Source organism: Chrysemys picta, chromosome 4, assembly GCF_011386835.1.
Source record: "Chrysemys picta bellii isolate R12L10 chromosome 4, ASM1138683v2, whole genome shotgun sequence".
NCBI lineage: Eukaryota > Metazoa > Chordata > Testudines > Emydidae > Chrysemys > Chrysemys picta.
In genome coordinates, this window is record NC_088794.1 from 137,890,344 (window position 1) to 138,015,734 (window position 125,391).

A 125,391-nucleotide genomic window follows, 5' to 3' on the forward strand; every position below is an offset into this window, starting at 1 on the left:
CTGGATGTATCCCAGAGTTCCTTGGGGAACCCTGGAGGATCAGGAGCAGTGCTGTCTGTTGCTATCTATTGGGGCACTGGGTGTCAGAACGCCATTCTTAATTCTGACACTGAATTTGCTGCATTCATTTTATAGCCTTGTGAACTGGAGATAATACAGTCTACATCACAGAAGTGTTGCAAAGCTTAATTAATGTTTACAAAGCCCTTTGAGAACCTTGAATGAAAGACACTATAAAAAAGAAGTATGTTACTATTATTATTAATGTTCATTATGAATGAAAAAGTCAAGTACCCAGCAATCAGATTAGGATCTGCCTACTGTGGTGTTACACTGGGTGTTCAGATACCAGCATGAGAGGCACCTTTGAAATACCAGTGAGAGCGCGATAGATTTCTTCTGCAACATCAACTAAATTTGGCACCACAACCAGCTACTACCCTGCCAGCTGTTAAGGGCAAGGCCTTCTGCCAACATTTTCATTAATAAATGGGTGAAAGTAGATGCACACCCTGGCATGCTCCGACTTGTGCATATGCAAGGAATGGGTGTGCTCCTATTAGCTGGGGTTGCAGATGAGCATCTGGCCAACTTCTTAAGCACATTGGGCAATGTGCCTGCAAGCAAAAATGCCCACCCATTTTTGCACCCAGGCTTTTGACAATGTGGGCAAATTGCATAGTATTGCATTTACTGTAAAGCCTGCTGCACAGCTACGGTGCCCTATAAATAATAATCAGAGTGTTGCTAGCTCCTAAATCCTATGGGGGTTGGAGGAAAAAGCCCTGCCCATTATCACGTCCTAACTCTTGGTTGGAACATGTCTGCTCCTTGCAGAACACACCCAAGCGCGTTGCATGCCCGGCTGCAACCAACTTCGCCGTGACTGGGGTCACAGCAGAGCTGAGGCTGCAGGCACCTTTAATGTTTAAACCAGCTTGTCACCTGACCTAACCTGGATCGTCTGCTCGGGAGAGGGCGGCTGCAGGAGAGACGGGATCGGGGGTGGTGGAAGGGATAGGAGCCGCCTACTGACGTCTAGAACCTGCTGTGCAAGTGCAGGCGGCGCTGCCTTCCCCTGGCAGGAGAGGAGAGGAGAGGGAAGGAGCCCGGCGGCAGCTGACAATGTGCAATGCCAGAGGAGCGGCCAGTCGGGCAGGCAGAGCCGGCTAGAGGCAGGCGCTGAGCCGGTACCTGCCGCCACCCGCACCTGGCGGAGGGGCAGGGGCAGGCAGCCGCGGCGGGCTGGAGCAGGTACCGGGAGGCCGGGCCGGGGAGCGAGCCTGCGGTGGCGGGCGGGCGAGGGGGATGGATCGGCAGCCGCCAGGAAACAGCTGATCCTCAATGGCTTTGGCCTGCGGCCTCCGCCACAGCAGCACCTGGCTGGATTGCAATGCATCAGCCGGCCCGGGCCTGCGTGCGGGCTCCTCGGGCGGAGGGGGGAGAAGCGGGGCCGCTGCCCGCTCGGTGCCTTGCCCAGGGGGCTGCTGGGGCTCGGGGCTGTGAGATGCGGTGGGGAGCCGGCTGCCCCCGGGGGGGGGGATCTGGGGTACAGTGCAGAGAGCGGGGCAGGGGAGGAGGCGCTGGGCGTTTGCACCGAGAGATCTGCCAGGCTGGGGGCCCCGGGGGAAGGCGGCCGGGCCCCTTTCCAAGTCCTGGTGGCGGCGATTGATCTTGGGGGGAGCTGTCCGCCGCTCTCCAGTCTAGGGCGGGGGGGGGGGGGGTCAGAGCTCCCCTCCCCCGGCTCTGCTCTGTTCCATTCTCCACCCCACATGATGATTTTGGGCAGGGAAATAGACAATGTGCTTTAAACCATCTTATCCCTGATCTCCTGCTCCCCCCCCCCCATTCCCCAGCCCGGTCCTCTCTAGACAAAGAGCCCCGGTCTGCCTCCCCCATGATTAATGGGGTCTATCCCCCCCTCCCGGCTCTTGGTCCCGCAGGCTGGAGGGTTTGTTGTCGCACCTTGTTTGGTTGGTGTTTTCCCTGGGTGTGGATGGCTGGCAGCAGCTTTCTAATGGTGGCGGATCATGGAGGAATATACAAGCCAGCCAGTTTATTGGCATCGGTGGCCCACCACACATGCAATCAGCATCTTAAACATCCTCGAGCGGGTTTTGTTCTCGATCTCTGCCTCTCCATTGTGGTGGATTAGATCACGTTAACAATCCCGTGTGCGGCTTGGTAAATCCCCCCTCCCCACTCCCTCCTTTTAAAAACAAAAACACTTGTATAGTCAATGGGATTAAGTGACTTTGTTCTGTCCGTTTCTTCTTCTTCTTCTTCTTATCTAAATAACCCTCCTCTCCTCTTAGAAATGTCCATAATAAGCATTAGTTTCAGTGGTGTCTGCTGCTAGGGGTGAGAGCTGATTAAAGATACAGCCTCTCTCCACTGAATCTAGCTAAGGGTTGCAGCTTCAATTCCTCTACTGACTTTCTGCATTGTGGGCCAATAGCAGCTTTATGGAGTGTTTATTCCCTTCCTCCTAGCAACAAATGCCAACATGGGCTCACGGCATGGCATTAGAAGCAAAATGTAGTGTCAAGAGGTGGGCTGAGTTTCTTTATCCCCTAGCGTTTCTGTAGGACTAGCAGCGTAACAGCGCAGACCTTTCTGTCTGGGTCCCTGCCCTTCACAAATAGTTTTTGGTACGAATGCAAGGCCTCCTGGCGTCTTGCACTTACAGAGTGCCCAGGCGTTTGAATAGCATTGTGCCCACTCAAGTCAGTGAGGCTGTTTTGAATAGGCTCAAGGTGACAGGGGAGTGGATTTACAGTCACATCCTTTCTGCAGGAGAAGTCCTTTCCTTCTGTCAGCTCTTGGGGCACTGGTGCCAGGTGGCTTTCGGTGATTGTCCACACCGTGGTGCTTTTATGTTCCCAACAAGGAATACCTGAGAAGGGATGGACTGAACCAGAGGAGTTCAGGGGTACTCACAGATGCTAAAAAAGAAAAATAAAGGCAGCCCAGTAGTATGTGTTAGGGATACTCAGTAGTGTTCTAAGCACTGACTGCTTGGTGCTGTATGGGATACAGATGAAGTCAGAATCCATGCCCCAAGGAGTTCATAATCCAAGACAGACCAGAATCTCTCTCTGAGCCTCCCAAGGCAAGCACTATCTTGGAACTCATTTCAATGTCCCTTGGGTGGATGATGGCATTTTGACTGACGCAGGATAGCGTTTGTAGTCTTATCGCAGTTGTGGGCCCATGTCCCAGGAGTTAATAGTTCCATATCAGCCCAAAAGCCAAGTTAGGCACTTTCCTGAGAAGAGGATGTAAAGCCAAAGGAGCATAGCCCAAATTGCTCAATAACTAGGGGTATCTTTTCATGTGAACTTAGTGTCATGTGACTATAATTACACACAGTAAAAAGGGGATAGTAATACTTGCCCCAGGGCTTATGAAGTTTACTTCATGTTTGAAACATGCTTTGAGATCCTCAAAAGGAAGATTCTATAATGCAGAGATCATAGGGCATGTGTTATGTTAAATGGTCTCTTTCCCCTTCGTGCCATTAGTGTTGTTAATCCATCCTGCTTTGTTAGAGGACATCGCATACACTCTCACCTATAGCTAGAAACAAAACAAAACTTTGAGAAGAGGAAGATGGGGGGGGGGGAAATCAAATGAATAGAAAAAAAGAAGGGAGTCTAAGTAGTGATACATTCTTTTTTTTCCCGGAGATGTGGGGGAGGGAAGGTGAAGAGAGAGAGAGAAACCCTCCTCTTGCCCACAAAACAAATGACTTTCTTCCCTATCCACCCTTGCCCAGGGACATCAGAAACCTAATGGGAGAGCCCAAGCAGCAAACAGGTTTGCTGGAACTGTTGCCTGCAGAAGTCATGCTCTGCTCCTTTATGCATTAACATCACTGATCTCTGACCAGTCACTGTGATTTAACAGTGTGCCTGGTATAATGGGAAGTATGTAGCTGCATTGTCCTGGAGCAGACTGGAGAGCCAACTGTGATACAACACAGATAGCCACAATCTGTTCCCTGGTTCTTCCCACTTGCTGTGGGGGTGAGGTGGGGAAGTAAAGAGCTACTGATACAGAACCATAGCAGGTTGCATCCCCCACCATGTACCAGCTGAACTCCTCTGGCTGGCTCATTGAGATGGGGGGATACAAGGCTCTGCCCACTCCCTGCCCTATATCGCCATTCCCCACCCACCTGCCCTTCCCCTCCCCATGCGTTGTGTTGTGCCTGCGATATGGGTACCCCACAAAGGAGCATAAGAGGGCACGTTATGTCTCCTTGCTCCCTGAGTTGGTATGGCCAGTAGTTATGGACTAGCTTGACTGTTTGAATATGGAGGTGGAGGAAGCATGCACTGTGCTCCTTGCCAGTCTGGAGGATGCAGTGGGTTGTCAGTGCCCAGAGAGAGCCTGGTCTAGAGAGCCTTCCTGCTTAAGAACAAAAATGGCCATACTGGGTCAGACCAATGATCCAGCTAGACCAGTATCCTGTCTTCTGACAGTGGCTAATGCCAGGTGCCCCAGAGGGAATGAACAGAACAGGTAATCATCAAGTGATCCATCCCCTGTCGCTCATTCCTAGCTTCTGGCAAGCAGAGGCTAGGGACACCATCCTGGCTAATAGCCAGTGACAGACCTATCCTCCATGAATTTATCTAGTTCTTTTTTGAACCCCATTATAGTCTTGGCCTTCACAACATCCTCTGGCAAAGAGTTCCACAGGTCGACTGTGTGTTGTGTGAATAAATACTTCTGCTTCTATACCACCTGTCGGCTTTGTAGCCATTGGATTCCAGTAGCCATGTATTTTAATCTGTTTATAAACTCCCACAAAACTTGCTTAATGCATTCAGATTAATTTCAATGCTGTCAATTAACTTGCTTCTGTTATTGGCCAATAACTAATAACAAACTATATATGTGTTGTTTTATTTGTTCAGGATGTTTAAAGGTTAAGTGCCAAACACCAAAATGAGTGTGACTTCGTGGTTCCTGGTGAGCAGCACTGGCATTCGCCACCGGCTCCCTCGGGAGATGATATTTGTTGGCAGAGATGACTGTGAACTAATGCTCCAGGTAAATATATTTTCATAAAAAATGTTCTGATCTGGTAAATATCCCTTGAAGATGTTGTAGATGCCTTGACTGTGAAGTTAGGGGTCTAGAAGCTGTTACAGACCTAAATGTTGCTTTTAAATAAATCCCCTAGTTCATCAGAACTTGATCTGTGGATATGGTAAATTTAGCCTCAAAAGTTTAATGGACTTGTGAAAGCGACAGTGAGCTTTCTCAAATGGCCCAGTGATTAGTTTCAGAGTCAGGGCTTCATTAGCTGTAAGATAACTGACTGGAACAGATTAACAGTGCTACTCCTGAGGGAATTCTGCGCCAAAAAGTTAAAAATTCTGTGCACTATATTTTAAAATTCTGCATAATTCTTCATCTTTTATTTGTCAACACAATATAATTATGCCATTTTCAATTATTTTGGTCATTTATTTCAAAATACCTGTCAGCAAGTATGTCTGTAACAATATAGACAACAAAAAAAGAGTCAGGAAATTTGTTTTGACAAATAGATTCCTTACTCGACATATTAGCACATGTATATGGCTCCACAGAGCAGAGGGCAATACTAATATTTCCATGTATGTAAAGCACAGAGGACTTCAAGGGTATGTCTACACAGCAAAGGAAAACCCGTGGCTGGCCTGTGCCAGCTGACATGAGCTCAGCCTGTGGGGCTGTTTCATTGCTGTACAGAATTACAGGCGCAGACTAGAACCAGAAGTCTAGGACCCTCCCATTCTGCAGGGTCCTAGAGCCTGGGCTCCAACCCCAGTCCAGAAGTCTACACAGCAATGAATCAGCCCTGTAACCCAAGCACCGCAAGCCCGAGTTGGCTGGCCCAGGCCAGACAGAGGTTTTTCTTTGCTGTGTAGACATATCCTAAAGGGCAGGACATCCTTAGGAGTGAATTTAGGCCCTGATCTGGTACAGCACTGAAATATGTACAGATAGTTCAGCACCTGACTAGCAGCTGGAGCCTGGTGTATGGTCGGAGCCACCGGCTGGGGATTCCCCAGCCATGCCCCTCTCCGGCTCCAGGCACACCGCGATAGCAAGCGAGAGGGACAGAGTCTTGCACATGCGCCGCGCCCCCCTATGCAGTGATTTACGTCTCCCCTGGCTGGCTCCAATGCCCAAACCAAATGCACCCGCCTGGGACGTGTGAATCAATTATTCTGCTGGGAAAGAGTAAAATCTGCAGGGGACATTAATTCTGCACTTGCTCAGTGCTACAGAATCCCCCCAGGAGTAACCGTACTGCTGCTCATACAGATACTACACAAAAGAAACACGATTCTGTCCTGTCATGCTGAGTGGTTAGGCTGTTTTTTCTGTAGATTTTACTGCATATACCATCCATTGATGCTTGTGATTTTTGGTTTTTGCTAACTTAACATTTAATTACATTGTTAGTGCTTTCAGAGACGATCCAAGCCAGGGACTTAAAAGAAACACGAATGTTCAGTGCAGAAACTTTAGCTGATGTGGTGGCATGAACGAGACGGCATCCTTCAGTCCCAAAAAGTTACTGTGTTACTTGTACATAAAGATGACACACACACCCCTCGGTGGAATAATCCAGTTTGTTTGCAGTCTTGGCCTTGATAGTCAGATGTTTCAGCTAAAGAATGCTACATAGTGTTGAACATACAGATGTACAAACTGGAGAAGAACGTTAACCAGGAGCCCTTTGCCTCAGGACTTGGTGGAAATTCAGGACCAAAATTCTTGGCTTTGGCCTAGTAGAAACATTAATATTTAGATGCAGAGAGATCTTCGTTGTGAGGTTGGTTGTTTTTTTTTTTTTTAGTTACAAATGAACCGGGCTGCAAAGAGGGGAAGCGGCTTTGTTTTGCCCTGTGTGAAGCAGAGGTTCCTGTACACTCGTCCCCAGATCACTGGGCGCAGCATTTAGTGGTGATTGGCAGAAAGCTGGCTGTTGCGCAGTGGGGTTCTCTTCCCGGTTTCCACTTGCTAAATAGTGTAAAGACATGTCATAAATGCTTTTCTAATATTGTTTTCCAGTGCAAACAATTTTTGTAGCTGCTGCAGGGACTTTGTGTGATTACGGATGGGAGGGGAGAGATTGGGTTTCCAATCAGAGGGGAGGTGTTGACAAGCAATCAATCTATTAAGATGTGGTCTAGCTATAACAACATTTGAGGAACCTCTACTCAAAAGGAGAACTTGGTGTTTTGGGCGCATTGATTTGCAATGAATGAAATGGCTAGACTGGGTTTTCCAGAGTTTGACACTCCAGCATCGTATTATTTCTTTTGTTCGGGTTTCCCTTGATCATGCTTTCTTGCTTTGTCTTCTTATATTTCTATGTTTGGGAGTGGGAAGTAAGACGTGCAGAGGTTAAAAATGTCCTAATATTTTCTGTAGGGCTGTATCTGACTGTTCAAAAATCCTGATTGTTCCAAAGGGCTTGAGTTTTTAAGTGACCAACTTGAGGCCTTTTAAAGGAACTTGATTTCATAGGGTGGGTGCTTGGCACTTTCTGAAAATCAGGTGTCTCTAGTTGGGCACTCAAAAATGGAGACCCAAAATCAGTAGTCACTCTTAAAAATCTCGGTCGCTATTTCTTCCAGTGTTAGCCCATTTCAGAGCTATCAGACTGAAGCCTCCCCATTCCTCTGCTGCAGTATTTCCGGCTGAGGAGTTGTTCTGTGAGGCTGAGAGTTGATTCAGCACCGTGCTGCTCCTGGACTAACAGACTCATGCCATCAGCAGCAAAGCCTAGCAGCAGGGATCCTTTTACATTCCAATCTGTCTCTTTTTGGTGGGTCACAGGTAGGGGGAAATGAAGTAGACGCCACTAGAAGTCTGTCTGGGGATTGGTCCTGCTCTGAGCAGGGGGTGGGACTAGATGACCTCCTGAGGTCCCTTCCAACCCTGACATTCTGTTTTTTTCTATGTTCTAATAGAAGTTGTGAGGAGGATGTGATTGTGTTTGGGAGTCTGGGAGAGAGAGTTAAGGGAGGCGGGTTTCACTGCTCACCCAGACTGAAAGCTGTGGATTGCTTATTAAGGCCAGTTGGTCGATGTTTGTGGGACACATGAAACGTGACCCTTTCTGAGTGCATTTCTTTGCTGTCCTCGGTAATAAGTCTTTCTTTCGCTTGGGGTGCCCAACCTATGGCCTGTGGGATCCCTACATAGCCTGCCAGAGCATGTCATAAAGCGGCAGGGCTTGGGCTGTCAGTCCCAGGCAGAATCTGTTTGGCCCACACAAGGTTGTGCTTAGGTTTATGTGGCCCCCCTGTGTAATAAGGTTGGGCACCACTGCTTTAGATGATACTTAACTTCTCATTTTGAGCAGCATAGTGGATTATTGTACTAGCTGTTCATTTCTAGAGATGTTCTTCAAAGCTGTCTTGGGTTCCAGATGAAATGAGTTTACAGTAATCTAAAGCAGATTGTAGAATTTTCACGTCACGTATGTGTTTGCAAAGTTGCATGTGCGCAGATGGAGGTTGGGGGTCTAAAAATAGACCTCTTGCTACAACGACTTTATCACAAAACCACTGTGCAGACTGGCACGACAGTTTGTCTTCAGAGGGGCCTAAGAAGCGGAGGCATTGCATGGTGCATTGCATAGAGGTATTGGCAAAGCTCTTCTGTGGGGACCATACTACTAGTTTACTGGAACCAGTACATTTGTTTAGAACTTCTGGGTCAGCGTGCTTACTGTAGAGTTATTTTGTTTGGAAGTGTGTTTTCGGGGATCGAGCCATTAGCAATAAATTATTCCTAGTACACATACAGCAGACTGGTATTGTCAGGGGAATGGAATGTATACCCTAATAGGTCTCTAACATTATGATTATTTAGTAGTTGTGTTGTGGTAATGACTAGGTCAGGGCCTCGTGTGATGCAAAAGACAGTCCCTGCCCCAGAGAACACACTATCTGTTATTCTATTGCTCTAGGTGAGATGGGGATAGATTCTTATTTTCAAGTTTCTTTAGTTGAGTTGCTTCCAGGTAACAATAGATTCCTAAACAATTAAAATGCTTTACTGTTTTGTTACAGAATTATAAAGGGATGCTATATGCTTTATTTTGACCCGAGTTCACTTATTTCATCCAGTGGACTGGATCTACTGTTCGCAGTCAACCAGTTGAAGAAGATTGTAGCCTTAAAGCTTGAAACTAAATTGGTTTGCTAGGCAGGAACTTAATCTTTCTGGAAATCTTCTACACCTACTTAGAGGATTAGAAATATTTAAAATACTTCTGCAGTGTTGTCAGGCTATTTAGTGGAAGTAGCTGTGAGGCATGTTTTGGTTCTGAACATTAGTAAAAGGGAAAAACTGGGTTTAATTTGTTTTTTGAGGTGCAGCCTGGATTATTATAAATAGTTAGGGGCTCAATTCTGCCATTCTCACGTTGAGTTTGCTCTTCAAGTAGTCCTCTTGATTCCAATGAGATTATCCAAGGAGTAAGATATTATTCAACATATGAGTAAAGGTTTCAAGGTCCACCTCTAAATAACATAGTAAAAAATGCCAATTTTGCATGACCTTTTTTGGGGGGGGAAAAATCATTTAAAAATATTTCTCATGAAAATGTTTTGGTCAAAATGATTTTTTTCCCAGGGGGGAACTAGGGGGGAAAACAACAACAACAACTTTCTTCAAACTTTTCTGAAAAATATAATTGGCATTTTTAATCAACTCTGACCTCCTTCTTAATCTTTTTTGTATTTGGGGTTTTAACAAAAATGAAGAGAATTAAGTTTTCGTAAAACTGAAAATTCTTACTGAAAACCAACCATTTAAAAAAATAAAAAAAAGCTGGCACTGGGAGCTGTGTGGGGGGAAGAGGAAGCTGGAATTGGTTGGGCACCAAGGGGTCGGGGATTAAGAACTAATATGATGGGGGGAGGGGGAAGAGAGACCCTGCTAAGGCCCTGGGATGCAGGGGAGAACTGGAACTGGCCAGGCAAAGAGAGTGGAAAAAGGAGCCAGGAAGGGGGGAGACTGGGCCAGGAACCTGGGAGGGTGTGGGTGGTAGATTGAGATTGGATGAGGAGCCCAGAAAGGGGTACATTAGGAATTGGAGCCGAGAGGGGAGGGTTAGGGAAGAGATAAATCGCACGAGGGGCTGTGAATGGGGAACTGAGGCTGGTTGGGGAAGGAAACTGGGACTGCGTGTGGGATGGTAAATACTCTGATAAATCAGGTCCGAGGTGTCTAAAACTGGGCCCCCAAAATTAGTGGAAACTTTTGACCTAAATACTTTTGTGTCTCAGCTCCCTATCTGTAAAATGGGGATAATACCCTTGCAGGGCTGTTGGGAAGATAAATTCATTAATGTTTATGAAACACTCAGCTACTAACTCACCAAACTCTTCATGGCAAGAAAATCTGAGGGATAAGGAGTTCTGGAGAGCTGGCAGTTTCTCAAAGAGACAGTTGGAAAGGCAAAACAGCAAACTGTCCCCAGATAAAGAAAAGGGAGAATAGCAAGAGGCCAATATGGCTCCGTCGTGAGCTCTTTAATGACCTGAAAATCAAAATGTGGAAATATGGACGACTGCTTGTGTTATTCTTTTGTACTCATGTTTTGCATGTAGACACAAAATGAGAACTGCTAAGGCACACCATGCATTACACCTAGCAAGGGGCATAACATGCAGTAAGAAGAGGTTCTATAAATATATTAGGAGCAAGATGAAGGAATATTTAGGTCCTCTACTTAACGGGGAAGGAGAGCTAGTAATGGATTATGTCAATAAGGCTGAGTTGTTTAATGCCTATTTTGCTTTAGTCTCCACTAAAAATATTAATTGTGACCAGATGATTAACACAATTAATATTAACAAGGGGGAAGGAATAGGGAAGAACAGGTTAAAGACTATTTAGATAAGTTAGAAGTATTTAAGTCAGCAGGGTCTGATGAAATGTATCCTAGGGTACTTAAGGGTGGATATCCGCAGACTGTTTTTGCAGATTATAGATCAGATGCTGATACAAATTTTGTATCAAAAGCTCTGCATATCTGTGGATATCCGCTTTATATCCATGGACCATTTTTGTGGATCTCTGATCGGTTGCGGATACAAAGGTTGTATCCGTGCAAGGCTCTACTTTAGGAACTAGCTGAAGCCATTAGTAATTATCTTTGAGAACTCATGGAGGGTGGGTGAGGTCCCAGAGGAATGGAGAAGGGCAAACATAGTCAGGGGAGGCTCTATGTTTTTTTGCCGCTCCAAGCAGGGCAGTCAGGCGGCCTTCGGCGGCATCCCTGCGGGCGGTCCGCTGGGGACGCGGATTCGGCAGCATTTCTGCGGGTGATCTGCAGGTCCCGCGCCTTCGGCGTGTCCGCCGCCGAATTGCCGCCGAGGCTGCGGGACCGGCGGACCTCCCGCAGGCATGCCGCCGAACGCTGCCTGACTGCCACCCTCACAGCGACCAGCAGGCCGCCCCCCGTGGCTTGCTGCCCCAGGCACGCGCTTGTTGCGCTGGTGCCTGGAGCTGCCCTGAACATACCGTAGTACCTGCCTTTAGAGAGGAAACAAAGAGGACCTGGGGAATTATAGACCAGGCAGTCAGGCTAACTTCAATACCTTGAAAGATACTGAAACAAATGATTAGGCAATCAGTTTGTAAGCACCAAGAAGATAGGAGGGTAAAGAGTAATAGCCAATATGGATTTGTCAAGAACAAATCATGCCAAACCAACTTTATTTCCTTCTTTGACAGCGTTACTGGCCAAGTGGATAGGGGGTAGCAGTGGATGTTGATTTTAGTAAGGCTTTTGACACAGTCCCACATGACATTCTCAGAGGCAAACTAGGGAAATGTGTTCTAGATTAAATTACTATGAGATGAGTTCACAGCTGTTTGATAGACTATCAACGAGTAGTTATCAATGGTTCACTGTCAAGTTGTGGGGAAGTATCTAGTGAGGTCCTGCAGGGGTCAGTTCCAGTCCAGGTACTATTCAGTATTTTCATTAATGACTTTGATAATGGAGTGGAGAGTATGCTTATAAAATTTGCCGATGACACTAAGCTGGGAGGGGTTGCAAGCACTTTGGGGGACAGGATTAGAATTCAAAATGACCTTGACAAATTGGAAAATTAGACTGAAATTAACAAGATGAAATTCAGTAAAGACTAGTGTAAAGTACTTCACTTAGGAATTAAAAATCAAACGCACAGCTACAAAATGGGGAATAACTGGGTAGGCAAAGTACTGCAGAAAAGGATCTGGGGGTTATAGTGGATCACAAATTGAATGTGAACCAACAATGTGCTGCAGTTGCAAAAAAAGGCTAATATTCTGGGATGTATTAACAAGAGTGTCGTATGAGAGATACAGGAGGTAATTGTCCCACTCTACTCAGCTGGAGTACTGTGTCCAGTTTTGGGTGCCACATTTTAGGAAAAAGGTGAAGAATTGGAGAGCGACCAGAAGAGAGCAACAAAAAATGATAAAATGTTTAGAAAACCTGACCTATGAGAAAGAGTTAAAAAAAAAAAAACTGGGCATATTTAGTCTTGAGAAAAGAAAACTGAGGGTGGGGGACCTGATATGTCTTCAGATTTATTAAGGGCTGTTATGAAGAGGACTGTGATCAATTGTTCTCCATGTCCACTGAAGGTGGCGCAAGAAGTAATTGGTTTTATCTGCAGCAAGAGTGATTTAGGTTTAGCCCTTGTCTACACTACAAAATTAAGTTGACCTAAGTTATGTCAGCGTACAAATCCACACTATGTCCCCTCTGTTGGTGGTGCACATCCTCACTCAGAGTGTTTCCATTGACTTAACTTTGCGGGGCACTGACAGCTGGAGGCCACTCCCCTAGGACGGTGGGGCTCTGGCTGTCAGCCACACATGGGGCTGACAGCCAACAGGTGATGTAAATAATGCAGTGTCTACACAGACACTCCAGCGACCTAACTACATCGACCTACGTACTATGCCTCTTGCAGAGGTGGAGTTATTAGGTCGGTGTAGTGGGCAACTTACATCGGTGGGAGCAACACTGTAGTGTAGACACTGACCGAGTTAGACCAGGCCTAAGATATTAGGAAAATCTTTCTAACTATAAGGATAGTTAAGCGTAGCTGGACGGTGGCGTAGCTACCGTGGTGCAAGTGGTGCAGTTGTACCAGGGCCCATGAGGTTAGGGGGCTCAATCATCTGAAGCTGAGCTGGACCACCATTGAAGAATGGGGCCCACTGGCCCCACAGGGCAATGGGCGAGGCTGGAATGGGGGGTCCCTTTGGCTGGGGTTTACCCTGGGCATGAACAACTGACAAAGACATGTGGAGAAGGCATTGGGGGGGGAGGAGAGAGGGGTCAAAGTGCCTGGGGATGTGCAGGGACAGAGGGACAGACATGCCTGAAGATGGGAGATAGCGCACAAGGTAAAAGCCGCTTTGTACAGGGTGGGAAAGTTGTGGGGGACTGGGAAGGGTTGGGGAAGGGGGACTACGGGATTGCAAGAAGTGGGCTGGGGAGGCTAGATCAGAGCTGGGGGGATGGGAGAAAGGGAGATGGAACAGAACTGGGTGGAGCTGGGGTGCTTGATTACAGCTGTTGTGGATGGGGGAAGAGGGTTGGAGTGCAGCTCGGTGGGTCTGGATCACAGCTGGGGAGCTGCAGGGTGTGGGAGGCCGGGGTTGGAGCAGAGATGGAGGGGACTGAGTGGGGAAGCTGAGGGGGGCCTGAAATGGGGATGGGAGGGGGATCAGGAAAGTTGGAGGGGTAGAAGGGGAACTAAAAGGGCCTGGAGGGGTGGTTGGATTGGGGTTGGGAGAGCTGGGGGTCTGTAGGGAGGCTGTGAGGGAGCTGGAGGGAACCTAGGCAGGAGATGTGTGACGGGAGAGCTGGATTGAGGCTATGCGGAGCTAGGCAGGAGCAAGCGGATGGAGGGAGGGGGGCTGTATTGGGTGGATTTCAGAATTGGGAAAGGGGCCCCTAATTTATTCTTGCACAGGGGCCTTCTGGGGCCTTGTTAGGCCATTGGCTTTGAAATAGGTTACCAAGGGAGGTTGTGGAATCCATGTCATTGGAGGTTTTTAAGAACAGGTTAGCCAGACACCTGTCAGCGATGGTCCGGGTTTACTTGGTCCTGCCTGAGTGCAGGGGGCTGGGCTTGATAACCTCTTGAGATCCCTTCTAGCCCTACATTTCTGTGATTCTGTAGTGATGGGCACCACCGAAAAACCTATGAGGAAATTAATAATTTTGTCCTCAGAGCAGGGGTTGAACAATGTGCAGAAAATAAGGAACCACATATAGAACAAAGAGGAGAAAACAAAATATTGAATAGCTGCTCATTAAGTGAGCTCTGTCTGCCCTGTGCACTGAATGAGAGAGGGATCTGGTGGGGAAAATACTATGTGGTTATGTAATTAAATACTGTCTCATAACACATAGGTCCAATGTGTTTGAATTAAGATTGCACAGGCAACTTTACTTCTGATGTTTCCTAACTTCGGAGAGTTTGAATTTGCAACCTTAATGATGTTCTTTTACCGTGGTTTTTTTGTCTCACATGTATAGCATATAATGAGCATACAGAGCTGTGGCTTCGAGGAAATTGACATGAACTTTTTAATCTACTTGGCTCCATTTTCACTCTAGCCGATGCTCTTTGGGTGAATTCATCTTGTGCTGTAGCACCCTTCCGGAATACCCAGGCTCAGGAGACTCTATGGGTTCTGCAGAGTCAGCTCCACTGGGTCTAATGCCCCTCCGTCCCTCCTGTTGAGGCATTGGTGCTGGCGTTGTCTGGGGTGGAAGCAGGAGAGGTCAGGGCAATCCTGTGCTCCAGCCTTACTGTACCATTGCAGGGGCCCATAGGGTCTGAACCAGGCCTTCATTACAGGAGGCAGAAGCTGCCTCTCCTCTGTCCTGGGACTGACTTTAGCACCAGTACTGGAAGGGCAGATCTGACCCCATGCCTCAGATTATCCTAAACCAGTGGTCCCCAACCTTTTTCGTCTGGCAGGCGCCAGACGAGCCACGGAGGACCGTGGCGGTGGACGAGCATCCGCTGAAATGCCGCCGACAAGCGGCAACGTCAATAGGCGTCGCCGCCAAAATGCCGCTGACTAGCAGCATCATCCAGAGGCGTCGCCGCCAAAATGCCGCCAAAAATCTGGATGACGCTGCTTGTCAGCGGCATTTCGGCGGATGCTCGTCCGCCAGCCAGTATGCGGGTGCACTTAGATGCCCCAGTGGGTGCCATGGTGCTCACGGGCACCGCGTTGGGGACCCCTGACCTAAACTATGTATTTGTTCATTAAGTGGGCTAAGCGCCTCACCGACATGTCTGAAGTAGGACTGTCAATTAATTGCAGTAACACGTGATTAACTCAAAAAATTAATCACGATTAATTGGACTGTTAAACATACAAAAATGTTTAATAAATTTCAATTGGCATTCTATTGTTTATCTACATTTTCAAAGATATTGATTTCTAGTACAACACAGAATACAAAGTGTACAGTGCTCACTTTATATTCTTATTTTTATTACAAATATTTGCACTGTAAATATGATAAAAGAAATAGTATTTTTCAGTTCACCTCAAACGAGTACTGTAGTGCAATCTCTTACAAATGTAGATTTTTTTTTAATTACATAACTGCACTCAAAAACAAAACAATGTACAATTTTAGAGCCTACAAGTCCACTCAGTCCTGCTTCTTGTTCAGCCAATCGCTAAGACAAACGGGTTTATTTACATTTACGGGAGATACTGCTGCCTGCTTCTTATTTAGAATGTCACCTGAAAGTGAGAACAGACATTCACATGGCACTTTTGTAGCTGGCGTTGCAAGGTATTTACATGCCAGATATGCTAAACATTCGTATGCCCCTTCCATGCTTCAGCCACCATTCCAGAGGACATGCTTCCGTGCTGATGGTGCTCGTTAAAAAAATAATGGTTAATTAAATTTGTTACTGAGCTCCTTGGGGGAGAACTGTATGTCTCCTACTCTGTTTTACCCACATTCTGCTATATATTTCATGTTATAGCAGTCTCGGATGATGACTCAGCACATGTTCGTTTTAAGAACACTTTCACTGCAGATTTGACAAAACATAAAGAAGGTACCAATGTGAGATTTCTAAAAATAGCTACAACACTCAACCCAAGGTTTAAGAATCTGAAGTGCCTTCCAAAATCTGAGAGGGACCAGATGTGGAGCATGCTTTCAGAAGTCCTAAAAGAGCAACACTCAGATGCAGAAACTACAGAACCTGAACCGTCCAAAAAGAAAATCAACCTCTGCAGGTGGCATCTGACTCAGATGATGAAAATGAACATGTCGGTCTCCTCTGGTTTGGATTGTTATTGAGCAGAATCTGTCATCAGCATAGACATGTCCTCTGGAATGGTGGTTGAGGCATGAAGGGACGTATGAATCTTTAGTGCATCTAGCATGTAAATATCTTGTGACGCCCACTACAACAGTGCCATGTGAATGCCTGTTCTCACTTTTAGGTGACATTGTGAACAAGAAGTGGGCAGCTTTATCACCTGCAAATTTTAACCGAACTTGTTTGTCTGAGCAATTGGCTGAAGTAGGACTTAGTGGACTTGTAGGTTCTAAAGTTTTACATTGTTTTATTTTTGAATGCAGTTATTTTTTTGTACATAATTCTACATTTGTAAGTTCAACTTTCATGATAAAGAGATTGCACTACAGTACTTGTATTCGGTGAATGGAAAAATACTATTTCTTTTGTTTTTTACAGTGCAAATATTTGTAATAAAAATAAATATAAAGTGAGCACTATATACTTTGTATTCTGTGTTATCACTGAAATCAATATATTAAAAAATTTAGAAAACATCCAAAAATATTTAAATAAATGGCATTCTATTGTTTAACAGCGCGATTAATGGAGATTCATTTTTTTTAATCGCTTGACAGCCCTAGTCTGAAGACAAAGGTCCCTGCTCTGAGGCGCCTACAGGCTTACAGACCACATATAAATGGGGGCTGTGCTGTAACTGCAAGCACGTGAATGAGCCGGGAGATTAGCACATGTCCTCCTAGTTTCATGATGTCTGACTATAGCCTTGCTATTTTGGTTTTGTGTTTTCCCGTGTCTGTTTTGCTAACACTTAATGGAGGGGTGGGTTAACGCTTATCCAGCTCACCCAAGAAGCAGGTCTTGGGGGGGTCGAGGCATGGTAGACCCTGTGGGGAAAGGCCGGAGGTGGTTCCCATGCAGCAAGCAATCGGGAGGGAGGAACAGGGATGAGTAGTGTGACGTGAAGTGGGCAGATACTCAGGCAGCTTGAGCAGAGGAAAGGTAGTGAGGGCTTAAGCAAAAAGAATAGTAGAGTGGTAGGTAGGAGCTAATCTGAGCAGAGCTTTGAAGACTGTAGCATGGGCTGGAATTGAAGGACACGAGGCAGTGAGCAAAGGGGACCAGAAGAGGGCTGGATGTGACTGGACTGTTTGGTTTGTATGTGTGTTTGAGGGAAGGGGCGTTAGCCTTTCATTGCTCCTAGTAAACGTAGAAGCCAGACTTTTGTGGCAGCCTTCTGGACGGATTGCAGAATGGCACAAAGAGCGTCAGGGAAGCCAGGGAGGAGGAACCTGCATTAGATGGGACGAGAGATGGTTAACGATGAGTTATAGACGTGTTGTTTCAAACTGGGAGAGAAAATTCAACGTATGTTCTGGTTAAGACTTATCCTCCTAGAAGAGTCTAGATCCTGACCTGCTGAATTCCGGGTTTGTTTCCTTCCCCTGTCTAGAATCTTACCTTGGAGATCTTGACAAGTGGCGAGAGCGCCACAGATATAAAACCACAAAAGCTCTAGCCAGCTGCAAATCTAGTTTGTTTCAAAATAATGGATTAAGTAGTTTCCAGCACTGCACCCACCTCTGAATCCCCTGGCCAACTGCTGGGAGTTTGCAGTTTTATTTTCCTGGATATTGTGTGTGTGTGTTTAAATATTTTTCCGCTCCTGGTTGCTATACCAGGGCCCCAGTCCTGCATTGGAATCGATTCGTGTCCACCATCTTGGTTGTGATGGGACTAAAAGCATCAACCTCTGCCGCTTGAGGCCTGACTCTGTTCCTTGGAGTGTAATAGACTCATATCCCCTGTGGATTGGACACAAAGTGGAGATGCACAACACTCACCGACCAGTGGACTGCTCTAGCACATACCCCTATGCTTATGCAGAGTCCCACTGAAGACAAGGCATACCCTACTTTGACATGTGTCCATTGTAACAGATCTGTTGCAGGGCTTAACTGATTGTACTGGAGAAATAGCAAGATGGACTGTACACAAAATGCTGTCAAATGCACGAAGTAGATAAACGAGGGAAAAGAAATCCAGCCGGGTAATCTCTCTCGGTGATGTGAATTTTGGGTGTTACTTGTAAAAATAATAAGTGAGCAAATTTCAAATCAGAGTATGCGGTTTTTAAATTGATCCGGTGGTCCCTTTTCAAAGGCTGGCACCAGGCGGTTTAAATTTCCTTACTGGGACAGTCACTGTTTTGCACGGTGGCTAGCTCTGAGCATTTCCCAGAGTGCTAGTAACAACTGTTACTGACAGAACTGTAACCTGCTCAGCATGGGAAGTACTTGACTTAGAATGAATGTTTGTGGCAGGTTGCTGCCAGAGTGCTGCAGTTATCTGAGTGCCAGTGACACACATCAGACTATCGTTAACATACAGAATACAGCAACTGCCATCATGTATTTATTTTATCTCCGAGGCTGCGGAAGCAGCAACTTTCTGCATTCACGGCAGCTTTTTCACAATGCCACTCGCCAATTTGGCCTGGCCGCCCTCTGTCATGATGGAGGGGCAGCTGGGCTGAATTTCAGGGAGTCATGCAGGGGCACCATTTAGGTAGGGTGGGCCAGGGAGCTGACCCTCCTGTGCTTAGCCTACACACAACTCAAGCTGGGCTGTTCTTCTTGTCAGGGGGAGGCTGTTCGTGGTCCCATCCTGGGGCGGGGAGCTGAGGCGCCTGGAGCCAGTTGTGGAGAGGCTGGCCCCTGCTACTGACAGCAGCACCCAAGGGCTGGTGGTGTTGAAATGAGCCTCTGGAAGCCAGGCCCAGCAGGGAACTGCAGCATGGAGGTGGTGGGGTATGGGGAGGGGGAGCCTGTGCTGCCACTGGGCTGGTCCCTGCATTCCTGCGCAGTCTGGGCTACGATTGCAACTCCCTCCTAGGAGCTCCAGGGGCTGTGGTGGTGGTGGGGGGAGCAGGGCTGGATGCGGTGCAGAGAGGGAAGACCCTACATTCCTTTCCCCCAACACATGGTGCCCACACCTGGGGACTTGTTCCCTGCAGTGTGTGCCCGCACTGGGTGTAAGTGGTCCCTGGACCGCCCATTGTAAGCTGCCTCCGTCACTGCAATCTGAAATGGTGCCCCTACCTCAATGCCACTTAAATTTGGCCCAGCTGCAATTCCCTTTGACAAAACCGCAGCTTTAATGCGCGGTGGCCGCAACCTTTGAGCCTAAAACCACAACTTTCTGACAGCCTTATTTATCTCCAGTACCATGATCTCTCCTGGCATTGAGTTTCAAATCCAAAGGTTGAGTTGTAAATCTTGATCCTGTGCATAAAGCTGAAGCAGAAGGGTTTTGCCTGTGGGTCCTGTGCCGAGCCTGGGGAGAAACGGAATCTGGATCTACATAGAGACCTGGGGTCTGACTGCTACTAAACCGTCTGGGGAAATGTAAGAGACGGCTTGATTCTCCCGTCTCTCTCCCCAGGCAGGTTTCTGACCCTGTGGCTCTCACTTTGAATCTGTCAGCCGCCCATTGTTTTCTTTCCTTTCTCTTCCCTGCGTCATTCCTGGAGCCCTCCCTGCTCTCTATACATAGAGCCGTGGAGACCTGCCACACAATATCTGTTCTCTGCGATATGGGATCTCCCTCCATGGGGACTCCACTGCTTTGGATTCCTGCACTGCAGAGCCACATTTTTAAGCTGCTTATAGTTCTAACCCAGCAGGCTCAGGATTTGAGGCTATGTGACTAATGTAGTGAGCGTATTTTCAAGGACCACAGACATACCACTTGGCTGCGTGGGTAGTTGCAGTAAATGAAAGGGCTGATGCAGGGTGCTGGTGGAGGTTTTCAGATTGGCACACAAAGATTTAGGTAGGTGTGTTTGGAAATATGCCCCCATCTAATGTAGCTTTATGGGGGGTTTTCAAAGTGCACAGTACTAGGGTTACCATATTTTGTGCCTCCAAATGGAGGACACTCCACGGCCCCCGGCCCCGACCCCAGCCCCGCCAACACCCCCGCCCAACCCCTCCCCCTCCCCAAAGTCTCCGCCCCCTCCCCTGCTTCCCGCGAATATTTGATTCGCGGGAAGCCTGAAGCAGGTAAGGGGGGTGTGGGGGGAGGAGGCGCGGCCCAGGCTGGCCCCCCGGCGTTTCCAGCCTGGGTCAGCTCGGGCCCTGGGGTGCCGGCCCCGGCCGACCACCCCCAGCCCGCCCAGCACTGCCGGCCCCCGGCGGCCCGGCGCACCTCCCGGCCCCGCGGGCCCGGCTCCCCGCCGGCCCAGCTGACCGGCTCCCCGCCGGCCCGGCTCCCCGCCGGCCCGGCTGACCCGGCTCCCCGCCGGCCCGGCTGACCCGGCTCCCCGCCGGCCCGGCTGACCCGGCTCCCCGCCGGCCCGGCTCCCCGCCGGCCCGGCTGACCCAGCTCCCCGCCGGCCCGGCTCCCCGCCGGCCCGGCTGACCCGGCTCCCCGCGGGCCCGGCTCCCCGCGGGCCCAGCTGACCCGGCTCCCCGGCTGACCGGCTCCCCGCCGGCCCGGCTGACCTCCCGATTTTCCCGGACATGCCCGGCTTTTGGGGATTTCCCCCCGGACGGGGATTTGAGCCCCCAAAAGCCGGACATGTCCGGGAAAATCCGGACGTATGGTAACCCTACACAGTACCGCTCCCTTTGGATAACTTTGTTAATTGGAGGTAAATGGTAAGTTCTAGGTATTTAAAACATGGTGTAGTATAGACTGTGTTGGAGAAACAGAGCAACGTAAGTAACATTATTAAGAAGTGATTATATTTCCAGAAAAGAAATACTGTGTAAGTCAATATTACCCTTCAGAAAATATGGTAAATGCTGTTATTGGGTGTTCAGGAAAAACACACTTCTTGTCTACAAGATAAATTATTTGAACTGATAGTAGGCTCTGTACTAGAACTGGAGAAACTTTGAGTTTCTCCTTCTGCCCCAGGGTGGATTTGATTTAAATCAAATTGATTTAAACCACTAGTCAGGAAGACTCAATTTAATCATGGTTTTCTACATAAAAGTGCATTCTTGTTGGTTGTTATAACCTTAATACATATTCTTCACAACTCAGAGATAGATGTAGGTTTCATTTTTAGAAGGTACATACTATACATTTTTAAACAGAGATTTATTTTGAAAACTTTTCAGATTAGTTTTACAGCTATATCAGAAAATGAATGATTGTTTGGTTATTTAATCTACCAAAGGTAATTGAAGCAGATAGTTCACCTCCCAATGACTTCAGAAATATCTCCAATTCAACAGATTAATCATTAATATTTGGAGGATTTTCTTGTCATGCTGTATTAGGAGGAGAACATCACCAAACAGCCATTTAAATTGTTTTATTTAACTAAAACAACGTTAAGTATTCTGGATTTTTTTCTTCAACAGCAAACATATAATATTTTAACAAAACAAGCATATGTCCCTCACTTCTCACATTTATCTCCAGTCTTCTTCTCCTTGTCCAGATCTATTCCACCCCCAACAATCTTCTGTTCATTGAACTTTTTCAAACTTTGCACTTTTAGATTGAGGTAAGGGATTGACTCTGTCTACACAAATTTGCAGAGGGACAATAGAGTTGAGGTCTGTTATTTCTCACCTCTATATGTTATTTATTTATTTAAAAACATTTTCACTGTTAACCAGCATGTTACCTCTGGAGACACAAATCCACAGTTTGAGAACTGCAAAACTAAGCATCTCTGATGGTATCTTCTAGACTGAGCACTGAGTCCCAGTGGGTAGATAGAAAGATTAACCTAAATAATCTATACAGAAGCCTGTGGAACCCCAAAAGATTGGGTCCCTAATCCATGAACTATTGGAACTCATTTACAAAACTTTTCTTAAACATTACATGAATATATTGTCTCATACTATAGAATTAGAATTTATAATCCCTATTGCATGATGAGCTACATTATAGCTCAAAGATATCTTAATTAAAACTATCTTTAGGTAAGTTTTTTCCTCAAAAAGCATTTTATCACAAAAAATCCGATTTTAAATAAAAAAAAATCTGTTGTTTTTTTTTTAATCATTGATTTTTATCCACCCTATTCTGCCCCCTCCCCATCTCCTTGGGTGTATCCTTCTGTCTGGCTCTTTCTAGCTCTAGGCTTCCATACAAACAGTTGTTCCTCCACCCCCTCATTTGAGAAGATGAAACCCTGTTTTTGGTGTTTCCAAGTGGAATAGAAGTGATACTTGTATTGGTGTTGGAATGCTTAGCGCCCTGTTTATCTCTGACTTTGCTCCTCCTGAGAAATACTTACAGCTGTCAGCTCGTTTCACTTGTTTTTTGCTTTATAAATATTATTATTTTAGCCATGCTGTTGTGAATTTTTTTTTAAAGAAGCACATGAGAAATTCCGATAGCAGTGTTTCCATTGTAACATGTCTCCCTCCGCCCCACCCGTTACATAGAGCACTGTTGTATTTTTGCGAGGGAGGATGCAGTTGAACATGTTTCTCACTCTATCACCTTCATCAGCCTGATTGAGTCAAAATGCTTAATAAGCTGATGGTTCCTAAAATTCTGATGTAAATGAGGCTGTTCTTACTCTGTGTGACTGTATCCACCAGGGGCCTGACTAACTCCCAGTGAGTTCGTTGAGAAGATTCCGACTTCAGTAGGAGTTGGATCAGGCTCTAGTGTAACAATCTTGAAGCTGATCAAAGTCCCTTTTGTTCATGAGTAGGATATGAAGCATTCTGCTCGAAACCGGAAGAACAAAGGTTGATCAGCCTCCAGCCCTTGAGGTTACTGTTACACTGAAAGTGAGAGCTATTTCCCTTAAACTTAAGGGATGTCATCCTAGGCCACTTCTGCTCCCAAATAAGAGTGAGCATGGGCAGATTTGCATGGAAATAACTAAAGGGGTGAGATTACAACTCGTTTTAGTTATTTTGCTTCTAGTTTCCATGTAGACAAGCCCTCAGGAGCGCCTGTTGCTGATTCTTATGGTGTGCGTTTGTTGACACAACTGAAAGCAATACAATTCCCTTTTCTGCAGGAGAGCACAGCATTTTGCATCAGTGTTAGTTGTATAACATTTAAAATATGAACTTTTTTTAATGCTTTCTTTAAAGAGATGCTGCCAAGTAGTTTCAAGACTGTGGGCCAGATTCTTCACCCTATTTCTGGTCCTTTTGCATCACCAGTGTGGTACAAGGAAGATACAATTTGGTTACAGCTGAAAATTCTTCCATGGAGAAGATTTCTTGGTTCTGAGTCAGCTCCTGCACCAACCTACCCCCTCTTGGTGTAGGAGTTGGCAATTCTCAGCTAGCACATGGGCCCTAGGGGACTGTACCCAGCTGTCATAAGTTCCAGTAGCCTCAAGGCTACACTAATGTACATCAAGGCCATAGCCAGGGAAGCTGGAGAATCAGGGAAACGTAACCAAACCCCTGATGTCCACACTCCCTATGTCCCCATTCGGACTGTATCTTGGTGCAAGAGAGAATCAGGACCTCTATAACCTGGTGCAACAGAGAGTCTGTTTTGCATAAATCTTTTTTTTGAGAGAGAGAGTGGGGGGAAGGGGGAATCATCACACGTTTGCTATGTTAATTTCTGTGTGGCACACCGTAAGTGCCAGCTGGATCTACCATAAATGTTTATTAACAAGCATTGTGCCCAGAGTTCTCCATTTCTGCAGACACCACTGATGACTGTAATGCCCCAAGTGTCAGCTAGCTCAGGAACCAGGCAGTCCCTGGTCGTGTTAGCCGCTGGGTCATCCAGCCAGAACATCGCTGATCTGCTTCTCTGTATCCCGTGGCTGGTACGAGGCCTTTCCGTATGAATGGTCCAGCCAAGAACCTGTATCAAAGGGGTTCTTCCAGAGTGAGGCAATAACTCAGAGCAGCAGTAAAGCTTTTACCTATGTCTTGATTTTGGCCCATCATTCTCCTTCCTGGTCCAGTTCTGCATGGTGCTGAGCGCCCAAGGTTTCCATCGATGGCAGTGGGTTTGTCTTGACTAGGATTCAAGGGCGTGTTGCTGTTAGAAGATGAGTTAATGTCCTAAAACTAAAGTCTAGCCAAGTCAGTGTAGACTTTTAACAAGTGCTAAGAAGATTGAGTTGCCACTAGGCTTCAACTGGACCAGCTTAGCACCTGCTTCCCTGACTTGCCACACGAGAATAGGAGGACCTGTTAGCCAATGCCTTCCAACAGCTACGAACCTTTAAATCCTAGTGAAGGCAACTTAATGGGTAGTGAGCACTCGACATCTTGAAGGGCAGGTTCCTTGGTCGTCTCCCATTACGATAGCGGTATATCCTGCTTGCACCGTTGGGCCGTCTTTTGGCATTGTGAAACCACATAAGAGATTGTATTATCCGTGAGGGCAGGGCAGGGCGGCTTGAGTGACAGCTTGTGGAGGGAGATGAAGTCTGTATCAAAGGCACTCGTGGTCCTGAGGCACGTGCAACGCTCTCAGATGGTCCCTTGTTTTAGGCCCAAAGTTGCCCACATTCCATATACATTTGGCGGGACTCTCTTCTGTCATTGCAAGTTATTTACATCAGAGGTAGAGAGCCATGAAACCGAGGTTACAGAAAGAATGACTTACAATAAAGGGATGAAGCCCGCAACCTCTTTGAGGCAGGGACCATTTTCTTGTTGTTCTGTTTGTACAGCACCCAGCAAGATGGGGTCCTGGCCCATGACTGGGGCTCCTAGGTGCTACTGCAATAAAAATGAACATATTTCACTTCCTGTGTGAGTAGCCCTGTGTGTCATGTCTGTGTCCATCCATCTCTCATCTCAGGTCTTTGTCACACACTATGTGGTCCAATGGCTAGGGCAAAAGTCTAAGACTTGAGAGTGGGGTTCAATTCCCTGCTTTGCCATAGACTTCCTGTATGACCCTGAGCAAGTCACTTAGCCTCTCTGTGCCTCATCTGTACAATGGAGATAATAGTGCAGCCCTCCCTCAGAGGTGTTGTGAGGATTAATATGTTAATGATTATGAAGTACTTTGAGATAGAGTGATGGAAAAGGCACTATATGAGAGCTAGAAGGTGGTGGTGTTAGTAGGGGCTTGCCATAAATGTGTTGGAGTCTGGTGGGTGCTCTTGAATGTTACTTCTCTGCGTGCAATATCAATTGTCCAGAAGACATGTTCATATCATGGAAACTGTTGTACAGCTTTAACTATCATGGTAACTTCCTGGCTCGACTGCTAGAGTAATGACACCTATTGGATGGCATGGCAGTTAGAATTGCCTCAGCAGTAAGGATCATTTTTCATTTGGAACTGAGTGTATTTACATTCAATGGTGACCCACTTTACTTAGAGATTTTTTATTTCATGAGATACCACAATATTAGGGATGCACCCTGAGGCAAACCTGTTTTTTCCCCCCCCATATCTAAGCAATAACTTCTGCTTTCTGCAGCAGGTTGCAAATGACGTAGGATATCCATGATCTATAAATATAACCTCCAAATTGAATACATGTTTGTTTCCAATCAACCAACTGGGGTCATTCTGGAGGACACATTTCCATGGTTGAAACTTAGTCTGGAAAAAAGAAGAAAAAGCTGAGGATTTATCTGCTGCTAGGAACATTATCAACATGTTTGACATCAGCAAGGGAGTAAATATTCTAGGAAACTGTTACAATATTTGTCACAAAAAAGCCATTCTTTTGTTTTAATTCTGGAATTCTCATGAAACAGTTCTAGCCTCTCTTTGCTTAAAAGCAAGTTGGTAGAGCCATTTTTAGAATAGTGTTGTGGAAGCCAGTGTGTCTATACCTGGAGAAGGGGAGCAACTCCTCTCTTCCAACAGCTGATTGATAGATATTCAGTAAAAGTGTAGCTTTGCCTCCTTACTTTGGTGCTTTGTTCATTTTTGCAGATACCCAGAGATACTACAGAGGTTTATATTGATGTGCTTTTCATTGACTGGTCTAGTTTTTCCAGTTAGAATTCAGGTCATATTGGGAAATTGAAAATAACCCTAAATATAGAGCAGAGAGTTTCTGTGACCTCATTTAATTTTTTTCAAAACTATAAAGATCATGTAAAACATTGAACACAGACCCAGTTTATTTTACCTGTAGTTAATTCATGCATTTTGAAGATTAAATGTACTGAGTGCAAGTAACATCATGTGGAGTCAGTGGGACTATTCGTTTGAATAAAGTTCCCCAGGTGTAGGTATTTCCAGAACAGAATTCTTACATAATAAAGTAATTAATAATATGTAATCTTCCACCCACCCCCATACCAGGTGAGCCTAATATCACCATTTTGTTTTGATTAAGATAACCTCTTGTGTCTGGCCAGTCTCAAATTCATTATGCCTTTGTTCCCAGTCCCGCAGTGTGGATAAGCAGCATGCTGTAATCAACTATGACAAGGACAAAGATGAGCACAGGGTGAAGGATCTTGGGAGCTTAAATGGGGTAAGTTGTAAATTCTTCAGCTGGCTAAAACGTGTATATACTATGTATGTCTAAGTCCTAATCGTACAACATTTATGAGCATACTTAACTTTACTTGCACAAGTAGATCCATTTTGAGTCAATGGGACTTACTCATGTGAGTGAACCCTAACACCTGCATAAGTGTGTGCATGGCTGGTTTGAGTAATGAGTTGTTTAACTAGAAGATAAACACACATCCATTGAAGTTATTTTCCTTTATTTTGGTGCTCCCTCTCTTCCCACCCCTCTGCCCCCCTCAACCTCAGCCCAGCTGAACTCATCAGTTGTTAATAAATTTGTAGAGCTGGTTGGAAATGGGTTGAAATTTTGTCTGTTTTGCATTGAAATTTTCTGACTGGCTCTATAAAACTGCAAAACTAGGAAGAGTCTTCTGTCAGCTGTTCATGCTAAGCAGGGTGACCTTGCAACAAGCCAACTGTCGTACTAATTAATGATGTACAGTATGGAATGCCATTTAATTTCTCTGAGATAAACCATTTAAAAATTGCCTTTTAAATAATGAGAATAGCCCCCCTCCTACCCTGTTTCTGTTATTAAGATTGAAGGGCAGCGTGGCCTAATGAATTCAGCATAGAGCTGGGAGACGCACTCTTGAGTCTTAATCTCTGCTCTGGCACCGACTCACTGGGTGGCTTCAGGCAAGTCACTTAGGGCTTGTCTACACACACACGTTGTACTACTTTAGCTAAAGCGGCGTAGTTAAAGCAGTACTGCCCCCTAATGTGGATACAGTTATATTGGTATAAAGGGGCTTTATACTGGTATAGCTATTTCTGTAGGGAAAGGAGAATACACTGTATCCGTATAAGATACCTTTATAACTATGTCCACATTAGGGGTTGTATTACTATAACTATTTTGGTTTTAAAAAAATAATTCCCCTTAAATAGTACACTGGTACAAAAACTGTATGTAGACCAGGCCTTGGACTCTCTGCCAGTGTTGTCCTCTACGAAATGTGCATGATCATCCGTCGTTATGTACCTCTCAGAGGTGTTGGGTGAAGGGTAAGTAATGGTTGGTGAGGTGATTTGAAAATGGAAAGCTCTGTAGAAGTGCTAAGTATTATTAGTTTGTACATAACTACTGTAGATGGCTCACTAGCTCAGAACTTGAGGCAGGTAAGTCGCTGTGGCAAAGCGGCAGCAACGGCTGAAAGGGACTGATCGGTGACGGCAGAGATGATGCAGGCTGCTGTGCTCTTGCTTTAAATAATATTTAGTAGTAGTACATATAACAAACCAGCATTCATTAGAAGAGGTAAGCTCTGCGTTGGGACATTTGTACTCTGTAAGGGGAGACACCCCTCTTTCTCCCCTCTCCTCCCCCCCCCCCCCCCCGGTTCACCGTGCCAGGCCAATGGGGAGTGCGGGAAGCGGCGCGGGATGTGCTGGCCACCGCTTCCCGCAGCCCCCATTGGCCTGGCACGGTGAACTGCGGCCAGTGAGAGCTGCAATCGGCCTAACCTGTGGACACTGCAGGTAAACAAACCGGCCCAGCCTGCCAGCGATTTCCCTGATGGGCTGCGTGCCAAAGGTTGCTGATCCCTGTTCTAAACTATGTCACTGGATTTAATACTTGGTCTTGTCACGCATGCTTAACCTGGGCCATTGTGAAAGGATTAAGAGGGGAAAGTTATGCCCCAGCACTGAAGGCATATTTGCTCATTTTCCTTTGTAAACCTGTTTCTTCAAAGTCATTTTTGAGAGTGTCAGTTTTTTGTTGTGTTTCGCAAGCAGTGACACCGCTCTTATCCACCCAGGCAAGGAATTGCATTGCATCTCTGAAAACCCAACAACTGGCAGCTGCTGTTCATTTCCTATCGATCTAGAATTCCACCTCCGAGCATGTGATAATTCCCAGTGTTTGCCAGTGCCCATCTCCTGATCTAAGTGCAGCTGTGTGCCTAGCCCCCAGCAGCATGCCAGCATTTGTTCGCATAAGTTTGTGATCTCTTTATTTTGGAACTGGACATACCAAAAGCACTTACACACAATTTCCTGATTCTCACATGCGGATTCATTTCTTTTCTATTAGGAGGCCTGGAATCAATTTCCAGCTCTGTTGCGCACTTCTTGTGTGACCTTGGGCAAATCTCTTAATCTCTCCGGGCTTCCGTTCCCCATCTGTAAAACGGGAATAATTAGCTTGTAAGCTCTTTGGGGGAGGGGGACATCTTTTAGTTCTGTGTTTGTACAGCACCAAGCACAATGTGGCCTTAGGTATCACTTCAATGCAAATAATAATGATGCTTCCTTTCATGCCTGCCCCCCATCCCTGGTCTCTCCAGTTTATTTAAATTGTAAGCTTTTTGAAGCACAGAGCTGTCTCATAGTATGCACATGTGCAGAGCCTAGCATGGTATAGTATTCCTCTCCATGGGGGCATGTGGGTGTTACTGTGATAGCTAAAGAAAATTAAATCCAGGCCACAGAATATGAATAGTTCTAATGATTGTCAAACTATATTTTGTTTTCACTGGTTTTTAGGTGGAGCTAGGTATTTCCAGAGTTTATACATGTGTTCCATTGGGTTGCTTGGCTAAATATGTAAACATTATGCCAGGGGTCGGCAACCTTTCAGAAGTGGTGTGCCGAGTCTTCATTTATTCACTCGGATTTAAGGTTTCGCGTGCCAGGCATACATTAACATTTTTAGAAGGTCTCTTTCTATAAGTCTATATTATATATGCAACAATAGTTTAGTTATAAAGTAAACAAAAAGTTTTAAAAATATTTAAGAAGCTTCATGTAAAATTAAATTAAAATGCAGAGCCCCCCAGACTGGTGGCCAGGACCCGGGCAGTGTGAGTGCCACTGAAAATCAGCTCGCGTGCCGCCTTCGGCATGCGTGCCATTGGTTGCTTACCCCTGCATTATGCCTTTCATCAAAAGATGGTCTATGCTTCTGTCTTGCAGACTTTTGTGAACGATGTCCGGATTCCTGACCAGAAATACATCACACTAAAACTGAACGACGTGATTCGCTTTGGCTATGATATCCTTATTGCCTGAGCAGAGCATTACACACTATTTTTGTTTTTAAGTTCTCTGTTATGTTGAGGGTTAAATACCCTTAATTATGGCAAATGACTAAGTGTGTTGATGTTGCCTTTCAGAGCCTCTGGATGGCTCATCAGCTTAGAATTTCTGCACTGTGGGCTTGATCCAAAGCGTGCAAATATCAACTCCCTTTGATTTCAGTGGGCTTTGGATCAGGCCTTATGTTGTCAGTAGCTGCATTCATCATGGGTGCCATCTCTAGCTCTCTCATCTTAATGGGACTAAATAATCTCCATCCAAGAATATTAAAGGAACTGGCACATGAAATTGCAAGTCCAATAGCAAGGATTTTTAATGTATCTGTAAACTGGGGGGTGGGTGGGAGGAACATACCTTATGACTGGAGAATTGCTAATATAGTTCCTATATTTAAGAAAGGGGAAAAAAGTGATGTTAGAAACTACAGGCCTGTAAATTTGACCTCAATTGTATGGAACAAATTTTGAAAAAGAAAGTAGTTAAGGACGTAGAGGTGAACAGTAATTGGGATAAAATACAACATGATTTTACAAAAGATAGCTCATGCCAGACCAACTAATCTTCTTTGAGACGATAACTGATACTTTAGACAATGGAAATGCAGTAGATCTAATCTACCTGGATTTCAGTAAGGCATTTGTTACAGTTCCACAGGGGAAATAATTAGTTAAATTGGAGAAGATGGGGATTAATATGAGAACTGAAAGGTGAATAAGGAACTGGTAAAAAGGGGCAAGCGACTACAAAGGGTCATACTGAAAGATGAACTATCAGGCTGGAGGGAGATTACTAGTGGAGTACTTCAGGGATTGGTCTTGGGATCAATCTTATTTAACATTTTTATTAATGACCTTGGCACAAAAAGTGGGAGTGTGCCAATAAAATTTGCAGAAGACACAAAGTTCCTCCAATAAAGATGAAGACTGGAATATCATACAAGAAGATCTGGATGACCTTGAAAACTGGAGTAATAGAAATGGGATGAAATTTAATAGTGGAAAGTGCAAGGTCATGCACTTCGGGACCAACAAGAAGAATTTTTGCTATAAGCTGGGGACTTATCAATTGGAAGAGACAGAGGAGGAGAAAGACCTGGGTGTATTGTTTGATCATAGGATATCTGTGAGTCGCCAATGTGATGCGGCCATGAAAGAGTCCTAGGATGCATCAGGCATATTTCCAGTAGAGACCTGGAAGTGTTAATACCATTATACAAGGAGCTAGTGAGACCTCATCTGGAATACTGTGTGCAGTTCTAGTCTCCCATGTTTAAGAAAGATGAATTCAAACTGGAAATGGTGCAGAGAAAGGCTACTAGGATGAGCCGAGAAATGGAAAACCTACCTTATGAAAGGAGACTCAAAGAGCTTGGCTTGTTTAGCCGAATCAAATGAAGGCTGAGGGGAGGTATGGTTGCCCTCTATTAAAATATCAAAGGAATAAATACCAGGGAGGGAGAGGAGTTATTTAAGTTAAGCACCAATGTGGCCACAAGAACAAATGGATACAAACTGGCCATCAACAAGTTTATGCTTGGAATTAGTTGAAGGTTTCTCACCATCAGAGCAGTGAAGTTCTGGAACGGCCTTCCAAGGGGAGCAGTGGGGGCAAAAAAACCTAACTGGCTTCAAGACTGAGATTGATAAGTTTATGGAGGGGGTGGGATAATGAGACTGCCTACAATGGCATGTAGCCAATCTACGACTGCTAGAAGCAAATATCTCCAGTGGCCAACAATGGGCCATGTAGAGGAGCAGACTCACCCCTGCGGCGCCTCCTGCTGGTGACTCTGGGAATTAGCTCGATCCAGCCGTCAGAGCACCCTCTGCAGGCTGGTGATCCGCCTGTCCTCTTGCCCTGTGTCCCTCCCAGGACCCCGGTGCCCCTTTCTCTGGGTGCTGCCCCCTGGCAGTACACCCCTTAGTACTAGGGTCTCCCCTCCCAGGGGGCCCCCCACCACTATCCCTACCTTGCCTCAGTATCAGGCTACTGCCAGTCATAGTCTAGCCCCATACCTGGGGCAGACTGCAGTATCAGCCTACTCATCACTGGCAAGGAGGGTTTGGACCTGCTGCCTTGGCCTACCTCTGGGCTCCCCTCTGCAACCCCCAGTACCCCTTGGCCCAATGCTAGGTCGCAGCCTGGGGCTTTCCAGGCTAGAGCTCCTCAGCCTTTCCCCAGCGCTGCTCCACTCGGATACCCTCAATCTCAAGCTCCCTGCAGCCAAGTCCTTCTCTTTCCAAGTGCAGAGAGAGACTCTTGGCCTCTGCCTCACAGCCTTTTTATATAGGGCCAGCTGAGGCCTGATTGGGGTGTGGCCCAGCTGCAGCTGCTTCCCAATCAGCCCAGCTTAGCAGCTCCCAGCCACAACCTTCCCCCAGGGCTGTTTTAAGCCCTTCGGGGCAGGAGCGGGGTAACCACCCGGCTACAGGCCACTAGATGGGGAAGGCTCTGAGTTACTACAGAGAATTCTTTCCCAAAGTGTCTGGCTGGTGGGTCTTGCCCACATGCTCAGAGTCTAACTGATCACAATATTTGGGGGCAGGAAGGAATTTTCCCATGGGTCAGGTTGGCAGCATGGGGCATGGGTCACTTGCTGGTTTAAACTAGAGTAAGTGGTGGATTCTCTGTAACTTGAAGTCTTTAAATCATGATTTGAGGACTTCAGTGACTCAGCCAAAGGTTATGGGTCTATTACAGGAGTGGATGGGTGAGGTTCTCTAGCCTGCAATATGCAGGAGGTCAGACTAGATGATCATAATGGTCCTTTCTGACCTTAAAGTCTATGAGTAGAGGTGTGTTTTTTTTTTTAATGGAGCCCTGGATGTTACACTTCACCAGGCACCAGTCTGGGAGCAGACATGAAATTATGTATAGTTGTACAAGTGTGTGTGTGTGTGTGTGTGTGTGTGTGTGTGTGTGTGTGTGTGTGTGTGTGTGTGTGTGTGTGTGTGTGTGACAGAGCTTGCGCAACATCCTCCTAGGATTTTATTTTTTTAACCCTGCACAGTACAGATTTTCTGCTATACTGAGGCCCATCCCGTTATTTGCAGGAAAAACTTGTCTGCCAAAAATGCACCTGTGTTGCTTTGCCTGCAGGTGACTTGTGCCTGCTAACCTTAGTAGTTAAATGTCTAGCTCCTGCAAATTGCTGCTGGCACGAAATATGTGGACACATCTATTCATTTTGCAGCTGCAAACTGCACCTTGGTGAGGGAGGCCAGGCCCTGGACATGTGACTACTGTTTGGTTATGAAATGTGTAGACAACCAGTCTGTGCTGAAACATTCTTTGATATCTGCATCCTCCCCCTTCCAACCTGCCTACTGGTTTGTTCCATCCATCTGTCACATCTTGTCTTTTAGGCTGTAAGCTCTTTGCTGCAGGGACCTGTCAATGACTAGATGTTTGTACAGTGTATGGGGCCTCAACCTGGTGGAGGTCTCTCTGTACCGCAGTATAAGGCACTGATCCAGCAAGGTGCTTACACATGTGCCCCATCTTGAGAGTGCGAGTGACATCAACAGGAATTCTTGCGTACTTAAGGTGAGGCATGTGTTCAAGTGCCTTGCTGAATTGTGACTTGTATGGCTAATATGTTGGCATACTAATAATACTCCAATATTACCTCTTGGGATCTCTGATTTGATATATACAGAAACCCGAAGAAGACTATTGTAAACTTGAATGCATACAAGGTGTTAAGCCAATGGCTAGAGTGCAGGTAGATTTTAATGACTGTGATACAGATCTAAACTTTTCCAGTAGCTCTGGGCATTGCATGTCATAGTCCAAGGGCCTAATCATGTAGCCTTTACTTGTGGCTATTCCTGTTGAAATGAAATATTGCAAATGACCAGGCATCTGTATGTTGCCCCTCAATGGGAAGACTTCCGAGAGTGAGGGCTGCAGAGGCAGTCATCATTAAGCACAAACTGCACTAAATATGATTTCTGCCCATTCTTTGCCATGACATTTTAAAGAGTGCTTTCTTTAAAGTGCCTCTCTTGTTCAGCCCTATACCAAAGGCAGCATCTTTTCTATGCTATGAGTCAGCTGAGCTCTGTTGCATAAGGGCGTGCAGCTCTTTTTCCATTGAGAGTGGCACTCACAGGCTCGTGAGGTTTCCCTACTATGTTCATGCCACTTGTGTCTATTTTTAGTTTAACATTTCCCACCCTGTTCTTTTTCCCCCTCTGCTCTGTGTAATCTTTATAGGGCTGCTTTTGACAACATTACTGAAAGTTTCCTTTATACGTTTTCTGTGCAGCAGAAACTATCTGAGCCCAAACACATGAATATTGCCCTTTTTTGAGAGGTTATAGCAATTCACCCCCCGAGTTACTCTCCACACAAGAAGCTAATACTGACCAAAAACTTGTTAGTGCAGAGCAGGATTGTGCCGTGGTCCTATGTGGCTATGCAGGGAACTAAAGCTACCCATCCTCCTCTTGCACAACCACATAGGACTATTCCAGTTATGGCTTGGGCATTGAGGGGGAAGGGCAGGAGGATCTGTGAGTGGACAGTCATGGCTCTGAATTCCTTCCCACGGCTCCCCCTGGTCCAGTCCAGCTGTGTATCACACAGTGCTGTGCCTAAAGGCTAAAAATAGCCTATAGAAATTGATATATATGTTGCAAAATATACACACTGTTGTTTTAAGGCAATAATTATATTGGGCTGTTTAGTTCTGGTAGAGTGACGACTATTTTCAGTTTCTTCATCAATTTTTTTCCTTTTAGGCTTTTCCAGTTGTATAATCACATCTGTTTCAGTTACAGTATCACTGCGTATTTAATTCCTTCCCTGCTTCCTTAACAAGCGCCGTACATTCTAACATGTATGTCTTGGAACAAATTCAACACAAAGTACCAGAGGAAGCATTAAAGGTAAGCACGTATGTTATTTTTGTATGGAGATACTGGTATTTGTGAAGCGATGACAGCATTAAACAGCAAAACCCTACAGCATGTTCTTAAACAACATCCTACATTTTTCAGCACACCAGTGACAGCTTTGATAATGAATTGTGGGAAAAAAACCACAACTTAAGGTTTCCCTTCAATATGTGCTTGGGAGGACCTCACCTTGAGGATAGATGCATCTCCCAGCTAGCCCAGATCTACTCTGTCCTTTCCCAACACTAGCATCTAACTGAAATTATTTATGATTTCATGACTGCCCGCTAAACAAAGGGCACTAAAGCTTTAGTGTATAGAGATGAACTCTCAGCACATTCAGCTTTTCTTCAGTCCTCCTAGAAATGTCCTCCTAGAAATTAAGCAATGAAGGGTGACCTTTCTTTGGGTGCTGTGGCTTATGTCAGCTCCTTAATGCTTCCTCCAGTGAGCCAACATTTGCTCAATTTACTCTCCGTAACAATCTCAATTTCAATAGCCTCTATTTCTCTCCAAAGATCCTAGATCTTCCTTATGACTTTCCTTATAGAGCAGTTTCACTTACTTCAGTAAAATGGCTCCCCTAAGCATGAGCTGTAGGATCAGATACAAAACATACCAGACTCACTTCACCCATGACAGAAAGTCAGTCCCCTCTGGAGAGGAATGCCATAGGCGTTTCACAGCTCACAGCAACGCTACACAGCATTTAGAACAAGAAATACCAATACCAAATGTCAACCTTCAATTGACAGTTATAGTCTCACACCCCAGGTTCCATATTTAAGTCTACTTGTGTAGAAGGGTAGGACTGGATGAATCATTCATTGAACTTACTCAGACCTGATTTTTATGGAAACACCCTTTCCTGTAGATCCAATTAGATCATTGACACTGCCCAGCTTTAAGGGGAACCTAACTTTATGCAATATAGCTTTCCGAGCCTTCTGTCCAGATGTGAGACAATTAATGATAAAATATGTTGAGGTGTCACTGAAGCCTTAAGAGAAGGTAGATAAAAGGATGGGTTTGGAAGACTTCATCATGCTGTTGTGAGACTAAAGAGCCGTGAGGGGGTTCAGTATTTGAATCCTGAATGGGAGGTGCGTTCATTCCAACTGTCCTTTGGTTATTTTTTTTAAAGCGTCTCCTAATGAGATGTTTCTTCGGGCAATGTCACTTAATATCCTTCTAAATGAGGTATTTGAAAGCTTCTCAGCTGGTATTTATATAACTCCATAGCCTTTGTTCAGGCACGTCTTTTATTCTTGTTCTCGAGCCAGGGTCGGCTCCAGCATTTCTGCCGCCCCAAGCAAAAAAAAAAAAAAAAGCCGCGATCGGCGGCGGCAATTGGAAAAAAAGAAAAAAAAAAGCCGCGATCGGCGGCGGCAGTTCAGCGGCAGGTCCTTCGCTCCTAGAGGGAGTGAGGGACCTGCCGCCCCCGAATTGCCGCAGGTGCCGCCCCTCTTCCGTGGCCGCCCCAAGCACCTGCTTGTTAAGCTGGTGCCTGGAGCCGCCCCTGTCTCGAGCACAGCCACGATATTTGTTCTTATATGATCACATGGGGAGATAGTTTGCTCTTTTCATTGCCTGTTGTATGGCACCGCATAGCCTTGTCCACGTTTTTGCTTCTCTGTCTGCAGCACGAAAAGTATACTAGCCAACTTCAGATGAGTTTCAAGGGCACCGTGATGAAAAAGGTGGAGCAGCTGGTGGAACATGGTGGTTATACCGAATCCCCGCAAGCAAAACTGGAGAGAGGAGAGAAGAAAGCAATTACAGGTACTTGCTCAGAAACCAGTTAGTCAAGGTTCAAAACAGTCACTTACAATGCATCTTGATTTCTTTGCTGATTCAGAATAGAACTCCAGTAATACAGGCTACTTTTAGAAGCAATTACAGAGGTCCTCTTTCTAAACTTCTCATTTAAGTATTCTTGTTTCAGACAATGAGCCTGGCTTTCTCTGATGCAGTCTTCAGGAGAAATTTGCCAGTCTGACATTACAAGAGAGCTGTGCTATTGCAATGGTATTTGCAGTGGGATGTGGACAGAGCAGGTCTGGCTAATTCTTGGCACCTGTCTAGTTTATTTTTAATTTCTTACCCGGGAACTGGCGCACGAATGGTGCGAGTGACTCAGCTTGGAAAATGCAAGGCTTCCGTGGATGCGCGCCAACATGCAGGGGATGGCGGCAGTATTGAATTCACTGCAAAAGCCATTTGTGGTCTTAAGTAACTGCACTTCCTAACGTGATGGGGGGATTGACCTCTGTTGTATTTCGGGATGGGTGGATTGCTGCAGGAAACATAAGGACCGTAATGAATGAGGAGTACTTGTGGCACCTTAGAGACTAACAAATGCACAGAGAACATGAAAAAAATGGGTGTTGCCATACCAACTCTAACGAGACTAATCAATTAAGGTGGGCTATTATTATTATTATTTATTGATTAGTCTCGTTAGAGTTGGTATGGCACACCCATTTTTTCATGTTCTCTGTGCATATATATATATCTTCCTATTGTATTTTCCACTGCATGCATCCGATGAAGTGGGTTTTAGCCTACGAAAGCTTATGCCGAAATAAATTTGTTAGTCTCTAAGGTGCCACAAGTACTCCTTGTTCTTTTTGCTGATACAGACTAACACGGCTACCACTCTGAAATAAGGATCATAGTGAACCGTTTCAGTTCAGCTGAGCCCCTTCGAATACCTTCTCCCCCACTCCCTTTGTCTGTTGTTCCTGCCCACCCCACCTCTGTGCTCTTCTTCTTCATGTCTGATCCCAACCAAGATGCCTCCTGCTTCTTCCCTACCCCTATGGTGTTAACAGACATAGCGGCCTCTCTCCATTTACTTTACGTTCATCAGACTTGTGATGCATCCCCTTTAGTGGTGCCCGAAGTGCATTGCTTACCTTTAGAGCTTCAGAGGTGTGAGATGAGCAATGATCAGTGTAATGCACTCTGGTGGCTTGTTGCCTGCCATGCATTCTAGAAGCCCCAAAGTGCCAGGAAAGTTGAAGTAAGCAATAACCTGTGACCTAGCAGAGAGGCTGTCAGACATACTGAATGGGCCCTGTAGACCTGCAAAGGAAGGAGAGGTAGGTGGCAAGAGGGGAGGGGCTGGGGGAGCATTGTGTGGTTAAGGGAGGAGAGTCAGTGCCTGGGTTGCAGGAGAGGGGTGTGTGGATTTGGTACAAAATCTTTGTAGAAGCATCTGTCTATTTAGATACTTGGGTGGATCTGTCACTAGTCCTCGCCAGACTGAATGTGTTGACCTTAATCTTCCGTATTGTGTATTGCCCTTGTGAAAATCCCACTAAGCTGGGAGAGTGTATTAAAGCAGCATAGCATTTCTCCTCTGTATTTTCCCCTCTTCTTCACTCCTGCTGTGTGTGAAAGCACACATACGGTCCTGCTCCTGACTCATTCTCTGCCCTGCAGAAACCTTTTCCCTGGCGCTTTGCATGTGTCCGTGTGTCACTCTTACTTGTAGTGAATACAGCAGACGTGGCACATTCCGCCTTGCCTCCTCAAGAATTGTTCACAAGCGCTCAGTTAGAGGGATGGGCTTGGCTGTGATTAGCTGTGACACAGAGGAGGGTGAAAGGAGGTGAACTTTATCTCGGCCTTGGGGAAAACTGTCTAGCCCTAGTGTGACATGAGCCAGATTCTTGAAACGAGTTGCAAATATCCAGTTTGTAAACTCCAAATGTAGTTAATTTACATTTGTCACTTACTGGCTGCCATCTTGGCAGGGAGTATGCAGGCGCTTTCCTACTTTGGTTCTTTTGATCACTTGTCACCTTGCAAAGTATGCAGGGCTTTTTTGTATGCTTTTCCGATTGAACCCATGGAAGGTAGGCAGTTATATTTGGAAATATCTGCAAACGCAGCATCTAATGCGATACCTCGAGCATGGTGACCTACTTTCCCGGTGTGTAACTCTCGCTAACCCATATTTAGTTTTCACTTGCAGGAACAAAACTTAGGCGAATCCATAACGATTCAGATTGCCTAGGAGGGGTGAATTTTAAGGATTGTGTTGCTCGCTCCCACTGCTCAGTGTCCAGGCTGGCAAGAGGCTGAGTGTCATCTGCAAAGTGCTGAGCTGCTGCTAAGCCCATTGAAGGAAGTGGGAGTTGAGGGTGCTGAGTAGTTCGAAGGAGGCACTCAGCACTTCGCAGGATGGGACCCAGTGGACCTCACCCACAGCCCACCGAAGTCAATGGAAGGAGCTCGATGGGCTTTGGATCAGGCCCCCCACCCTTTGGAAGATGAACTAGCAGAGCTCATACTTAGCCTGCATCAGAGTTTGACTCATTCACTTTGTCTGCAGTTAGACATGCAGTTTTACTCTGCGTTTTTGGAGGATTGGTTTAAAATCATCACGTTCTTACTGCCATTAATGTATTTCCAGCAAGTGGGTTTACTTAGTGGCGGTGGGAAAGAAGCTTTGGAGAGAGAGAGCCGTTCTGCTAAGACTGTAGGTATTTAGTAATTTGCTTGTAGCAAATTAAAGCATGATCTGTGGTGACAATGGCCTTTAAAAATCTATATTATAGTTCCACTGGAAGGAAAGGGAGCAAAGAGGCAGGGCTTTTATAGGAGGGGAGGTTTAAAAAAAATGCTAGAGCAGGTTAGGAATGGGGGATGACATTGAAAACAGGGGTCTCAGCTGTGCTTTTCTGTTTATTCTTTCCCATAATACCCAATAAACCTTTCTACTATTAAAAAACGAATCCTTGTGCCTTTTTTAAGTGTATTGCCTTTAAGGTGCAACATATAATCAACCGTTGGAGCTTGCTCCGATAGGATGGTATTGAGGCAAGTAGCTTAAATTAATTGAGGATTAGAAAGTCTAATGAATAAGAAAAGCGGCCACAGGTTGACTAGCTAATGTTAAAAATAAGCAGTATTAGTTCTCATGCTTTATGGGATAAGCTGATCCCTGGCTGGATTAGGGAGACATAACTCCCCACGTAGATGGTGTTGCACAATTACTTTGCATTATGCAGATTTGAAGACTGTCTCTGGAGCCCTTGCCATTGGCCATGGCATATTGGGCTAGATGGACCATAGGTAGGTTTTGACATGACAACTCCTGTGGTCTCTGTGCATAATTATAGATTGGTCATACAAAGGGTGATGTGTACATCAGCATCCTGCAATCCTTGTGCAGTCTAGAGTGTTGCTATTTGAACACACTATTGTTGGAGCTTAAAAACAGTGTGGTGCGTTGTTTTTTTAAATCCTTTAGTATCCCGAACCTTACAGTGTTGGCAGATCAAAATAAGCACTGATGGCTTGATTTTCAGAAGCGTGGCATGCCCAGAGCTCCCATTTGAAATTGGCACCTTTGGAAACAGGGCCATGATTTTTAATTTCCTTTGAATTTTGTGAAACGGTCTGCATACAAGTGACCATTGGTTAACTATACTGCTGTGTGCTGGAGAGGACAGAAGGTCTTGTGCTTGAGGCACTAGATTGGGACTCCGGAGATCTGGTTTCAGTTTCTGCCTCTGCCACAGAGATCCCTTGGACTAGTCATTTGGGCCTCCATTTCCCATCTGTAAAATGGGGATAATACTTCCTTTTGTGTCTGTCTTCTCTGTCTAGATTGGAAGCTCTTCGGGAAAGGGGCTGTCTCTTATCCCCTGTTTGAACAGCGCCTAGAACAATGGGGCTCTGATCTCTACTGGGTCTCAAGGTGCTACCGTAATACAGATAATACTATTGATAAAAGTTTAAACCTACTATTGAGGATGAGGAACTATAACATTTGTAACTGATTTGCTGGAGTGCTTGCTTCTAACAGTTCTGTGTAGTTAAATTATGGTGTACTGTAAATGAAATGGGCAGCTTTCAAGTCTTGGGGCCAAATCCGTCACTGGAGCAAGCTGGTACAGCTCATGTGGAGTCAGCGGGAACTGTTGCTGCTTGTGTAATGGTGGGTTTAGCCCTTTGGCTACTTTCACCCTGAGGTCGTGGTAACAGTTGCATTAGAGGATAGGAGAAACCACCATCTTAGATATGCAACTATCTATATCTCATCTGATCCAGTTTGAGGAACCTACAGGACATCAAATACCGACTAAATAATTGATACAAATAAGTTTGGCCATTGCAATGCAAAAACCTCCAATATTAATGTATACTCACATCAGTTACAAGAGACCATGGTATAGGTTTACCCCACTTAAAAAAAAAAACAACTTACAGATAAAAATTGCCAAGGATTTCTTTAGTTTTTCCCCCCAGCTAAATTGTAGTCTACTATTAGAAAAAATGATAGAGGTTTTAGGAATTACTTGACTTAAAATATTAACATTGGTTCTTTTCCCTCTCCCTCCCACCCAAGGCCTACTCCTTAATGAGCCTGCTATACTACATCTTCTGAAGATGGCAGTTGTGCTATTAATAATTAATCAAAAAAAGCTTGATTGAGGCAGTGTAGATTTCTGATGCTTTGGTTGTGAATAGGAAGCTTCAAAAACTGGGTATGCTCTCGTCAGCAAAGGAATTTACCATTATTGTCTCTTTTCCCTTTGTAATTTTAACCTTATTTGGGCTTCTGGGTAAGTACCAGCCTTTGGCACTAAACCAGGAGGCTGCCAGGAACCCCATCAGTTATATTATCAAAGAAATGGAACCCCGCATGTGTAACGTGAGAGCTTTCTCCCAGGAAGCTGTCAGAGTGGCCTCGTTAATGCATTGTTTCTTCTTTGCCTTGTTCAGGTGGACTGCATTTTTGGTCCCAACCCTTGTTGCCTTATCACTTTCTTAAAAAGACTACTCGTCCCCCCATTACAGGAGTAAATTGCTGAACAGAACACATGCACGTCAGTAGCCTTCTCTGTATGCCACTGTCACCAATAATTCAACATGTATCTAGTTCTGTCATCTACAAGAATAGTTTTCAGACTTTCTGCCTGAATTTCTGAACCAAGAAATATGTTTGAACGAATTGGCATCATCTGGACAGATTGGCATGACATTGGGAGGGGTGGTAATGAGCTGCTATCAATTAGACTGACTGTATATGATTTAAATGACTGAGTAGTTACTTTTCATTTATGTTCCTCATGGCACCAGCAGTTTGGGCAGTTCCCATGTTTCTGTGCATTTCCCAACAGCCCTGTGGGGAAAAAAAGCCGAAAAGCTGTGGATTTAAGGCGACTTATGTCTAAGGTGGTTGGTGTGTATAATAGGGCGGGCAAAATCCTATAATCCATAATTCCCCACAGAATGTAAGAAATTCTCCTTTTGGGGCCAGATCCTCAGTTGGTGTAAACCAGTGTAGCTCTGCTGAAGTCAGTGGATCTGTGCAGATTTACATCAGCTGCGGATCTGGCCCTTTGGGTTAGAGTTGAAAGTTAGCAAGCTCCACTCACTTAATATAATTGCTTATTTAAAATCGGGTTTAATTTAGAAGCTAAAATGTGATGGAAAATTTAATGGTTCCTACAATATTTTAGCCAGACATCAAAAGAGAGAAATGCAGTCACCTCCCCCTCCCCTTCTAGCTGTGGATTCCCTACCCAAGGAGAATACCCAGCTGCCCTTCTAGGGCTGCTGGAGCAGCATAAAGCAGCTGGAAAGAGGGGCTGAGGATCCCGCTAGTCAATTTTTGTTTTGTTTTTTGGCCTTTTCCCCCCCACTTTTCATTCTGTCTTCACAGATACATATGAACGGCCATACTGGATCAGACCAATGGTCCATCTAGCCTCGTATCCTCTCTTACGGCAATGGCCAATGCCAGCTGCTTCAGAGGGAATGAACCGAACAGGCAATCATCAAGTGATCCATCCTCTATCATCCATGCCCAGCTTCTGGCGATCAGAGGTTTAGTGACTCTCAGAACGTGGGGTTGCATTCCTGACCACCTTGACTAATAGCTATTGATGGACCTATCCTCCAGGAACTTCTCTAATTCTTTTTTGAACCCTCTTATAGTTTTGGCCTTCACAACATCTCCTGGCAGTGAGTTTCACAGTTGACTGCGTTGTGTGAAGAAATACTTCCTTTTGTTTGTTTTAAACCTGCTGCCTATTCATTTCATTGGGTGACCCCTGATTTTTGTGTTATGTGAAAGAGTAAATAACACTTCCCTAGTCACTTTCTCCACACCATTCAGATATCTATCATATCCCCCCCTTAAAAGCCATCTCTTTTCCAAGCTGAAAAGTCCCAGGCTTTTTAATCTCTCCTAACATGCAAGCTGTTCCATACCCTTAATCATTTTTGTTGCCCTGCTCTGTACCTTTTCCAATTCTAATGTATCTTTTTTGAGATGGGGCAACCAGAACTGCACACAGTATTCAAGATGTGAGCATACCATGATGTGAGCATACCATGAAAATAGTGGCACGATGATATTTTCTGTCTTATTATCTATCCCTTTCCTCATGGTTCCTAACATTCTTTCAGCTTTTTTGACTGCCACTGCACATTGAGTGGATGTTTTCAGAGAACTATCCAGAGTGACTCTTAGATCCCTTTCTTGAGTGGTAACAGATAAATTAGACCCCATCATTTTGTATATATAGTTGGGATTATGTTTTCCAATGTGCATTACTTTATAAATAAATAAATTAATGGAGATATCCTATCTCCTAGAACTGGAAGGGACCTTGAAAGGTCATCAAGTCCAGCCCCCTGCCTTCACTAGCAGGACCAAATACTGATTTTGCCCCAGATCCCTAAGTGGCCCCCTCAAGGATTGAACTCACAACCCTGGGTTTAGCAGGCCAATGCTCAAACCACTGAGCTATCCCTCCCCCCTTTGCATTTATCAACATTGAATTTCATCTTCCATTTTGTTGCCCGGTCCCCCAGTTTTGTGAGATCCCTTTGTAACTCTCTGCAGTCTGCTTTGGACTTAACTACCTTGAATAGTTTTGTATCATCTGCAAATTTTGCCATCTCACTGTTTATACGTTTTTCCAGATCATATATGAGTATGTTGAACAGTACTTGTCCTTGTACAGACCGATGGGGGACACTACTATTTTACCTCTCTCCAGTTTAAAAACTGACCCTTTATTCCTACCCTTTGCTTCCTGTCTTTTAACCAGTTACTGATCCATGACTGGACCTTCCCTCTTATCCCATGACTGCTTACTTTCCTTAAGAGTCTTTTGTGAGGGACTCTGTCAAAGGCTTTCTGAAATGGCCCAGATTAAGCATGCGTAACAAGACCAAGTATTAAATCCAGTGAAATATAGTTTAGAACAGAGATCAGCAACCTTTGGCACGCAGCCCATCAGGGAAATCGCTGGCGGGCTGGGCCAGTTTGTTTACCTGCAGTGTCCGCAGGTTAGGCCGATCGCAGCTCCCACTGGCCGCGGTTCGCCGTGCCAGGCCAATGGGGGCTGCGGGAAGCGGGAGCCAGCACATCACTCTATATCCACTGGATCCCCCTTGTCCATATACTTGTTCACCCATCAAAGAATTCTAGTAGATTGGTGAGGCATGATTTCTCTTTACAAAAGCCACATTGACCCTTCCCCAACCGATCATGTTAATCGATGTGTCTGATAATTCTGTTCTTTACTATAGTTTCAACCAAATCCTCCCCTAAGGGGTGTCCCTGTCCGAACCACATGCTCCTCTTCACCTGTTTGCCTTCCCCCAGCCCTTAGTTTAAAAACTGCTGTATGACCTTTTTAATTTTTATGTGATAGAAATCCGGTTCCATTTTGGTTTGGCTGGAGCCCATCCTTCCTATATAGGCTCCTTCTTTCCCAAAAGGTTCCCCAGTTCATAATAAATCCGAACCCCTGCTCCATACAACATTGTCTCATCCACACATTGAGACCCTGCAATTCTGTCAGAACTAAGAGACGTCTAAGGGGGATATGATAGAGGTCTATAAAATCATGACTGGTGTGGACTAAGTAAATAAGAAAGTGTTATTTAATCCTTCTCATCGCATAAGAACTAGGGGTCCCCAAATGAAATTAATAGGCAACAGGTTTAAAACAAACAAAAGGAAATATTTCTTCACACAGCGCACAATCAACTTGTGAAACTCTTTGCCGGAGAATGTTGTGAAGGCCAAGACTTATAATTGGGTTCAAAAAATAACTAGATAAGTTCTTGGAAGATAGGTCCATCAATGGCTATTAGCCAGGATGGGCAGAGATTGAAAACTATGCTCTGAAGTGTCCCTAGCCTCTGTTTGCCAGAATGGGCAACACAGGATGGATCACTTGATGATTACCTGTTCTGTTCATTTCCTCCGAAGCACCTGGCATCAGCTACTGTCGGAAGACAGGTTACAGAGCTACATAGACCACTGGTCTAACCCAGTATGGCCGTTCTTATGTTCTTAAAGGTTTTGGTCAGTTCTTACTCCTTTTTGAAATGGTTTGCCAGTCCCTACTTGTGATACCTATCGCTTAGCAATTACAATTTATTCATGATGAGAAATCTTCCTCCTTTGAATTTTAAAAGGCCACAGGAGCACCATGAATGTAGCTTTCTTTTAAACGCTGTGCGGTGAAAGTACATAAAATAAGTTTTCAACCTCACTTGATCTGTAGTCCTATGAGAGACAATCTGTTTATAATTTCCATTCATGAAGAAAAGCCCTTGGGAAGGGCCTGTGGTCAGTAAATGCTGTATTTTTAAAACAAAATTACTATATTTGGACTGTCGTTTTCAAAGCCAGCATTCCGGATTTATTAGTTTCTCAATCGGATTTCTTCTAAAATATTCCAAGCGGTGGTTGTTCGGTTTGGGGGAGGGGTTAACTCTTCCTTCAGACATACTTTTTAACTGTATATCCTATTGCTGCCATAGCAATAAGAACTAATTCCCACCCTTTCCACACTAAGCTGGCAAGATAGATCGGTGCAGGGGCAGTCTGACGATTCCTTTCAACAGCTCAGCGTGTGGTTTTAAAGCACAAGTCAAGTAACTGCTGTCTAGGCAGCCGTAACTTGAATATGATGCCATAGAAGAAGTCGGGATTTAAAATAGGTCCAATAATGGACATGCTGATAGCTGCCATTGCTGGAGGCATCTAATGCATAGGTATGAGGGGCTCAAGAGTACAGATATGCATGCTTGCGAAATTGCTATGAACATCTGCTAGCCCAAGTGTGCCATCCACTCTTGGTCCCCACCATGCTGAGAATGACAAATGAAAGCTATTTTACTTGCCTCTTTAAATAAGCAAAGAAAACCTTGTCTCAGGCAAGCTGGGGTGGGGGTGGGTTATATTCTTTACTCTTTACATTACAGTAGCATCCAGAGGCCCTAATCAGGATCAGTTAAAAGTTTTACAAACATATGTGAAGAAATGCCCTGAATACCTAGGACCCATCCTAGGACCCTGATCTTAATTAACTTTCGTGGGGAATTCGCACCATGTGATTCAGCTGACCAGTCAAAACTGGCATTGCCAAGACACCTTCCAGAAAACGAGTGATAAACAATAAATGGTAACCGTTTCCCGTGGGGGCGGGGGAGATATAGAACATTTCTAGAAAATCTGGTTATGTTCATGCAAATGTTTGAGTTTTTTCCCCATGTGACCAGATTTCATGGGGACAGTGTTTTTGAATGAAACTTTTTGATCAGTTCCATTAGACATCATTTTCTCATAACAAAGACCTGACATTGCACTGAGATCTGTTTGAGTGAATCCCTGAAATCGCATAGCGCTTCATTGAATCCCAGTATAGGAGATGTCTGCCTGAGTAGAGGTTACTGCAAGATCAAGGCTAAGTGGCTACCAAGCAACTGTATGAGTTGTGTGAGTTGTACTTTGCACCATATGGGTTACATAGTGTTATGGCAACTCTAGAACTCTAGGTTTCTTTCACTCTTTGGGGCAGGGACCATCTCTCTCTTTTATGTGTGCATGTGTGTGGCAGGAGGGCAGATGGCCAGTGCAATGGGGCCCTGGTTATAGAGGCAATTAATCATTCTGCAGGCTCATAACAAGGTTGTGCAGATTTGCTCATGACAATATTTATGTATCAACCTGAAATTCATCCTTATGTATCAACCTGAGAGTCATCTTTTGTAATTCATAAATGCCAGTCCAGCTTTTCATTGGATAGTGAGTGAGGGAATGAAGTTTGGTGTATAGTGTGCTCAGCCCATAATGCGTCTGCGGGTATGTCTACACTACCTGCTGGATCGGCGGGTAGTGATCGATCTATCGGGGATCGATGTAGTGCGTCTTGTCTAGGCGCAATAGATCGATCCCCGAACGCACTCCCTGTCGACTCCAGAACTCCACCAGGGCAAGAGGTGGAAGCGGAGTCGACGGGGGAGCGGCGGCCGTTGATCCCGTGCCGCGAGGATGTGAAGTAAGTCAATCTAAGTCGATCTAAGATGTGTCGACTTCAGCTACGCTAGTCTCGTAGCTGAAGTTGCGTATCTTAGATCAATCCACCCCTAAGTGTAGGCCACACAGAGGATCTACTGCCTCTCGCTCTAGTCTTGGGGAAGTAATGGGGCAAAGGATTTCTTCCCACCCCTGCGCTGTATCAGTCTCTTCTTTCCAATATAAACATTGCGTGGTTCGGATCAGCACCAACATTCAGCATAGGTCATTGCTCAGGGTAGGATCCCTGCTTGCCATGGATTGGAATGAAGGTCGCTGACCGAAATCTGGAGCGTGCCCAGCCGAAACTGGTTTACATGTCAAGAGCTAACACCACTTCCACCCATGTGCCTAGCAAGGAGAGAGAGTCTCCCACGGGACACTGAGAAAGGATTTGTAATGAGGCTCAGTGTATCCCAGCACTAGGAACCGTGAGATGTGCCCTGGTAGCACCGGCGTAGATGCAGGACCTTGCAGCAGCGTGACCGTCGTTTCGCAGTGTGGCTGCTCTCTCTCATGCTGAGCTAACGCAAGAGAAGTAACTTGAATGCAGCTCACTTAACTCTGCAGTGAAAAGTCACCATAACAGATTGCCAACCTGATGGTGTTATTCAGGATTGGGATTGTAGGCAGGATTTGGCTTTTACGCAGACTTCCTCTTATTTATACCTCCCTTCACCTTTACTACTTTGTATTTCCATACTGAGTCCAGTCCTGCAATCCATCAAGGACAAAACTCCCATGATTTTCACCTGGAGGTTTGCATCTAATAGAACTGCAGGATTGGGAACTGTAAGTTTAAAGAGACACAGTTAAATCCTTCTTTAAGATGTCCATGTCTGGAAGAATTTAAATTTCACTTTTTTTCACATTTATTTTGCTTTTTGTGTTTTGCTCAGCTGGGACAATGAATTATGGTAGAGTCACTCTTTGGTTTCTCAGCAATAATATAATGCTACCGTTTGGGTTTGCAGCACAGCAGGGCATACTTAAAATCCAAAAGAAAACAGACAGTCTTCATTGCAATTTCTCTCCTTTTTTTTCTTTTTGCCCCTTCTTTCTCTCTTTCTCCCTGCTCCCCTCACCCACCAAAACTTGGGGTCTGAACTAAATTGGGAGGAGACACTGGCAGTTTGAGCCAACAATATTTTGTAGTGAAATGCTGGAAAATTGCTTGAGTATAAGAAAGTCCATTGAGACTCCGTCAGTCCACTTGCACCTCCCTATTAGCAGACTGTACTCTGTTGCCTTTATGAATCTGATAGCCAATGCCCACTGATATTTGCAGTCATGGTAACTCCTTGCTTTCCCTTCCCAGAGACAGCTCCTTATCGCACACCCCTGTATGGTCAGCCTTCATGGTGGGGAGAAGATGATGCAAATAACAAACTAGAAAGGCAGGAGGACAGAAGGCAAGAAGAACATTATTCAGGTAATGGAGATGGTCTTTTGGGGAAAACTGATTCTTTTTATTTCCTGCTGCACAACACTCTCCTTCAGAATTCTAGTGACTAAAATTCCATGTACTCTTTAAATTTGCATTCAGTTGTAATATTTTTGTTTAAAACAAAATGGGAATAAGGGGAAATAAAATAACGTGTGTTTGCTTGACATTGTGTGAAATGATAAATTGTGAAAGTTGCTTTGGTAATACACTTTTAAATCCAAATAAATAAATACCAAGAACACCACCCTAACGGGTCTGCTTGATTTCTGTTAACACCATGGAGGAAACTAATACATTATGAAATCAAGCTCTGATCCTAGCTTCATATTCACAGGTAGTCCTATGGAAATCACTCGTGTGTCTAAAGTTAAGTAGAGGCTGATGTGGTCATGCAGGATCAGGGCTTAAGAAATTACACTGAAGAATAAACTTGGCTGTAGTTATTAACTGTGGGATGAAGTTGCACAGGAACCTAAGGACCACCCCAAACCCCACCACTTTCTGCTCCATGTTCAAGGTCCACTTCATCATCCTGCCTTCTCTAACATAAACACAGAGCAACCTACAAATTCAGGGGGAGCCAACCCAACAACCTCCCAAAATAAAACAAAAAACCTACCCAAATAAACGTTGCTCTGCAGACACAATTCTTCTTCTGGGGAGAGAGAGAACAAACCCCACATAACAGATGTTAGTCACGTTGCTTATTGAGGTTCTCAGGTTCTACAGCGATGAGGGTGGTATACAAACAATCAAACTATACAGTTACCATGTATAGTAATTTAGGCTTTTAATCTAACATTGATGTGGTGCCTGTAAGGTGTGTTCTTCCATATTTTTGTATCTGTAGAAAGAACGAAGGAGATATCCCAGCATGAAGGGGAGATCAATGGTAATGTTATTGCTTATCGAGACTCCCAGGAACAGTCTGTGTATGCATTCAGAAGAGAACCTAGTTATTTTGAAATCCCAACGAAGGAATTCCAACAGCCGGCAAAATCTCCTGAAACACAGGTCCATGAAATCCCAACGAAGGACATCGATGCCGTGGTGCCACCGGTTGTGCAAAGCCATGCCTCTTTTACCATTGAATTTGATGACTGTACCCCTGGTAAAATAAAGATAAAAGATCATGTAACTAAGTTTTCACTCAGACAGAGAAGACCTTTCAGTAAGGATGCGGGTCACACAGAGATGATGTCAGCGGAGAGCAAGGTGGCTGATTGGCTGGTTCAGAATGACCCAAGTTTGATGAGAAGGCAGTCTCCAGGAGACGATGTGTACAGTACAAAGAGTGACCTTCCGGTTCATGTGAGGACATTGAAAGGTAAGCTGTTGTTTTTCATGCTGGCTAGTCCGTGTGCTTGCCTTCCAAGTACAGCATAAATAGGGGCGGGAGGGGGGGGAAATGTTGCCCTTTTTCTCAGCACAAAGTTCGCAGGGTAAGAACCACTTCTCTGTGACAGGTATTTTTATAATCACTATCGACACTTCTAAGCCTAGTTCAGCTGGCTGACAGCCCACCTGCTGAACATGGATGCCACTTGTGATGCTGGCAGTGGAATGCTCTAACCCGGTTCCCACCCGGCTTTATCACAGCAGATCGTCAGACATACTCATCTCAAACAGAGTTTCAGTTTCAGATGTTCGAGTTTTTCTTCATGCCGTTAAGGCAGGTTAGAAACAGGTTTAAGTTAGTTAATCTATTATCTTGGCCTCCTGTCATGGTAGGAATGACATTTGCTTTCAAATGTAGCTAATTGCCCTTGATCTTGGTATACAGTGGACAGTCACAATCCCAAGACAGTGGGGTGGGGGCTAGAGCTCCAGGGGCAGAGTCTGAGGAGTGGGGACAGAGATTATTGAAATTCTGTACCATGGCTGTGAGAGAGGTTTCTTTTCCTTAACCAAAATGTATCTGAACCCCCCCCCCCCCCCACTATTTAACTGTTCCAGGTGAATCCAGGTCACCTGCCTTTGGGAAGAGTCTGTCACCATGAGAGGTTTTCTGTCATCTCTTGCAGACAAGGAGGGGAAGATTTTCAAAGGCCCAAAATAGTTTGGTGTCCCACTGCTACTGGCAGTCGGGCATCTAATGTTCATCTGTGCCTTTGAAAATTCCCCCCACGATCTATTTGACCTGAGCGAGTTTGGCCGCCTCTATCAGGCCAGTTCATTGTCAAATGGGGAAAAGGCAACATCTTGTGAATTTCCACCAGTTTGCTCATGGAGGCCTTGCAAGTGCCGGAGGAGCTACAGTTTGTAATCCTCCTGCCTGATAAAGTCAAGGAGGGGGGGCTATCAGGTCCACCAATGGCTGAGCTTAATGGCCCTTTACGGGATGGCAAGATACCAGCTTCCCTCAAAGGAGAAGTCACTAGGCCCTCGTCCAAGAAACCATCTCCTGATGTTGACAGTCTTGCTTACCTTTGATGTAATCTGCCATGGTATGTAGTGTTTGAGAAGGTTGTATAGCGAAGGAGCTCTGGTGTCTTCAGGGGTATGTCTACACTGCAATTAAACACTCACAGCTGGATCGGGCTAAGGGGCTGTTTAATTGTGTTGTAGACGTTCGGGCTCAGCCTGCAGCCGAGCTCTGGGACCCTCAGAGGTGGGTGGTCCCAGAGTTCGGGCTGCAGGCCGAGCTCGAACATCTACACCATGATTAAACAGCCCCTTAGCCCGAGTCAGCTGGCATGGGCCAGCCACGAGTTTCTAACTGCAGTGTAGACATACCCTATGCGACTGCGTTTTGTTGTCTCGGATGTGAACCTCGGCTGTAGTGTATGGGAATGCACTGGAATAGTGCTCTTCTTTTTCAGAGAGATGCCAGGGGCTGGTGGCAGGCATTTGCTCATCTGCCCCCAGGATTTTCCCATATGGTGTTCTGTACAGCTGTGTTTGTCTCCCCGCTCAGTGTCTACATGAGGTTGGGGGGAGAGAGAGTGAGATAATGTGACGTTTCAATATGCGGATGATGCACGTAATTGTCTCCTGTTCATCAAATACCTAGTTAGTGTATATATCCATCTGTATGTAGGCAGAGGATTCTCTGATGAGAACTTTGCAACATTTATCCACGCCTTTTTGACCTCCAGATTGGTTTACTGTGTAACATGTTCCTATGTGGGGCTGTTTTTCAAGAACACTTGTAAGCTACAGTTGGCCATCTCCTTAATTAGCATTGTTGGCCCCAAGGAACATTTTACACCAGTTTTCTGAGGTCTTCACTGTCTGCTTCTTTGCTTCTGGGAACAATTCAGGTGTCTTGACATCAGGATGTAAATACTCTGTGGTTTGGGTCCTGGCCACCAGAGGAAAGATGTAGTCTCTTACTGTGCTGTCATAACATCTGAAATCATCCACGGAACTTCTTCTCGCAGTCCCAAGATTTTAACGTTGAGAGCAGGGTTCCCAGCCCTTAACTTGAGAACTTGCTGCTCACCTCGATCCAACAGAGACCAAGTTTACTGACCTTCAGGGCACAATACAAGGTCCATTTAATTGCTCAGCCTTTTTCTTGAGGAAGGAGCTAGTGAGATCTTCGAAAGGCTACATTAAGGATTTAGTGTTAAATCATGATGCTCTTTACCGGTGTGGTTGGGCCACTTAGATTTGCAAAACAGGTGCAGTTTTCCTTTCAACTGCATGGTGTTAAACCTCTATCTCTTCTTACCACGCATGTGTACGGTCTAGCGTACAGAGGTCTTTCCCCAGTTCTCCTGATGACTTGCTGTAAGTCCTTGGGCAAGTCACCCACAGCCTGGATGCCTCGGATTCTTTCTTGGTTAAATGTTGGGTGGGCAGGGGAGATATTAAATGTTAGAGAGATTCTGTACTAAAAATGTTACTACTTTTGGTGCAAAACAGCGCTTAATAAGTAAGAACCTTCCATAAAATAACCAAGTTAACCTTTGCCAGGACGGTGAAGAAATGATGTGGAAGCCGTATACATAACTTTGGGGAATTTTATGGCCTTAATCCTTTAGATAAAACTGAAAATCCTGCAACTCCTAAGGGGGAGAGAAAATAGAAGTTCAGGGGCGCTTTAGCTATGAATTCCGTCAGCCTGCTGCTCTTTCATCATCTTGGTTTGAGTCCATGGAATGCAATCTACAGGGCTTTTGTTTTGTTTTGTTTTGTTTCCCCTGCTCTGCAGGGTAATTTTTGTTCCGCAACAAATGATGCATAACAAGATAATCTTTGAGACTAGTGAAATTGCACAGAATGGTAAAATAATTACTGTATTTATTTTGATTTAAATAATAAAAAAGATGCACATAAAAAGCTTTAGATGCCCTGATACATAATTAATTTTTACAATAACAACAAAACCAAAACCCCAGCCGTATTTAAAAAGGAACTCCATCAGCCAGCTCCCTACAACCCCTCCCCCTACTTCCCACCCTTTCATCATTCTGGGACGCAAACACTCAGCTCTCTCTAAACACCAGATCAAACCAGGTGTCTTTTGCAGCGTGCCCAGTATGAACTATTCCTTTACAAAGAGAAAAATCCAGGATTGACAGTGCTGGGAGGTGGTTACTAGGGTTACAGTGAAATGTTAGTGTAGGAATAAATTGCATGTGAACGTTTTCAGGTAACAGACATGAAGATGGGACGCAGAGCGATTCTGAAGACCCCGTTGCACCCACAGCAGAAAAGGAGACCACCAGCAATGACCATGCAGCTGAACAAGCCAGGCTTCAGCGCCAGATCAGGCGCGACCCCCACGAAATGCTGCATAACCAGCAGGCCTTCGTCATCGAGTTCTTTGATGATGACACGCCTCGTAAAAAGAGGTCACAGTCTTTCACGCACAGCGCACACTCCTCCCAGAGCGACACGGATCCCGTGCCGAAAACCAAGGTGGAAAAGCGCAAAGCTGCCATGCCTGCTGAGAAGCTTGGTAGCCCAGTGCCACCTCCTCATCTGGCTGCCCAGGCAGGCAAGCCGGCCAGCAACTCTTCGGGGACACAGAGATCCAGCTCCTTTAAGAGAGAGAAGACAGAAGATCGGATCAGCTCTTCGTCATCCTCTGCTTCAAGGCCGTCTGCAAAGAACTACGGCAGCATTGGGAGGAAGTCTAAAATTGCTCAGGATTTTGCTGCTGAGTATCTAAGGGAGAACTCTCAAGCTGGAAAGCTCAGCGCTGAGAAGCCAGCACCTCTGCAGATGCCAGTGGCTCCCCGGGTAGTAATATCGTCTGCACCAGACCCTGCCACCGCACCACCTACCGACCCAAAATTGGTCAAGGCTCGGAAGCACGATGAGGAGGATAGTTTAAGTGAAACGGGCACATACACCATTGAGACGGAGTCCCAAGATAAAGAAGTAGAAGAAGCTCGGAAAATGATAGATCAGGTAAAATCACTCCAGGGAACACCTCTTATAAACGTGATCACGGTTGGCCGACAAACCAGGGGTTGACCCAGGGACCTCTAGGGTTTGTCTATGCTGCAAAGTGGTAGCCTGCGGCAGCTAGTCTCAGAGACCAGGTCTACAGACTCGGGCCCATGGGCTTGTGCTAGAGCGCCAAAACAGCCCCCCCTTTCCTCCCTCCCCAGGCTTCAGACCCTGAGCCTGAATGTCTGTATGTCCATTTGAGCGCTGTAGCCTTGTCTGTAGACCTGGCCTCTGAGACGCTGCCACTTGCAGTGTAGACGTACCCTTTGAGCCAAAAATATGAGCTGCAATGGCTTCAGCTAAAGGGTGTGAGCTGGATGAGAGCTCTAAGGGATTCCTGTCTTCTGTGGATCCGGCACAGAGGGGATCCTATCACACATTCACCACAGGCACCATAAATGGCGGTAAAATATCCATTAAAAACCCATCTGAAAAGGAGCAGGGGGACCTTATCGCAACTCACATCTTTGTGTCCAAACAGGATTTACATGAAAGGTACAAGAATGGCCTTGCCAATGTACCAGCAAAAAGCAACATGATGCTCAAAATTATGAAGGGGTCGATTCCGCAAAGATTTGTACAAATGAGTAACTTTACACAACGGGACTGCTCAAATGCACAAGTCTTTGCAAGATCAGGACCTAACTATGCCTCATGCCCTTTACCCCACCTCCTCCAGCCCTGCTGTTAATAATATATGGGGCACGTATACTCTGCCTGGCAGGCCAAAAGAAGCTGAAACGGAGGACAGATTTTCTCTATCTCAGGAGCCCCAGTGACATCCCTAACTTCTAGTTCGGGGTGGTTTGGTTTTGTTAAAGGGGACTTGTCCAGGCAGACGGCAACTAATTGCTGTAGGGAAGGGAGTGTCCGGGTGGGGTTGGTCATGGAAATGGTTGTATCTGTTTTAATTTTAAAAATATAAAATGAATGATAACTTAAAAAAAACCCCAACCACCCCAAACACAAATAGTTATTTTGTAAAGCGTGGCCTATTTCCAGGTTTAACAACAGAGGAAGCAGGCAGAGGTTCAAGTAAAACAGGCAGGGGAAAAATAACAGAAATGTAGGCAAAGGGTAAAGTAAAGTAATTGAGTCAGGCTGTGAAGCTCTGCGCTAGCTGGCCTATGTACCCATGTGATCTTATCTCTGCTACTCCACATTCATCCTCCTCCTCCCCTCCTTCCGATGGTTTGTTACACCCACTCGCTGCATGTTGTTTTAGGGCTTGTCTACAGGGGAAAGCTCCTGTGAAATAAGTGAGGATGTGAATGTAAAGCACAGGAGCTATTCTGCACTAGCGCCCCATGTGGACACTTTTATTCCGCACTGAGTCTCTCTTTGGGGATTAGTTTAATCCGCTTCCAAAGAGTAATAAGAGTGTCCACACAAAAAGCTAGTGCGGAATAGCTATTCTGCTATATCTCTTCTGGGCTATTTCCCTGTAAAAAATATGCCCTTAAACTAGATTGCAAGCTCAATGGGGCCTTAACCCTGATATATAAACAATCATAATGCAACAGTATAAAAATACCCCAATTAATAGATCTTTGCACTAAGGAGAAGGATGGTCTCATGGTTAGTTTGGGAGTCAGGTGACTTGATTCTTATCCTGATTTTTTGAAGAGTGGCAAATAGAATAACTTACATGGTATATACAAATTGGTTTGTATCTGACCATTTGGGACCCCAGTTTCAGTGTGATTAGCATTTTTTGGATTTGGCTTTCATGGTTACGTTGTTTTAATCTCTCCCCTCCCCCACCACACACTTTTTTAGGTTTTTGGCGTGTTTGAATCTGCAGAGTTTTCCAGATTATCTTCAGCCTACAGACCTGTTATAAAAGGCGAAAAGGAAGACTCAAGCTCTCACCAGCATCTAATCACTGAAAATGGCACCAGTCAGAAGACACTTTTGCTCCAGGCATTCCCTTCAAAACCCACTTGTGGGTCCCAGGCTGAGATGCAGGTACATGGAACAGGGATGATTTATGTGCTTTTCTACCTAGGTGGGAATGTATTGATTCAATTTCACCTTTGGGAGACCAGTCTGTGTGTGCAACAGGCTCTCAGGAGGGTGTGACATTCCCTAGGGTGCAACCTGAACTGCTGTGTCCCTTCAGCTCTTCAGACTGGGATGCCTTTAACACTGCTTTGCTGCTGAATAGCAAACCTCTGCGGGCTCTGTTCACACACAGCCCCGAGCAAGTAAAGTCACTCCCAGCTGAGTACATGAATGCTATGCCCAGCCATCCATAAATTACATACAGGGCGACACCCGCATATCCCTGAATCCCAGCCTTGTCCCCTAGAAATGTGCATCTTGTACTGTTCAGTACAAGCTCATATATAGTCTGTCATTCCAACAGTGGATAATGAATATGCAGCAGCCCTGTTGACCTAGTAGAGATTTCTTAAACACTTCAATCAAACACACTGGTTTAGATAAAACAATAAAAGAAGTTTATTAACTAGAGAGAGAGAGATTTTAAGTGATCATAAATGGTAAGGCATAAAAGTCAGCATTGGTTACCAAAGAAATAAAAGGTTAAACACGCAAGCTAATTCCTAAACTTTATCAGACTAATAGGCTTAAAAGCAAAAGGTTTGCCACACCATGAGCTGCAATACATTTCACAGGCTGCATCCCTTTCCAGTCTGGGACCATTCCGTCCCTTGTTCCGTTCTTTGAGAGTGGTTGCTGCCATAAGCAGAGAAATGGAAGGAGGAGAGAGGTGTCCTGTGGAGGTCGCTGTCCTTTATTTTTATATCCTCCTCCTCTCTCTGAGGATTATCGCCCTACCGGGGTGTAGACAAACAGTCTCCTCTGTACGTGAGATTCGTATCGTAGTTGGGAGGATATGTAAATTTCTTGTTTACACTTCCCCGTTGCTGAAGAATGGCTACTTAAGGAAGTGATAACTCACTTGACTTTGTTGGTACCTGTCTGGGGTTGCCAGCGTGTCTTTGCCTCTGAAAAATGGGTTTGTTGGCATTACCCAGAACTACAATATATTTCAGTAACAATCATATAGCAAAATCTCATAATTTTACACATAGTGTTATACACATTTTAACAGGACAGTCATGTTCAGCAGATTATGAGTTTTCAAATGATACCTCACAAAGCATACTTGGTACAGAATATATCATAATCATATAAAGGGGTGAACATGGGTTACAGAGTGTCATGTGGGTACAGGGTGTCACAGAGGGGTTTTGTGACAAGACTTAGGTTAAAAAATTGTATAACATTCCATTTGTCTTTTTATAGGTGCCTCCAGCATCTCATGGTGGTCAGAAATGGGTCTCTAGGTGGGCAAGTCTTGCTGACAGCTATACAGACTCAGGGCTTTGTGATGGTCAACAGCAGGGATTAGTATCTGAGGGCCATACAGGTAAGTACTGTACTGATGCCATCTTCAGGATGCTGGACAGTTATTTAAAGGTGACATGAAAAGTGTGTGTGTGTGTTGGGGGGGAAGATGTGCTTATGCTCCTTTTTGTTGCTTTCTGATGGACATAAAGAGCTTGAAATGCACTTAAATTTTCTTACAGCTTACTGTCTGTTCTAACTGAAGTATTTGGAAAGAAATCTTTCTTTGTTTAGGATTAGCTGCCTCATCCCTTCAGTTAAGGGTTACGAAGGCACCCAGTGCACATTTGAGTCATCCAGGTCCTCCAACAAGAAAAGTGAAGACCATACTTGACATTCCTGATGTTTCTTAAGGTGGCATAGGGAACAATAACACTTAAGGGGGCAGGATTGGAAATATCCATCAGGAATTGTTTATACTTCATTACGAAGGAAAAAAGGAAAGGCAGAACCTCAATTTTTCCTTTGCAAGACATTAATGAAAGCTAGTACTGACCAGCCCTCTTTAGCTGTGGTTTTGTTGCACTTCTCCCATATTCTCAAGCTGTGCTGAGCATATCAGACTGTCCTTGGGTTTGGAAGAACTAGGTAGCAGTATTTGAAGTGATTGTAGGAAGCCTGATGCATAAAACGAAGTACAAGAGAAGAAAAAACAAAATGAAGTCTTAGAATCATGTCAGAGATGGGAGCTAAAAAACTGAAAGGGCCCTAAGATTTGATGTTGAGAATGGGAGTCAGAGAGAGTAGGAAATGTTGTAATCCAGAAGACAACCATGCCCCCTCTCTCTGGATAAGGAGCCATATGTCCTCGCTCCAGCAGCTAAAAGGCTGCAGAAAGCAATTGTTTTGTTCCAGAGATTATTTCCATAATGTGGCACATTGTACTTGAATTCTCCTGGACAATTGGGTGTTTTATCTTGCAATGCCAATCAAGTTACAAGCCATGTATTATTTAAATGAAAAATGCCGGAAGATATGAAATCCTGAGCTGTGACATGGGATGAAATAATAAAACTCTTCTAGTAAAGTGTGTCCTTAATAACACGTAGAATATCATTGGCTTCTAATTCCTACTCCTGTTTAAACAGGAGGATTTCTATATGGAGACTTTGATGTGGAATACAATCTGCTAAGGTCGGTACAAGTGGAAAGTGGCATCTCTTTAGTGAAGTAAGCTATATCATCTAGCACATTTCTTAAAATGTTGCATCTCTGGTCCAAACATATGGCTACATGGTTGACAGCTTTTCCCCGTTCCCTTTGGCAGGAAGAAGATATAGTTTCAGGGTCTCTTGTATATTTGTATGGTCTTTTAGATTTATATAACTGTGACAAGAGTGCTTACACGGCTGGGATGTTTGAATGTCAAGGTTATTAAATCAGATTTAGGATTTGATTCTGCAAGGTGATGGGCACTCTGGCCTTGATCGAGCCTGGGACTTAAGCAAATGCTTAGCTTTAAGCATATGTCTGGGACCTATTGATGTCAGTGCTTAAAATTAAGCACGTACTTAATTGCCTTTCTGGATCTGCGCCTTGCAGGCTCAAGCCCCTGGTGAATAAATGCAATGTTCTAGTTCAGCATGTAAACAGCATTTAATGGGTGACTTTTAATCTTTCTTAGAAAGTAGCACAGCTCATAAACTGGGAGAACCAGAGACCATTGTGCCCTCAAGAACAAGAAGGCTTCTTCCCCAGCTCCCACCGAGTGATAAATCTGACAGCCCAACACCCACAGTTTTAATTTGTCAAGACTCGTATCCCGAAGTATCCAAGAGAAATGTTGTAAAGGAACAGGGTAAAGAAACCTGTGCTGATCCCAGCACCCGATTGTTCATCCAAGAGGACTTGGATCCTGATAGCCTGAGTGATGCCAGCAAGTCCGACGACGGCTTTGGTTTGGAAAAAGGAAAGAAATGCAAAGAAAACAGTAAAATGCCTGAGCAAGAACGACGAAGCGGGGAAGACTTAAAACCTGAGGTCCGACAGCCGGCAGCACCAGGGGTTTCAAGTATCACAGCTGTAAGTGAGCCAGTATCTACATCCTTCTACATTGGTGATGACACTAATGAAGTTGGGATTCCCTCCAAGCTTTCTCTAAGCACGTCTCATTCTCGAGCAGACAAAGAATGCAAGGATCAAGAGTTTCCTGTCAAGTCACTCAGTGCAGCAGCTTCTGGAAAGCCAGTGGTCAAAGATGTTAACAGCACTTACGTTAGCGCATCGGGGCAAATGGTTATTTCCCTTCATCAGAATCTTTCTCAAGAGCAAGAAAACATAGCCACAAAAGAAATATCCTCCTTCATTAGGCAGGAAAGTTTTACCAAAGATAAATCAAGCGGCGTTGTTCCTCAGAATAAACTTCCTCATATTTCAAGTCACCCTCTGCTTAAAGATTTAGATGTTGCACGATCAAGTCGTATGGACTATAATCAAGACACTCATCTTATCCTTAAAGACACTGAAACTGCTTTGGCAGCACTGGAAGCCAAAATACTCTGTCAAAACCACCAGTTGGACCTTTCCGAAACTATTCCCGGGCAGCTAGAAGACTCCTTATCTGGGGACTCTGATGTGGACACGGCAAGCACGGTCAGCTTGGTTAGCGGTAAAAACGTCCCAAGCAGCACACCGAAATGCCAAGTTCCGAGCAGCTTGCAGAAAGAGAAATCCTCCTCCACTCCCTCTATCCAGGACCAGTGCAGCCAGCCCAGCGCTCGCGAAAGGCTGTCAGAAAAACGCAGGATGCTTCCGCCCGAGGCAGGAAACAGAGGAGAAACCGCCAAACGTTTCCAAATCAAGCGTAGTGCTGGGGCTCGTGGGTCACTGGATTTTACGGACGACGAAAGAAGCTCTAGTCTTCCTTACTTCCCAGTAACTGAAACGGCCTCCTCTGATCACGAGCATTCTGTGTCAAAATCCGTCCCCAGAAGGAAACCTTTTACTCAGGCTGTGAAAGAGGAACGCGGCAAAGTGACTGCCAATGTGCAAAAAATCCAGCAAGTTCTCACCAGGTCCAACAGTTTATCGACCCCCAGGCCCACGAGGGCCTCAAAACTCCGTCGTGCCCGGTTGGGAGATGCATCAGATAATGAATGTGCCGACACCGAGAAAACCACCTCCAACCTCGAAGCCACAACTGCGTCTTCTAAACAATCCGCGGAGTCTAAAAAGCTGTCCAGGCTTGACATCCTTGCCATGCCAAGGAAACGGGCAGGTTCGTTTACGGTGCCAAGCGACTCTGAAACTACGCAGCCAAGAACTGGGTTTTCGGGACGCAGTGTGGAGTCGTATTATGCAAATCGGAAGCCACCTGTGTCAGAGGCTAGAACTGCAGCTAGAAAAACTGCAGCTGCTGCTACTACAAAGCAACCTTTCAGTAGAACTCGTTCTAGCAGTGTCAGGTATTCATCCACCTCCAGTAAGTGCTTACGTTTTATGTTTCTCCTTAGTCCCGCTCTTTTATAATATACAGACTCTCTGTGGGCTCCAGGTGTAGTTCTCCTAGGAACACCAAAAGCATGGTGGTGGGTGTGCCATGAGGAGGAAGAGAGGAAAGGGATCAAGGAAGAGGGACAAAGGGAGGAGTGGGCACAGATAAGCATGTTGGTGCAATTCATGAACAACGCAACTTGACACGTCAAGGTATAGAAATAGCACATAGACCCAACTGAGATTGTTTGATCAACCAGAAGGATTTCATAAGTGATTAGTGATTTTTGAGTGCCTCAGTTATTGCGTGCCCAACCTGAGATGCTTTCATAGCGGCTGACTTTCAGAAGGTGGGTATTCAGCACTTTCTAGAAGTCCGAGTGTCTCGAGTTGGGCACCCAAAATCACTCCTCACGTGAAGATCTTGGCCCTATTCACAAAGATAGAACTTCTCGACTTTCCAGTGTCACATGGTTTTGAAGAACCAGAAAACGTGCGCGTTGGCCCAACAGAGAATTTATAACTGTGTCAATGATGGTTTGAGGTCAGAGAAGTAAATCTGAAGGCATCAGAGAAGGCAAAACAAGGAATAAGCAAGTGAGCAAATAATTTGGAAGCAGCTCTGCTGCTTGCAGCAAATTCAAAGCATTGGATGATTGGACAATTGGCGTTGAACTCTGATAGCCCATGGGGGGAGATTGCCTCTGCCCCTTTTTATGTTTGGCATGCAGCCTCCAAAATGTGCCATAGTTATAGGAGCTGCATACTTAAATCTCTCATTGAGGAATATGGTGCAGATTATTTGGCTGCCTACCTGTGCAGAGCCATTGGCTATTTGTGAACCGTGTCCTGAACATTAACAGTTATGTTTGAACTATACTTAAATTAATAGATGGGGAAGATGTATATGACAGATACTTCACAGTAATCAGAGATGGTTCTGAACATCATTTGGTCTGATACCCTGGTTCCTTGGCCTTCAGGGCATAAGAACGTAAGAATGGCCTTACTGGGTCAGACCAAAGGTCCATCTAGCTCAGTATCCTGTCTTCCGACAGTGGCCATCCCAGGTGCCCCAGAAGGAATAAACAGAACAGGTAATTATCAAGTGATCCATCCCCTGTCGCTCATTCCCAGCTTCTGGCAAACAGAGGCTAGGGACATCATTCCTGCCCATCCTGGCTAATAGCCATTAATGGACCTATTCTCCATGAATGTATCTAGTTCTTTTTTGAACCCAGTTATGGTCTTGGCCTTCACAACATCCTCTGGCAAGGAGTTCCATGGGTTGACTGTGTGTCAACCATGCAGCAAGTCATATCAATTCACTTGGGCTTTTAGAGAAGGAGGGGAATGAAGAGGGTGAGGAATTCTGTGGCTTACTGAGTTTCACTGGGGCTGTTGGGACAGTGGCTAGTTTCAGCCCATCTGTTTTTTGTAACTTGCGTCAAAGGCCTTTAGGGCTTGTCTTCACTACCAGGGTAAGTCGATCTAAGTCGACTTGAATAACATAGCTGGAGTCGACGTAGCTTAGGTCGACTTACCCCGGTGTCTTCACTGTGCTTCCTATTGCATGCTGGAGTTGTTATTCACTGCTGTTGTTGTTTTAATTTTGACTTTTTAAATGATCTAATCTCCTTTTATTTTGTTGGGTTTTTTTTTACACACTGATATGCAAAGAAATCAGCATAGAGTATGAAGAAGCTAAGGGAATATGTACAATATTTCCCTTGTATTTTCTGAGACGGTGCTCCTATTTACATTCTCTTGTGTTAGAATATTGACAAATCCAAAGCGCAGGGGGTTGGACCAGATGACCTCTTGAGGTCCCTTCCAGCCTTACATTTCAGAGTTTTCCAGATAGGTGCTTCCCCTACACTGGACCACAGACTTTGAATGTTAAAACAAATTCATGCCCAGTTCTTGTTCTAAATGAATTGGTTTTTGGCTTCCAGTACTTTGTTACAACACACTAACATATTTCTTGTGTAGAATTACAGCAGAGAATTATAATTCTTTCTGTTAAATCATTTTCTATTAAAATACTAATCTTCTAATTCCTTGATAGAATTCTGGACCTTGCACAAGTTCTACATAGACTGGGGTACTTTAATATGCTTTGTCGTACTGTAGATAGTGTTTGATACGTGTTCCTGTACTAATGAACAAACAGCTAGTACCCCCTTATAAGAGCAACAAATAAACTTGAATAAGCTTAAATGTTTCACTGTGGTATCAAGGCGTTTTTTAACATGATACAGTAACAATTTGAAAGTGATGTGCTTTGACACTGGAACCAGAGATTCTGGGTGATGTGAGGACTGGGAGAGAGCAGTGAGGTAGATCTAGCTGCCTTATTCAAGGATTTCTTAAAATAGTTAGCTAAGAGCCATTACCTCCATCCATACCAGTGAAAACATAATCCTACCAATAGAGAAACAGAATGAATACATGGCCATGGGACATGAGATGCCAGGATGTTGTCAGGCTATCTTAGGGCCGGTCTACACTGTGTGTGTGTGTGTGTGTGTCTGTCTGTCAGTCAGTCAGTCTAAGATACGCAACTTCAGCTACGAGAATAGCGTAGCTGAAGTAGACGTATCTTAGATTGACTTACCTCGCATCCTCATGGTGCGGGATTGATGGCCGCGGCTCCCCCCGTCGACTCCGCTTCTGCCTCTCGCCCTGGTGGAGTTCCGGAGTCGACGGGGAGTGTGTTCGTGGATCGATTTATCGCGTCTAGACGCTGATCCGGGACGTACCCTTAAGCAATTGTACTGAGATGTCAGGATATTATCAGAATGTTTTGAAAGCTCGGGGCCAGATTTGTCTCACTTACATTGGATTTATGCAGCGTGATGTCATTGGCTTCAGTGGACTTAATTCTGATTTACACTAGCCGAGGTGAGTGGTGGTTCAAGCCCTTAATTTTGAAATGTCCACTGAATGCAAGAGTAACCTCTTGATTCTGAAAGTTGAATGGCTTTTTAGGTATTTTTTAAACACTCTGTCAGCTGAATTACGAGCAGATTCATTTTTCTGGTAACTTTGTCATGAGTCAAGGCTCTTAGAAAGTTGTAACCAAGCTAGTAATGTGTCTAGGAGTGTTCTGTTCATAGTTAAGGGGTAACTGCATGTCTATAGACAGTTGCTCTCCACATTTTATATGCCAAATGCAATATTTTCATTTGTCTGATACCACCTATGTCCATTACTTCTGTCATTGGCTTTATTTGATTGTTGTGGTTTAGTATTGAGATAACCTTGGTAACACAGTGAAGCTTTTAAGTATATTCAGGTCATACTTTAGTTTTAAATTAAGTGGCTAATTCTGTCTTCTATAGATTATCATGGCAGAACATAAGAGGTGAAACTATTAATTATTAAGTAATATAATGGGATATTAAACAAATATTGGGAGCCCAAGTTTCAAATGTAGGCACTGAGTTGGCCTAATGTTGATACGTAGATGCCTAAAAATGGGTATCTAAGTGCTTAAGGACCTGCTTCAGAGCCCAGGGAAATGAAGGAAAAGACTCTCATTGACTTTAGGAGACTTTGGAGACTTAAGTATCATTTGAATACTTTTCTGAGGCGTTTGAAATCCTGTTAAAAGGGAATGCATTTATTTTTACAAATAAAACGGAGCATGAAAATCTATGCTTCATTTAATTCCTCCCCCCGCCCCACCCCTTTTTTTTTTTTTTTTTTACTTTCAGCTCACCTTTAAGGTGCTTGGCACACTTGAAAATTGGGCTCTGGGGACTTCTAGGAATCTAACTTGTGTATTACTTATAGATGGGGCTTCTGTGTATGGCAAATCAAGTCTGACAATAATAGAGTATGTTTAGTTGATAATACAGTCAATATGCTTTTCCACTGGAATTTATAACTTCAAATTCATATAGCTTGTGGCCGATCCATTAAAATAGTGAGCCGTTTTTAAATAAGCGCTACCAAAGTTCCCTTTAACTGAAAAGATGCACAGAAACTCTCCGGGCCTTTCTTTGTGTTTGTGGGTTAGTTTGTACTACTCCTTGTTTTGCCCGCTGTAGTTAGACTGAAATCTCTTCTCTTCTTCTTCATCTGAAACCAATTCATTTTTTGTAAGCTTCAAGGCGGAGACAGCAGGGTTCAGATTACACTTCTACTTCAGAGGAGGAGTATGGCTCAAATCACAGCTCCCCTAAACACAAACGCTCCCATACTTCAACAGCCACGCAGACATCTAGGCCACACAGTTCTGGGCTGAGGCGTCAGAAGCACAGCGGGAGAGAAACGGACGATGACGAAGACTACGATGAACCTGACCCCTTCCACTTCAGCGCACAAACAGCCGAGATAGCCGAGATAGCCAGGTGAGCTGGAATCACAGTGCCAAGCCGTTCTAGGAAAACTGATCTCTTGCGTTACCTCAGAGTTCAAACCAAGCTGGAGGGAGGGAGCCTGGGGAGAGAGAATCCAGCATTGTAAGAGAATGTAGTTAGAGAATAAAGTATACTCTCTAGGGGCACCAGTGAGCTGTGGAGTGACACAGTACAGCCTCTCATGCTGCCAAGTGTTAGTGACATACATAGGCCTTTCCTCCTTACTTGGAGGATCCTTGCGTTATATAATGACATGAGCTGGTTGTATGTTTACTCCTTCAACTGAAATTCTATCACTCCTTTTGCTTTATCTGTTCATTCTCCCCCTCCCCCAGTTAAACACAGTTCTGGTTTTAGGGCCTGATCCAGCTCCCATTTTCTAGTGCCTTTAGTGAGGGCCCATTGTGTTTTGGCTGCTTCTCTTCCTGCTCTAGCAGCAAATCTAAAATACATGCTTGTCTATACCCTCCTCTTTACTTTAGCGGTCCCATTTGCACGCCTGTAACTCCCTGGCTCATAGGGGTTTATAACTAGGTCATAAAACTTCTCTGTGACCCAGCCTGTGAGTTTATTTTATGTTGCTGTTGGTTTAAATGATTGGGCCATATGGGGTCAGGGAGGAAAATACAGGAGTGGTGATAACTATGACAGCTGCACTGACAGATGTGCTGTGATGAATTGTATCTATGCAGAAGCACATTTGTTTTTAAGAAAACTTCATGTGTAAAGGGCAGTGGGCATTTGAAGGAGTGATTTGAGGAATGATGGAGCAGAGGGAAGGAAAGGGTGCCCTGGTAGTTAAGGCACTGGACTGAAACCCAGGAGATCTGAATTCAGTTTCTGGCTCTGCCACAGACTTTTTGTGTGACCTTGACCAAGTCACTTAATCTCACTGTGCCTCAATTCCCCATCTGTAAAATGGGGCTAATACCACCTCATTCCTTCCACCTGTTCTCCGACCTGTCTGTTTAGATTGGAAGTTCGTCAGGAAAGAGTGGGAGCCAGCAGCGTGATTTCCTTTTATTAAGAGACAGTTACCTATTATAGTTAGAGGGCAACAAATACATAAATACTCTTCTCCTTCCCTGTTATCAGTCGCTGTAGTTGCCTTTGGGTTGTCACATGTTTGCACTTCAGAGGTGTGGGGGAAGTGTTAATGGAAGGGGGGGTGGCAGTGCAATTGAGTTGTAAGGTTAACAAAGCAACCGGGAAATTCCCTTACTAAGATACGTTCTGCACTGTGACATAGTATGAACCCCCTTGCCCCAACGTTTCTCAAACTGGGGTTTGTGGACCCCTGGGGGCCCCCGAGGGTACCCCAAGGGGTCCGTGGGCCCGAATGATCAACTCCTTCCCCTCCCTTACTCAACTCTTCCCCCTCCCTCTCAGGGATGTTCCCCGGCATGCTGGAGGCACTGGTGTGGATGGAGCGGAGTGGGGACGGGGCACACTCGGGGGAGGGGATGGAATGATGTCTGGGGCCGCTGGCCCCGCTGATCAGATAGATTTGCCAATCCTCCCGTTTTCGCCGGGAGTCTCCCAGAATCGGGCTCTATCTCCTGCAGGCTACTAACTCCGAACCGGGAGATTTTAGGCGCTAAAAGTCCAGTGGCGTAGCAGGGCTAAGGCAGGCTCCCTGCCTGCCCTGGCTCTGCGTTGCTCCCGGAAGCAGCCGGCACATCCCTGTGACCCTTGGAGGGGGCAGGGGGTCTCCGCGCGTTGCCCTGTGACCCTTGGAGGGGGCAGGGGGTCTCCGCGCGTTGCCCCTGCCCCGAGCACCAACTCTGCAGCTCCCATTGGCTGGGAACTGAGGCCAATGGGAGCTGCGGGGGTGGTGCCTGCAGGCTGGGGCAGCGCACAGAGACTTCCCGGCCCCCTTGCCTAGGAGCCGCTGCCAGAGGAATTCCTGGTTGCTTTCGTGAGCCGCCCGAGGTAAATGCTGCCCAGCTGGAACCTGCACCTCTCACGCCCTCTCGCACCCCAACCCAGAGCTCGCACCCCTTCCCGCAGGGGGCAGGAAGAGGTGGGGTGGGGGTGGGGCATTGGGGGAAGTGGTGGAGTAGAGGCGGGGCCTGGGGCGGAGCGGCAGAGCCATCCCTTGGGTAGGGTGAATCGGGGCAACTGCTCCGGACCAGTGCAATTGGCCGGAGCAGTCGGTCCCGGAAGACCCGGTGCAGCGAGTCCCGCGGCCGGATCCCTGAGCTGCCGTGGCACTACAGCCAACAATAGCCCCACAATAGCTGCCGGCAACTGCCAGCAGCAGCAGGCGGCCCCGCACCAGGCTGGATCCATCCCGCCGGCCCAGCCACCAATGCAGAGCTGGGGCCTCAAACTGGCGGGGGCTGATTTGCAGTGGCACTGGAACATTTTTAATAGTGGGGGTGCTGAAAGCCAGCACCCTCACCCCTGTCCACCCCGCTCCCCCAGCTGAGGCTGGGAGAAAAGCCCCAGGTGTGGGGCTGGCAGCTGGGACTCTGGGTGCACAGGGCCGGCAGCCGGGCCCCTGGGTGCGCTGCAACACCCCCCGTACCCGTAGTTCCCACGCCTATGCTGATTTGTCCCTGGGCCTGCACCCCCTTAGGGACAGCCTTGCTATTGTGGAGCAGGGTGGCTTGGAGGGTCCCTGAAAATTTTAAAATCAAAATGGGGGTCCTCAGGTTGCTAAAGTTTGAGAACCGCTGCCCTACACAAAGGTTTACAGCTCTCCCGGAGCCCAGCACCAGCATCATGAGAGCACCTGCCCTCTGGCAGGCTCTCAGCACCTGCCCTTGCCACGGTATCTTAGCAGCGCCCACCATCTGGACATTTTCCAGCAACTACCTGGCAGCTCTACTGCCCCTCCCCTGGTGGGCTGTACCTTGCCTGTTTCCAGCATCACGCACTCACCCTGCTACCTACTTTACATACTGTCAGTTTAAGAAGCCAACTCTTATCTACAGTCAGTCAGTCTTTCCACGTTGTCCACAGTATGGATTTTCTAAAGGTTTTTTCTTTTACAAATGTTCCAATGTAAAGGTTAAAACATCCAATCAAAGTAGAAACAATTATCGACTTTGCTTCATAGGAGGATTCCCTAAAAGAGAGAGCACTTTAGATTGCAAAAGCTATAAATAAATGGTTACATCAGATTTGTCTAGCATTGTACATTGAGCACACTGCAGAACTCGGTCAAGTAGTCTGGTTCATAATTGCTGCTCTGATTTTTCCGCTTCTGCTTCTGCTCCCGAATTAACTGGGCGTGGTTTAGAATAGTAAGTGAGAGTTAAAGGAGAAAATTCCACTTGTTTACAAAGAGGATAATCACATAATTGATGCAGTCTGTGACAACTGTATCTGAAACAGACAAGTGTAGATGGTGCATGAGACATGCAGATCTAAATATTATTTCATTAGTTCAACTATACATCCTATTTCTGAGGAAATCACTTCAAAATATTTTGGTGACCTCATGGTTTAATAAATTACTTGATTACTCCAGTAAAAGAAATACATTAAAGCAACACTAGCTGGCTGGGAGACAGCTTTAAAGAAATCACATCAGCCTTTTTTTAAAACCAGACCAAGATTTTTAAAAAGTGACTAGTTAGTTTGGGTACCTGAATTTTTTGGTTTTAACTTGATTCCTTAAAGGGGCTTAGGTATTAGATCCCTTTAAAGTATTTCAATCTGGGTGCTTACTTTTTCAAGCCTTTTCATTTTTGCATCTCTTTTGGGTTGGTCAGTGAAACTGAACTGGTCAGTTTCACTTTTGCTGTTTTCATACCTAAGAACAATATTGTTTATCTACTTAGGTTCTTTGGATTCTCACAGTATCCGGGAGACTGAGTTTCCTATGCAGCAAGGGAATGTCAAAATTAAAAAAAAAAAATCATTAACATCTGAAAAGCATCCATGAAAATATTTATTTTCATGTTAGGTTTTGTAAATGTCCTTTTTTATGTGTGGTTTTTTAGGGAAAGAAATTTTAAAATTTGAGGTCTAAAAAAGTTTTTCTTTTAAAAACAAACAAATTTGTTTTTGGGTTGCCTATATAATATAACATTTCCTGATGTTATGGTAGAGCCAATAGAATCAGCCTCTGATTAAAACATCACAATTTTTGAAACCCCTCCGGCTCCACTGTAAAGAAAATGGACCAGATTCAACCCAGGTTTATGTGAGCGTCTGCCAGTGAAAACCACAGCCCAGGTCCCTGGCGTTGGAAAGTGCAGCAGAAGAGGTGGTTGCGCGGATGTAAAGCGATTGCAAACTTCCTTTTATCAGAGTTTAGAGGCATAGGAGTCCAGTGTGAGGACGGAGTGTGATGTGCAGGGGTGCGGATTAACACAGCACCGTCTCTTAGCAACTCTTGATGGCAGAGTTCCCTGGGATACCCAAAGCAGTAGTGGCTGCTCTCCCTCAGGCTGAATTCCCCAGGGCTTCTACAGCCTCTGCAGAGAGGTGTAATTCATACAGCTTTAGTGCATCTGGCCCAATAAAGACTCCTTTGTGGCCATGGGACAATGACACCTGCCATTAGAGCCCTGCACGGGATTACCTGCAGCAGGACTGGGGTCCCGCCGTGCCCGCTGCCATAATAGCGGGAGCAGGATTAAAGAATAGTCCCAATCAGGGCTCTACCTGCTATTACATTCAAGGGACTTTTAACAGCCTTTTAAGGATCAGTGTGAGGTTTATTGTCAGATGCAGTGAGGTCTAATGGATCTGCCTTGTGCTGTGCTGTGTGCTCTAGATTAAGCCAAACCTTGGTGAAAGATGTAGCCATCCTTGCTCGAGAGATTCATGATGTCGCAGGCGATGGGGATTCCCAGAGTTCGTCAGGAACCGGACCAAGCACCTCCCTCAGCTCCGTACCCAACACCCCTGCTTCTACCATATCAGCAAGGGAAGAGGTAAGATTGCTGTCGCGGCAAAAATCTGGGCCACAAAACTGAAGCAAGTGTTCATCTACCCATCCGTGGCAAGGGGAGGGTAGCAGCGCCAGTCTCCGGTTACTACCAGGAGGGGCGGGGAATGCAAACAAAGGAGCATTGTCTCTGTAGTGCACACAGTTTTTGTTTGTCATGGTGGCCCCTGCTCTGGCCAGCTTACACCGAGGTGGGACCAAGACTTTCCTCAGCTTGGTTGAAAGGGAGGAGTTTTCCCTTGCCAGATGGTAGCACGCTTGCTCAGCCAGAGGGTGGGGAATAAGTCATTTTATTTAGAGTCTTCAGCAGGCAGTAGAGCTCTATGGTGAGGGTAAAATAGTCAGCTCCCCTAGGAATTTATACCTCCTGCTCAGGGAGTCTCCCTGGATTAGGAGAAGTGTAGTCTTCATGGGGAAATCAGTTTCCCATAATTTACATGCTGCTTGGTGTGGGCTTAACTCAGGGGTCTCCTGGCTCTGTGACTTCGCTGGGCCCTGGAGTGTTGAGGAGAGAGAAGGAATTCTTCCACCCATTATATTTTAAAGCAAGGACATTGGCTGTGGGCACTCTGGCCACATGTCACACACCTTATTTTGCACTTCTACAGCACCCCTCCTCCAAGGCTCTCAAAGGGTTTTCAGATGTTTGCTACGTTCACATAGATGAGCCCACGTAGGACTCCTCTCTTTCCAGCAAGCAGCTGCAGAGCAGATTCTGTAGGGCAAGTCTGGCCCTCTAGTTTGTTCCCTTTGGAGGGACTTAACTCCTTCCCTGCCTGGCTGTTGGTAGGACCCATCACATTAGCTTTAGATGTTCCCCTTCAGATTGGCTTCTCCTGTCCTCCCCAAGTGAAGTAACTCACAGGGTCTTTGATATCACCTGTCTGTGAGTCTCCACTTGCTGTACAGTGATATGATTTTATGCATACTATAAAATAGATCCAAAGATATGGGAAAAATTAATGATCCTTATGTATTATTTGAGTTAGGTTAGGATCTAAAGGCCCCAAAGGGGGGCCCCATTGTTTTTATTCCTGGAGCCTCGGATTGGAGTTTTAACAGAGTTCCTGAAATAATACTGAACATGGTTTATCCTGCTTTCCACTTGCAGTTAAACCAGGTACACCTGCACCCCTGTCAGAAAATGGTATTTTCCAACTGTAGACAATAGAAACTTGTGTTTCTATTGTGCAAAGTACAGTTGCTTCACAATAGCTTCAGGCAGTGAGATGATAAAGATTCTTTTATTGCTTTCCTTGAATCCAAGTGCCACACCTGCAAAACGGCTATTTTGAGCAGCTAGATAACAAATTTACCCTTTACTTCCCAGCTTCCAATGACTTTCTTTTAATGCCTGTTAACAGAAATCACAGAGAAACATACTTATTTCTATGTATATAGTGCCATTGGGAGCGTGGCACTTTGTAGACATGCAAGAAAGACAAGTTCCCTGCTGTAGAAGACTGCTTCCTATCTAGGTGAAATAGGAGGGAGGGACGTGGGAGAGGAATGTTTGTTTGGGGGACGTGTGCTGACCATGTGTGTGCTGGGCCTAACGGCCTGCTAGGCAAGGCTGAGAGCTTCTTAACGAGGCTGTGATCCCTAAGCCTTTTAGCACCCATCAACCTTTAACCAGGGGGCGGGGTTACTCGGGGCTACTTAGGGAGACCAGGGCTTTAAAAAGCCTGCTCCTAAGCGACCAGAGGAGCTAGTGAACGGGATTTTTGCGAGGGAGTTCTCCAGGTGAAGGAGGAGCGATTACGTGACCCTTGGGGTAAGTTTGTTGCCTGTAGTGTGTGTGTATCTGTGTTTGTGGTGTGCTTACTGCTTGACTGGACTATACCGTGTGCTTTGTTTGTTTGTTTGTTTGTTTGTTTGGGGGACCGTGTCCTGACCGTGTGTATGCTGAGCCTAGAGACCTGCTAGGCAAGGCTGAGAGCTTCTTAACGAGGCTTTGATCCCTTAGCCATTTAGCACCCATCAACCCTTAACCAAGAGGTGGGGCTACTCAGGGAGACCAGGGCTTTAAAAAGCCCGCTCCTAAGCGACCAGAGGAGCTAGCGAACAGGGGATTTTTGCGAGGGAGTTTACGGGGGAGTGTGAGCAGGAGCTAGAACTCAACATTCTTTAAACTTAAAAGCCAAAAACACCCCCTTGATATAAACAAAACAACAACAAAGGAACCAGCTGCCGGACTAAAAAGAGAATGCAGGCAGAAGTCCAGCAACAAAGTGGGGGCTACCCAGTTTATTGCACCCTTTGCAGCATGTATGATTACCTGCCCTATGGGCAGGTGGTGTAAGTGTGCATTTGGTGCAAGGAGTTCCTGGCCCTCAGAGACTGTGAACGGGCTTTGTATTAGTAATGGGGGATTCGATCATTAGAAACGTAGATAGCTGGGTTTGCGATGACTGGGAGAACCGCATGGTGACTTGCCTGCCTGGTGCGAAGGTTGCTGATCTCTTGAGACCTCTAGATAGACTTATGTGTAGTGCTGGGGGGAAGCTGGTGGTCATGGTACATGTAGGTACCAATGACACAGGGAAGGTTAGGAGAGAGGTCCTGGAGGCCAAATTTAGGCTGCTAGGTAAGAGATTGAAGTCCAGGACCTCCATGGTAGCCTTCTCTGAGATGCTCCCAGTTTCATGCGCAGGGCCAGCTAGACAGGCAGAACTGCAGAGTCTCAATGTGTGGATGAGACAATGATGTAGGGAGGAGGGGTTTAGATTTGTTAGGAACTGGGGAAACTTTAGGGGGAGCCTAGACAGGAAGGATGGGCTCCATATAAACCAAAATGGAACCAGATTGCTTGGCACTTAACATTAAAAAGGTCGTAGAGCGGTTTTTAAACTAAGGGCTGGAGGAAAGCCGGCAGGTGTGGAGGAGCATATGGTTCGGACATCCCTTAGGGGAGGATCTATTAATAGAGAATCTTAATGTCCTAGTGAGGACAAGAGGATGGAAAATAATAAAATACAGGCAGGGTCTTATCAGAAACAGTAAAAAAAGAGTCCCATTCAGTTACATCGTGTAATGGCAGACAGCTAAAAGGAGACAAGTTTTTAAAGTGCTTATATACAAATGCTAGAAGTCTAAATAATAAAATGGGTGAACTAGAGAGCCTTGTATTAAATGAGGATTGGTATAATAGGCATCACAGAAACTTGGTGGAATGAGGATAATCAATGGAATACAGTAATACCAGGGTACAAAATATATCGGAAGGACAGAACAGGTCGTGCTGGTGGGGGAGTGGCATCATACATGAAAGAAAGGGTAGAATCAAATGAAGTAAAAATCATAAATTAATCAAACTGTTCCATGCTCTAATAAGAATATAGCAGTAGGGATATATTACTGACCACCTGACCAGGATGGTGATAGTGACTGTGAAATGCTCAGGATGATTAGAGAGGCTATTAAAATAAAAAACTCAATAATAATAATGGGGAATTTCAGTTATCCCCATATTGACTGGGTACATGTCACCTCAGGAAGGGATGCAGAGAGAAAGTTTCTTGACACCTTAAATGACTGCTTCTTGGAGCAGCTAGTCCTGAACCCACAAGAGGAGAGGCAATTCTTGATTTAGTCCTAAGTGGAGCACAGGATCTGGTCCAAGAGGTGAATATAGCTGGACCACTTGGTAATAGTGACCATAATATAATTAAATGTAATATTCCTATGGCGGCCCAACACTGTAGCATTTAATTTCAGAAAGGGGAACTACGCAAAAATGAGGAGGTTAGTTAAACAAATTAAAGGGTACAGTGCCAAAAGTGAAATATCTGAAAGCTGCATGGAAACTTTTTAAAGACACCATAATAGAGGCTCAACTTAAATGTATACCCCAAATTAAAAAACATGGTAAGGGAACCAAAAAAGAGCCACCATGGCTAAACAACAAAGTAAAAGAGGCAGTGAGAGGCAAAAAGGCATCCTTTAAAAAGTGGAAGTTAAATCCTAGTGAGGAAAATAGAAAGGAGCATAAACACTGGGGAATGAAGTGTAAAAATACAATTAGGAAGGCCAAAAAAGAATTTGAGGAACAGTTAGCCAAAGACTCAAAAAGTAATAGCAATTTTTTTTTTTAAGTACATCAGAAGCAGAAAGGCTGCTAAACAAGCTAACCTGGCTTGAGTGCTAAAGGAGCACTTAAGGACGATAAGGCCATTGCGGAGAAACTAAATGAATTCTTTGCATCGGGCTTCATGACTGAGGATGTGAGTGAGATTCCCAAACCTGAGCCATTCTTTTTAGGTGACAGATCTGAGGAACTGTCCCAGATTGAGATATCATTAGAGGAGGTTTTGGAACAAATTAATAAATTAAACAGCAATAAGTCACCAGGACCAGATGGTATTCACCAAGAGTTCTGAAGGAACTCAGATGTGAAATTGCAGAACTACTAACTGTAGTCTGTAACCTATCATTTAAATCAGCTTGTGTACCAGATGACTGGAGGATAGCTAATGTGACGCCAATTTTTAAAAAGGGCTCCAGAGGTGATCCCAGCAATTACAGGCGTGTAAGCCTAACTTCAGTACCGGGCACACTGGTTGAAACTATAATAAAGAACAATATTGTCAGACATATAGATGAATGTAATTTGTTGAGGAAGAGTCAACATGGTTTTAGTAAAGGGAAATCATGCCTCACCAATCTACTAGAATTCTCTGAGGGGGGTCAACAAGCACGTGGACCAAGGGGATCCAGTGGATATAGTGTACTTAGATTTTCAGAAAGTCTTTGACAAGGTCCCTCACCAAAGGCTCTGAAGCAAAGTAAGCTGCCACGGGATAAGAGGGAAGGTGCTTTCATGGACTGGTAACTGGTTAAAAGATAGGAAACAAAGGGTAGGTATAAATGGTCAGTTTTCAGAATGGAGAGAGATAAATAGTGGTGTCCCCTAGAGGTCTGTTCTGGGACCAGTCCCATTCAACATACTCATAAATGATCTGGAAAAAGGGGTAAAGAGTGAGGTGGCGAAATTTGCAGATGATACAAAATTATTAAAGATAGTTAAGACCCAGGCAAAATGCGAAGAGCTACAAAGGATCTCTCAAAACTGGGTGACTGGGCAACAAAATGGCAGATGAAATTTAATGTTGATAAATGCAAAGTAATGCACATTGGAAAGCATAATCCCAACTATACATATAAAATGATGGAGTCTAAATTAGCTGTTACCACCCAAGAAAGAGAGCTTGGGGTCATTGTGGATAGTTCTCTGAAAACATCCACTGAATGTGCAGCGGCAGTCAAAAAAGCGAACAGAATGCCGGGAATAATTAAGAAAGGGATAAATAATAGGACAGAAAATATCTTGTTGCTTCTATATAAATCCATGGTACAACCACACCTAGAATACTGTGTGCAGACGTGGTCGCCCCATCTCAAAAAAGATATATTGGAATTGGAAAAGGTTCAGAAAAGGGCAACAAAAATTATTAGGGGTATGGAACGGCTTGCGTATGAGGAGAGATTAATAAGACTGGGACTTTTCAGCTTGGAAAAGAGACGGCTAAGGGGAAATATGATTGAGGTCTATAAAATCATGACTGGTGTAGAGAAAGTAGATAAGGAAGTGTTGTTTACTACTTCTCATAATACAAGAACTAGGGGTCACCAAATGAAATTAATAGGCAGTAGGTTTAAAACAAATAAAAGGAAGTATTTCTTCACACAACACACAAACTGTGGAACTCCTTGCCAGAGGATGTTGTGAAGGCCAGGACCATAACAAGGTTCAAAAAAGAACTTGATAAATTCATGGAGGATAGGTCCATCAATGGCTATTAGCCAGGATGGGCAGGAATGGTGTCCCTAGCCTCTGTTTGCCAGAAGCTGAGAATGAGCAGCAGGGGATGGATCACTTGATGATTACTTGTTCTGTTCATTCCCTCTGGGGTACCTGGCACAGGCCACTGTCGGAAGACAGAATACTGGGCTTGATGAACCTTTGGTCTGACCACGTAGGGCCATTCTTATGTTCTTATGTCCCCAAACTGTGGGGTGCACCCCTCTCAGGAGGCACAGAGGGACATTCGGAGGGGGTGCAGCAGGGTCTGCGGGGAGGGAGAACCATCCAGCCCTGCTGGGCTCCCAGCTCTGTTCTGGCCCCGCCCCTAGCCGTGGCCCTGGCCCCGCCCCCAGCCTTAGCTCACGACTGTGGCCGAGCCGCAGCTCCGCACCTGGCCCCAGCCCCACTCCCAGCCTTGGTTCCTGGCCTTGGCTCCCTTCCCGGCCCCAGACCTGGCCCCAGCTGTGGCCCCAGCCTCAGCACGCTTACCCCTGTCCGTGTCTCCCCCACCTCCCCAGGAGCCATGGCCCTGCTCCCAGCCCCAGCTCTCGGGGGAGGGCAGGGACGGTGCAGATAGGGATAATACAGGACGTGACCCGGAAAAGTTTCAGGACCACCGATCTAGAAGCAAAGTGTCTGAACGACTGTGCTTAGCAGGCGTCTTCTTAGACCCAAGGTTTTTAGTCATGGTTTTGGAACTGTACTGTGAGTTCAGTTAGAAGGTTTTAGGGGCCCAGGAGGGCCATAAGAAGTGATTGGAAGAAGACAGACTGTTGAACTCTGGAGCCTTGTCTACACTAAAAATATTTTCCAAAACATCCCACTATTGCTAACACTATTTAATCTCCACCACTGTCAGCAACAGTGCGAGCAGAGCAGGCTGAAAAATTTCCCAATGAAAAAAAGAGGACACATTTTTTTTGTGTGCAAAACATAGAATCATAAAAATGTAGGGCTGGAAGAGGTACCTCAAGAGGTCACCTAGTTCAACCCCCTGCGCTAATGCAGAGCTGAGTAGACCATCCCTGACAGGTGTTTATCTAACCTGTTATTAAAAATCCCAATGATGGGGATTCCACAACCTCCCTTGAAAGCCTTTTCTAGGGCTTAATTATCTTTATAGTTAGAAAGTTTTTCTTAATGTCTTAACCTAAATCGCCCTTGCTGCAGATAGTTTGCTGTTGTGCTTTTAATATTGTCTCTTTGAGAAACTGCCAGCTCTTTTAACCTCTGTTTCCTTTAGATTTTCTTCCCATGGGACCTTACCTACCAATTCTTTGAGTTTGTTAGTTTGTTACAGTCTGCTTTTTTGAAGTCTGTTGTCCTTATTCTGAAGCTCTTACTGCTTTCTTTCCTTAGAATCATTGAATCTATCAATTTCTGACCTACATTGCCGTCATTCTTCACATTTGCAACTAATTCCTCCCTGTTGGTCAGAATCAGGGCTAAAAAGGCCGGCTCCCTGGTTATTTCCTTAGACTTCTGAAACCAGAAGTTGTCCCCAATACATTCTAAGATCTTACTAGACATTTTATGATTTGCTATATTACCTTTCCATAGATGTCTGGATATTTTAATCCCCAATTAATACCAAGTCTTGAGTTTTGGATATATCCCCACTAGGGCTGTCAAGTGATTAAAAAAATTAATCACGATTAATCGTGCTGTTAAACAATAATAGAATACCATTTATTTACATATTTTTAGATGTTTTCTACATTTTCAAATATGTTGATTTCAATTACAATACAGAATACAAAGTGTACAGTGCTCACTTTATATATAAGTGAGCACTGTACACTTTGTATTCTGTGTTGTAATTGAAATCTATTACAAATACTTGCATTGTAAAAAAACAAAATAAATAGTATTTTTCAGTTCACCTAATACAAGTACTGTAGTGCAATCTCTTTATCATGAAAGTTGAACTTACAAATGTAGAATTATGTACAAAAAATAACTGCATTCAAAAATAAAACAATGTGAAACTTTAGAGCCTACAAGTCCACTCAGTCCTGCTTCTTGTTCAACCAGTCACTCAGACAAACAAGTTTGGTTATAATTTGCAGGAGATAATGCTGCCCGCTTTTTGTTTACAATGTCACCTGAAAGTGAGAACAGGTGTTTGCATGGCACTGTTGTAGCCGGTGTCGCAAGATATTTATGTGCCAGATGTGCTAAAGATTCGTGTGTCCCTTCATGATTCAACCACCATCCCAGGGGACATGCGTCCGTGCTGCTGGCAGGTTCTGCTCCATAATGATCCAAAGCAGTGCAGAACGACGCATGTTCATTTTCATCATCTGAATCAGATGCCACCAGCCGAAGGTTGATTTTCTTTTTTGGTGGTTCGTGTTCTGTAGTTTCCACATCGGAGTGTTGCTCTTTTAAGACTTCTGAAAGCATGCTCCACACCTCATCCCTCTCAGATTTTGAAAGGCACTTCAGATTCTTAAACTTTGGGTTGAGTGCTGTAGCTATTTTTAGAAATCTCACATTGGTACCTTCTTTGCGTTTTGTCAAATATGCTGTGAAAGTGTTCTTAAAACGAACATGTGCTGGGTCATCATCTGAGACGGCTATAACATGAACTATATGGCAGAATGTGGGAAAAACGAACAGGAGACATGCAATTCTCACCCCAAGGAGTTCAGTCACAAATGTAATTAACGCATTATTTTCTTAACGCGCATCATCAGCATGGAAGCATGTCCTTTGGTATGGTGTCCAAAGCATGAAGGGGTATACAAATGTTTAGAATGTCTGGCACATAAATACCTTGCACCATTGGCTACAAAAGCTCCATGCAAACGTCTGTTCTCGCTTTCAGATGACATTGTAAATAAGAAGCAGGCAGCATTAGCTCCTGTAAATGTAAACAAGCTTGGACTGAGTGGACTTGTTTGCTCTTAAGTTTTACATTGTTTTGTTTTTGAGTGCAGTCATGTAACACAAATGTCAATTTTTTTTTGTTACACTTTCACGACAAAGAGATTACACTACAGTACTTGTATGAGGTGAATTGAAAAATACTTTCTTTTGTTTATCATTTTTACAGTGCAAATATTTGTAATAATTCATACAAAGTGAGCACTGTACACTTTATGTTCGGTGTTGTAATCAAAATCAATATATTTGAAAATGTAGAAAAACATGAAAAACATTTTATACATTTCAATTGGTATTCTATTGTTTAACAGTGTGATTAAGCGCGATTCATTTTTTTAATCGCGTTTAATTTTTTGGCGTTAATTGCGTGAGTTAACTGCAATTAATCAACAGCCCTAATCCTCATCTTTCATGTTCCCACCATTCATCCAGCTCTGTTAGTCCCAGTGTGTGTGGCCAGTAATGGCTGACACCATTTTAAGAATCATATTGATTAGATTTGCTTCAGACACAGTTAGATGGTACAGAATGGCTCAGCAGTTGGTGGACCATTTGTATTAGGTTGCCTAACATAACTAACACTGGTGCAGCCATACTGGTGTTAACAATAGTGGGAAATAGGCTAAATCAATGGGATTTTCTAATGACGTCACTGAGAGTTAGGGCAAGCCTTTAATGATGAATGGCTTGAGATGCTGAGCTCGCATCCTTGTACCGTGTTATTAATGGCACTAAATATGCACCGATATGGGAATTGGTAAAAGTGCATAAAATCTGTATGACATTGGATTAAAATCAATAGCGATGTGCCTACAGAGACAGAGGCATTAAAGTGACTTTATATGCTAAATCCATGCTAACATGATTATTGTAGATTAATGCAGGGAAGACGCATAAGAGATGCTCAAAGATCATGAGAGGGATGCCAAGTAATGTTAATCAGTGGGCATTTATGAAACAGCTTTATATTAAATGTCCTAAGTGTCGTCCTATATGGAACAGAGCTTTGGGAAAATAAGAAGTCCGTTCAACACAAATTGAACTGCTTTCAATGCAGGAGTCCATGCAGAATATTCCAAGTAAGCTGGACTTATAGAAGAAGTAATGAAGAGGTCCTAAAATGGGCACAATTACCTACAACAATGCAAGGGGTATGGAAGAAGAGATGGGACTTACTTTTAAGGATGTCTGATAATAGGCTACCCAAATGAGCATTTCTTTAGCAACCCGAGGGCAAGAGATGGGGAGGTCTACCTAGAGGCACACTCCATCGCACAGTAATGCCTGAAGTGTCGTCATTGCTTCTGAATATAGAAGATCTAGAAAAACAAGCCCAAGATAGGGATGATTAGCGCCATTAGACTTCTGCCTTGTGCTCCTGATGGTGCGGGAAGGCTAATGATGACAATATTACATTTGCATATGTGAGGGCGCAGAGTGGGGGAGCAGACACTGTTTGATAAGCAAACTACTGTAATTATACTAGGTTCAATAGCAACAAGGAGTCTGGTGGCACCTTAAAGACTAACAGATTTATTTGGGCATAAGCTTTCGTGAGTAAAAACCTCACTTGTTCAATAGAAGGCTGTTTGATAAATGGTCACTGGACACAGGTAGAGCACTCATGTGAATAAGCAAAGCAGTTTGGTGCACTGTCTGGCTTACACTAAGGGTGTGTATATAAAACATTGTACACCACTAATCTATTGCCCTGGTTTTCCATTGCTGAGTATCCATTCCTTTTCTAAGAAGGGAAGAATTCAGGGGCTCAACTTGTTCTTGATCCCCCAGGCACAGTAGGAAGAGTAGTAGCAACTTCTATGATGTTTTTAAAGCTTGGTCAGTGGGGACTAACCTGGAGTTTGGTAGAGGAAAAAAATATTTTAGAATACAAAATACTATTCCAGTCGCCCCAGCTAGAAGTACCTCACTGCAATTCAATGTCAGTGTTTTCAGTCTATGCTGCTGTTTTCAGGGATTTATAAAAATGACCATAAATATTCACTCTGCACTCATACTTGGCACAACAGTTCGGAGCCCTAAACAAATTGATTTTTTTAATGTCTTTTATTACCACACTCGATTAAAAATTTAAAATGAGCTATGCCCTTTTAGAAGATAAAAATGGGGCCATAAAACTGTGTTCTTGTGCTTTAATCCTGATATTTTGTCCTCTACCAGTACAGGATTGGCTTGGATTTAAACCAGGATGTTTTTCAAGTTTCCAGGTGCACATTTAGTGAGGATTTTAGTGGCCCCCGTGTTGTATAGTGTATGGATTGTACAGTTCCCTAAAAGGCAGACTTGCGCACTACTGTGAGTTTACAGCAAAGAGTACAAACGACATGGCTTGCACTTTCAAAAGCGACTTCTGATTTTGAGTTCCTCGGTTACTGGATGCCCAACCTGAGACGTCTTTTAAAGGAGTCTAGTATTCAGAAGTGCTGAGCTCCCCCCCCCCCCCCCCCCCCCGCCTCTGAAAATCAGGCCAGTGTAAAGGTGTCTCCAGTGGGGCATGGTGAATCACTAGTCACTTTTGAAAATTTAGGTTTGTGTTTAAAAAAAAAAAAGGGGGGGGGGCTAATGATATGTGAAAAACTTTTAAGTCTCCTTCAGTATTGTTATGATGTGTGTAAGGTATTAAGAATGACATGGGCCAATACTTGCGGATATGATAGAACTGTGAATGAGTATAAGCCAGTTTATCATGAGACAGTATTTCACAGGTTATAAGTCCCTAAATATTGGATGTACACCATAGTAGGAATGTCTCATTTGTTACCATTGATTTTTAGTGAATCTTCCACCACCACTCCCAGCATCATGCACTTAAAAGCGTTTCCAAAGTTCTGAAAGGGCATTTTAAAAAATGAACAATAGAGGGCAGAATTGTGGATATAATCCACCCTAATTGAACATTTTGACTGTTGTGTGTATTTAACCCAGTGTCTCTTGCTTTCTGACTGTTTATAACTCATGCTCTGTTGTGCAATGCTTGAGTATACAGCCCTTGCCCCAGGATCCCCACTTTCTCTTCATTTTGCTTATGAGAGTTGTGTGCTATCCACCAAACGCCCAGTGCACTCTCTTCACAGTTCCACAATCTCTGTTGCACAGCTTGTCTGATTTCATTAAAGATAGTCCATATTACTGCAGTTCGTTTCTTTTCAATGTAATCAGGGAATTGCCACAGATCATCTCTGAGGAATTGGTGGGTGAACAAATTCTCAAGATGTCCCTATGCATGTCCATGTTTGGGAATTTCTCATGGAAGTATGTTGGTGTTTTTAATGATTGTTCTCTGGAATGCGCTTTTTTAGAATACCACCCATTGTGGTTTATCTTGTGTGTGTGCTTCCTTTGATAACTACTGTCTGAGTCATGTGGTCAGCATTGATCTCTTTATCTCATTTGTTTCTGTTTTAACACAGATTGCTCGTACATCTTTACAGCCGGCATATCCATCTCAGGTGCATTTTTCATCCCATTGTTTTGTATCTCTCTCTCTTTAATATTGTTTTCCTTACATCCTCCTAATGTTTTGTCTAATGAGTGTTATCAATTTTAACCTAGTTGTCTTGCTTATTGTGTTTATCTTTTCTAGTATTATTTACATGTTTTAATTGCTTTTTCATCTTTTCCGTGTATTAATAGAGATTGGTTTTGCTTAATTTTAATGTCACTTTAAGATTGCGTTAATTTTTCAGATTTTGATATATTAAAACATAAAATGCACATGTGTGAGCAGGTCTTATCTGGAAACAATCATTTTTCTTTTGAATTCAACCCTGAATTCATATTAGGCAGGGATTTAATTTGTAAGTACTTGCTGTTGTACCAGTGTTGCAAACATGCACATGAGTAATTACATTGAGTATCATGGGACAGCCCCCATATATAAATATTTGCCCAAATTATTTGTTTCAGAACCCATTCCTGCTTGATTAGGACCTGAACTGTGGAGCACTCTTCTTGAGCTTGCCTCGAAATCTGTAATACCTTTGGAAACGGGCCCGTTTGCCCGCCTTGTATTTTTTTTTCTTTTTAATCTGCACCACAGATAATTGCGACTGACTCATTGCTTATTATTTTTAAGTTGGTGCAGCACATTCCAGAAGCAAGTCTGAACTACCAGAAGGTGCCTCCCGGGTCAACAGGATTCAAGGATTTTGATCAAAATATGAACGACAATAGAGAAGAGGATCTCTCGAGAAAAACCAGGACAAGAAACCGAGAGGAGGCAGGTTTTTTTCTCCTGTACTTTATAAGCTTGTATATAATACTGTAAGTTGCAACCCATCTGTCTCTACTTCCTAACTAGCTACCTGGCTAGCTGAGGGAATTCAAAGAACTCCAGTGCTCAGGAGTCCTTGACTTTGTAACTATAGAAATACCTGTTTAGAAAAACCCTTATACACCTCTACCTCAATATAACGCGACCCAATATAACACGAATTCGGATATAACGCGGTAAAGCAGTGCTCCGGGGCGTGATGTCTACTGGCTATTCCAATTGAGGTCTTTGCCAAGTAAACTGGAAAGATTGCCCCCAGAAGGCTTGGGAGTCTCTGACGTATAGGATACTGACTGGTGTGCTGTGAGTTTTTTATTAGATGGGTTAAGCTGATTGCAATGAGAACGCAAAGCTTTCATTCAAAAGGTCATGGATACTGTATGGTAAAGAGACTTGGGTGTGTTGTTTTTTCACAGCAGGTTGTAACATTGCTTTTCCAAGACTAACGCTGCGAAAGTAACCTGGTTTTGAGCTACAATATGAAAACACATTGAACATTTGCAATGGGGGTTTTCTGTTTTTGCCTTTAAAACCATGGGAGGACTTCAGTGATTGGTTTTAAAAAACAAACAAACGCTTGAACAGTTTTATAACTGAAAACAATTCTGCAGGCCTCTCTCTTCCTTTACTCTTTAAAATAAAATCTTAACAGATTAGTGCTAATCCCCTCAATGAAGTACTGCAATAAAAGCTGCTTTTTCGCTCCTCTCCTGTTGATCCAGATTCAGAAAGCCTCAACTGAAATGCTACCATCTCCAGTTGAAGAAATAAACTCTTTTGACACAACCAGTATAATATAAAAATGGTAGCTATGAGGGCACATTTTCAATATGATCTGATCTGTTACATTTTAGGTCATCTTTGACAACCTGATGTTGAACCCAGTGTCTCAATTATCCCATGCGATCCGTGAAAATACAGAAAACCTGGCTGAAAAAATGAAGTAAGCTTTTAGCTCTGATCTGGAATGTTGAGTTGTTCCAAGGAAGGGCGTGATTAATTTATTACTTATGAAAGGTACTGGATTGTCATCCCTGGAAAGGGTGGTTGCCTGTACACAGAAGGGGAAGAGCACAGACTGCAAAAGTAGAAAAAGGTTTTTACTTCCCTCCTCCATTTCATAGTCTGTCCCTAGATAACTGAAGCCTTGACCCAGCTTCATAACGCAATGTGAGGATGTTTGTATAAAAATGTAAAGTTCACTGTATATGGCACAACTAACTTTGTTATGGAGGACAGTGTCCAAATGATGGCAACTCGGAGTACATGCCTATTCTGTACTGCCTTCCTGATGCATCTTAGCCTTCCCTGGAGGAATCTCGCCTATGAGAAGACGGGGAACTCATTCTCTATTCCGTTCAGTCCATGGACCCCCCCCCCATTCCAAAACTCCCAGCACGTCTGCATATTGTGATGGTGTTTGTTGTGATGCCCTCTTGGAACAAGATTGTCAGCTCCTAGGCCTTAGGACAGGTAGCGGGTGGGGAATGACTTTTGGTTGCTTGTGAGCTAGATTCAAAGTGGAGATGAAAGGCCCTTTATCTCATCACTAATGTACAGAACCCCGTTGTTGCTATGTTTTGTGTCAATTGTACACTGTAAACAAATGTAAAGGATATATTTTTGGTGGGCATTTTGTAAAAGGTCCAATCTTGTGTGCTTCAGAATTGTGTTTCAGAACACTGAAAGGACCTGGGAGGAGATGGAGGCCAAAATTAACTCGGAAAACGAAGTGCCAATTTTAAAGACCTCAAACAAGGTAACGTGTTTGTGCTTAAGTAAGCTTCCTGGCACCTTGTTTATTTCTTAAGAGAAGTCTTTGCCTAACAATTTATGGACTTAGGCTGAGATTTTCAGAGCAGTTAGATGCCCAACTAGCATTGAATTTTAATGGGATTTGGTTGCCTAACTTCTTTAGACTCTTCTGAAAGTTCCAGCCTCGACTTTGAATGTAAACATAAAAGTGACACATAGTCACTGTAAAAGAATTTTCCATTGTAAGTTTAAAAAAAAAAAAAAAAATTTTAAGAAACCAAAGCAGTGAGCTTCAGAACCAACCGAGCCTATTTCCTAAATTTTTATTAGTCCAAAGTATATATTGAACTTCCTCCTCCTTCTGTTTTACGGTGTAACTATTAAATAGTCTCATACTGTTATTTTAATGTCAACTTCACCTATATCTCCCCTTTATTAGTCTTCAAGGACCCAGGCTGAGAGGCACAAACACAGATTCTTGGCTAACTACCACTCTTAGTGTCTCCCACCAATGTAGCTCCATTGGTGATAGCATGAGTGTAAATGGGGCATAGGCGTTTTCACCATCATGTTTTCTTCATTTACCACGGTTACACGAGAGAGTGGTAAAAATGTTGGTGCCCCAGTCAACGTTCTCTGTACTCCTGCACAGACTTCTGTTTTCATTAATAGGACTCCCTTGGGAGCAATGCAAAGATCTAAGAACATGCTTAATTATTGGGCTCAGTGAAACCACTCATGTTTAAAGCTAAGGATGTGCATAAGTTTTTACAGGATCAGGGGCTAAGTGTCTGCACTCGCAGACCCCTTTGCATTATTGGGCCATAAATGTCTGGCCAACAGCTATAGTCTCAAATAAAAAGTCTAGTCCAATGCACATTTTTACTGAGTGGCTTGGTAGTGATTTTTCAGATATGGCAGACCAAATCCCACTGGTCTTTGCCCAGATAAGCATGTTATTTTGATGTTCAATAACACAGTAGCTTGAGAAAATTCAGAACGAAATCTGAATTTACCTAACCAGAAGAAGGTAGAATAACAAGGTATTCTATGTAGGCTTGATTCCTAAAGTAGCTGAATGGTTGGTTGCTTGCTTGGTTAACTGATCTTTTTGGTGTATTTGTTTCTAGGAAATCAGCTCTATCCTAAAGGAGCTAAGAAGAGTTCAGAAACAGCTGGAAGGTTGGTAATTTTAAAATATTCTCCATTTCTCTCTCAAATGTAGATGACTAGTACAAAATAAAGTACCATTGTAACTTTACAATTACTTTGCTTTGTCAATTTAAACTTTGTAAACGTAAAGCACTCGTTCATTTTATGCCTGCATTGCTCCTCAATATATACAAACAGAAGACGTATAAGTGATGGATTGTTCTTGTGTTGCAAACATAAGAAAGTTACTGACTTCTGAACTGCTGTAGTTATTGCTGTGGAAATGATTAATTCACAATAATTAGGGCTTGACCACAAGATGGACAAGCCAAGGCTTCTGTTGTTCACACCCCCACATGGCTATTCAGCCAATAAGTCATGCCATATTTTCGTACTACTTTTAAGCAAGTGTTCGTGTTGACTTGAATCCATTATGGAAGGTGCCACGCTATAGAGATAACAATATGAGCTGAATGCCTGACCCTTGTTTCATTTTAATAGTTAAGAAAATGTTAAAAATGTCTTATTGGTGAGTGATTGGTGTTTGGCAGGTGTTTCTCTTTTTCCAGTTTAAACAGAAAACGTCAAGTCCTAATGGTAAAGGTCAATTTTGGAGAGATTTTTATTTTTTTGCTTATTAAAATTGCTTGGGCCCGAGGATAATTATAAAGAAGGTGGAGTGCAGTCATGGGGAGGGGGGAACAAACTGTGATTAACTGGGCACAAGAGTAGTCTAGAATTCTGAAGGTGAGGGAGTTTCTGTGTAGAAATGCTGCGGAGTGCAGCTAATATGCATCTTTCTATTTCTTTTCTCCTTCCCCAGTTATAAATGCTATCATTGACCCCAGTGGGAACTTGGATGTAGTTGCTACTAACAAAGCGTCCTCTGCTGCTACACAGTCTACAACCACTAAAGTCAGGACTGCTAACCATTCTGGCTCCACGTTGGAGATTTTGTCACCAGTACAGATGAGAAATTACATCCAGAAATCGAACTGTGGATCTTCTAGCCTACAAGATGCTAATTTCATTCCAGATGGAGAGAAATACGTGATCTGATACAATATTTTATATTGCTATCATACTGTCATTTACTGTGGCGTTAGTTTTGTGTCCGAGTGGTTGTGGACAGTTCGTATGGAGCAGTTGTTTAGATTGCTAACACATTACACACACACACACACACACAAACACACAAAAAACTATGCTGTGTGGGTGAATGGCAAGTCTGTGTATGCCTTTTGAACAAGACTAGCACTGTGGAGCAGCACATATTCAGCATAGAGGCAAACTCTGATTTTTACAATACAACTCACTTAAATTCTTCCAATGTGCCATAAGAAACAGGCTTTGCATATCCTCCATTTGCTACTGCCGAAGCTCTAAAGTGTTCTTGGATTAGCCTGTTTATAATTCTCAGTTACTGGTAGTTCAGTTGTAACAAGGCTCTGTTTAAAAAAGAAGTGTACTTTTTTTTGATTGGCACTACATTTTGGACTGATTTTAAAAATAGAGCATTACAATTCTATTGGAATCAACTTGCATACCTAGCAGTATATTGGTGCAATACAGTGGGTTTCTATAAGGAACTCTGTTTTAGTTGTATGAAAATTGTTTTCGGTGTTTGCAAAAAAAAAAAAAAAAAAAGGAAGGAACCACTTTGAATCTATGTGCATCATGCTTTCAATCCAAAACCTTTGTTTTTCTATTGATAAGGTATAAAATTTCTAATATAGTTGTAGATTCTGAACATATTTCAGGCACAAAGCTTCAAGTATACAGATGTAGATTAGCCTTATAAATGAGAAGGTCAGTTTTTATAGTTGAGCTTGCCAAATTCTCATTATTTCAGTATAATCGCTGTCTGAAACTTTTTTGAAAATATAATAGTCTTTCATATTGAGCTGCAAATTCTCCTGAATGAGCTAAAGAGCAAGTTGTCTGTGATCAGCCAATTACTAAGAAAAACATCTGTTCCATTGGCTCATGTAATAAACGTAATTACACAATGGCTGTGAACTAATATTCACTCTACAGCACTCAAAATAATGGCTTCAGTGTGGCTCTGCCTTTACTGATAGTGTTGTCATGAGATTTTTCGTGTCCAGTTATGCATGAATACACACCGTCCTGTTGTATTCTTGAGAACCTACCCAACAGTATAAAGCTGCTGGTGCTACAATGCATTGGTATGACTCTTTTGGTCCATTATAATCTTAGGAACACTAAGGATTATTTTGCAGCAGCATTGAGAGAATACCGTAAAATTAGCTTTTTAAATCCCATCTGTCAAGTGAGCTGCCAAATTCTAAACAAAGTATTTGAGTGGCTTTTTGGAGAGTCTGTTTGATGCATGCAGTGTGCAAACTGGAATCTGTCTCTGTTGCATTAATTCCTCTTGACTGAAAAACAGTGATCAGGAAAAGAAAGTGTATCTGCAGAGTTGTGGGAAATACACTTACTGATGGAGGTAAGCAAACTAAATTCTGCTACTCACTCATACAGTGTATAATTTTGCTAATGAAAATAGCTTCCCAAGCTCGATTGCTCTTTATGTGCTGGTTTCACATTGGGGGTGTGGGGGAGGAGGGGTCGGGTTGGTTTCATAATTGGGTCAGTTAATTGACCTTTTCTCCTAGGATTTTGCTGAAGTGTCAATTAAATAAGTATAATTAAATAACTGGGCTGCTCACATCGTGTTTAGTGTACTAGCAAATGGCAGGATTCTGCTTCAAGTGCCACCAGAGGGAGTTTTCCATTGATTTAAACAAAAGCAGTCCCAAAGGAAGTGAGTGCTGGTTTGCCATGCTAGTGTGTCTTGCGAGCCTTCAAGGTTTTGCCTGGGCGGGAAATAGTGCAGTTTTGCTACCAATGTATCCAACAGAGAACATGGCTCGTCCGCTCCTGTGGAGATTTGGAGGAATATACTGGACTTCATATGAACACTATGATGATGGAAGTAAAATTTACTTTGCAAAATAACTAGGAACTTGGCCTTTAAGTTTCTCTGGCTGCCTGTTATGTTAATGCTGTCTCATTGTTCCAATGTATCCTTTTGAAATACTTGCCTGTGTCCTTAGTTAATATCATAAATAGTGGTATGGCTCTTGACACATGGTAATTTGTTTTCAAAAGTCTCCTCGGTGAGGGTCTGATCCAGCAATGTGCTGACTCCGACTCATTGGGAGTTGAAGGGCTTCAGCAACATAGTCCACTGCAGTAGACAGGTGTGTGTTTGAGTTACTCATCAATATCAGATTTTATTATTTGTTTTTACTTTTTACTACATTGTCCCATCCTCGTGGCTATGCTCTAGTGGTTTTGTTTCTTGACAACGTATCCTTGATGTGACTTCCATTTACTTTCACTTGGAAACTTACTAGTTTCTACTTTCATGAAGTGACCCATCAGAGATGAATTTTCTCCCTTTGCTGTTCCTCTGTTCTTGGTACCCAAATATCTTCATTGCCGGTTGTGTAAACCCAGAAATATGGTACCTTTAAGAAACAATTGGAACTAAAGCTGGAGTCATGAATCTCTAAAAGTTTTAGTCTGGGGGCAGGGAAAAGCACAACTTGATTTTGTTTCATTTTGAATAATTTGTTCAGTGTGATATAAAAAAAACACTGTTTCCTGGCATAAAGTTCTTACTGAGAATTTTTCAAGACTATTTTAATTGCAGTCCTGGTACGTAATCATTTTGGTGCTGAAATGTAACAAATATATTTGAGGTACTTAATTAATCTGAAGTATACCTCATTCTTCATTTGTCTGTTAGAATTAAGCCAAAGAGCAAGCCACATAATTATAAACCATTTGCCAAGGTTTGGTCTTATAAGCAGTATTCTGTGACAACAACAATAAAAAGTCTGTACAGTTCTGATGTGAGTATCACAAGCATTTAGGGTCTGATCCAATGGCTATTAGAGACAGTGGAAAGATTCCTATTGACTTTAATGGGCATTGGGTCAACCTTTTGTTGGTTATCTTTCAGTGAGCTTGATGTGTGCTCTACTGACCCAATCGTCATTCATACAGTAAATTGTTTTCATATTTGTTGTATTTACATTTAAAAAATTAGTCTGGCATTTTCAAACAAGTGTAAGGAAGTTAAGCACCCAGCTCTGATTAAACGTTTCCAGGACGTGGATGCTAACACACTTAGGCGCCTTTGAAAATCCCAGCCTTTGTTCTTTTACTATACTTGAAAACTGTGCTCTCATTTAGATTGTTTTCGAATGTTAAACTCTTGAGACTTCATGATGATGGAATGAATGTAAATTCTTGGGAGAATGCATCAGTGCTTTGCGAGCAAGAGCCTAAGTGTGTCTACAGTACCGTCATGTTGTGGTCATGCTAAGAGTGTGAATAAAGCCTAAGTCATCCTTGAATATTTTAATAAAGAAAAACCTTACAGAATGTTTACATACAGCCTACTGAAAAAAGTGTTTAAAATATATAAGTGCAAGATTCTACTAGTTTTTTCTTCATTTTTGCAGATCACATTAGATATTTTTAAAATTCAGCAAATACGTGTAATGATTTTGCAAAAAAAAAAAAAAGAAAAGAAAAGTTAACTACCTGTTTACTTTGGATGTGCCCTGTGCTGAATTGTGCCTATCTGACTATCTGCTGTTGTTATGCTGCCGATTCTGCTGTTCTAAACTCTTCACTGGATCATTCCATTTGCATGCAACACAAATGCAAGCTGTCTGAGAGTAAAGCTGAAACACGTTTGTATAACTTGAATTGATCAATGACTGTCTCTCTCTTTTTTTCCACACTCTCTTCTCGAAATGTTGTGTATAATTTTGATTCCTATTTCTCACACCCTGTTTATTTCTCTTGTTTTTTGAATGGTAATTTATTTTGTTTTGATGATAGACAGTATCTGTACATTTTGTTCCAAGGTGATATTGTGGCTGTCTTTAAAAATAAATTGTTGTTTTATATAATTTTATCATAAAATTTCTTTAATAAATCATTCTTTTATCATGTGACAAATATGATTCTGGGTTGTTTGCTTTTTTGAGAATTAATTTTATGATATGGGAAAATATTTGGAGAATTAAACTATTGATCTTATATTGCCCCTTATAATGGCATGAAGGATCATATTGCTACATAGTCACAAACACGATTGGAGTTTCTTACAACTATATTGTTGCCTACGTAGAGCGCCCATTTAATGCACACAGATTCACCCATGTGCATTCAGTTGCAGGATGGGGGCCTGGAAATCACCTTCTGTTCTGAGGCCCTTTTCTTACTTCTGAATATTTGGTGGGTGTGATGGGTTGGATCACAGAAACCTCCTTGGGAGCTGCCACCCGATGTGCAAAGACTACCCCTGCTTCTGCTTTCCCTGCCAGCTCAGGACTCCAGCACCCTGTCTTGCTGAGCCAGACACTCCCGTCTGGCGCCAGACACAGATCCAGGGTCTGAATCACTTGTCCCAAAGCTGCAAGTTTACCTGAAAACAGCTCACAGTAGTGTGCTTGTCTTTAGCACTCAGATGCCCAACTCCCAGTGGGGTCTAAACCCAGTTAAATCCGTTTTACCCTGTATAAAGCTTATGCAGGGCAAGCTCATAAATTGTTCGCCCTCTATAACACTGATAGAGAGATATGCACCGCTGTTTGCTCCCCCAGGTATTAATACATACTCTGAGTGAATTACTAAATAGAAAGTGATTTTATTAAATACAGACAGTAGGATTTAAGTGGTTCAAAGTAGTAACAGACAGAACAAAGTAAGTCACCAAGCAAAATAAAATAAAATGCACAAATCTATGCCTAATCAAACTGAATACAGATAATCTCACCCTCAGAGATGCTTCAGTAAGTTTTTTCTCAGACTGGACACCTTCCAGGCCTGGGCACAATTCTTTCCCCTGGTACAGCTCTTGTTGTAGCTCAGGTGGTAGCTAGGGGATTCTTCATGATGGCTCCTCTCTCTGTTCTCTTCCCCCCTTTATATATCTTTTGCATAAGGCGGGAACTCTTTGTCCCTCTGGGTTTCCACCCCCCCTCACTGGAAAAGCACCAGGTTAAAGATGGATTCCAGTTCAGGTGACATGATCACATGTCACTGCAAGACTTCATTACTCACTTGCCAGCACACACATATACAGGAAGACTCACAGGTAAATACAGCCATCTGCAGACAATGGGAGTCATCAAGATTCCAAACCATCATTAATGGTCCACACTTTACACAATTACAATAGGCCCTCAGAGTTACATTTTATATTTCTAGTTTTAGATACAAGAGTGGTACATTTATACAAATCAGATGATCATACTCAGTAGATTATAAGCTTTGTAATGATACCTTACAAGAGATCTTTTGCATGAAGCATATCCCAGTTACGTTACATTCACTTATTACCGTATTTTCTCTAAAACTATCTCAGTTACATTATATTGACTTATCAAGTTTTTATAAAACCATATAGACTGCACAACGTCACAGTGGGTTTGCGTTGCATTACAGTTGTTGGGACACAATTCGTTTGCTGCAATTAATGAGGGTATTTTTAAGGTTTAAACCCAGCTCGATTTTACATTCCCTGCCCCCATTTAATCCTTTGGGTTAAGGTCTATCCCTGCCTGAATTCTGCGTCCTCTCTCACACTGCTGAAAAGGCGTCATTTTCTCCTGCTCTGCCTAAGGCGCTCTCACCACTATGATCAGTTCAGAAGTGGAGCTTTGTTTCAGCTTCCTCGGTCATGTCCAAGTTTCTGAACAAAGCAGCGTGATGGAACACACATGACAAATGCAACGTCGTGTGATGAGTTGTTTCAGCAATGAATCAAAGTATTGCAAAAGTCAATCCCATTTTTTCCGTCTATTAGGGGCCTGATGCAAAGCCCAACTGAAATCAATGGGAGTCTGTCCATTGACCCCAACAGCCTTTGGATCAGGCCTTTGAGAACTGGACATTTTATTTTTAACAAACTAGATTTGGCTTTTTTCACCAGCAATGGGTTTTGTCAAATGTTCCTGCCTCTTTAAAAATGCTTCTTCTAGCTCTGCTGGTATCATAGGTGCTGGAAATGGAGGGGCTGGGGGTGCTGCACCCCCAGCTTGAAGGAATTATAACAACCTAAATACATGGTTTCCGCCTTCAGCACCCCCACTACAGCAATTGTTCCAGCACCACTGCCTAGTGTAATCTTTTACAGACGGTACGTCTACACTACCCGCCGGATCGGCGGGTAGCGATCGATCTATCGGGGATCGATTTATCGCGTGTAATGTAGACGCAGTAAATCGATCCCCGATCACTCTCCCGTCAACTGCTGAACTCCAGCTCGGCGAGAGGCAGAAGCAAAGTCAATGGGGGAGCCGCGGCATGCCGCGAGGACGCGAATTAAGTAATTTTAATTCGATCTAAGATACGTCGACTTCAGCTACGCTATTCTCGTAGCTGAAGTTGCGTATCTTAGATCGATTCCCCCCTCCCCAGTGTAGACCAGGCCAGAGAGAGAGACACCCTTACATCCCCTAAAATACGGCACCGATTGTATCCTTACTGTGACACTCTCCACACCCTGACTTAGCAACACTGAGCAATATTTCTGAGTGTTTTAAATGCTATGCCAAGTGCCTTTTGAAACAAAGGGGCAGCCATTTCAGTCATTTTTAATAAGTCGTGGCTGACTAAAAATAAGATGTGGTGAAACTGCTGCCAAAACTACTCGCTCCGTGATGAAGGCCATTATCATTCACTTTTAAATCTTACCAGAGGAAAGGCAGAAGCAGCTACCACTACTGCTTACCGCTGAGTACAGCAGTCAGTTGAAATCCTGCCATGCTCTTTCAACCTTTCCTGGCCGGTGTGAGACAAATACGTGGCCTGATTCCCCCATAATCTTACAGGAGTAGCTCAATGGGATTGGGGATTACTCCCCTCTTTAAGGGTTTGCAGCATCCGTCCATATTTGCAAAAGTAACTCCCTAAACTCATCATTGATCTCCGATTCCGAACTGTCGGTCTCTTACAGAAAGGCAATTTATACATGGGCCTAATCACTTATGCTGGACCTTGCCAGTAAAGATGGGGAGGATGTTGGGGAGCCAATGCAGTTTGTCTTTTTTTTTTTTTTTTTTTTTAACCAGCTTGAGTGAAATATTACATTCACAGCTGGATGAAAGCAGGATCCTTGTGACCCCAGTTCCATGGTCAGATAGCTCACCTGGAGCTCTGAGTGAGCCAAGAGCGAGAACAACAGGCAGTAGCACCTAGCACAGCTGCCTACTGAGGGCCAGTTGCCTGATTTAGGTGGGAGATGAAGGATTCAGAAATGGAAGGCAGGGGTCTGTCAGAGAGCTCAGACTGTTCGAGAGACCCAAAGTGTTGGTGTCTCAGGATCACATCCTCCAGAACTAACAGGCAAAGCAAGACCTGATATTTTTAATGTAAAACAAGGCGATACCTTCGATTTCTGAATAGCAGGGGAAGAACAAGGGAAGCCCAAAAAAGTGTGTAGCCACCATCACTCCCTCCCTTCTTACAAGAAATGCCTTTTTTTATTTGTATGTAAAGGAACAAGCACAAACAACCTTGTTACCAAAGGAGCAAACGATGTGTGCGCGCGCACGCTCTCTCTCTCTCTCTCTCAACTACAGAACTCTGGGCAAGGAAAAAGTTCATGCCCTGTGTACTAATGTAAAGCTCAGCTCTGGTGTAGACACCGCTAGGCCGATGAAAGAATTCTTCTGTTGACCTAGCTACCGCCTCTTGGAGGGGTGGATTTACTAGAGCAGAGGTGGGCAAACTATGGCACACGGGCCACATCTCGCCCGCGGGACCCTCCTGCCTGCCCCTGAACTTCTGGTGTAGGAGGCTAGTCCCCCACCCCTCCCCTGCTGTTCCCCTTCCCCAGCAGCCTCAGCTCACTGTGCCACCGGCGCAATGCTCTGGGCGGCGGGGCTGTGAGCTCTTGCTGGGCAGCGCAGCTGCAGAGCCGCGGCCTGACCCGGTGCTCTGTGGCTTGCTCCAGCCAGGCAGCATGGCTGCCTGTCCTGGTGCTCTGGGCGGTGTGGCTGTAGTGCCTCCAGCCACCGGTGCTCTGGGCAGGGAGCAGGGGGTTGGATAGAGGGCAGGAGAGTTTGGGGTGGTGGTCAGGGGGCGGGAGTGTGGATACGGGTCGGGGTGGTCAGAGGGTGGGGAACAGGGGGTTTAATGGGGACAAGGGTCCCGGGGGAGCAGTCAGGAAGGAGGGGGGGTTGGATGGGGCAGTCAGGGTCTGGGGGCAGTCGGGACAGGGAGCAGGGGGAGATGAATTGGGCAGGAGTCCCGGGAGGGCTGTCAGGGGACAGGGAACGGGAGGGTTGGATGGGGCAGGAGTCCTAAGGGGGCTGTCAGGGGTCGAGAAGCGGGGGGGGGGGGTCGGATAGGGGGCCGGGCCACGCCTGGATGTTTGGGGAGGCATAGCCTCCCCTAACCGGCCCTCCATACAATTTCAGAAACCCAGCGTGGCCCTCAGGCCAAAAAGTTTGCCCGCCCCTGTACTAGAGCAATGAAAGAACGCATTCAGTAACTGTAGTACATGTCTATCCTACAGCAGCATAGCTGTGCCACCATAGCATTTCTAGTATAGACATACCTGCACACTCGTAGTAGGAAGGAGAAGTATTCACTCTCTAACTCCAGGGGAAGTTTGTTTCCAGTGGGAATAGGTCCCAATTTTGGCACTCAAGAGGCAGCCACATGGGTAGTTGTCACTCTCCAAACCCTGGTTGTGGACAAAGAAAGCTGCAGTTTGCATGAGTAAAGCACACCCTAGTTTCAAGCAGGGGAAAGTTCCACAGGCACACATCACAGCTTTACTTATTTATGCTCGCACTGGGGCTGGCCATTGACTGAGGGAATTGAGGTACAGTCCCCATGGAGGAAAAGGTCTCTCTTTCACACACACCCTGTCCTAATCTGCTCGGCTGAGCTGTACCATGTTGCTTTGTCACAAGCAAACCTTGGAGGGGGGGCTTGTTTGTTATTTTTGAAAGAAGTGAGAAGAATGACACTTTGTTCTTTGTTTTCAGGAGGCTACAGTGAGCAGGAGTCAGGCCTTTTCGCTGTTTATCTCTGCTGTTAGGTCGTCAACTCAAGGGGGCAGATGGTAGCCACATGCCCCACTTAAAACAGCCCCTGTGAGCTTCATGCATCTAGTGAGCTTCATGCAAATCCTGGCCCTTGATAAATTATGGGTCACTGCACAAGAGGGGCCTTGCCCCATCACTGATGGGAGTGGAACAGTAGAGGGCTGGAACCAGGATCTTTTGTCTTCCCCTCTCACCCATGATCCTTGTGGTGTCATTCGGGTACCCCATAAACCAAATTGAATTTTTTTTGTGGTAGTCTAAAATAACTGCAACATCTTTATCTGTTATTAACTCTGGCAATGAAAGCATTTTAACCCAGCAGCTTCTGTTTAACAAACCTCCCATGTCTACCAGTGCAATGTCTTTTAATGTATCATCCTTCCCCTGCCCCCAAAATAGGGTTCTAACTTGTTTGTCAGAGAGAGAGAGTGTGTCAGTCCTGGGCTAAAGTGAAGAGGAAGGTTTTTAAAGTGAGAGGGGTTTGCTCTCTGTAGGAGGCAAGTGGGAGAGTCCCAGCTGGTTGCCAGCAGAGCAAATGCTACAGGGAGCCCCAGCTGTGAAGGGAGGAGGGGATGGAGAGAAGGCTAAGTTTAGAAATGCAGAGTTGGTGGAGGAAGTGAATGTGAGATCAGACAAATAGGGGGCAGCTAGACCACACAGGGCTGAAAAGCAGGAGGGCATATTGCCATCAGAATTGCAGCTGGACAGTGAGCCAACCATGGGGAGGAGAAATGTCTCAATTTCCTGGATTCTGGTGGCAACATTCCAGATTCCCTGAGGGTTGGTGCATGTGCAGGTAAGATCATTATGGAGAGGATTTTCCAAACGTGACTAGTGCTTTTGGAAGCCGCGGCTTGAGAATGCCTCGAAGGGGCCTGAGGGTGCTCAGCACTTTCTGAAAACCAGGCCCCTTTCAGGCATCTCAAGTGGTACCGCTGTAAAACCTGAGCTAGAGATTTTTTCCGATCAAGCTCCTTTTCATTGCCCAAAGGGGCAACCCAATTACAGGGTGATGTCCCGGGCGATCTGGATTAAAAAGGAATGTTTGCTTTTAATTCAACTGTTCATTGTTGTCTTGTGCAATTTCAGAGTCCTGAATCTTTAGCCTCATGCAGACAGCAGGAATTGCTGCTGCCACAGGCTGCAGTATCATGTTTAATAAATGAGAGCGGATGCTAATAAATGGGCATGATGTAGTGCTAGAGGGGGCCAGAATTAAGTCTGGCATACAGCACTCAGTAGTGGGTGGTGCTACACCTGGGGAGAAATCCCAGCCCCTATCAAAATCAATGGAAATTTAGTCATAGACTTCAGTGGGGCCAGGATATCATGTCCGGTATGTAGTCAAAACAGCGTGGTATGTGTGGCACTGACTCTGTGCCTTTGGTTCAGCCTCTTTAACCTTTATTGTGATAGAAACACCTAATCTGGGAGGGGAGTGGTGGGCAGGGGAAGGGCCCAATGATGGGGTATGGAAGTCCTGCCTTGACTGCAATGGGGCCAGGATTTTGTGTGGTGTTTTTAAAACCTTTATGCACTAAGGGCTCAATCCTGCAAGACGCAAGCAATTCAGTGGGTGCTGAGGGGGCTTAGTATACCCAGGAAGTCAATGCAAGTTCAGGGTACTCAGCACACCTTGTTACTTGGCACCTTGCAGGGTTGGGCCCTCAGAGCTTGTGCTAAGTGCAATAAGAGTTGATATTATTGAAGTAAACCTGCTGGAACATCTCACGTGGACACTGCATTGAAGATCTATCACGCACCCTAACACAGCCTTTCTCTGTAGCCTTTCAGTACTGATCTAGGATTTGATCCTGCACCACTGAAGCCACTGGAAATAGGGCCCTAGGGGCTGTTTGGAAAGCAACTTCAGTGGAAACTATGCTGATTTACACCAGTGGAGGATTGGGCCCCACAGTCCGAGGTGTCACTCGGATAGGCAGAGCCAGATACTGACTTGGGATCGCTATCTATTTATGAGCTTTGTGAAACTCCCGCCCTGAAGAGGAAGTTAACTACAGCAAAAAGCAAATGTGGAAGGGGGTTGGGGGCACAAATCTGTTGCAGGAGATTTTGTCTGCTGGCTGCCAGAACAGCAGCTGTCAGCCTGATCAAAAGAAGGCAGAGCATTTTCACAGCAGACTGTCTGCCAAGATGGTAAGTACTTCGAACGATTATGCTGTCATCTTGTACTTTTGGGAAACAGGGAGATGAATGCACCTTACTAATTTGAGGCACATAAAACAGCTTCTATCTGTTTTATCTGGGCGGGGTGTTTTATTCTAGACTCATCTGTAAATATTTGAAATTCAGAATCTGAAACAGTTCATTTCTCCTGGAGAAAAAAACTCATCAGAAGCCCAAATTGAGGCTCTTTTGTTGCTGTTACTATTTAACAGTCCCCTAATACGACACCATCAAAAGGGATTTTGGAGGGGAAAAACCCAATCCACCTCTATATGATGCTTAAATACCCCAACCTGTGTATCTCCAGGTAGTCTAGTATTAGCCTATCTGTTGAAATCTGATAAGCAAAATTAAAAAAGACTTTTGTTCTTCGCACTTTATCACTTACTTTCAGCGACTAAAGTCCACCAAAGTCAAACAAAGCTGCTAATGAGTTGTGGTTCCTTATTGGGCTACTACTTCTGCTTTTCTTTTAAGAGTTCTGTTTGATTCCAGAGTATTCTTTCATTATTATTTTTATTATTATTAAAATTTGGGACCACATCCTCAGCTTGTGTAAGTAGTTTCCGATTGACTTCAATGCATCAGAGTCAGTGGTACATAGAATTCCCTAATTTGAACAAAATGGGGTTTTTATTCCGTGTGCTTTTTATGGCAAGTGGGAGGCTGTTCATGATAATATGTAAAAGAGAAATGCTGCTGTCCAAACCCATCTTGTAACTGATACCGGAAAAGAGAAGTGAAACATGTTAATTACCGCTTTTGCAAGTTCTAGATGCTAAGGCATAATGTATCTGTAGGCGCATATAACAGGGCTGCAGTTCTTTCAAGGGAACCTGCTGGCATCAGACAACATGCGGCAGAAAAGGATTTAACATGGGGAGTGGGATGGGCTAGATGGCACCTCACAGGGCTTTCCTATATCTGAGTTCTCTGATTCCACCAAGTGCACTCAGAATGGAAGGTTTGTCACCAAGCGTTCTAGCCAGAAGCAGCAGCTGCTCGGATTGCTGCACTGGGCGGAGGGGTAAAGCATCCCCTCTCCCCAGTACCCCATTCCAGACCCAGAACTGTGCAGGGGAGCCCCCCCCACACACACACATTTTGGAGGGACTAAGACCCAGGTGGTGCCTCCCACGTGCAGCTGCAAAAGCTGCCACAGCAGAGACCTCTGGACATTCAGAGAACTTTCTACAGGTTTGACTGGACTTTCTTTGCCCTGTGCTGACTGGCTGCTTGCTCCAGGTCTCCCCCTCTGTCCCAGCAGGGGCTATGGAGTGCCATTTAAAGTGGGGGGATACATTGCCCTTTATCCCACCCCCACCCCCGCATGAACCTCTTCTTCCCCTCTCAGGCACATCACTTACCCCACCATCAGCCTGCCCATCCCTGCCCCCAGGCCAATGAACCACTACACCCACCTCCTCCCGGGAGCCTGAGCCCTTGGGGGACTCTCCCTATTGTCCCCTCCCAAGAGCCCCTGCCACCCCCACTCCACTCCTTACCTTACCCCTCCCTGCTGCCGATCCTCGCCCTCGGGTAACAGGTCCCTCCCTCTTCCAGTCCTGTGCCCAGCACTAAGAGGATCTGCATGGTTTCGGCAGCTGGCAGGGGAGGGCCAGGCATGCAGCACACTGCCCACTGTACATGCAGATTGGGACCTAGGTGCCGGTTGCAGGGTGCTCCCAGCTGTGACGTGCACAGTCACTCGTTACGAGACCCCCCCCCCATGCACACAGCTGCACATGAGCGCAGCCAAAACCCCAGCAGATTACATCTCTTGACTGGCAACCGGCACGAGAATAGAAAACCCCTTATTTTCCATGTACCTGCTTAAAAATTGTGAGGCCGTAGCCTGGGCAGTGCCCCTCCCCCAGCTCTGTAGCCCTATGCCTCACAATCTCTTCCCTTCAGCCTCACTCCACACCTGCTTGCTTATCCTCTTTTCATCTGGCCTGTCCCCCACACCACCCTTCCTTTCAATGTCCCCTTTCCCTTTTCTTTCCATTTAGGTGACTGCCTCCTAACTAAACCCACATCCCAAACAATGTGGTGGAACTAAGATGGCGTTTGCCACCATCACATTAAAAAGCAACAGAGGGTCCTGTGGCACCTTTGAGACTAACAGAAGTATAGGGAGCATAAGCTTTCGTGGGTAAGAACCTTGCATCTGAAGAAGTGAGGTTCTTACCCACGAAAGCTTATGCTCCCAGTACTTCTGTTAGTCTCAAAGGTGCCACAGGACCCTCTGTTGCTTTTTACAGATTCAGACTAACACGGCTACCCCTCTGATACTTGACACCATCACATTAGTCACTCTATACCCCTTCCACGACCTGGTGTCTGTCTTGTCTATTTAGACCATAAGCTCTTCAGGGCAGAGGCTGCCAATACTCCGTGTTTGTACGCTGCCTAGCCCAAAGGGGCCCAATTCTTGGTTGGTCTTTAGCCACTACTGAAATAAACATGATTAAAAATAATAATAAACAGTCCCATAGATGGAATCACAGCTTTCTCTCCTGTGCATGTGTGGGCTGTTGTTTATTAAACGTGGTTGTATTCATTCATTTTATCCTGTCATCTTTTCCTCCTCTTCTGTGTTTCTTGCTCTCGCTTCTCTACCCTTTCATCCTGCATTCTCTTCTTTCATCTGAGTCTCTTCCCTTCCCCAAATCTACATTTCAGCATCATTACTCCTTGATTGCCCACTGCTTCCTGAGATCTTCTCCTCCTCTTTCCTTCACGCCATCCAGCTCTTGGGAACCAGTCCCTATAAGCAATCTGTGTTGCAAATACATTATGGCTCAGGGACAGGAGTTGTAGACAGCAGAGGTGTAGAAAGGAGATACAGGGCCAGGATAGGTGCTCATGCCATACTCGCCCTTCTTGCCATTATCATAACTGAATCTGCCCTTCCTCAGAATGTGCTCTTTACTTCTGAATGCATACAAATGCCTATTATCCCCCCAAATTCATCCCTGGGTAACTACAGTGACCTCAGGAGTGAGTTTGACCCTGAGGCATGTGAAGTGTTTGGAAAGGCAGGGGTGTATGTGGCCTTCTGACTCAGTGAGTGCACTATATTGCGGGGGAGGGCATATTGTGGGGTTGCTGCCTTCCTCATGGGGATGAGGAACTGGGAACGGGATGGGAGCTCACAGAGGGCTCAGGCTGCCCTCCTGGGGGGTGGGGGAGGGCTCTGCCCTGAGTGCAGACAGGGCGCTGTTCCCAGTCCTGCCTCTTCCTGAGCTCCAGCCCCAGCACGATGATGCCAACCGCAGCAATGGTTGGAGCTGGCCCCGGTTGGGGCGGGTGAGTCACTCCCTGCTCTACTGATAGTGGTCGCCAAACCTGAGTGGCGCTGCGATCAGATTGCACGCCAGCCACTGCCGGACCAAACCTGAGACGCACTGCATGCTCTGTGGGGGCAGCTGAGCCCATGCTAAAGCCACCTATGTGGAAAGGCAACCCCTAGTGTATCCACTAACGATTCTTACCCCGTCCTCTGGTGTGAGCTTCAGTGAGTCTAGGGGATATGGTACTGTTACAAAAGCATCAAGTACCCACCCATGTTGCCACTCCTTTCTGTAACTCCTGGAGGTTACCTCTGGCAGGCTGGGAACAGCACTACAGCAGGAATACTCTGTGGCTGGAGACCTTGATGACACTTGCATGTGGGGACAGCATAGCCTGAGCACTGGGGTTAGCTAGTTTCCTGGAGCATGGCTGCAGTGGAGAGAAGAGACTTGCAGATTTCAGCAGACCCACTTGGTCTGTGTCCCATTAACACAGTCTCTGCCTTGAAGAGCTTACAATCTAAGAAGCCAACCCCAGTGCACAGGGTAGGGAAGAAGAACAAAATATACAGTCAAAATGTTAGATCATTTAGATTTGAAAAAGATCCACTATCCCCTCTAGCTTCTGTACTTGGGCATTATTTGTTGGCTAATTTATTTGTAGGCACCATGATAGAAGTGGGTCTTGAGGAGAGATTTGAAGAATGAGAGGGTCATTTCCTTGCAAATTAGTTACAAGGAATGCATTCCATGTGCAAAGACTGGGCCATGTCATCTTGGTATCTAGTAATGTCACCAAAGTTCCATAATGCGATGATTGTTCTGTACGCTGGTCATTTCCAGAACTCCATAAAGTACAACTGCAGTAGCCTGGTTTTCTGTGCGTAACAGACTTTATACAAATTTTGCCATAGTACTTAATTCAGTTTCTTATTTTCCCCCCCGTACATACATTTCTGTTTTGCAGATTGGAAAAAATGCTTTTAAAAAATCCCTGCTGTTAAATGAGTATTCCTATGTGAAATTAAACTCAAATGACCAAAAAGGCATCAAAGCGGTAGGTATTCAAACACACCATGGTGAGTGAATGATAACTGAGAATACACAGCATTGTATCAAGATCGCTCAGAAAAAATAGCAATTTAATAATAATATTTTTATTATATGGGTTAGAATTACAAGGTGGCTTTGAGCCTGTTTGCAGCAAAGTCAGTGGCCAAAATCCTCATTGACTTATCCGGGGCCCTGATCGGCCCCACAGTGTGTGACAATATAGAGACCAGTCCTGCAGCCTTTGCTTGTGAGAGTAACGCCCACTCATGCAATCCGTGTCATGTACTTCATTGGTGCTCAGATCCGACAGTGACAGGAGGCAAATAGATAAATAGACAAATTTAGTGGACCATATTTCCAGCTGGTGTATATCAGCACACCTTCACTGAAGACAATGGAGCCCTGTCAATTTACCCACCAGCTGAGGATCTGGGCCACTGTCTTCAGTGAAATTACTGTGGATTTATCCTTTAAAATGGCCCATGTAATACAGCAGATGAAATTCATCCGCAAGGCTGATGTACCACTTGGATACTATTTTAAGGGATTAAGCGATTCATCGAGCCTTGTGTGTGTATGTGTCTTAGAATCCAGTCCCCTGCACTCATGGCAAGACTAAGTATTATCTAGACTGGGGTGAATGTACTCGGGTGAACGTTCCCCCTCATTTAGTCACCAAGTAACAATCCATTAGAATTATTTTATCCACCCAAGCTTGCTCCCAGCACTCTGGCATAGGGGTGCTAAGCACAGGTTGTCTTCTATGTGGATTTCTTCCCTTGCAAACCCATATTACAATATAACCCATGCCATTAACATTCATAGGGTGAAATCCTCACCCTGTTGAAATCAATGGGAATTTTGCAACTGACATCAGTGAGAGTGGGAATGGACTGTGAGTCACACCATTTCTTAATTAGATGATCCATCTGTAATCTGTTAGCGTTACAGGCCAAAATGCTCATCTTAGGTGGGTTTGTTTTATACAGAGGTTCACCCTTCAACTGATGGTAGCGTCACAAACATTAGAGAATTTACACAAAAATTAAAACCAAACAGAGATTTACACTATAAGTGGTATTTTAGCTGTTTTCTTAGAGTGTTTAAAATCTAAGATGGAAGATGAATAATTGTGCTAATTTCTATTATTTACAATTATTTTTGTTTGTTCACATTTACATCTAGGGCTTATCAGGCATTTTCAAATGAATAGGAAAGGAAGGTCCACTCCCTGGAGGTTTTAGAGCCCAGAGGTGTTGAGTGCCTTCCACAAGGTGCCAAACACTCCCAGCTCCTAAGAGTTGCAAGAGGTACTCTCTAGAGTTAGTTAGGTGCCTAAATACCTTTGAGGGTCTGGGCATGACTAGGTAAAAATGATCCTAACATTTATAATTATTGCTCCATTGCTCGATCTCCTTAATATAGGAAAGTCATATAGAGGTCACTATTATGTTGTAAGTTTCATAATGAATGCATGCACTGTACCTGTATATAAGTAAGTTCGCCAAACATTCTGGTTATGAAAGACACAGAAAAAGGGAAACACCATGCTATTAGACCAAAATGAAAGCATAAAGAGGAACACTATCGATCTCATGGACTAATGGTTTGCTAAGTTCCACTTTCCAAAGTGACATTTGAGGTATAGAAGTCTAAAAACAAACAATGGCCTGAACCAAAAAATGGCTTTATGTTTCTGATTTGTATTTATATTTATGTTTCTGACTTCTGCAAAACTGCCTGTTTGTTTTTTCCCTAAGTTTGTAAATATACCAATTATGGTTATGACTCCATATTTCAGGCTGCGTTACAGATGAATATCTGCTATTCTTGTGTTAAAGAAAAATGAAACATGTCAAATAAAGTTTGGGTAAAGAAAGGATTTTTGGTGTATTGGTATAAAATAAAATGTAAAAAGTCAAATCAGCCCCAAGCTCAGGGTCCTTGGTCTGACGTATCTGGTGCAAATGAACTGTTTGATAGTAGCTGAAAGCAGAGTTAACATTCAGGTACTTGTTTGTAAAGTGATAGGTACCCGTTACAGTATTAATGGCTCCTGGAAGGCTTTTCAGCTATGACAAACCATCTCTAACATGAACTCTCTTCTAGGTCCAGTTCATACTGGTGATTTCAATGGTTGGGTTTGTTGTTCTGATGGCTATTTACATCATAAAACCAGTCAACATAGATTTTCCAGAGGACAAGGAAACCATTATCAGCAGTTACCAGCAGATGGAGGAGCAAGGACTCTTTGGTGATATCTTGGAAGACAAGATGATTAATGAAGACAATGTCAATAGATGTAATGATTCATGCAAGTAAGCCAGATCTGATGGTTTAGAGAGGGAGAGAGTTAATTAACTGATAGAGAAATAGTCATAATGTTAACAACCGCAAAAGGAGGCAGATAGCAAAGCAACATACTGTAACAGTTTATAAAGCACCACTAATTTGGGAAGATAATTAAACTTTCTGATTACACATCTCATAGGATTACAGAAACTAGAGCCAGCAAACACTCTCTGGTCATCTTGCCCAGCCCTTGGGGTTCTAATTCAGAATTGTCCATTACCGCATATAGAGAGGAATATTCTTCAGTGTCCTTCATGAATTACTCTCAGTTCATGAATGTTTGCCTCATGATATGCAATTGCCATTGCAGTTTTGAACTTGTGGAAAGTATTCCTTATGACATGCCTTATGAGACAAATAGCACCACTGTGAAACCCTTGTACCAAGCGTGGATGGGTCTTCTCAACATGGCACAGGAAAGAATTCATGTGGCTTCTTACTACTGGTCTCTCACAGGAGAAGATATATATGTAAATGACTCATCTTCTGAAGAGGTAAGAGAAAAACAGGAATAAGCTCACATATGATCCATGGAGCAGTGCACCTATCCGGTCTGGCTCCAGGACCCTCCATTGCCACAGTTTACCCTCATCTCATACCATCCTCTTGGCCTTCAGAGCTTGACATGACAGAGGTGGCTTAGCCCTCCAGCCAAATCACAAGAAAGCCACGCCGTCCGGGGTACCAAAGCCCAAGCAAACACAAAACCAAGAGTCTTCCACCCTGATCTTCCTTTCCAAGAGTCTCCTCTTCCAAAGCTTCCCTTCCCCTGGGCTCAGCTCTGCCCTCTCCTGGCCTCTATTCAGTCTTTATGTGCCTGCCCTTGTTTGCAGGGATCACGGCTTCACCTCACTAGGTGGCAGTGTAGGAGAAACCCTTGCTCACCTTCTGTCTGTACTGGGCTAGCTTGATTATCACTTCAAAAGTTTTTTTTCTCTTAATTAATTGGCCTCTCAGAGTTGATAAGACAACTCCCACCTATTTATGCTCTCTGTATGTGTATATATATATCTCCTCAATATATGTTCCATTCTATATGCATCCGAAGAAGTGGGCTGTAGTCCACGAAAGCTTATGCTCTAATAAATTTGTTAGTCTCTAAGGTGCCACAAGTACTCCTGTTCTTCTTCTTCTATGGGTTTCCAGCCATCAGAACCCGACACAACAGGGCTTTCCACTATCTCTGCTGCCTGCCGCTCCTTCCAATGTCCTCTTCCTATACTATCTGCCATCCCAGTACTTCTCTCTCTCTCCCTGTGACCCAGAAGCTGCTCTTATCCCTTCCTCCTTCCTATGACCTGCCTGTCACATGATTTTGCTCATTTCCTCCACCTGGTTGAAGAGAGGAGTGTGGCAGAGGTGCAGCTGAGCCCCTACCCTCTTAAAGGGCCAGCTCATCCTGTTCTAATCCCTACTACTTTCATCCTCAAATAAAAATGATTCAGAAAATCAATTCGATGTATCAGCAGCCAATAGCTTTTGTTGCCGTTTGCATTTCATCTTTGAACTCCAGAAATATTTCAGTTCTAATGTTTTCTGTGTTTGGCTGTAATGACCTTACAGCAAATGATATTAATTGATAGGAAGCAAAGCTGTATTTATAAATTGGATCAAGATCTTTATTTTGTGTCTTTAGTCCATCTCTAGCTGAAACTCACTTAAAGATAAGATATTCCCATCTTGTATTGTGTGTGTTTCCTTCAAATTAAGTGCCTATTTTTAGAAGGTCCTTGCTGTTTATTGTCATAGTGCAGCATAATGAGTGGTGCATTATGTGCAGGGTGAAGATATTCTGAAGAAGTTCGAAAGTTTACTTATGGAGAATGTCTCAGTGTATATTGCAACAAGCCTGCCAACTTTAGCTGTCAATTCAACTGATCTTAAGGTTTTGAAGAAAAAAGGTAACTATGTAATTCACAAGGCCTCTACAGTTCTGCAGTGTTGTAAACACGGACCCAAGTAAACAATGTTGTAAACAAGGACCCAAGGATCCAATTCAGCTCATGTTTAATTTGCAATCAATGAGACTACTCACATGCTTAAAGTTAAGCATGAGTTTAAGTGCTTTGCTGGACTGGGTCCTTTGTGAATATTGATATACAGTTAAAGTACTTTTCTGAAAGTTAAGCTTTAGCAAGTATTCATATATTATACAAATACTAGAAATCCATATCATACAAGTACTAGAAATCCATACACGTTCTGGTCACCACAAGAATGATACAGATTACACTCCATTTTCATGTTAATATTAAAATTAAAAGCTGTGTTGGGAATTACTTTAGCTAAAACATGTTTGTTTCCCCCCCCTTACTCAATATCTTTCCTTAGGGGCTCATGTAAGAAGGGTCAATTTTGGACATTTGACAAAAGGTGTGCTGCATTCCAAATTCTGGATTGTAGACATGAAACACATGTATATTGGCAGTGCAAATATGGACTGGAGGTCATTTTCTCAGGTCAGATGTACTTTATACTGCTAAACATAAACTCACCTCAATACACATGGTAGAGATGATATCCATGGGATAAATTTCAGAGCCATGTGAGAAATGATCATTCACATATTTTATTATAATTTTCCGTGCCAACACATGACAGTAATATAAAATATGGGCACATCAGGAAAACAATGTGTGGTGAAGAAAGCCTTTGAGGTGTAAGAGAGCGGGTTTTGACATATGTTTACTCTCTCTGCAGGTGAAAGAAGTTGGTGCCGTGATATACAACTGCAGCTGCTTAGCCAATGATCTATGGAAAACGTTCAGAACATACTGGGATCTTGGGCACGCTAATGCCACCGTTCCCTCTCCATGGCCGAGCAATTATTCCACTAAAATTAACAAGTATAGGCCTCTGGATGTGCAGTTTAATGGAACCTTGACAACAGCCTATTTTTCTGTAAGCAGATTTAAAATTAAAATATTTTTTGGTAAACTGTGGTAAACTGTTTCCTGGAAATGTCCTATTCTGTATTTTGCTCTTTACTCGGGCTCATTTATGCTCTACTCAGGTTGAGTAGCAACTTAGTCCACAATTCAGTGGAATACTGAATCCCCTCCATTCAGTGGGGCTACTCATGGAATAAGGTCCTACGCAACATGAGTAAGGGATATAGAACCAGGCCCCGTATCTTCAGATGAAAACATAGGGACAGATCCTGCCATAGGTCACTCACATTTTGTAGTAACTTACTGCTCAGGTCTTCCCATTCATTTGAAAGAGACTACTTTAGGATTAATGCATCACTCAGTGTGAATAAGAGTGGCAAAATCTGGCCCGTAGTAAATAGTGTGTTGCAATTCTAGCCCATGATGGTTTTTAAATTTTCTTTTACTACCTTGTAATGGCTAGTAGATTTGAAATACAGAATTACTGACCTATTCTGTAGGGTTTCTTCCTTATTATATTAGCTATCTGATGGACACATTGATTATATTCTGGGATTTTGGGTCCAGTTTTCGAATCTAAAAATTGTTTACACGGTTCCTGAACCTGTAAATGAATACAGCTCAGGAAATTCTGTATGTGTAATCAAAACTGAGTAGAGGTTAATATAATTCAATCAATTAAATTTTGTTGAAAGAAAATGTAAATAGTAGGACAGGAACAAAGAAATGTACGATGATCATCAGACTTTGTTTCCCTCCTTTACAGGCCTCTCCTCCTGTGTTTTGCCCAAAGGGTCGTACTCACGACCTCATTTCTATTATTGATGTTATAAATGATGCAGAAGAATATGTGTATATCTCAGTCATGGAGTATTTTCCTACAACCCGCTTCAGACACCCAGCAAAGTAGGAGATTAAACCTGGATCAAGCAGTCAACTGGTTTCATAACTAAATGTCCTTTGCTTTTGCAAAAATTTGTTCTTACCAAAAATGCGGCATTTTCCCCCTTTAGAAATATTAATATTATTTTTTCACCCATGGAGTGAACTGAGACTTTGGACATTCTGCAGTTGTTATGCCATTGCAAAGTGTGTATAAAACACTACCCGTCTGTTTTGGTAGCATTTTACATTGACTTTGCTCTCACTTCATAGCTTCATGAAAATGTATGTAGGGCTGGAAGGGAGCTCAAGAAGTCATGATGTCCAGCCCCCCTGTGCTTAGGTAGGGCCATCTAAACATAGCCACACCCTGACAGGTGTTTATTCAACCTGTTCTTAAAATCTTTCAGTCACGGGGATTCCACAATCTCCCATGGAAGCCTAGTTGTGCTTAACTACACTTATTGTTAGAAAGTTTACTGGAATAAATTCCTACACAGGCTGTAGGGCAATGAAGAATCAGGCCCTTTCTCTCCAAACTTTACTCAAGGCAAAAGCCTAGCAGTTACAAGAACCTAGGGAGATACGTCCGGGGTAAAATTTTCAAAAGAAAACGTTGCTCCTCCTGGCATCTCTCAATGGTCTCTGGTCTCCTCTGCTTCCTCCCATTATGGTTGCAGTATTAGATGAAGCTTTTTTGCCTTTTCCTCCTACTTTACAAGTACTTCTATGGGCATTCAGACTCTTCACTGAGACTGTGAATGCTTGGAGAAGGAGCTATAAAAGAAGGGAAGTAGCAGGCACTATATGGTCAGCTAGTGCTCTGTGGACCACAAGCAGATTCTGGGTTTAGAATTATATAGTCTCTGATCATAAGCTTTGCTCTGAGTAATACAGAAATCTGTGGAGTCATTAGGTGTTTTTAAAAAAAGCCTCAAAAACTCTCAGCTGCACTTGAATTAGGAAGTTTATATGCAGCCAACCTCTCTGAGTATTTTAAATTATATCTGTATCTAGCACTTCTGGGTTATCTAATCACTAAAAAAAGTCTGATAGAGATCATATGTAATTACATATATGTGTGTGTTGCTTCAAGTCTCCTGTGAGGAACAGACTAGGCCCTGTGTTGCTGTTTAGTTTATGCATCTATCAACAGTCATATTATGGTACACGTGCTCAGAAATGATCATTGTTCCATAATGAATGCATGACAGTGTGTATTACCTGCAGCCCTAGGCATCTATAGAGAGAGATGGGTTATAGAATCATAGAAATGTAGGGCTGAAAGGGATCTTGAGAGGTCATCTAGTCCAGCCCCCCGCACTGAAGCAGGACCAAGTAAACCTGGACTATTTCTGACAGGTGTTTGTCTAACTTATTCTTAAAACCATTAATGATGGCAGTCCACAACCTCCCTTGGAAGCCTATTTCAGTGCTTAACTATCCTTTTAGTTAGAAAGTTTTTCCTAATATCAAAGTATTATCCAATCACTCACAGACCAGCTGCCACCTGATGGATAATTTTGCAAATCAGACAGTTCAGAGGAAATTCTGTTCTATGTCATATATTTGATTTTCTGTATTTCTCTTCTCCCATTCTTTTTCACTAAGAATATTTGCATGAAAACAGGCTCTTTTCCCCCTTAGGAGTCCATTATTAATGTTGTGCATTCTCTATTTGAAGCTTTAATCCCCTGTTTATGTTCTCTATGTTCTCTCCTGATCTGATGCAAATGGAGGTTTGAGGGTCCAGGGAATGCAGGATTGAGCCCTTGCACATCTCCACAGCAACCAGCTGTAATGTTACAAACTGCGGCTGATTAGTTCAGGTTGGGCAGAAAGGAACAGCTGAGGCAGCTGAACTCAGAAGGAACAAAGCTTCTGTTTTCATACCCAGGGGTTAATTAATTAAAAACGGGTAAAACAATGGAGAATAGTCCCTAAACAGAATCTTTTTCCAAGCCTTCCAAATATATTATGGCTCATGGACCTAATTCTGAAAACACATGAGTAGCTCTGTTGCTTTCAGTGGGATGACTGTGTGTGTGTGTGTGTGTGTGTGTGTGTGTGTGTGTGTGAGAGAGAGAGAGAGAGAGAGAGAGAGGGTCTGAGGAAACAAAGCTCTAGGTCTTTGTTTTATTGGTTAATAATTCCCTTTGGAAGCACTCCGACATCTCCCAGTGGCAGGAGAATAGGTTAAGGAAATTAATTCACCATAGCCTTGCTGGGGAACCTTGGGCAAGTTTCTGTGTGTCAGTTTCCCCATCAGTATAATGGGGCTAATAATGCTCCCCCTCCTCCGTAAAGTGCTTTATAATCTAGGGAGTGAAAGTGCTACACAGATGTTAAGAGTTAATAATTATGGGCCATATTCTGTTCTCCATGGAAGTTGTCATCAGCCTTCCCCCCAAGCACGGCTCATACGAGTGCCAGGAAGAACAGTAGTCCCTGCACTCAGAGCAGGGTCTTTCCCGGACACGTGGCCTTACAGCATACTAATGGGAGCAGGCAGGGGTGGAGAGAAGATGGTGCCATGCCCTTTCCTCCATCTGCACTAGCTGATGGAGTGGGACCAGTGTATAGAGTGGGAACAGCCTCTGTGCACATGACACATCCAGGAGGCATTCTGCAAAATGACTCCTGGTTTATCCCCAGGGCTCCCCATTGCCTTTGACTCCAGGTAGTACCTTCAAAGGAATGATCCAGCTCTATATTATTATTGCTATGGTTATTTTGTTATCAATGTAGTGAGAGATATTTCTTGTCTCAATTTTCTCTGAATGTATTTTTCTGTTCATTTACTTTCATTCCTATAGATACTGGCCAGACATTGACAATGCTCTGAGACGTGTGGCATTCAACCACAATGTACAAATCAGGCTTTTGATCAGCTGCTGGCTTCACACTGACCCCTCCATGTTCCATTACTTGCAGTCACTTCATGCTCTCAGTGATCCACATACCAACATCACCATCGATGTGGTAAGATAAGAAAACTCTTTTGACATAATGGGCCATCCTTTAAAAAAGGCAGCTTTCAGGCAGGCACCACAACTACTTGTGTGTATAAATGTACAGCTATATACACAAATGCCTGCGCATACAAATTTGATTACAGACCTTGCAGCAACAGCCCTTTGAAATTTGGGTCTAGGCGATGTTATTCAACATTATTCTTAACTGAACCCAGCAACTGCTTCCACCAGCACTGGTTTGATTTCAGCAGCTTTCTTGGACATATTATTAGGGTGGAAAACCAGTGAATTATGAAGCATATTTACCGAGGAATGCCACTATATGGATAGTGATTACGTAGCTTCCAAAAGCTTTGGTGGTGCGATGTGATTGCCAGTGATAGATGTAAACAGAATATACAGCCGGACCATCTTAAGGACCTAGCTAAAGACGGAGCCAGTTGGCACTTGATCTGCAATGATTCTACATCCCTGTGGGATTGGTCATGATGATGATGATATTCTTCTAGGAAGCAATGGCTGTACTTATTTCAAGCCAGTTTGCAATATTAGTGCACATGCAAAGAAATCTACAAAGAGGATAGCTGACTCATTACAATTGTTGTGGTAATTTAATTGATAAGCTCTTCTTCACAGCCTCTAACAACTTTCACAGCATCATCTTTCTGGTGTGGCATGGTTAAGAAATTACACTTTGTCTGATTAGTAGCACCACTCACACTTTTATGAATGGGACTCCTTACTAGTGACCTCCCTGCAAATACACCAATGTGGTTACTAGGGTGAAAGCCCAGCTTGGTTCAGGTGGATGGATAGAGGAGAATAACAGAATCAAGATGGATGGATTTTTAGCAGGGAAGATAACAAACAATGGTTTGAAATGTAATTTTAATTAAAGTAAAAAAATTGTAAGGCACTGTTGCTCTTTGCAATACCAGTCTCTGTCTGGGATCAGCCCATTCAACTGTACAGTAACGCTCAACAATCAGTGATGAATGCAGAATAGTAAGACTATTAAACAGCTGTCTACATCTGTATTTAGTTGTCTTTACTGTAATATGATAGCTCTTTCACAGATGGAACATTGTGAAGTACATATTATACTTATCTGATCACACTGTCTTATCCAGTTTTGCTCACAGTGCAGTCACCAGTTTGTCCAAGTTAGTTTTCTTGACTAATAGCAAAATCTGTCTTATAAACCATCTAAAGCCAGAGCTTTTGAAAATATTGTTCTATTCTATTCTATTCTATTCTATATAGATTTTTATTTGAAAACAAAGAAAGTTTGCAGCATCCAATAATATAATCTATGCTTCACTCCAGTAATTCTATGTATGCTTTGTAATTATTTTCCATCCAGAAAATCTTCATTGTTCCAGTTCTGAATCACACAAACATCCCTTTCGGGAGAGTGAACCACAACAAATATATGGTCACTGACAAAGTGGCGTATATTGGTAAGCGTCCTATTTTGAATATGTATAGTTTCTTTGTTTTATTGGTTAATAATTCCCTTTGGAAGCACTCCGACATCTCCCAGTGGCAGGAGAATAGGTTAAGGAAATTAATTCACCACAGCCTTGCTGGGGAACCTTGGGCAAGTTTCTGTGTGTCAGTTTCCCCATCAGTATAATGGGGCTAATAATGCCCCCCCTCCTCTGACATGATCAGAACTACAGGGTTGGGACAGAGCTGAAATGGCATTGGGTGTCGTGTCAAATGTTAGTTAAATTTACCAGGAAGGGTGCAGAAACATAGTGGTAGCTAGAGCAAAATATTTGCACTGGATAGAAGAGTAAAGACATGATGGGAGAAAATAATGTAGGGCAAATTCAGCAAGAGATTATTTTATTGGATTGCGAACCATTAAGAATGAAGTACATGGCCCTGAATGAGCAGAGATTAGTATTATTGTCAAGCACTTGCAATAATCTCATAAATTGTGTGTTTAGATTCATGCAATGACACTTAGTATTCCAGGGAAAAAAACATTATTTTGCTTTAACAAAAGCTTAATGTGAGGAATCCATTAACCAGTTGTTTGTTAAGCAGAATTTCAGGAGTGGAGGATACAGGGGCCTCAGACACCCTAAATTATTAACCATCATGTTGGTGTTGATGTCTCATTCTCATATTAGAATCCTAGATGAGAGTAAGTGATGGAAGAGATCACCAAATTCACCCCCTGTCAGTGTGCGTTTGTGTCCTATTGAATTGTCTTCAGAAGATAGAGGTGCAGTTAGTTACAATGAAAATTTATTTTCTACCCAAAGCACCTCTTGGAATGGATGAGAGATTTGTCTGAGTGAGACAACCTGCCACAGAAACCCTACGTACTAAAATTTGGATTTATTCACAGTGTTCAATGCTTTGTGTTATGGTAGCTGTTGACAGAGCATCAGAAATCACATTTAGCTAGATCCCAAGTACAGGACACAGTGGTTGTAGGTGTTGTATTCAGCTAGACCTGTTTTCTTGTAACAAGTAAAGTTCAGCTGTATACCTTATTTTCATTTAGTCTTTTTCTTCTGATGGTTTAAAAGCTTTGCAGAGATTGCATTGTCACTGAGGCAGCTAAGGCACTGCTGCACAGAAAACCGAGAGAGAGAGAGAGAGTGCAGAGTGAAATAAATTTACTAGATATGGACCTGAATCAAAATATCAGACCTGGAAACACCCCCCCCCCTCCCGCCTCACGCCCCAATCCAAACTTTGTGTCTTGCTCCTATTTCTATAATGGGTACATTCAGTGCCTCTGTGCCACAACCTCCATTGTATTAGACTCCTAAAGAGCCTCCAGTTGACACTTAAAGTTGCTCGTCTATATTGGAGCCCTCAAATGAGAAACAGCCTGATTTTCAAAGATGCTGATGACTTGCAGCTCCCATTGAGTTTCATGGCATTTGTGGTTGTACCACATTTCTGAAAATCAGTCCACTTATATTTAGGTGCCTTAAATATGTATTGAAGAGTCTAACATTAGGCCCCAGGCATGACATTTCATCCAACGTCACATCTCTCATTTGCCCCTCTGCCCAACAAAATATTTGAAATAAAATTGTTCTTCCTTGTTAACCATCGATGTTTCTATCCTGTAGGGACTTCCAATTGGTCAAAAGATTACTTTAGTAATACAGCTGGAGTTGGGCTGATTGTCAACCAGACTTCAACAGATCCTCAAAGAAAGAAGCCGGTTATACAGGAACAATTAAAAAATCTTTTTGAACGAGACTGGAATTCCAAATATTCAGTAAATATGGAAGATCTACATGGGCAGAAAGACTGTGCCTGGGAAGAGGGATTAAGTTACTTATAAACTTATCAACATTTTTCTTTCTGTTTGAAATGTAATATACATGAACTACATAGTTTATTTTTTATTATTTGTCAAAGAAATCATTTCCTACTGGTATGGCCCACTACTTAATGTTCTTGGAGCATAGTTCAATATACCTGTATAATCAAATAATTTTTGGCAGGTAATATGTGAAATATTTGTATATTTGTCTGGGACAGCATTAGGCATGGGCCACATAAGCAGCAACCCAGGGCACAATAAGGACCAGATTTAATCACCTATAGATGCAGATTCATAGATTACAAGGTCAGAAGGGACCATTGTGATCATCGAGTCTGACCTCCTGTATCACACAAGCCATAGAGCTTCCCCAGAATAATTTCTAGAGTAGATGTTTCAGAAAAATATCCAATCTTTATTTTAAAATTGTCAGTGATGGAGAATCCCCCATGACCCTTCGTAAATTGTTGCAATGATTAATTACTCTTACCATTAAATTTTTACACCATATTTCCAGTCTGAATTTGTCTAGCTTCAACTTCCAGCCACTGGATCCTGTAATACCTTTTCTCTGCTAGTTTGAAGAGCCCATTATTAAATATTTGTTCCCAATGTAAGTACTTACTGATTGTAATCAAGTCACCCCTTCACCTTCTCCTTATTAAGTTACATAGATCGAGCTCTTTGAGTCTCTCTCACTATAAGGCATGTTTTCTAATCCTTTAAGCATTCTCCTGGCTCTTTAGCAGGGCCGGTTCCAGGCACCAGCGCAGTGGAGCAGGTGCTTGGGGCGGCCAAGGGGAAGGGGCGGCATGTCTGGGTCTTCGGCAGCAATTCGGCGGTGGGTCCCTCGGTCCCTCTCGAAGGGAAGGACCTGCCACCGAATTGCCGCCGAAGAATGAAGCGGCACGGTAGAGCTGCCGCCGAAGTGCCGCTTTTTTCTTTTTCTTTTTTTTTCTTCGCCGCTTGGGGCGGCAAAAAAGCTGGGGCCGGCTCTGCTCTTTAGTGAAACTTTATCAATTTCTCTTCAACTGTGGGCACCAGAACTGAACACAATATTCCAGCAGCGGTCACACTGGTGCCAAACATATCGGTAAAATAACCTCTCTACTCCTACTTTAGCTTCTCCTGTTTATGCATCCCAGGCTCGCGTTAGTTCTTTAGCTTCAGTGTTACACTGGGAGCTCATGTTCAGCTGATTATCCACCATGACCCTCAAATCTTTTTCAGAGTCACTGCTTCCCAGGATAGAGTGCCCTATTGTGTAAGTATGGCCTTCATTCTTAGTTCCTAGATTTAGCCATATTAAAATACATATTGTTTGCTTACACTCTGTGATAAATGAAAGGAGGGATAGCTCCCTTTTATGAACAGCCAGCCAGCCAGCCAGTTAGCTAGTAGTTGTTCTCTACTTGCTTTACCTGTAAAGGGTTAAAATGTCTCCCTGCATAGGTAAAAGGAAGGGAGTGGGCACTTGACCAAAAGAGCCAATGGGAAGGCTAGAACTTTTTAAAATTGGGAAAAAATTTCACCTTTGTCTGTCTGTGTTGTTCTCCGGAGAGAGGGAACAGGGTAGCAACTATGCTTTAAGAAGCTTTGAGCTAGGTATGAAAAATGATTTGGATCATACCTAGAAACTCCTCATTTGAAACCCCCAGGTATATAAGTAGATCAGGAAATGTCTAGGAAGACGCGATCAGGTTTATCTCCTTTTATTTCTTTATGGCTTGTGGACTCCTCTGTGCTAACCCCAAATGCTTTTGTTTTGCTTGTAACCTTTAAGCTGGACCTCAAGAAAACCATTCTTGATGCTTAATTCTTGTATTTGCTCTTTTTAAATCTAGCAATAGCCTAAGTTTTCAGATGTATTTTCTTTCTTTTCGTTTTTAATAAAATGTACCTTTTTTAAGAACAGGATTGAATTTTTTGTGTCCTAAGAAGTTTGTGCACAGGTTGTTTAATTAGCTGGTGGCAACAGCTGACTTCCTTTGTTTTTTCTTTCTTGGCTCTTCCCCAGGGTGTGTGTGTGTGTGTGTGTGTGTGTGTGTGTGTGTGTGTGTGTGTGTGTGTGTGTGTGTGTGTGTGAAAGGGCTTGAGGGTACCCCACAGGAAGGAATTCCCAAGTGTGCCTTCCTGGGTTCTCAAAGGGGTTTTGGACTTGGCAGCATCTACCCATCCAAGGTCAGAGAAAAGCTGTAACCTTGGGAGTTTAATACAAACCTGGAGTGGCCAGTATTTATTTTTAGAATCCTTGCGGGCCCCCACCTTCTGCAGTCAAACTGCCAAGTGGGGAATCAGCCTTGACACGCCCAGTTTACCAAGTGATCCAGATCACTCAGAATTTGTGACCTGTCCTCTAAATTATTTATCACTCCTCCGATTTTTGTGTCATCTGCAAACTTTATCAGTGATGATTTTGTTTTCTTCCAGGTCATTGATAAAGATGTTAAATACCATAGGGCCGAGAACAGATCCCTGGAGGACCCTAGTAAAAACACACATGCTCAGTGATGATTACCCATTTTCGATTACATTTTGAGAGAGATCAGTTAGCCATTTTTTAATCTGGTTAATGTCTGCCATGTTAATTTTATATAGTTCTAGTTTTTTAATGAAAATATTGTGTGGTACCAAGTCAAGTGCCCTACTGAAGTATTCGTATATTACATCAACACTATTACTTTTATCAAGCAACCTTGCAATGCCATCAAAAAAAGATATTAAGTTAGTATGACAGGATCTATTTTCAATAAACTCATGTTGGTTGGTGTTAATTATATTATCTTCCTTTTATTCTTTATTAATCAAGTCCTGTATCAGTCATTCCATTATCTCGCTCATGAATGATGTCAGACTAACAGGCCAAAAATTACCTGGGTCGTCCCATTTACCCTTTTTAAAAATGGGCCCATTAGCTTTCTTCCAATCTTCTGGGTCTTCTCTTGTGTTCTAAGACTTATTGAAAATCAACATTAATAATCCAGCAAGCTCTTCAGGCAGTTCTTTTAAAACTCTTGGATGCAAGTTATCTGGATCTGTAGGTGCTTTTTAACATCTTCCTGAGTTACAGTTGGAATGGAAGCTATTTTATCATCATCATCCTGTGGGATGACTATATCATCTCTTCCCCCTCCCCCCCAAATTACAGAACAGAAATATGTATTGACTACTTCTGCCTTCTCTGCATTATTATTGATAGTTCTACCATTTCCATCTAGTACTGGATCAGTACCATTGTCAGGATTTTTTTTTTGTTCCCAATATACTTTAAAAACTTGTTCCTATTGCCCTTAACTCTGCTGGCCATAGATTTCTGCTTGTGGCCCTTTGCTTTCCTTAAGGGGGGAGGGATAGCTAGCTAGCTCAGTGGTTTGAGCATTGGCCTGCTAAACCCAGGGTTGTGAGTTCAATTCTTGAGGGGGCCACTTGGGGATCTGGGGCAAAATCAGTACTTGGTCCTGCTAGTGAAGGCAGGGGGCTGGACTCAATGACCTTTCAAGGTCCCTTCCAGTTCTAGGAGATGGGATATTATTATTAATAATAAAAAAACAATTTTCTGCAATTGTGATTTCAAAATTGCCAGTTATGGAACAGTGGTGATGATCTGCAATGGATGTGTCATGGGTTCTTTCCTGCTGGAAGCCAGAAGGGACACAAGCAGTGGTGACTGTGCTGGAGGAAAAGAGTCTTGGATGGGTGGGGCATGTAGAGATGCTTTTGAGAAGTTCAAAGACTGCAAGGTTCAGGAAAATCAGTACCCCAGGTTCAGGGAAGAAAGGAGCTGGCTATGAAGGAGTCAGAGAGAGGAGGCCTGGCAGTTCATAACCACTAGTAGCAATCGATCACATTGGCATTCCTCACAGCTGGAGACAGATGAGGATAAGCAGGCTGTGACCACCAGATAGATAGATAGTTTTCAGTCTATACCAGATAGGCGCCTAGAGGCTTTTGAAAATCCCACTAGGTGCCTATTTGCATCTTTGATCACCTAAATACCTTTAAAAATCTGGCCCTACATTTTTAAAGCTGGCTTCAGTCCAGCTACTCCTTGCACCTCAATAGTTAGGACAGCTTGGAGGGGTCTGTACTTTTCAGGGCACCCTTCATGCCATTAGTAGGACAGCTCAGGCCAGGAGTTGATGCAGGTATGGCACAGCTGCCCCACTTCCAGCTCTGAACACAGCTATGGGATGTGGGGAAGTGGGATGTGGGGAAGCTTATCCCTTTAAGAAGATCCCCTCTACTACACTGCCCAGCAGCGGAGACCTAGATAGCCAATATTTGTTGTGCTAGCCCTGATTAAAGTAAGCCCATATTTACAATGAAACATTGACAGCTAGATTTGTTTACTAACGCATATTGCATCAAAGAGCCATCTTTTGCTTGAATTAGTGTTGGGAACTGATACATCGTACCCGGGAGCAATAAGGACTCAGAGAAGCAGATTCAGATCTTAGTAAAACTAATGGAAAAATTAGTGACTCAGCTGAAATCTGGAGTTACTCCTGTTTTGTCTGAGTGTAACTGAGCTCTGGATCTGGCCCTAAGAATCATAGAATTGGAAGAGACCTCAGCAGGTCATCTAGTCCAATCCCCTGCTCAAAGCAGGACCAAAACCAACTAAATCATCCCAGCCAAGGCTTTGTCAAGCCAGGCCTTAAAAACCTCTAAGGATGGAAATTCCACCACCTCCCTAGGTAACCCATTCCAGTGCTTCACCACCCTCCCAGTGAAATAGTGTTTCATAATATCCAACCTAGACCTCCCCCACTGCAGCTTAAGACCATTGCTTCTTGTTCTGTCATCTGCCACCACTGAGAACAGCCGAGCTCCAGCTTCTTTGCAACCCCCTTCAGGTAGTTGAAGGCTGCTATCGAATCCCCCCTCATTCTTCTCTTCTGCAAACTAAATAACCCCAGTTCCCTCAGCCTCTCCTTGTAAGTCATGTGCCCCAACCTCCTAATCATTTTCGTTGCCCTCTGCTGGATTCTCTCCAAAGAACCTATTTTAGGGCCTAGTCATGCGGGGTTCTGGGTGCTCTCAGTTCCCATTGACGTCAAAAGGTGGGATCAACAGGGATTGTGGGTGCCCTGCACCTTCTAGTCTGAAGCCTTGAAAAGGAATATCAATTCACCGTTTGTTTGAATCGCAACTGTTTACATATACAACACAATCAGGGAGCACATCAGTACATTTCTGACAAGCAAATATTTCCAGTTATCGGGTGTAAAGTCTCAAGACTGCCATTACACAGTAATATAAAAATCAGCTGCCAGGTGGTTACTTAGATATAAAAGAGTGTTAAACCTGGGGAGGATGCTTTTGTTTGTTTAGATTCTGGTCGTTTGAAACCTTAATCATTAGCTGGAATTTAATAACTGGATCATTAATAATTTGGTTGGCAGATTCCCACTCAGCCATGCAGTAGCGTGGCCAAGTGTCACCCTAACGTGCTCGCCTGCATCCAAACTGCACTTGCTCCCTCAGGACACTGGGGGGTGCAGTGGTGCCTGGCTCAAGGAAGCCAGGCCAGAGGCCAGCCAGTGGAGGGGTTGATGGATGGGAGGTGGGGGGCTGGAGGGGACAGGGCAGAGGAGGACACAAGGGGGTAGGTGCTAGGGTGGAGCACAGTAGGGGTACAGCTGGGGAGGTTAATGAGGTGTGGGGCAGAGTGAGGAAGCCTGCCCCAAATCCCTCCCCAAGGTCCTGGCTCCTACTACCCTACAACAGCCCCCTCCCCAGGCTGTCTCCCCCGCCCTGCCCACCAGTCCCTTTCCTCACCACCAATCCCTCCACCAGGCTCCCTCCCACACCAACTACCACTGGTGTCGGCCCCTGACTCCCTCCACGGCCCAGCTCTCTCATGGCTTCTGATTCCCCACTATAACTCAGCACTACTGAGTTCCCCAGCGCCCCTTGTGCTCCAGGCTCCTCCAAGCCCTCCTTGCATCTGGGGCATTCAGGGACAGTAGGTACCGGGTTTACAATGGTGCCAGTGGCGCCATGGGGCCGGGCCCACTCCACTTGCGCTGCGCCCCTAGCCGCTGGCTACTCTCCGCCTCCTGGCCCCTCTCCCACCCACTGCTTGCTGCTCTCAGCTGGTGACCAGATGGGGATGGAGAAGAGCCGTCAGCCGCAGCCGCTCCAGCCCAGTGACCGTTCACTTCAGGCTCCCCAGGCGCGGGGCCCGCCTGTCCCTGCCGCTTTGTGGAAGCAGCGGGCTGGGGAAGTTGGCGCGCTGCCCCCCAGTCCTTGCAAGGAAACAGCTCCTCCACCATGGGCACCATCAGCACCAGGCTCAGCAGGGCTGGTGAGTGCGGCCTGGGTGGGGGTTGGGACAGGGCATGGGAGAGTGGGGGAGGTTTTTGTGTTTTGGGGTGCTAGGCAGTGTGGAGTCTATTGGGGAGGAGCTGGCCAATGGGGGAGGTCTGTGTGTGTTGGGGTGCTGGGCAGTGGGAGGCCTGTGTGGGGTGCTGGGCACTTGTGGTTGGGTTGTGGCTGGGGGGGCACTGGGCAGGGATGATGGTGTGCAGGGTGCTGTGCATTTGTGGGGGGGGGCTGTCAGGGAAGCACTGGGCATAGTGGGTCTGGGGGGGCACTGGATATATGGAGTCAGGGAGTATTGGGCAGGGGAGCTGTATGGTATGGCATGGGACCACCCCCAAGGGGAAGGGGCACGCTGGTAACACAGGGCCGGGCAGGCCAGTGTGCGTCTGGCGACTGCCAGTTTGTAAACAGTGCCCTCGCCCTAGGCTGGGTGGAGGGGGCCACCCCACCATGCCATGCTCCATTGCCCCTGGCTGGCTCCTTGCTCCAGTGACCGACCTCCCAGTGCCATGTTCCATTGCCCCTGGGGGGCCCATGAATATGTTTGGCGCTGGGCCCAGAAAAGGTTAATCCGGCCTTGTCAAGGAATAGGTCCCTGCCTTCTCACTCCGACTGACTGCTTTCAGGGGACCCTGAAGGGGTCCCCAGTGGCTTTTCCCCACCATTTGGTAATGCCACACATGAACCAGCACAAAACTTGGCAGCTCTGTGATTGGACCATCCCAGATCACATGAGTAATGGTTCCTTTAGGGCCAAATTGATGTCATCCCAGAACATCTTGTTCAAGCTTGGTTTTAAACAACGTGAATGATATGGCATAAATTCTCTGAAGTGTCTTATATAGAGGTATGGTAGGTGATTTCAGAGACCGAATCAAGGGAATTAACTCCAGCTGAGGTTCTATTTTTGCAGTGGAATCTATGGGCTAAGCTCTACCCTTCATTACGTATCACAGGCATTGCACAGGTGTAAGTGACTGCAGAATTTTGCCCTGTATGGCTGGCCATACATCCCAAAGCTAATTCTGCAGCTGTACTGAAGGATTATGTCAACTATCAGGAGGTAGCCGTGTTATTCTGTATCCACAAAAACAACAAAGAGTCTGGTGGCACCTTAAAGACTAACAGATTTAATTGGGCATAAGCTTTTGTGGGTAAAAAACCTCACTTCTTCAAATAAATCTGTTAGTCTTTAAGGTGCCACCAGACTCCTTGTTGTTTTAAAGGATTATGTTGTAGCTCCAACGTACCACAAGGTGACAGTGTTTGAAAATAATACTTCTGCCCTCAGAAGGCTGCATGTTTATGGTTATGCTGTCAGAGCTTTGTTCATAAGAGATTTATAGTGAGTTTAATGGTGATACAACGGCGGTGCACAGAGAGTGAAGATGTGATGACAGGTTAGTTGTTCAAATAAGTGTGGGTTGAATCAAGAATTTAACTCGTCTATAGCTTTTGGGATTGTCCACAGCCTTGGAATGCACGTGTCAGAACCTGAGAAGGCTACAATTTCATTTAGCCTCACCTCCCAACATGAAAGCACCTTGAACTCGGCAAAATTCCAGCACTGTCTGTCCCATCCCTGTGTCCCCGTCCCCCCCCCCACACACACACTCTATATAGCAGCTTTATATAAGCCTATAGGTAATGGTGCTGAGTCCATAAAAGTTCACTTTCCTTGCTAAACTGCTGTCAACCTTTTCTGCTTGTGAAATGAGGAGGGAAACTGGTCTGCTAGATGACAGTTGTCAGTGTCACACGTGAGTCCAGTTTTCCGCAAGGCTGAAAGGGCACCAGTGAAAAATGCTCAAGTCCTTTAAAACAGTATTTTAGTGTTTGTGCCGATTGACAGCCCAGGAAACTGAAGTCCTCTATCCACAGACAAGGTACTGCCTGGGCAGAGACAATGAGAGCTTCCCCAAAAAGCCCTGGAGAGGTGAGGTAGTTCATTTTCCATTGCTATTCAGGCCTGGGCCTCTGCAGAGAATGCCAACAAAGGGACCACTTATGATGGTGGTTTTTGTGTAAACGCTCTTCCACTTGCACAAGAATGAGACCCCTAACTCATGTCAGATAAGCTCCCAATAGCATTGTATGGTGCATTTTTCAGACACTTCCAACCAGATGCTTAAAGGTGAAGCTCTGCCATAACCCATTACCTAACCCTCTGAGCCATCGAGTAACCTTGAAGGCACTCATTTTTCTGTACAACTTTATTTTAAAATACAAGTTGTGTTTAATAAATGTGAGGACGCTTTAGTGTCATGTAAAAGTTTATGTAGATTCCTTAGAAAATAAGAGACAAACAGATCAACTACTTCAACCAGGTTTCACTCCAACTTTTGCTGCTGTTACTGCTGCAGTTATATATGAGCATATTTAGAACAGTCATCTTAACAATTATGGGAAAATCTTCACTATACTGAAAAAATGCTTTTCTTTGCCTCTTGCTGGAATGGTCACTATTGAAATTGACATATACATCACCTCTAAATGTTGTTTCTTACTCTATTTTAAAATATTTACAAGCCATTGTCTGTGTAATTGGAATACACCAATTTTAACATGTGGAAGGGAAGGGATGCAGTTTCTTCTGGATTTAACATTTGGGGGAGTGCAGAGTGGCTGTTGAAGATGTATCTGCTCTATTTTTTATGTAGTATGTTTCATATTTGGGCTTGCATTCCTCCATTTTCTTTTATTTTTTGCTGAATCACGCACTCTTATTTTCTCTTTGTTTTAACCCTTGAAACTGCCTTTCATTTATCACCGGGTCATAAGTTTCTCACAAAGCAGACACCAGACTTCACTGGCTTCCCCGAGCTCTAACTCTCAAATGCTCTCACATTGTAGATGTGTTTTGTTTTCCCTAGCCAACCACTGCATTTGACCATGGGGCAGACTCAGGTCTGGTGCATGTAGGAGCAACTATGCTGAATTCTCTATTGGCCAGGTTTTCAAAAGTGCTCAGCACCAGCTTTCTGAATGGGAGCTTCTGGGCACTGTTGGTTTTTTTTTTACTGAACTTGCCTAAATAGAAGTGCTCCTCTCAAGATCTGGGTCCATAGCAGGGGTGGGCAAACTATGGCCCGTGGGCTGGATCCGGCCTGCGAGCTGTTTTAAGCCAGCCTGCGAACCGCACCATGCGGCTCGGCCCCGCTCTGTTGCTCCAGCTAGGCGCTGGGGCGCGGCCACAACAGACAGCACGGCCCCGCTCCGGCCAGGGTGCTGGGTTGGGGCCACACCAGCGGCTTGGCCCCGCTCCGGCGCTCCGGAAAGAGCATTGTCAAACCTTCTCGAGGGACAATCTCTTCTGCCTCTTTATTGTTTAGACAGTATCTTTGTGTTCTCTAGGTTTGTGCCCCTCTTCTGTACACCCCTTAATGAACTCTTATGCTGGCCATTCCCATTTTCAGTCTCTGTTAGACTGTCACATTAATCTAACTGCTTTCTCTCAAATCCTCCATTTTCCCATTATTGACAGTAGACTTTTTGGAGAGACTCTCTGTGGGTTTTTCTTTTCTTTACGCTTCACAACTGTTCTTCTCCAATCCACTATATTCATTTTTGCTATGCAGCCGGTACTGCCTCATGCCGCATTTTCAAGGATTTCCCTCTCTCTGCTTTCTAACAGTCTCACATGTGTAGTGGTATCCAATTCCCATGGGGGCTGCGTAGAGCGTTTCATTTTGTGGGGCTAAGAGAGTGCATACAACACTGGGAGTATTTTTAATGTATTTATTGTTAACTTTAATGCTCTGTGAGCTTGAAATAAGCCTTGAGATCATTGTCTGCTTCTATTTGAATTGCTGTAAAGCAGGATGTCCTTTTTTTCCAGCATCACAGTGGTCATCATTATTGATTCTCTGGTCTGTCCACGCTACTCTGCTTTAGCTCTGTTCTAAGCTGTGTGCCCCTGCCTACGGCCATTCCATCAGCCAGGGACCACTAAAGAAAGCAGCTTGAATGGCCCCTTGGGGCTGTGTGAGCAGCCAGACACAACTTAGAGCAGCCCCAAGGGGGTCCAGCTTGGCCTGAAATAATATGGGTTGTCCAGTACCTCTGTGTGGAAACTGTTGAGAAATGATGGACTTTGTAT

At 44.3% G+C, this 125,391-nt stretch overlaps 2 protein-coding genes across 7 annotated transcripts; both read left to right on the forward strand.

Moving 5' to 3' along the window:
* Positions 1-820: 820 nt before the first annotated feature.
* Positions 821-90,491, forward strand: CEP170B (centrosomal protein 170B). Of its 5 annotated transcripts, XM_065593734.1 has the most exons (20): positions 821-1,254; positions 4,926-5,061; positions 26,674-26,763; positions 29,724-29,802; positions 34,680-34,738; positions 36,391-36,529; positions 48,412-48,525; positions 49,391-49,867; positions 53,141-53,904; positions 55,726-55,914; positions 57,220-57,343; positions 58,946-60,742; positions 64,865-65,111; positions 69,853-70,012; positions 82,150-82,188; positions 82,815-82,958; positions 83,867-83,955; positions 84,678-84,771; positions 85,898-85,949; positions 86,743-90,491. In XM_065593734.1, exons 2-20 carry the CDS (start codon positions 4,957-4,959, stop codon positions 86,976-86,978), a joined length of 4,998 nt encoding a protein of 1,665 aa, XP_065449806.1. In that variant the 5' UTR covers positions 821-1,254; positions 4,926-4,956; the 3' UTR covers positions 86,979-90,491. The 5 variants fall into 5 exon arrangements, with proteins under 5 accessions (XP_065449806.1, XP_065449807.1, XP_065449809.1 ...); XM_065593735.1 differs by lacking the exon at positions 82,150-82,188; XM_065593737.1 differs by lacking the exon at positions 29,724-29,802 and having other exon boundaries at positions 1,037-1,254; positions 34,592-34,738.
* Positions 90,492-96,693: 6,202 nt separating this feature from the next.
* PLD4 (phospholipase D family member 4) lies at positions 96,694-116,877 on the forward strand. 2 transcript variants are annotated; one of them, XM_042858216.2, is made up of 11 exons: positions 96,694-96,824; positions 102,479-102,568; positions 104,674-104,882; positions 105,227-105,410; positions 106,697-106,817; positions 107,248-107,375; positions 107,617-107,817; positions 108,574-108,713; positions 111,506-111,671; positions 113,028-113,124; positions 114,766-116,877. In XM_042858216.2, the coding sequence occupies exons 3-11, from the start codon at positions 104,698-104,700 to the stop codon at positions 114,981-114,983; spliced, it is 1,440 nt and encodes a 479-aa protein (XP_042714150.1). In that variant the 5' UTR covers positions 96,694-96,824; positions 102,479-102,568; positions 104,674-104,697; the 3' UTR covers positions 114,984-116,877. The 2 variants fall into 2 exon arrangements, with proteins under 2 accessions (XP_042714150.1, XP_065449804.1); XM_065593732.1 differs by lacking the exon at positions 96,694-96,824 and adding an exon at positions 97,913-98,185.
* Positions 116,878-125,391: the final 8,514 nt, after the last annotated feature.

Coding starts and splice junctions, on each gene's coding strand:
- CEP170B (XM_065593734.1), top strand. CDS start 4,957: ATGAGTGTGACTTCGTGGTTCCTGGTGAGCAGCACTGGCATTCGCCAC. Junction 55,915..57,219: donor GGTCCCAGGCTGAGATGCAG/GTACATGGAACA, acceptor GTCTTTTTATAG/GTGCCTCCAGCATCTCATGG. Junction 84,772..85,897: donor TTTTAAAGACCTCAAACAAG/GTAACGTGTTTG, acceptor ATTTGTTTCTAG/GAAATCAGCTCTATCCTAAA.
- PLD4 (XM_065593732.1), top strand. CDS start 98,060: ATGTGGAAGGGGGTTGGGGGCACAAATCTGTTGCAGGAGATTTTGTCT. Junction 108,714..111,505: donor CGCTTCAGACACCCAGCAAA/GTAGGAGATTAA, acceptor TCATTCCTATAG/ATACTGGCCAGACATTGACA. Junction 113,125..114,765: donor TGACAAAGTGGCGTATATTG/GTAAGCGTCCTA, acceptor TCTATCCTGTAG/GGACTTCCAATTGGTCAAAA.